The 104,944-nt window shown below is 37.7% G+C and overlaps 2 protein-coding genes across 2 annotated transcripts; one reads left to right on the top strand and one right to left on the bottom strand.

Moving 5' to 3' along the window:
- Positions 1-28,224: 28,224 nt before the first annotated feature.
- On the top strand, positions 28,225-64,300 carry RASGRP1 (RAS guanyl releasing protein 1; the record flags this gene model as incomplete). Its single annotated transcript, XM_079537651.1, has 17 exons — positions 28,225-28,256; positions 30,280-30,449; positions 44,868-44,985; positions 45,545-45,598; positions 46,871-47,002; positions 47,665-47,818; positions 50,686-50,859; positions 51,911-52,027; positions 53,746-54,021; positions 56,054-56,134; positions 56,704-56,808; positions 58,383-58,492; positions 59,112-59,256; positions 60,386-60,422; positions 61,044-61,190; positions 61,666-62,045; positions 64,166-64,300. The coding sequence occupies 17 exons, from the start codon at positions 28,225-28,227 to the stop codon at positions 64,298-64,300; spliced, it is 2,367 nt and encodes a 788-aa protein (XP_079393777.1).
- A 7,256-nt stretch (positions 64,301-71,556) lies between these two features.
- FAM98B (family with sequence similarity 98 member B) lies at positions 71,557-81,795 on the bottom strand (the record flags this gene model as incomplete). The annotated part of the gene is made up of 8 exons (XM_079537559.1): positions 71,557-71,934; positions 73,987-74,154; positions 76,150-76,266; positions 76,650-76,730; positions 79,500-79,678; positions 80,404-80,538; positions 81,214-81,362; positions 81,731-81,795. The coding sequence occupies 8 exons, from the start codon at positions 81,793-81,795 to the stop codon at positions 71,557-71,559; spliced, it is 1,272 nt and encodes a 423-aa protein (XP_079393685.1).
- Positions 81,796-104,944: the final 23,149 nt, after the last annotated feature.

The following is a 104,944-nucleotide window of genomic DNA, read 5'->3' on the forward strand; positions in this document are numbered from 1 at the left end:
TAAGTTCAAAAGGAACATTGGACATTTTTAATTAGCAAAGTAAAAATAAAGATATGATTTCCTTTTTACTCTGAGTTTCTCATACATGCTGTTTATTTTTATATATTCTGAACAATACATTTAATCAACTTGCTTAGAGCAAATTCCAATCTCTTTCAGCTGTAAGTACCTACAGATAGTGGTTTATCTTTATAGCTTTATATATCTCTAAACCTTTTTCTTGAATCAGATGGTCTAGCAAATACTGGAAGATAAAGCTCCTAAAACTCAGGACTGCCAGTCGTATATAGCACTTAGGTGCTTGGTACAGACTGGAATGCAGAAGTTTTTGTACATTTGTATTTCATAAGAAGTATAAATATTATAAAAAGAGAACTCTGACCACTCTTTTAGAGGCAGATGCCCTACTCACTTTTTCCAGATAACAGCACAGCTTTCTTTTATTCATTGTTTTTATCCTTTGGTGTAAAGCACTTACAATGAAACCTTTAAGTATGTATTATTAATTTTTCTTCTTTGGGAGAATTCAGATCCACTTGACATACTCTAATTATCCATTCTGCTGCATAAGAGAGGTTATTATTTATCTGCTAGAATGGTGACCAGAAGGGAGGTAAAGAAAATATGTGGGTTAAAGGGAATAAAAAAATATATAGTTATCTTTTAAATGCTGCTTTTTTTTTTTTTAATCCAGTGTAGAGTTCAGTACAAAATTAAGTATCTATTTTTCTTCAGAGATGGCAGCCAGAATATCCTAATACTAACTTGATGAATGAGTCATGCTGCTGCACATAATTTTTTTTTTTCTGACTCACTGAATCATCTTTTTTTTTTTTTCCCCCAGTATGTTGTGGAGTAGAAAGTCTCTTTTTTATTTTATTATTATTTTTTTTACTTCCCCCACTCCTTCCCTGTAGACTAATTCTGGTGGTTGGAGAGGTTTTTTCTAACGGGAGAATTATATGTGTTTGACTCTTAGAACACAAAAAATGAAAATTCCATTCCTTGGATAATGCTGTTGTCAGTATTATGAAATTGTATGAAAGAAGGGTATTAACTCTCCTCTGGTTACACTGACAGTAGAACAAGAAGCTTAAACCCTCATATCATCTTTATCATCTGCCTGGTCCAATCAGGAAAGCCTATCAGAAAACTATTGAGAGACAGTTTTGGCAAAGGTTTAGATTTTAGGCCAACCTATAATATGAAATTAAGTAGAAGGAAAAGAAAAAAAAAGCCTTTTTTTTTTCTGGCACATTTTCTAGGCAGATTCACGTCCTTACTTTAAGGATGTAAAATCCAAAGAGCAGGAAGTCTATATACTTCTAGTCCTGGGTGGAAGCTGAGTGGGGCTTTGAAGGAATCTTTTTCAGTCTTATGCCTGAGGTGGGACCTCAGCTGGAATGCAGCTGCTCAAATCTTATGTTAGGCACCCAAGCCTAGTCAGATATGTGTATCTGTTCACAGCATGTTTGAAGTGAAAGACTTCTGAAATTAGAAGTGTAACTCCAGATCCAAATCTTGTTTTACTTTCCTAATTTTTGCTCTCTTCTTTTCAATCAGTGTGGCAAGGAGAAAAAAGCAAAGCAAGCTGTGTATGGAAAATTAAAATGAGAACAAAATTCTATCCAAATTGTGCAACAAGGATCATTATGCTATAAAATTTCAAGTGTGGCTGTCATTGAATGATATTAAGGTTTCAACAGTTATTTTCTTGATGAAGACTTAATTTCTTGCATAAAAGGCTTTTTAAGCTTAAAGCCGTGCCAATATATTAGTGTCCTTCAGTTTTTCAAGTCAGTCTGAAAGATGCTGAAGGATTTTAATGGAATGGAAGCATTTTTCTTTGTTACAGATCAGTTGTCTCAGGCTACTTTCACAACAGACTTAGAATGTAAATAATTTACAAATGGAACCCATCATTAGATACAACGGTCAGTAGATTGTTTTGCAGTTTCCTGTTAGGAAGCAGCCTCTCAATGCAGGCTTAAGGCTTGTGTTGCTGGAGGTTGGGGCAGTGTTCAGGCTGGACAGAAATAACTGTAACTAACTTTCACCTGCACATTCAAAAGAAAATTTTTCTGTATTGTAATACAGCAGAGAACAGAAGCAACAGATTCCCTTTTTTTAAACTCTACTCCCTGTTTCTTCTCTGGAACAAGGTGTTTCTGCATGCAGCGTGGCAGAAATAAGCTATTTTAATGTACCAGCAGTGGGAGTGTTTGAAAAGATAAAATCATTAAATAATAGCCTTGATGGTGAGACTCTTGTTGAGACTTGCACAGTGCATGGTGATGGACACATTGCTGGAAGGCTCCTTAGTGCATTTCTGGAATCCAAGGGCACCTTTTGACCCCAGGAATAACAGATTGGTATTGTGTGATTTTGTGCACACTTATTTTGAAGAGCACACACAGGCTTTCCTTCCTCAGTTTTCCCCAGTCATCCAATGTGCACCTGTTTACTTGACTGCTTGTTTGTTGTTGGGTTGTTATCCCAGTTCTTGGGATGGCAAAACTGGGCCCTATCCTTCTCTTATTGTGTGATTCTGGGCTCCACTTAAACCTTCATCTGTTAAATGCTCTCACTCTACTGAATGTTTAGAGGACAGTTAGTAAATGTTTTGTTGGTTTATTTAACATATTCCCTCCAGTTGTATTCCATTCTTTTAATATCTGGCATTTCTTCAATCTGAATTCTTTATACAAATCCACATTTTTATTTTCTTCAAGTAGAAAAGACCATTGTTTGTGAACAAAAATCATCATTCTTATTATTATCTTCTTTATTTCTCCTCTTTCCTTTAAAACAGATGTGTCTGCTCAACTTAACTAACATTTTAGCCTATTCACACCAGATGCTGCATAAATCCAATAAGAAACAGAACCTATTAGGAAAAGCCTGGAATCCAAATAAACAAGGCAACTTGTATTCCTAGGTAAAGGAGACACAGATCAATGAGATAGCTTGTCTAGGACAGTCAATAGCTGAGCTAAGAATAAAATCCAGGTCTCTTGAAATTCAATCCCACTAACCTCCCACTGACCTATGCAACCTCCTTTTTATAACCCATCAGTAATTCAAACTAAGTAGAAACGGTGTTACTGTGTGACTAAGACACACATTTGTCCCATAGAGCCTCATCCTATTACTTCTGTAGTATATACAGTGACTTATAATGGCTGTTGAGTCCAGCTCAATTTGAAGAGCGTATCTGTGTAAGGAGCATACTTTAAAAAGTCTTGCACAAACAATTCCACTGTTAAAAAGACTGCAGAATAAATATCATCAGTTTTTGGATCTGAATAGCCTATTGACAAACTTTCACAGAAAAAAAACATTTTTTTTCTCTGAAAACCAGAAGTTTTTAAACAAAAAAAGAAAAGTGTTTTTTTGAAGTTTTTTTTTTTAAGTTGTTTAAACAGAAGCTCTGTTACATATTGCAGTGTGCACACTGCACACATATAGTGTGCACGCTGTAATCATATGTAGCAGAAGTGAGGCCACAAGTATTACTCTTGTTATCAAATAAATGGCATTGATATCTCTCTGTCATAAATGTTATATGTGAATGAAATCAGAAGTAGCCTTGTTGCCTGCAAAGCCACAGCACTGAAACCTCTTATGCATATAGATACCTTTCTGTTATTTGTGAGTGAATCTTAACTCATTTTATAGACTGAGCTTGCTGTGAGTGCAGAAAAGCTCATACCACCTTGCTGTGCAGGAGTATTAGAACTGGGTCTCTACAGACTGCAGCACTGGTAATGTCTGGCTTGGTCACAATTCAGGGGGACAGGGCTTATTGCTTGAGAGCAGTGCCATGCTACCATGGCTATGCAGTTTCCTTGGGTGGTAGATATGTCAGTGGCACTCCACATCACACGAACTTACAGGCTTTTGGAAATGTCTGCACTTCACCATTAAATGTTCAATGGTTTATCTCTTCATCTTTATATCTTGTTGTGTGCTATTCTAGTTTATAGCTTAAGTATTGTACAATATATATTTTAACTGTCATCTCATTTCTCATCGTCTTAGATAAATTGAAAACTGACCACATTCAATATTAATGCACTCATCAACCTTACTAACACAGAAAAACTTAAAATTCTAGGTAGTAGAACTGTTTATCTGGTGGCATTAAGTCTCTGTTCATCCAATTTTTTTAAGAAAAGTTTAAAAAAATAATGAGGTTGAAGAAATTGAGAATGAGAACTTAAGACAAAGCAGCAACTCAGAAGAAGAAGGAAAAAAAGCTGCTTAGAACACCTAACAAAAGAAGCAAATAAGAACATATGTCTGTTTCTTTAAATTTTCTCACTGTTTTGTGATTTCAAGAATTTTGTACTGTTTGTCACTTGTCATTTCCAATTTGCCTTAATGGATTTTTTTTTTTTTTTTTTTCCCCACTGGCTTTACTCTGCTAGGTAAGCCAGTTATAATTGTTCATATAGAAATATTATTTATATATGTTGCATTATAATGTATTGCAATTTTAATTACTTCTACTCCTAAAAAATACAAAAGATCAGCACTCAATTAGGAAATGTTGAGTTCACCTGTTGGTTTTTTTTTTTCCTGGTCTTGCAACTACATTAATTTTTGATTCTTACTGCGTCTGAAATAAATTACCTGTCTTCTACCTGGAGATGTCAAGACGTGTCAAGATCTTTCGCTGTTCCTCCTCCAGTGAAAAACTGTCAAGGTAAAAACATTACATGTCATTCTAGCTTCCCACGCTCCATCCAATTTTAATTTATTCTTAAATTTCTATACTACCTTGTGAGCACTGTATTTTTTTTTTTCAAGTAAATGTTTATAATCCATTCCTCCTTCAAAAATAAAAAGGATAAGGCAAAATAAAGAAATGTTGCACTTTTAAGACTAGTATTTGTAACTATTTCACGCAGAAGTTAAAGTGAAAATGAGAAATGTCAAATAGAATCAGACTATGAGTTGATGTCAGAGAAAATTTTTCCAGTGCCAGGCATGGAAGAATGGGTTCCATCAGTTCATGTCCCAGCTGCTGGACAGATCATCCTCTTTTCAAATTAGATAATTTTCTCTTTACTAGTCAGATACGTCTTCAAATAGCCAACATCCTGTAATCCCCCAAATGAGCATAATTTCCCTCCTTTGCGTTTTAGAGGAAAAAAGTTATTTGCATATTATTGTGTAAGCATATTATTTCTTCCATTTTCAGTCTGTCAGAAATACACAGGTTATTTAAATAAGCAAATGTAGAAGAAAATTACTGCAATGTGAATATGTTCTTATTTCAGTAATTTTTATATTCATTTACTTCTAGTTTTATGAGATATTTTGAGGTAGCTACAGAGATTCTAAACTCTTTCCATTGACTATATACAAAACCATATATTTAAAAACCTGCAAAGATCAAACAATTGCTATGCTAGTTAAGTTAGCTGTAGGAAAACCACCAGCCCTGAAGTTGATTTCCTGCTTGAAAAACCCTAAGCTAATTGCAGCACAAAAGCTGTGCTTTAAGAGGTCCTCCCACTTACACCAGTTACACCATTAACGTGCATCTGATGCAGAACTGCTTGCATATCTCTTGCATGTTCTGTGAAGATCATATTCTGGTTCTTGTATGTTGCTCGTACTGCTGGATGGGATGATATAGCACGAAGCAGAGAAAGCTCCATACTTTAGTGTTAAAATTTTCAGTTTTAATTGCTCCAGAGAGCATGCATTTGGGTAAAGAGTAGGCAGCTGCTTTTTTTTTTTCTTCTTCAGTCAACTGTCATCTTTACCAAGTCACTTTCCACCTGGTGATTTCTGAAAACTTAAAATCCTTCCCACTCTCTTCAGGTTAGTTACCAAGATTCACACACGTGGTTCCAGGACAATTCTTTTATGTGATTGACAACGAAAAGCAATATGAAGCAAGCAACAGGTAACTTATGATATTTAGCAGAATTTATTTATTGTTTACTTATTGTTTGGGTTGACTCACTATTTATTCATTTTCAAAGTCAAGACGAAGGTTTAATTTGGACATCAAATACACCATTTTTTCTTTTTTTCCATAATTAAAGAGGTGAAGATTAATTGAAGCAAATAACTCAGACTTTAAAAGCTAAAAAAAAATACAGTCTCAGAAACTTGCTTTGTTATCTTAGGCAATGAAGTGTTCAGAGCTGCTAGGTCTGACGCTGATGAGAATTTTATTTCCAAAATATGATCGGATGCCCTTAAACACAGATGTAGATATCCTCATTACAGGTCTCTGAATCTTACCATCCTCAGGAATTTTTCTTCATGTCAGAGCAAAAAGTCAGTTGTTTTGCTTTTCTAGCTGCCTTCATCTTCTCTTTGTGTCTCTGCAGCTTTTCTGCTTGTGAAGGCCTGAGCATTAGATGCTGTGGGGATGCAGCTCACAGCTTGCTGTCCCTGAGTTCCTATCCTTAGACACTTTATGTGCTGCCCCTCAAAATACAACTCCACAGTGAAGAACAAGACAGCTTCAAAACAGAGCCAGGGCAGAAAGAGAAGGTGCACACTGAAAAGGGACTGTGGGGCTTCAGGTGCTGATAAAGATCTCAAGGGCAACCTAACCATTAGCACAGTTACAATGCTACAGCTCAGCTTCTACAGCTAAGATCTGGGCTGGTAGATTAAACAGATTTAGTATAGCTAACTGGAAGAGTATTTAATAATTACAGAAAGGAGCTATGAGTTTTTCTGAGCTCTTTGAATCTAAATGCTCAAAATAGCTCAGACCTGATGCACAGCAGGAGTCAGTGCAAAGAATAGTTGATGTCATCGCTAATGGGCACCCACAGAGATCTAGATTTGCAAATCAGTATACAGGAAGCTGAAATATCCAGAGTGACTGGCACTTTGGGAAGCACGTTAGTTTAAATTAAGCAAGATTAATTTTTTTTTTAATGAATATTTGAAGATTTAAATATTGTATAGCAAAAGTGGTGGATTGGAGGTTTTATATAAAGGACTGATTCATTGGCTATATGGCAAATTTTAAAAGGATAAATGTATTTATGTTCTCAGCCACCATATAAGCATAAATATTGAGGAGAGAGATAAGAGAATGCACAGACCAAGTTTAACTGCAAATAAATACAGCACAGAAATAATGACAGAGTGGTTTTTATTGTTTTATGCCTGTAAAGTACATACCTACATTTTTTTCAGTGCATTAGAAAGAAATTTTAGTATTACAATTCAATGCACATGCATTTACATTAAGTATACAGATGAACAGGCTTTCTAAGCAGTGTGCATTAATGACAGAAGTACAATCTTCCATGATTTTCCATAGTGCAATCCAGGCCACCTAAAATTGAGCATCAATTTAACTTCTGGCACAGATAGTCTGAATAACCCCTTAAAAGTGCCTTCCTCAGTCATTGGTTGTAGAGCATCAATTTTGTCTTCCAAACTAGAGGCTTAAAACTGAGAATGAGAATATAATTCTGCTAAATAAAACCTATACTGCACAGCTACAGAGAGGAAAATCCCCTACCCCGAGCACAAGAAGTCAGAGCACTTAAAACATTTTGATGGTCTGTATGCTGATTTACACGAAGTTAGCCATTTCCAGTACAGCTCCAATTATTCTTTATTAAATTGGTTTAGCCTTACAGAATTTTAAAAAACCAACATATTTTTGCAAGTATTTTTATATCACCATCACTACATGTATACCTATGGTAGTGAGGAGATGTAGTTTTATGTATTTTTGAGATGGGACATAGTTTTACGTAGATTTACGTAGATTTTTCCAATAGTAATGCCTCCTGTTTATTTCCTTGGAAACTACAACACATACAATGAGCACAATGCCACTATTTGATATGGAAAACTCCCGCTACAAAACACTACTTTTCAACGTAGTTACCACCATTAGGTATGCCTTTATTCCAGCGATGAACAAGAGCCTGCATGCCACACTCAGAAATCCATACCAGTGGAGGTGACCCATTGTTTCACAGCTGCTATTATGGCAACCATCTTTACTAGGAAAATGTTGCCCACACAGTCCATCTCTCAACAGTCTGAATAGATAGAAGACAGAAGGCATCGAACCTGGACTTACGATGGATGTAGGTAGGACAGTCCAGCCAAGACTGGTAAAGTGCTCCAAGGTCTTCAAATCACTATGAGGCCTGGTGTTATCACATTCCTATGAATTTTGATGTATAGGCATTGTTTCTCTGCACAGAACATTATTTTTTCTGATCATGTTGCCTAGTGGGAAAATGAGACCCTAGGAACTGGGTTCAGGTTGAGATGGAATTTCCACCCAGTAGTATTTCTCCAAAGCTGCTATCAGGCTTTGAATCTCTCCTTTTCTACTGTAATAGAATCCCACACTCAGCCAGTAGATACTAATGATTTTAGTTGCCTCTAGTACTGCTTATGACTAAGTGCAAAACATTCTGTTCTACTTCACTACTCTCCACCCTGCTGAACCACAAGTCTAACAAGATAACCAAGCCTTTTCTTTCTCAGAGCTTCTTCACAGTGGAGCTAATTATATACAAAGGCATAAACACTTCCTTCAAGAGGTAGCAATAAAGAAATCATGTTCTCTAGCGTGCTCAGGAGCTGTAACTGCTATACAAGTGTCTAAGCTGGAAGCGAGTTCTTCCAAATAATTTTACAGTCTGAGGCCTGGAAGAGCAGAAGATGACAAACTTCAAAAAATCTCAATGCGTTCTAATACTTTTTAACATTACACATGCACAATGTCACCCAGTGGTGCCAGAGTAGGCAAGACTTCTCTAAGAAATGCACTCATTTCCAGTCACATCCAAGAAATTTCCAGTACAAGAGCTCCTGTTCTACAAACTCTTCACCAAGAAGAAAGCTCACCTGCCTTTTTTTTTTTTTTTTTTAAAAAAAAAAAAAAAAAAAAAAAAAGATTGATCATTCTTTGACAATACAGTGCAACTTCAGTTCTGCCCCACAGACTGCTCTCCTGTGAGTTTGCCTGTGAGCTTGAAAAGTTTTTTCTGGTGTTTCTTGACCCTACATGCATTGTATCAAGTATAAAGGGTAAGAGCTTCTACTGAGCTTCAGTTTTTTAGCTTTAGTTATTGACCTAATTCATGTAACTATTCTTGGGCATTTTAGTGTGCCAATATAGTAAATATATCTTTTCATTATTTTTTTTCCAAATTGATTTTTTTCTTTTCTTGATTTTTTTTTTTTTTTCATTGAAAACACTAACAATTCAGAGAACTAACCTTTAAAACAGTACAAACCTTTGGTAAACTTTATAATTGCAGCTTTTAACTTGAGTAAAAACGCCTCACAGATAAGCCTCATAAATTATGAATTGCTATTGCTTTTAAGATATATAGTCTGATGGTTTAATGTAATAAACAGCTGGTTATTACTCTTTCATTTTTGGTAGCCCCTGAACATTTTTCCATGTGCTACTGTCCCTGTTTTTAAAAGATCTTTCTCCAGTGGCCTTTGATATTTCTTTACAGAACTTTTCATTCTTTTTCTTTCTTCACCTTTTAAAGCCAACAGATACCCAGGCTATGTAGGGAACTGGGAACTGCTTCAGTAAGAAATGTGTTTTCATATTCCTTAGTGATGTATGCAGCATGGACCTCTACTACTTTCTCTCTGTCTGATAGTTTGTTCAATGACTTCACTAGATTTTTCCTTTGTAGAATTTCTTTACAAAATTTCTAGTCTTATTCATTAGATGTTAGACTCTACCTTTCTGTTTGTATGTCATCTATCTGCTAAAGAAATGTAACTTTCACTTCACAGGAAACTGCAGTTTTAGCTAGAATGAGAGAAAAAGATTTTTCCATTAAAAGCTTTCATCCCTGACTGCTTCAAGCACAGCTGGCATTCCTATACACAAATCCTAGACTGCGAATTGGACTTAGGATGCTCCAATATTTTTAAAAGTACTTGTAGATTTTATGATTCAACATCTACATTTTCAATTTTTATTTCATCTTCAAACCAGAAATAAGTGCTTTCTAAATCATAAACTCACAACTGAGATAAAGACTCTTAGCTGTTGCAATGTTGATAGCTTATAGTATTTACAGTTGAGTTGAGTTAGGTTAGCTAACTCATTTGAAATCCCTGTCACATGTGAGTTTCTTATACTCAGCATGAGACCATAGCTGAGTTATCAAGGAAGCTGACGAGCAATATATGAATAGACAAATTTGAAGCACTGTTTTATCCTCATCATTTCCCAATTCCATAATTAAAATAACTGGAAGGGCAATTCTTTGACTGATCACTCACTGCTCAACACTGAGTAAAGCTTTGTGGTAGTTACATCTTATGTGATATCTATGAGAACTGTATGCAAAAAGGAAGATAACATTGCATTATAATTAGCTCATCTGCTAAAATCACCAGATTTTTAAAATTTTCTTTGAAAGGAACAGTAAGAAAGGCAGAATGACCCCCTTTTGTGAAACCATGTGGCAAGTAAGCATGATAATATATCTCAACACAAAATTCATTAACATACAAATTCTAGATTTAATCCAAGGCTTCAACAAACATCTGAGGGAAAACACTTCTCAAATGCACCTGTGCAACCTGAAACACCTTAGTGTGAGAAAAGTTCGGGTCTGACTGTTCAGGAATTCTGATTAAGTAGAAGCTTTGAAATAAAGATGAAACTGGTAGTTGGTGATAAGATTAATGTTTTTTTTTTCTTGGGTTTCATAAAATCACTACCTGACAGCCATAGGTTTCCCAGAAACTCACTTTTATTATGTATCATAGCACTTTTATTTTTTAAGTGCTCATACAGGCTGTCAAAATAAAAGCAGAGCATAAAAGAACAGAGTAAGACAACAGTTTAAAAACAATATTAAGAACTTTATTTGTATATCCTTATAATTTTCAACTCTTTCCTTCATAAAACTAGCAAGCATCAACTATTAGAGCAGAATTTTTCCAAGCCACTACTTGCTACCAGGTTTCTGCATATTTCAGCTAACTTAATGAAACCATTCCTGGTAGTAAAATTAGGAGAAAATGCAATAAATTATTATTTTCTCTAGATGGTGAAGATGAAACAATAGTATCAAACTATTAACAGTACCATTAGATAACGAAGCCATCTTCTCTTGTCAAATTCACCAAGATGAGAGTGTGGATTTGCTTACATTGATAATTTCATTATGACTACAGCCTATTCACCAAACACCTATTCGCAGTTGAACACTTATTTCCAAGCAAAGTTCACACATCTCATGTCCAAAGCAGATGTACCCCTCTGTTCTGTGACACAGCATCTCAAGGTGCTTTTCAGGTTGTTTGTTCCTCCACAGGTGGTAGGGCATGTGCCTCTTCTAGGTGAAACCAGAGCAACAGTTTGTGAGTCATTATGTGAACTAGAAGATTGAGCTGACTTGCGTTAGAAAGAAAGCATGCACAAAAAGATCAGATCTGTTGACTGACTTAGCACACAGCACGGTCCCCCAACCAGCTGTAGACATACCAGGCAGATGTGAGCTGCAGTGCTGGAGTAACCAAAGGCCAGGCATAGACATGACAAAAATGCCTTAGCTTGATATTACCACTGAAACCCTGTGTATTGGAGTTGGAGTCTGTGGAAGTTGTTATCTAAACCCAGACTTGGGATAAAAACAGTGCCAGGCACAGCGCTTAAAGAATGGTATTAATTCAACCATGTTGTGTAGTCACATATTTTGTATAATTTGTGTATCAGCATCATTTCAGTTTCTTTCAATGTTTTAACAGTCAGCTTGAGCCAAAATACTGCTGGATAAACACCTCTACTCACAAGGAACACCTCAGGTGAAAACAAACAGGGTCTGCAACAGCAGAACGCTGTAGAACATAATGGAGAATTTTAGTTTAAACTGCTTCTTCCTTACAGTTCCTCAATCTAAGTGTCACTCAGAGCACACACAGAAAGGCACCTGTGACCTGAATTGCAACAGAGCTGATTTCTCTCAGCTGAGTTGGCAAGTATTATTCAAATACAAAATTTTAAATATTGTGAAGAATAGCTTGTAGTTACCCAGCAGAACCTAATTTAACTGTCTGAGTTTTACTCTCAATACTTTGGTACTGCATATATATAGCATAAACAATCTTTCATTCAATCTTTGCTAAAATGAATTAAGTAACAGAAACAGAAGTTGTAAAAAGGAAGCTAATTGTTCTATACTCAATATAGACTGCAGTAAGCTGTATATAATGCATAGAACAACACGATACTGAAAAGGCTTACTCTTCATAGAACCATAAAATATTCAGACTTAAATTATGATGTATATCACTAAATCTATTTCTCTGCAATTCCAATCAACCACATAATCTTTTCCCCAAAAGCTCAAAGTTTGATTTAAGCTTATTGGATTGCTTGCCCAGAATATGAGAAGTCATAATCTCACCATCTCCAGAATTCATAGGCCACTTTACCAGAAAACTTCTAGTGTTCAGTCTGAATTTGGACAGGGGCAGATGATACCTGTTCTCATGCTAATATTTTCAGATTCAAAGAAATATCATAGAGAAGAAGTCTCCTGCAAATCAAAAACTACAACTCATTTCCAGCACTATGATAATCAACCTCATCTAGTACACCTGTCTCCTCTGGGGCTGTACCTGGGACTTATAAGCATTGTGATCAACCGCCCACTGCAGCTGTCTCCTCCACAGCTGTTTACAGTCAGCATGCTAACAACAGAAACTCTCTGAATTAGCGCTGGATGGTATTTGCACTATACACTATTCAATTTTTCCCTTATATATCCCTTATTCCAGTCCTTACAGTCATCCAGTTCTTCCTGGATCTTGCAGTCTTCTTCTCTATTAAAAATAGATGCGTGTTTTGCTATTGGCAAATTCGATCACCATGTATTTTTATCTCCAGACTAATCTTTTTAATGAAGTTACTGAACAGAGTTTATTTGAAGACATACCTCCTGAAGAGTTCCACCAGATATCTCTAGTAACAAAGCTCTTTCAGTGCTACTTGTAATCTTTCTCCCAGCTAGCTTCCTCCCTCACATTACAGTTCCCTTACTGATTAAGAGCATTGATTATCAGGTACAGAATGCATGTTTTTTTTTGGCAAGAGTCTTTCAGAAATAACATGCTCTTATTTAGGTAAAGACTGTCTAATAATGCATGCTTACCTAGAGACTGTCGTGAGGACTTATATAAACTTGGGGATTATTTTGCAGTTTTAGTCTTCCTTAAATACTTTTTTTTTTTTTTTTTTTTTTCAGGACACAATATAAAATTAAACAGCAGAGTAAAAACACAGTTTAGATCTGACTGCACCACTTGCTTTCCACTTTCAGAGGAAAGAAAGTAGTTAATGCAGGGACAAATACTTAGTGACATATGTAAAAAAAAAAAAAAAAGACTGTATAGTTCTAAGGTGAAGATATGAAGTATATATCAAAATCCATGTGCACATAAGGAGTACTGCTTTTGCACTGATCCTCAAAAAAAGCTAACAGAAGCTAGAAATAAAGATAAAAACCAGTTATAGACAAGCAACAAGGCTAACAGAGTGTTCCAGCAAGGGAAAAGGGTCATGGAAAATCACACACAAGAAAAATTTCTTGTATGACACACATATGGCAAAAGTGAAAAAAAATAAGTCAAATTTATCAATTAAGGACTTTATAGAACATAACTCAAAATATATTTGAAGGCTTAAATAGCCTGTTCTTTTTTGCATAAGTACCTAATAGCAGAAGAATTTATTAAATTAAAAAAAAAAAAAAACAAAAAAAAAAAACCAACTTGCAGATTTATTCCTTAAGCACTTAAAGACTATTTCTAGCAAATAGTTCATATGCCAGGGTGATCACACACCCTCACACAATTAACAAATGTACAATTAGAAAAGTGGTGTGGTTAGGACAGCTTTTCACAACAATCAAAACCAAAACACTCACCCACATCCTCAGCTCACAGCAGAAAACTCCAAAAGGAGGGATCTCTAGAAAGTGATCCTTCCCCCATGGCAGTCAGCACTTAAATGGAGTCTAGGAGAGGTGCAGCCAGGCTCCATCCCTGCAGGTCAAAAATGTGAAATGCCTTTACCTGTGCTCCCATAGGTGACTCAGTCCTTGCTTCAGGTGGTCAATTAGTGGTTCAGACCATAACTCAACAGTTCCAATACAACCCTAAAAACCAGGATGCTATTGAAATTCTAATTACATGTGCACAAGCCATTTTAATAGATGCAGTAAGTTTAATAATGAATGTTTAACGAACTGCAGAATCAGCACTACAAGCTAGGTTTTATAAATGTGCAGAACTAGGTAAATTAATTTTGTTCTTAAATGTTCTAATAAGAAAGGTAAAACTTGATGTCTTTTAAGTCAGAGTAAGCAATATTTTCTATTTTGTTATTTCTCATATTTATCAACCGAAGTTTTTTTGTGCAACAAGCTCATTTTTCCCTGATGTGAGGCTTTATTCTGAAAACATATCTACTTTATCCTGCCCAGAACCTTAAAAAATGTTCCCTATTCCACATAAAACTGTGTAGGTACAAATGACATATTTAAGTTACGGAAAATATCCATGCAATATATTTAAACACCTTTCTTGATATCAGTTTCTCAGTTCCTCAGTTCAGATTTTTAATATAAAGACACATTAACCATTCCAATAAAAAAAAATCTGTAGTTTCTGCACACAATCTGCACAATGTGCTGCTTCATAGTTCATCACGAAGCACTTAAAAAACAACAACAAACAGACAAGTGGGATCAGAATTATATCCCAAAGTTCTTTCCACATAAGGGACCTGATAAGATTTCATGACAGTACCGTTGCATACATTACCAGGATAAATTCCAACTACTTGGGATTTTTTTCCCAATAAGCTGCAATCTGACTGTAAAACAAACTATTATAAAGTCTACAGAACACGTTATAGAGATGTTTGCTTAAGCAAAAAGTGAAAACTTGCTTTTTTTTTCACTTAACAACATGCTTGAAGTATTGAATGTTTTATTTATCTTGTTTATAAACAAGATTTGAGGTTGAAAGACCGTTGATGAATTCCTCAATGACCGTTTTCAAATTCATAGCATATACAACGTGTTTGCTTTTCTATGCTATTCCAGCCTGTATGCTTCAGCATGAATGTAGTCAACACTTTTGTTTCATGCCAATTTGCAGAGGATGAATTAATGCCATCTCAAGGATTTTTTTTTTCTCCTAAGTATTCAGCTGCTAATTGATGCTCAGTGTTCTAGGCATGTCTTCTTGTAAAAGTTTTTCTTAAAATTCCTTTTGTGGATCAAAAACAAATTCTGGTTAATTACTAACTAGAAAAATTAATCAGATGTTTCTGAGTATTGGAAATTCCTAGAATTTGTATGAAAGCAAAACAGGCCTTTGTAAAGACATTGTACACAAGAAGAACCACAGAATTACAGATCTACAACTGTAGGGTTTGGAAGGGACCTCTGGAGATCATTTAGTTCAACCCCCCTGCTAAAGCAGGTTCCCTACAGCAAGTTACACAGGAAAGTATCCAGGTGGATTTTATCTCCACAGAAGGAGACTCCACCACCTCTCTGGGCAGCTTGTTGCAGTACTCTGTCATCCTCTGTAAAAAAGTTTTTCTCATGTTCAGATGGAACTTCCACTGCTCACTTCCTGAGGATGTTGAATGAGACTAGACTAAATATCAATGCCTGGGGAATATAGTACAGGCCACCAACTAGACTGTGCTGCTGATCATGAATCTCTGAGCTTTGTCAAAGTTCTCAGTTCACCTCATTGTCCACTCACCAATTCCACACCTCGTAAGTTTACCCAAAAGGTTGTTATGGGAGACAGTGTCAAAAGCATTGCTGAAGTCAAGATAGCCAAAATCCACTGCTGTCCCCTCATGTACCCAGCCAGTTGTGACATCATGGAAGGTTACCAGACTGGCAAAGCACAATTTTTCCTTGGTGAAACCATGTTCCCCATTCCTGATAAACTTCTATTCATCGACTTGCTTGAAGATTATATCCAGAATAAGCTGCTCCATTGTCTTCCAAGGGACAGAGGTGAGGCTGACTGGCTTGTGGCTTCTCAGTTTCTCCTTCTTGCTCTTTTTGAAGACTGGAGTTACTCTACTCCAGTACTCAGGCATCTCTCCCATTCCCACAACCTTTCAAAGATGATAGAGAACTGCTTGGCAATCATTTCTGCCAGCTCTCTCAGCACTCATAGGTGCTTCCCAATGAGCTCTGTGGATCTATATGCACTGAATTTGCCTCAATTATCTCTGATCAAATCCTATTTTACCTAGGGGAAGTATTCCTTATCCCAAACTCTTATGTCCAGGGCCTGGGATTTTCAAGGGACATTCTTAGTAACAAAGAGTGAAGCAAAGGAGGGCATCTAGTGACTCTGCCTTCTCATAAGGAGATCTGAAAGTATTGGAGGAAAGAAGTGGCTTTCCCAGTATAAATCTTGTTACTGATTTATTACAAACTGAGAATGGTAGACCTCCAGTATGAACTAAGATCAGGTTTCATTGACTGTTTCTTTAAATTTGCACAATTTGGGGTACCGTTGTTGCATTAATTTGGAGCATAATTTTCATAGAAAATGAAACTGTCTCAGACTTAAGGATGATTTTTAAACAATTTAGGACCCTTATTTTAGAGCTGCTAAACCTGAGGCACAAATGCAGTATTTTAGTTTGAACCGAAAGGAAAGTAAAGGTAAACAGCATCAAAGAGATCAGTGTGGATGAAAATGTGTCACCCTCTCTCATGTAACTGAATCTAGGGCGTGGTGTAGGCTTACTCTCTTATCACAGAACCCATCCCTCAGGCTGTTTACAGTAAGGTGCAGAGCAGGCCAGGCATTTGTAACTCTTTTTAGCTCACTTCAAGACCTCTGCTACAGTTATCAGCACCTTGCATCATCAGTAACATCAAAACTAGCCAGAGTTTCTTGACGTAGCATTGATTCTCAATTCAGAAACTGGAGAAATGAAAAGCAGGACCATTACTAACTCATGATTTCCATGCTTTTCTAAGAAGCCAAAGAAATGTCTGCTTAAGAATCCTATCCTATTCTACCCAATTCTATTCTTCAGAGTAGAAAAAACTACTCTGGATTCACCTTCCATATTTATTTATTTATTTGCTTCCTTTAGCTTAATTATTTATTTATCTGCTTTAAATGATCCAGGGGGGAAAAAAACATCCAAGTTTAGAATTGTCAGCAAAATCAATAATAAATTTCCTTTGATCTGTATGCTGATTTCAAAAAGTTACCTGCCTACACCTCTCTTCTTTGATGTACTTGATGTACTTTTTGTTACTGAAAACCTCAGATATTGTTTCTGTTCTGGCTATTTGTATGATTATTAATTAGAGAAATGCAGCCTATGTGTTTCTAGTCATCTGTAGATTCTTTTGTGGGCAGTAACATGCTAAGCACTCTGAAGACATGGAGAAAGCACTTGCTCCTGCCTGACCGAACTTTGTTTAAGCAGGCAAAAGGAGAAATGGGAGAGAATTTAACTGGAATTACACAACTAATGGCAAACAATGGAATCCACATTAACTGCATTTAAATCCAACAGGCAGTGGATTGTACTGCTTTTTGCCTGTACAGGAGAAATGAAGAACTCAATCTATTCACTAACTAGAATGTATGTGGTATATTGTACTGGAATACAGGTTTGAGTTCCCTATTTTTGCCTTCTGTTTTCAGCCTGGTTTCCTAAGGAAATGAAACTTGTGCAATCACAGTGTTTGTGTATGCGTACATGCACAAGAGTTCAAGTAGTATCTTTTCAACCTGTTGGCAAATTGTAACAAGGTTTGACACATCTCGAAGATAATGTAATTCCTACAGGCCCTGTAAAATACTGAAACAGTTGTGTATGTCAGACAGTAGCTAGGGTGCAAATATCATCAGATTCTTGAAATTTTTTGTGATAGAAATCATGCTACTTTTGTTTTGATGTTAACAGAACATAGATCCCTTCAGTTAAGTTTTCACGTTTTTCTCTATGTTAGGAATTCTGTTAATTAAAAAGACAAACAAGAACTACTTGTCCTTTCCAGATGCTACATTTAAAGAAAGGAAGAAGAAAGATGAAGCTTTGTTCATGATTTTGATTATTTATGCTAATGATGTCAGTTGTTATATTTAGACAAAGTTTGGGAGTTGTAATTACGAAAATATCAGTGTAAGCAAGGCCTCATTAAAGCCTAGGGAGGGGAAAGACTCAAGCTCTAATGTTAGAATATACAGCTTGAGCATCTGGATCATACTGGGACTTATTTTGCTGCCTACTTGGTTTGCTCCACTTCCTAGCTGGTGAAATGCTTTGCCAAGAGTATGTGAAGGAAGCTGGAGAAATAGTACACTTACTTAATTTGAGTCCTACTGAGCAGATCAGAAGGTTTTCTTCCCTTTTTTTAAAAACAAGTACTTCAGGGAAATTTAGCTTTCCACCTTCACTAACTTGAGCAGCCTTCAAAGGATGCAATTTTCATTGTGTCATACACATTCACTCAGCATATGCATAAAATTGAAGGAAAGTGAAGACCTTTTTATATGGGAAAAGCTGAAGAATGTTTTTATTCCAGTTGCTATAGTAATTAATAGAGATAACGACTGCACAATCACTGCAATTATGCATTTAAAGAGGGTGATACTTTCAAACAATAATAATACAACTGCAATGCAAGGAAGTGCAGTAATCAAGGAAAGTTGGGAGCATAGGTCAATAGCATGTTTATGACTTATCTGTTGGATTCTGATGAAATGTGATAGAGGGAGGTTGATTTTTGGTTAAGACTTTTGACATCTAAATTCCATATTTTGCTCTTCCACAGCTTTTTTTTTTTGTGACCTTGAGTGTCTCACAGCTCAGATCCACAAAAAAATAGCATTAACTAGATATTATAAGCAATAGCATGCAAGTTAAGGTGCTTGGTCACAGTTTATAAATATATATATATATGTATAATTATTTATATATATAAGTAATTTTAAATCACTCATTTACAACAGGCTGCATTCTGAGCTGGGAGCAGTTTAATGTAGGTAAATAATTCCTAGTGAGAGATTCTATCTTGACTTACAACACACGAAGTATATCAGTAGTCGTTGTTGAAAGAAAGGAGTTCTTTTCCTTTAGGTTCTGGATAGGTTCTTGAGACTTACCTTTCAAAGGGCAAGGAAGGCAATACCATTTGCAATGCATAAGGTATTTAAATGGCTTAGATGTTACAGCGCTCTCCTAGGATGTGAGATGCCTCAGTTCAATTCCTTCCACTGTTCATGGAAATTCAAACCTTAACTCCCACATCTCAGTGGAAAAATGTCTTAAATGGCATGCTATAGGATATTTAAAAGGAAAGAATGCTCTCTCTCTCCCCTCTTCCATAATTAAAGAACCTCTAAGCTACAGGGACTACAAACATGAACATGGCCAACTATCAAAACACTTTCTTGGGAGAGGAAGAAACTGAATTCCACTTCTGTTTTATTTAGTATTTAGTACTTAGTACTATGTACTCCTTGGATCAAGATTTTCAGCAGCACACCCAGAGAACCAAACAGCTGATAGACTTTGTTGAGGTTGAGATGGAATAGCATTGCTGAGTGCTTGGAATTCTGTCACAGAATAGAGATGCCACCAGGGTGAGGAAGCAGCTGTGCCAGGATATTAAGAATTTAAATTGAATCTAAAGAGTTTGGAATACAAAATTATCTGTGGACTGAGATGTCCATTAGTACAATTAACATTAAAACTTTGAGGAATTATCATCTCATTTAACAAGCGTAATAAAAAAAAAAAACAGCTGGTAATCATTTTAAAAAAATTAAAAAGCATCAAATAAAAACATCCCCTTATGCAATATCTGAAGTATCAAAACATCAAATGGATTAAACTTAAGCATGGTATTTAATCAGTCAAAAGATAGCACAAGGGTTTTTTTTACAGTGGGAGATTTTGTTGTTTTTCAGAATATAGTCGCATCAAAGTAATTTTCTTGTTAAAAATTTCTTTTTGAATAGTTTTCTTGCTAAATATTTTTTTTTTTGTGAGAGTCAAAAATAAACATGAAATAAAAAGAAATTTAAAAAAATGAAAAAGACATTATTTTCAAAACGGATGAAATGAAATTAAAACCAAAACATTTTTAAAAACAAACAGAAAGCACCATCATGTATTCTGTACATAAACAGGGAGAAAATTGAAATATAGAAGCCATATGGCTGAGATAAGTTTACTGGATAGCTGGATAACTTCCTGAATTTCCTCATATCCCTGATGGTTTCAAAAACACTGAAATTAAATTGCAGGGAACAGGAGGATCAGGTAGATGGTATAAGCAGTGTTGAGGGATACATGCATGCAATGCTTGAAAATGTGGCTGCATGTTAACTCGAACTACATATACGTAAATGCAGGCACGCAGAGTAAAACATGAAAAAATAATAATAATAAAAAAAACCCCTATCTTTCTCAGTTTCATGCATTATACTCAAACATGTTCTGTGATTTACGCAGCACCTATGGAGCAACTTCTTATTTAAGCATATAAAATATAATCAAATTGCATCTGTTAATTTCAGCATCATTACCACAATTATCAGCGCAGCACAGTTTAGAAAATCTGCATGAAAATGAAATGGTTTAGCACATCTACATGTGCTTGACTTCCAGTATAATGTTAAGCCACTGTGGCATATGAGTGCTTCTCTTTGGTGGGTCAAAATGAATCCTCAGTAGAGGATGAACTGTTTTTCCATTGCCACAACAACAGAGATAAAAGATCTTAAATGGGCTTGCTGCCCGTATACAGCTAGTTTATACCTTGTAAAACCATGATTTGAATATTGGTAGAATCTGACTTTCATTTGTGCACATTTTTCTTTCAATATTGTCATTTCCCTGCACTGTGGAAACAGTATTAAAATTTTGTCCACACTTTTAAATAATATCCTGTAACTGATGCAATTAGCACTGAGAATAATAATGTTTGGCATGCTCTTAAATGTGACGTAAGGCAATCTGCATTAGAATATACTAGTTCAGTTACTCTGACTTATTAGTCATGCAATTTATTGACAATGTTTTTCCCTCTTCCTCTTTGTTTTCTGACTTTTTTAAGATTGATACTACTAAGCTTAAGCTCAAATCTTGAAACATGCTTGCATTTGACAAGGAAATAGCACAAATCCCTTTTTAAAACCTGTTAGTCACCCTGAACAAACATTGACAACCACCCCTTCAAAATTCCCAAGAAGATAAAATAGAACAGGTAGATAGGAAAACAGAAAACACACCCAGGCAACCATGTTCAGACACTGCCAGAATCTTTACATTTCACTAACGGGTTATTTCCAGGTTGTTGTAAGACCTCACTGTTCAGATTCATACCTTTGGATTTTAGAAACACTCTGAGTATCAAATAAAGATATAATTAATTATTATTATTTTTTAACAAATCATTGAAAGGACAAAACAAAAGCTATAAACTGACAATTTAAAAACCAAACACACAAATTCCAGTTGGAGCTACTAGAATTTTTGGAGACTTTTCCTAGCCTTCTTGTAGCCTGACTGCCAGAAATCTTAGCACTGAAGGTGCTGAGCATACATAGACATCTATGCATTGTTTTCTAAGTTGAATGTTTACAAATACAGCTATAATGAAAGTAGAAGATCCTTAACCTAAAAACGTGCTTGCTCTGGGACTCTGTAGGAACCCCTTAATGTTGCTCCTTGAGTTGTTCAAAGCAAGTAAGGATTTTCTTTAAACCAGTTCAATTTTCAGCATATGACTATGCCTCTCCCTGCCTGTAAGAAGAGCAGGTTTAAATGTGTTTGCTGAACTAGTGCCAAAATATTTTTGAATCATAAGACTGATACACTAGTGAATATTTATTTGGGTATATATTTGCATTTACCTTATTTTCAGTATTGCTACAGCTATTCTCTCTGATTAAAACTGAAGCCAGCAATTCCTTCCCTTCCCTTCCCTTCCCTTCCCTTCCCTTCCCTTCCCTTCCCTTCCCTTCCCTTCCCTTCCCTTCCCTTCCCTTCCCTTCCCTTCCCTTCCCTTCCCTTCCCTTCCCTTCCCTTCCCTTCCCTTCCCTTCCCTTCCCTTCCCTTCCCTTCCCTTCCCTTCCCTTCCCTTCCCTTCCCTTCCCTTCCCTTCCCTTCCCTTCCCTTCCTCAATAACAACAGGTGACAGAAAGCCCTTGGCAACCACTGGTATTAACTTTAGCCACTCTGCCTTTATTCACAACCCTGTTCCGCTGATCCCCAGCACCAAGAGCTCCACAGTGCGCTGGGGTGTGTTTGCGAGAAGATGCTTTTTCTCTCCTGCTCTCTTGCTCCACTCTTCCTCAGTTGTTTCATATTGAGCACACCAAGAGGAGAAGAGGGAAGAGTAAGCAAAACCAGGTTGGAAGGGAAAAGAGCATTTCCCCTAAGGCAATACAAAACGAAAGGTGGTCTGGAGGAATCTGGAATTTACTGATGCACTGCATTATGTCCACCTACATTCATCACTCAATCAGTGTTCAGTTCAAATTAGCACTAGCTTGTACTTCAGGGCAAAATCCCCTTGGAAATGTTTTCTGCCCTGCTTATAAGATCAGAAAGGCAGCAAAGGGCAGAGAAACACCATTCCTAAAACATCCACATCCTGTGAAACCTCTGTGATTACTTCTTTCTCCTTATCTGTCACTCTTCCTTCTTCACACAATCCCTACCACTTAAATTTGTCAAGGCAAATAGTGTGGGCAAAATCATTAATACTGGCCTTCAGCTCCACAAAAGCAAAATCAGATTTTGTGCATTGCGTTTGAAACTTTTGAATCAGCTCAGTCTGATGGAAATAATGTATCTACATTTCTTTCCTATTCAAAGGATCACTGCAATTTGAGTTGGTATTTGAAAAACAGTATTACATTAAACCGCACCGCCAAAACACCAAAGAACCCACATTTCACTGAGCCCAACTTTCATCCTGTCACGCTTTCAAAGGTACTGCCTGAGCCACAACAATTTATCTGTGAAAGTACTTTAAAAAGGTTAAAACAATTCACTTCTATATTTCTAATAAACTGTGTCTCTCTTCTTGGTGCTGACCAAGAGATATCCTGTAAAGGAAGTAGCTAATCACCGTCTCCTTGGAAAATGTTTACAAAGGGACATAGGGGATGATGTTATCTACATCCTGTTCAAGCAGCTGTTTTGTTCTTTTAAGCAGATGGTGAACTAAAAGAGGCATTCTTAGTAGTATTGTTATACTTTTCCTTTCTGTGCTTTGAGTCTCACCACTTCTGGACAGTAGTTTGTTCAAAGGTGTCGGATGTTTTTCACCTCATTTATCCATATTTCACACACATTTTAAGGAAAAAAAAAAAGACACTGCACCATGATTGGGGTTTTGTGAGGGGCATATGAGGTATGGGGAAGGAGATTTGTTTTTGTGCAATTCTTATCATAATCAACTCATAAATTTATTTATATCTGAGCATCCTGGTGACCTAAATCAAAACTAATAAAATACATTAATTCCGAAAGACTGTAAAGGAAAACAATTTTGTTATGGACTTCTGTAAGGGAATAGACATTAGGAAAACACTGCTCCTGGACTCACAGTACAAACAGGCTTTGTATGGCAGAATTAAGTGTACTTCTGGTTTCAGCAGTACAGAACACAGATTTCAGTTAGTAAAATCATTACATTTCACTGAATGTTACTGTATCATAATATCTCAAAGATGTTGGCTACTGCTGAAATGGCCGGACATTGATGCAAGGTAGTTTAGTTGTACTTGTAGGCAGACAATCAATGCTTGCTGATCGCATTCTTTTAAATAGAAAAACATTGAAGTGTTTACTCAATAGAAAGGCCAAGATGTTACTTTCAGGACAGAGCCTCAAAGCCACACAAAACCAAGTGTGGTCCTATTCAGAAGAATTCTACCAGTTAATAGCACTTCCTAGCTTACTAGACCTGATGTTTTGCTATATTATCAAGCTGGTCTTACTTAAACAAGTAATTTTACTCCATTCTTTTGAAGTCTTCTAGATGAAAACCAGAAATATCTAACAGTTTCAACCCTTTAGTTATCTTTTAGTTAGTTGCAGTTGAAAGTTCAAGACTTGTCCATCAGTAGCTTGAAAATTTTCTGCACAAATAAATAATGATAATTGAGACCTATCTCATCCACCAGACCAAATCTTTACTTCTACAGTCCTTCTTCCTTAATGATTACATGCCATCTAACTTCTGGAATAAAAGCTGCTGAAAATATCCTTCACCAGTGTGCCTCCTTATGTGCCCCTGCCTACCACATACATATCCATACTGGGATCTGAATGAAGCAGGAGTGCTTGTGAAGGGAATTGCATCTTGCTCTATAGGCTCAGGCAGTATCAGCATCCATACACACACTGAGACAAATCCATCTCCTAATTTTGGATTACACAGCTCTCCAAGGGACTTCAAGGCTTTCAAGAGTAACCTGGATAAAGCACTCAGCAGCCTGATCTGGTCCCACAGCTGGCCATGCTTTGAGCAGGAGGCTGGACTAAATACTACCTGAGGTCCCTTCCAAACCTATTCTTTTTTTTGCTTCTGCGGTTCTCTGCAGAAACCCTCTTCAAGTCATGCTTTTTCTGACTGCCAGTTGGTCTAATAGAAGATATTGTTTTTACCTACAAACTATGCCTTCTCTGTAATTTCCAAGACTCAAAACCACAGACGTTCCATCATGTGGCATGTTCACACCCACATGGATCATTAGTAGGACTGGAATCATTCAGTCCATCCCACAGACCTTTAGCATTCAAACTGACAAAATGACTCACAGCAGCTGTAATCATCAGCCTAATTGTTCACTGAGGGTGGTGGGGAATTCATGACTGGCAAATACCTGTAACAAAATAGACACCATTAAGCATTGGATGATTGTATAACACTGCTTTATATAAATTTCCACATTTTTTCACTGATACATCCTTCCCCACTCATTGTGTTTAAAGGCATACAGATAAAAGAGAAATAGTTGTATTTAGTTTGTCTTACAGCCTTAATTCTAAAAGTAAGATGACCTATATATGCTCAAGGTCTCCCAAGACGCAAGAAGAGTCAGTTGATTTGCACTGACTTTCTGTAAGTGAATTCCTCAGTGGGCTCAGTATTGACAACTGGCCATTGAAGTGTTTAACAGAAGCAGCCTTTACAGCCTCAGAAACCTCAGTATAGAGATAGATTGGATAGCTATACTTATTAGTAGCATAGCTACTAACTTTTAAAGTTGTTTAACATATAATGTATTGAAACCTGTGGTTCTAAACTTAAGGAGCCAGATGCTACTGGGTGCTCTCCATATTTTCTGTTCTAACAAAAAAGCTGGAGTCTCACAGTCACATTATTGACAACGCAAAGCGCTCAAGATTAGTGCAGTCATTCTCAACACGACTTAAAAAACACGTTTTAAAAACAATCAGTTCTCACCCCTCTTAATTTGCTATGTACTCTCTGAATGCTTCAGTTTCATATTTTCAAGTCTCATTCTGCAGTCATAAGGATGAATTTTACTGCCACACCCTTTTGTTTAAAAAGCTATAGTTGTCCAGAGAGTTGTCCCAGAACATGCACTGCTGAAGGAAGACACTCCTATCATGACACAAGTGTAAAGTCACAAATACTAACTCTGCTATCAATCACGTTTCTTTAGAAAGGGCAACACTTCGTCTCTGGCCCCTGTGGCAAAGCTGCAGGAGGAGGAAAACAGCAGAGGGAATTGCTATTGTCTGATAACCTCAGTAGGGTTATCAGATCAAATTCTTCACTAACATTGAAGCTTTCTAAGAATAGAAACTTTTGGTAAGGTAGTGAAAACAATCAAAATTCTAGATAACCCTGATTAATATCCTGAACCAGGCTTGGAACGAGACACTAGAAGTGCTCTACTAGCTGCAACACAGGTAAAATTTCATGCTAAGAAGAGGCATTTTAACAGCTACAAACTTCAGTTATAATAGGGAAGCACATTTACATGATGTTGTCAGTAGGGAGGCTATTTGTAAAAGCTGATCACACTTGATAGCCCCACTTTTGGCTTATCACCTTTTAATTATTATTTTTTTTCCACATAGAATTGCTAGCAGCTCTAATGAAGAGAACTTACTAAACCCAATTATTTTGATTACTACTTGTTTTCATAATGTAAGTTGATCCAGCAGAGGGTTTTCATACTTTCTATATGCTGTCCTTCATTCCAGTTGTATTAGCAATCTTTTCTCCTTCTCTGGAGCTGCTTCCCACACTGGATTATCTGGCTTGCCTTCCTAACGACGTCTGCTGACCCCACCATCCTGTAGGGCCCTCTGTTACCACCAGGGAACTTTCTCACTCGCCATTCCAGCAGGACACTTGAGTACCTTTGTAATCAACCTGGGATTTCACAGAGATATAAGTAAAATGGGCTTAGGCGAAAGCTACCGGAAGAATGCATGCATGACACCACAAGTTAAATGTAAAGTAGTTGCCTACTTCAGATCTGAGAAGAAAAAGAAAATTATCTTGCTCTTCAGTAGAGCAAACCTGGTTTGGACACAGACCAGGTATTAACCTACTTCACAACAGGAGGGCATGTCACCTGGAGAATATTACATTCATGGATCAGCACATCAGGATGTTGTACAGGTAAATTGCAAATGTATTTTTGTATAAGGCTGTGTAAGATTCCTTATGGATTAACTCCTGATAAAAAAGCTGGAGAGTACTCATTTGTCTATGAGTGTATGCATGTGCATGAACTCAAGGGAACTACAATTAAAGAAAAGCAAAGAAAGCTGGGATATACCTGTCTAAAGTAGAAGCAGGCAGGGATATTGGCTTACCAACATAGATGCTGCAGAGAACATTGCAGACATGACTCGTGGTCTTGGATGTACATTACGTATTTGTATTTCATAAAGCACAGTGATCTTCAAGCTGGACATGAGCTCAATGCTTATTCAGAGGAATGACACCCGCTGAATCACAGGGGTGATTTCCAGAGGCATGCTGGGTTTTCCTTCCACTTGCAGGTCTGTAGTCAGGTTTACACAGCTGTGGTGACAGCCAGAGTCACCATGAACCTCAGGAAATGGCAGCAAGCTGTGGCCTTGGTGAATTTGGTCGTTTTGGACACCTGGAGAGAAATGTGTCCCGATTGCTGGCAAGGAATTACTCAGAGTATCTGAATCTTACCAGTTAAAGAAACAGTTTATGAGAACCACCCTCGTCTCAGCATGAGGTATGATAGCATTTTGATGCTGAAGAAACTTCCACATGCAAACAGAGCTCTCAGAACAACAAAGCCTGGGTGCCCTTTGACTTTCCTGCTCAGGTACCCGTGTTTCTCAATACAGCACCTTTTGGTCACACTCTCAGTTACATGCAATGAGTTTGACTTTCAGCTTTATTGTCGGGTCATTTCTTCTCTGAAGTGAGAAGAACGGCTGAAATGGGACAATTAATACTGCAAGCGCTTAGGAAATCTAGCAGTTAGGCTGGAAGGACAGTAAGAGGTGGCAGCTGAGCGCAAGTGCTTTAAACCGGTAACTGTCGATGTAAGAATCTCAGCTCGGCGCCCGCCCTGCGGCAGCGCACACCTCTGTCCCAGCCGCCCGTGCCGTACCGCCGGCAGAACCGGGCCGGGGCCGGACCACAGCCGCCTCCCTCGCAACTGCCTCCCGCGGGCGCCCGCCGGGTTTTCCACGGGAGTCCGTGCCGCCAGGGCCCTTTCCCAGCCCTCCGCCGCCGCCGCCGCCGCCGCCGCCGAGCAGCCAATCAGCGCGCGCAGGAGCGGGGCGCGTGCGGGCCCTCACCGCCCGCAGCGCGCCGGCAGCAGACCCACGCGGGTGGGGAGCGGCGAGGCACGCGTGACCCGCAGGTCCGGCCCCCTGGGCTGCCCCGGGTGAGAGCCCGCGCCGCACGCGAGCAGCGGAGCGCCTCGGGGTACCTGGTAAAGCCGACGGTTCGGAGAAAAGCAGCGCTATAGCTCGGCACTTCCTCCTGCCGATAAGATCTCCGCTGCGCTTGTCACGGGCGGCGGCTGCTCCACTCGAGCCGCTCTAAGGCTCCTCCTGAAGCGGGACGGGGGCGATGCGCGGGGCCTCCCCGCTGTCCCCTCCGCCCCGAGCAGTCCGGCTCCCTGCGGCCGCGAGGAGCCGAAACTTGCGCCGGCATGGGAACCTTGGGCAAGAAGAGAGAAACTCAGTGAGTCGGCAGCGCGGGGGCCGAGGCGGCGAGAGGGGCGCGGGGCTCCGTGGGGCTGGGAGAGAGGGCAAAGCGGAGGGACGGGACAGCGGCTCGCCCATCCGAGCGGGCGCGGGCGGCGCGTGTGCGGAGAGCAACCTGAAGGCGCGACCGGAGCGTGCGGCGCAGCCGGAGAGGCGGCCCCGCTACCTGAGCAGTGCCGCCGACGGGATTGGAGGCTGCGGGCGGCTCCGTCCCGGTCCCAGCGGCGTACCGGGGAGCCCGGCGTGCTTTTCGAGTGCCTTCTCCGCGCCGAAAAGCCGCTGTGCGGGGATCCGCGCTAATTAACGTGGCGATCGGTTTCGGATGTGTCACCCGCGGAGCGTTGCCAAGTCGGCCACGGTGTTATTGTTGTAAACTTATTGGAGGAGGACGTGGATGATTTTCCTTCTGCTCACTGCTCGGTATTGACACTGTTGTCAAGACCTAACATATCTGCTGCTGCAACTCTGAGTGTGCCCTGCACCAAAGAACCGCTGGAATAAAGTGTGGAGGGGTGAGGGTTAAGCTTGCAAAAAGAGAACCCTGAAAGCTAAGCAGGCCTCGCTCTTTTTTTATATGAGAACAGGAAGTCAGATCGCACAGTGACGGGGAAATCTAGAGAAAAGGGGAAGGGAACAGAACATTCTTTGCATAGCCAGTGTCAGATTCGCTTCAGGAAAGTTAAGTGATGGCCCCTACCTCTGCAGTCAGGTCTGGGTTCTGCTGGCTGTGTGGGCCATCAAATTACCTCATCTACAGTTCTATGACTTTTCCAGCATGAAAAGTGAGTCAGAAATTTTAAGCTAAGGCCTGAAACTCACTGAGATTAGGTGGGTCTGATCTGTCTTCATTAGGCATCTTTATTTCCAAACTGATCCAGGAGTACAGGATATCCTCGCCACCTCTGCCTGTCTGTCTTATGCACACTGGATGCATTTCTGTGCCTTTTCTTCTTGGGGCTGTCTGTTTATTAATAAAGTTTTCAGCAGTGTTCTGTCTGAGGAAAGTCATATGAAGGCTTAAGATAGCAATATGAAGAAGCTGCAGTAACTTAGGAATATGGTGGACTGCACATTGATTCTGAAAAGAACCCAAAGTTTCACTGAAACAACAGTGGCTGTTGCCATTTTGCAAACAACAAGTGTCATGCTCTCAAGTCAGATTTTGAATCAGTTCCTGTTATTTGCACGTGAACATGTATCAGAACACTGTGCTTCTTTAATATTTCATACAGAATGATGAGCTTGCATGCAAACAATGAACACTTAATATTATCTGTAAATGTACATTCTTAAGCTCTTAAGACATTGCAATAGGAGCAAAGTACTGCCCTAAGCCAAGGTTCATTCTTCATTTTTATCTCTTTTAAATATGTTTACTTATGAAACTATTAATTCACTCATGCATGCTCTTTTAAAACAATTTAGTAGGAATTAATAATATAGAATGGATAAAAACTCACCAGCTTTTTTTTTTTCCTTTTTTTTTTTTCTTTTTTTTTTTTTTTTCTTTTTAAATTGTGAAATGCTCCACTGTGAAGTTGCACTAATAATTTGGGTACTTCATTTCATTTGGAAAATCACTATTAATGCAGCTGGTCTGTCTTGTTACAATGTGTTTCCAGTAATGTTAGATTAAGCTATTTTTTTTTTCTCCTTTATTTCTATGATCACACAAACATGTGGTGGCAGATTACTGTGTAACAATGTTCCTGTTTTGTAGCTTATATAGTATTGGAAACGTAACACGCGAAGAAATAAGATTTGCGGCAATCTGACAGATCGTTCGCAGAGTGCTGTAACTGTGCTCTATCTGTGTTTAGCAAGAAAAAAATGTCATTTACCATGCAGACTCTTAAGTACACTTACAAGTGGGAGGGCTGTGTCTTTCACTAACCTAGCTACAGGGAGTTCATTGCCCTTTAAATCTCTCCTTCTTTTTCATGTCCTTTAAAATTTGTCACTCACCCTTGTACTTTCTTCACTATTGTGCTTTCTTCTAGGCAACCTGCCCAGGGATGCAGCACTGCCCCTGAATCCTCACTTGAGCTGAAGCAGATCACTCATTGTCACAGCCATTCAAATCTTACCCAAGTCACTATGGTGCCTTTGGGGCACTTAGCCAAAGGGGCGACTTTGGAAGACCTTCTTGAAACCTGTATTCAGTCTTTCGGTGAGTATTTGGAGGTTTTTTGAATGGTGTGAATATGTTTCTATACTGGTTGCTTTTAAGCCATTTACCAGTGAATTACATTGATGTATTAACAAAGTATAAAAGCTTAACTGAACATTACCTATTCTGTAAGCGCTGCCATCATATGGGTTTGTGAATATGTAGGTAATATATGCTAAGAGATCGATGTTGGCATTCACCAAACCAATACTTGAAGGAACAGAAAAAAAAAAAAAAAAAAGTAATCTTTATAATCCAATAATATGCAATAAATCTCACATGTTTAATACAAAAATGTTGAAATGAGCAGAGCTGTTTTTATAAGGTAAGTGAAGTAATACTAGATTACCACTTACGTTATCAATATAGATTTAAAGTTGCCTCTCAATAAAGAATCCAAATAAAAGTTGCATCTGTATACTTTTTTGAGCCTGTCAGTTGTTTCTTTTTACCGCAAGAATCATAATACATGGACAATGATGATTATTGCCCGAACCCTGTATCCCTAGCCTCCTTTTTATTTCATTTTTTTAACTATTAAATGGGCTTGGTTTTTATAATATGTGTTTTAGTACTGAAGGTGCTCAGAAGGGTTCTGAATATTTTGCAAATAAGGCATTTGCTTGTAAACCTTCTTTCAGTGTTTAGAAACACTGTCTTTCTGAAAGTCTTACAAGGTTTTCTTGCAGAGTAGTCCTTAGGTGCTAAACACACTCAAATGCCTACTCACCTCTAGAATAATTAATCTGAGCAGTTAAACAGTAACAGAGCGCTGATCAAGTGCTGCAACAAGTACTATAAAAACAATGACTAATCTTTCACACCCATTGGAAATGCATTAATGTTAATATACCATAAGGTCTTATATTCAGTGTGTGCAGAGAAATGCACGTCTAAGAGAAGTTAATAAAACATGCAATTATCATTTCTTTCTGTCTCTTTTTCTCATTCAGTTCATTATTGGGTAAAGAACATTTATAACAGTTATGAAAGCCCCAGTTCCTAAAAAAATGTTGATTAATCTGTAAGTTTTGGTTTAGTGGAAGTGAGAAGGCACCTAAAGCATATGTAAGACCATTTTATAGTTATAATATTGATGTGGTATTTATTCATATTCATGTTTTTAAGGAGGAAAAAAGGGACTATAAATACAACATCTAGTAAAACTATTGTGAATGTTGGTTTCAAATTCTATGGGAGACTGAGTGGGAGACTACTCGTGACTTTTTAGTTTTATTTGAATAATTTTTTAATATTCAGAGTATATATGTCAACATGTAGTTTTATACTGCTAAGCATCCATGTTCTATGAGGGCTAAGTTGACAGAAAAAGAAACCTGTTCAGTTAAGCTATATATGGACAGAATTCTATCTAAAAGATTTCATACTTCAATTATCAAGTTCACTGTAAATTCTTGAACTTTGTCAAGTTGTACATAGCTCTAGCAAAGTGAGTAGCAGTGTGCCTGTGCTCATAATCGTAGACTAAGTTAGGACTTCTAGAGTCATGATATGTACTGTTGGCATTTAGACTCTTTTTGGCAATTCATAACAGAAAAAAATAGGTACAAAAAGAATAGTTGCTGATGTAAATTGAATAATTAGGCAAGTTTATTCCCATGCATAGTGTCTAAGAATAGTTTCCACCCTGTATTCTAATAGTTCTATTCAGATTAAAATTGTATCGTCATTTTCAAATATGCTGATTTATATTATTACAGAAATTGTTATTGTGTTCTGAGCAAGATTTACTTCAGTATTAAAAGCACAGAATCTCCCAAGACTTGAGCACAGATTTTCTTACTGTACTTTAAGTTTGCTTTCTGGAAAAAGCCCTTGATTTATTTACTGTCAAGGGTTAAATAAAACAGTATGTAGTAGAGACGGTGTGTCAGGCTTGTGAACACATACTGTTTTATGCTAATGCTATACTGCACTTGCTAATGTTATGTGTACAGTTACAAATACAATTCTTATATAAAGTACACAGCCAAATTTATTTTCCTGAACTCAATTAGAAATGCTTGAAAAAGCAAATACTGTGTAAGAGAGGCTGCTATCAACAATGGCATATAAGGGGAGATCGGCAGCCTTCTGCCATTTGCATGGGGAATATCACAAGATGGCCTAGCTAAGGTGGTATTAAGGATTAACCCACAAACGTACAGTATGGATAAGTAGAAAGTGTGAATCTTAGCTAATGAGTGAAGGACTTTGCCAAAGTGTTGTAAATGATTCTAGGATAGTCTGTAGAAAGACAGTGTTTGTCAAGAGAACTGAGGTAATCCAAAACCCGTACTAAAGAGATGTCACAATTTGACAGTTGAAGTGAGGAGCAAAGATTGCATCTTGGAATTTGTGATATTCTTTGTGGATCTATGAAAGTGCTGAATAGAAGATGGTACTAAAACATGTTTTCTTACGTTGGCTTATGATGTCAGACTTGGATATTGGTGGTATGACAATAGAGGTTAAACCTTCTCACTAATATTCCATGACACGTTGTTGCTGTGTGGCAGATGGCAGCAGAGAAGGCAGTCTGACACAATGGTGGCTGTCATGGAAGCACGTATGAAGCAGAGATGTGGCACTGAATTCCTTGATGCAGAAAAAGATTCCACCCATTGACATTCATTGACACTTGCTGAACATTTATGCAGACCAAACAGTAGATGAGAGCACAGTGAAGTGGTGGGTGGTGTGTTTCAGCAATGGAGGCAGCAACGTGAAAGGCAAGCCATGTCCTGGATGATCATACAGATTATTATGAGTGAAGCATGCAGGTTCTTGTTAATGGCTGGTGAGTGTGAATAGTCAGTGGTGGTGGCTATGTTGAAAACTACTGTTTTGGGTGTGAGAACTTGCTCTATTGAATATTGTTATTGTGCTTTTTGTACCTGTTGTAGTTTCCATTTCCATATTTAAAAGGCATTGCTTTTGGAGTGACCTATGTATATCTGAGTGGAAAGTGTTACATCAGTGCTTATTCAATAACACAATTTTTTAAAACAAAAATAGGAGATACTAAAAGTATAAGTTCAAGTGTCATGAAATATAGCATGAGGATGAGTAGGCTGAACCCAAAAGTTATTTCCCACAAATTAAAGCAATAGAAAAGCCAGGACATGAGTTGGAGCAAGAGTTCATTAAAAACAGTGTGATGAGCTATTGAAGGCAGAAAACTTAGAAAGGAGCATAAGTTCTGAGATAAGTCTAGAAGAATTGTAGAGACTTGAAACAACTCTCAACAGTATGAAGAGGAAGAATGCGATTATATAGGGCAATTATTCCAAGTATTTTATGCATCTTGAAAGACCTTTTCAACATGACAAGTAGCTAAAGGATACTGTTGCAGCTATGATCTAGATTGACAAGAAGAGCTGCAGAGTGCAAATGAATGAATCACATTAGATTGCCGTAGAAAAGAAAGAGAAGCATTGCATGTAAGTGGAGCCAACAGTAAAATCTAAAGATGAAAAAATGGTTACGTGGAAAGAAAGAGAAGTCGTAATAGGGAAGTGGAGTAAAAAAAGAAATCAATGTGAGGGGAATGCATAGAGAGGAAGAGCAGTGGGTAGTGTAAGGTGATTGAAAAGACTTGAAAATGTATTGTGCAGAAGGGCTGGATTCACTGGAATCTCTCCACCAGAGATGGTTCTTCATACTTTTTACCATTGGCTATTCTCAGGCTACTGTGAGACTGATAATTACTTCTGACTGTTAGTAAGTAAATTTCTGTTCTAGCAATTTTTTATTTGTATGCTCACTCTGTATAAGAGGTGTATGTAAGATACCTTTGTTTTCCTTGTCTGTAAGCTTCTGTCTTACCACATAAATGGAAGACAAGGGAAGAACAACTGATACAATCTACCTGGACTTCTACACCTTTAATGCAGTCTGACATCACATGCTCATCTCTAGTTGGAGAGAAAGAGATTTGAAGGATAGACTGTTAAACAGATGAGGAATTGCCTGGATGGCTGTGGCCAGAGAGCTGTGGTCAGTGATTCTATATTCAGGTGAAGGCTAGAGACTGGTGACAAGCCTGCCCCAAGCCAGTCTATGATTCTATGTTACATATATTTTCATGCTTATATTGAATAACATTGACATGTACTTATTTTTTTAAAATATGCTTTTCAAAGATTCAGTGAACTGTTTTAACATGCAATAAGGCTTATAGGCCATATAGGGTTAAAGGGTCTTTCCCTTGCACACAAAACATTTGCTTAAATCATTTTTTTTTACAAATGTTTAAATTTTTTTTTGCAACTGGGACAAAATATATCTTCAGCATAGTGTCGTTTTGCTATTTCCTTGTTTTATCAGTGAAGCACTGAAACTTTACTCAAAACTACCTAACAAACAATCCTAAGAGCACACTTGACAGTACTAATTTATACAAACACTTGTGTCTTACTGAAAAAACTGAGGATCATGAACGAACTAAGAAATCACTAAAATAACACAGTTTTAATGTTATGAAGGTATTTATGTCTTTAGCCTTCAAGTGGAGGATGCTATGTAATTATCTCTTAGATTTAAGTGTTGCAAGCACGCATGCTGTAGCACATGGAAGAGCTGTGCTATCATACAATTCAGGCACTTCAGTTACTGCTAGGCAAGATGAGTATGCACAGTGAAAAAAAGAAATCATGAAACATCTTTTTAACTGTCTGTTGCCATGCAGAGTCTCTGATTTCTTGATAGAAGTAGGTACAGAGTTTTAGGAAAGTAATAGATTTTTTTTTCCCCTGGAGTGCATGTATATTAATACACTTTATGTAATGTAATTTTAGGTGGAAGCTCAGATATGAAAAACTGCAGTGGAGTTATTTATACTGGATCTTCAATAGGAAGGAAAGTATATTTAAAAAAAATGTTTTAAAACCATGGCTACTATCTTTGAAATACATTAAAATACTACCTTTATAGTTTAGCAACATTCCTAATAGAACTTATGTGAACTTAATACAATTTGCAGCCTCTAATGGTCATAATAATCATAAGATTATGATGTAAATTTTTCTGTAATGTCTAATCAGTGCTAAATCAGCTTGTTTCCTCACTGTGGGATAAAGGGACTGTTTGTAAACAAACCTTAGAAATTCAGTAAACCATTTCAGGACTGATCTGTATGAAAGATGTCACATCATTACTATGATAGAACTGAGAAATCTGGCAAAGGATCTGGTTGTACAAGTACTAGTTGATTATAGTTAATATTTTCCAGAATATAAAAGTAACTGCATTAGTGAAGACTTATAGTTCTGTGATATCCTAGTATTTCCACTACTCATTTTCGCATCAGTATTGTGCAAAAAAAATTGTCGTCTTAGATTGCCTTCTAAGAAAAACTTACTTTGCTCCCAACATAAGTACGTTCTTCCAGTCTAGATGCAACACTGAGTAACTAATAATACAATCAGAGCTCAAATACCAAATTTGTCATTACCTTTGTTCAAAATTTACCAAATACCAAGCTACAACAAAGAATTCTAATTAGAATGCAGTTGTATCTTTTAAGGTATATGTCTTTTAAGACATACACATACCCACAGAAGAGAACTTCTGTCATTTACATTTTTTCTGCAACTTTTTCCTGGTCACTCATTTCTTTTTGTCTTATGCTCCACAAACTTGCAGGGGACACAAATGTGCCCCCAAAGTCTAGATTGAATGTTGAAGTTTCTAGTTCCCCAAAGAGTCGTTAAAATTTGTACAGTTTATTATTCTGTACTAAAATGGTGTTGATCATTGTGTGTGATTTGGTAAAATGCAGTTAGGAAAAATCTAGTGTTGCTTGGCAATGGAAACTATGTTAATGAACAATTAATGACATTGTGGGAGCAGAAGAGTAGCTGCTGTTCTGTAGAATGCTAAGTGCTATTTAGCTAGCTGTTAAAGTTAATTGTGATTGCTCTAAAGTGAAAATGGGTTCTTTTTTTAACCTGATGACTGTAGAATTTTTTCCCAAAGAAATGAAACTTTTTAGATTTCATTGTGTATACTTTAAGGTTCTAATTAACTAGTTTGATTTCAGTCTTTACAACATAGTTGTCCAAACTAATGAAATAACAAAAGAAAATGCATAGAACTCGGACTACTTGCTTTATAAAGTCTCCCACTTACTAATGCTTACCACAGGAGTATGACAGAAAATTATGTCTTCAAACCTCTAATTGTAACCTCAGAAAAGTAATATAAGTTCTATTTATCAGTGCACAAAACTTAGATACAATAAGAAAAGAGTTCATTCTACTGAGAATATTTATGAGTTTGTTTTCTTCTCCTCAGTGTATGTATGAAATAGAAGCAGGCAATAGTTTCTTGTTCTTTAGGCTTCCCTGTGCATTTTGCTTTCTGTTACTTAGTTTGGTTTGTATATGCTTTAGTGTGAAATCTGTCAGTATTTTCCTGCATTTTTTTAGATACTTTTTTGCATTGCATTTTTATAAGTCTGGGAAAGAAGGGACTCCACTTGAAATATTACACAGTACAATAGATCTATTACATAATATATGCTTAAGAAGAAAAGCCAAGATAGTTTTCTAAACGTTACTTTTTATTTTTTTATTTTCTTTTCCCCACTCCCATTGCTGAGGTCAGAACATGGAAGTGCAAGAGCTGGGAGAAAGCAAAGATGGGAGAGCACCCATTACAGCTGCTCAGATTATGCTTGCATTGGGGCTGACTTTCATGAATCCCCAAACGCTCAAGCTGTCATGCTTGAATAGATATAGAGATCATATTAAGAATCCAGTGCCTAGTGCCAGCCCTGTTGTGATCATTTAGTGGCATGCCATGTTAACCTTTACAATATGGAACTCCTCTGGCAGAGACCATAACGTGAGATGTCAAGAGCTTCTCTTCTATGTTAAGTTTCAGTATGTAGATTCTGATAATGATGAATGGTGTTTAGGTACATTTAAGTTTGTGAATTTAAGTAAGTGAAGCTGCATTGTTGTCTTTTTTCTTTGTTTGTTCTGTGGTTTTTTTTTGTTTGTTTTTTTTTTTTTTGTAAACCTTGTGTTCTTGGTCTATGGTTGATAAGGGCTGTTCCTGTCTCAGGATGTAACAAAGGCATGTCCCCATCCAATGAGTTAGAAGATAGCTTGTCACCATAGTCTATAAACATTAATTCCAGAAATATATCTAGAAGTTAGACCAGAGACTGGGAAGCTGACATATGTAAGGAAGAGAAATGTGAAAAAACAAGTCAGGAATTTCATAACAGGATTTAGGGTAGGAGTATGAGTCAGCAATGAAAATTAAGGCCAGAAACTGGGGCCTAATCTATCTGTAACATCTTGAGGTCTCTGAGAGGAAAGACGCTCTGTGTCTGCTGGTTTGTTGTAGTTTGAATCTTTGGATGTGGCTGACTTCGTGCTTCCTCAGATCTGATGATTGGCTGCCCCAGGATCAATCATGTAGTTAGAATATCACTGTAAAAACAATGCAGTTGTAGGATGAGTAAGTGCTGAGCGTGCAGTTGAGTTTAGTGGTTATCTAGCAATACTGGGCTCAATTTTCTGATCCAGAAGTCTTATTTGTTTATCCACCAGCACTTAGACTGGCACAGTTGTATTGCCAGGCACTACACTTGAATTATTCAAGAGTTGCCTGTAGCTCAAAAACTACACATGGCTCCTTCAGTAACATGATTCATAGCTTTGAAAAAAGAAAAAAACACTTAAACTACAATAGGCTCTATAGAAAAAGACCAATTAAAAAGTTCTCATTTGCCAAAATCAATACTTCAGCTATACTATAGAACAATGAAAATTAGTGCATGGAGGGGGTGTTAACATTTTACTTTTTGTACTTGATTTGAATTTCCAAGGCTAATGGAACACTTTCCACCCACATTTCATTTGGTTTCTCTTGAAGAACATTTTAATTTCTCAAAATCATCCCATTTCCCTTTGACGAGAACGTTTATCCTCTCGTTTTCATTTCAAAGAACTACTCACCCAGAGCTTTCTGCAACAGGTAGTTCTCCAAAAGATGTTTCTGAGAGGCTAATGTCTTTCCCTTGAGGCTTTTACTCCCTGATGTTCTCTACTCTCACATGGCAGAGAGTAGTCCTGGATGCATATTAGATTTGCTTGTGCCTTGGTCAAATCTGCATTGTTAATGAGTATGTGGAAGAACTTTTTTTTCCTTCCCATTCTGTAGGTATCTTGAAGTGTGATGTAGACTTAGAGAAGCATCAAGTTTATACTGTTTCTTCCAGAATCTGTTTAACTTGTTTAGGGTTCTGTTACTGGTACAGAAATTATAAAAATTATTAATTTTTTTATTATCATTTAAAAAATTATTAATTATAAAAAAAAAGCAGAGTTCTCATTTTAATTTTGGAGTTTCCTCTTGTACTATCAATTTTTTTTATTTTTTTTATTTTTATTTTTTTTTATATGAGTGACTTAGTGGTTACAAGTACATTGCTGCATGTTGGGGACAGCCATTATTTGTATAATTAATTTTAAATAGGAGAGCTTGAAGATTCCAGGTGCTTTCTGCTGCATCTAGAAATAATTCTTTTGCCTATCTTCATAAGATCATTGTAATTAACTTATACTATTTCTGAAAGACATCATGTAGAAAAAAATCTCAACAAATAAACAAAGCAAAACAACAAGAGAAAAAGAACAAACACCACCACTCTGCAGAATACTATACCACATGGAATACTAGTATAGCAACCAATGACTTTCAGCTTTGCACTTAAATAAGACTGCTTGGCAATTGCCTGATGATTTGTTGTTGCATTGCTCTTGGTGTTAGGTTTGATAGTGACTGGAAGACTTCAGGTAGCTTACAAGAAATTATTCATATTCTTAGTAGTTTAGTCACTGATCATGTGATATCAGTGTTCTATGATTCACTTCTTATGCTTTTTAAATGGTACACCAGATGACAGAGTTGGAACCTGATGATAAAGAAATGCTTATAAGATAAATGCCTTTTAGACCTAGGAAAAACAAATTTCTTTCTTGCAAAATTCAGCTCAAGATCTTCCTGGCATTCTTCCTGTTGCTTTATAATTGCATTCATATGTAGGAAGGTCTCAGGACCATGGTACTGCCTATAGAACGTTTCCTAGTGAGTACATTTACCATAAGCTTGGGGTTGTAGTGAAAAATAGGTAGTTTGCTCTTAATGCCTTATTAGCTTTTGGATACTTATATTCTTCTAATTATTCCAGAAACAAGTGATAGTTCAGTTATATTTAAATCACAGATTGGAGGAAGCAACCAGTTGGATCATGCATAAGAATGGCTGATAGACCTAGGTTAGGATGTTCTCACTTTTGTGTTTTCTGATTCTCACCTATGAAATGGAACTCTGGTAACTGTAAATTCAAGTGACCTTGTGTTGCTGTTTAAATAAAGTATTCAGTTCTGTATTTCTTTGTATTCTCATGCATGTAGTTAAAGACTGGAAAAGTATATTCAGTTCCTACTACCTTGTTTGCTTCAGAGAACTTTTATTAAAACATCTTAAGGGCATTTACAGGAGAAAAAATAAAAATGTACCTTACAGACTATTTATATTTTTCTGCAGCGAAACAAATCTAAGGCTTATGAAGTATTTTGCAGCACTCTATTAAGGTAAATCAACTAACTGAAACACACCCATGCTACTTTGTTTAGTAGTCGCTCCGGTTTTTGCTCAGCAGAGTATGTGGTTAGAAACACATATACAAACGGAAATCAAAATGAGTCTCAGACTTAAACAAACCAAAAAAAAAAAAACCAAAAAAAAACCCCCAAACCTTGTGGAGGTTCAAGAGAATGCTGTAAAGGCATTCAGGGAGACTCTCCCAAGTGAGTCAGGAAAACCCCATAATCACCTTCCCTATTTGCACAAAGATAGTTTACAGTAGCTTTTGTAACTTCCTTACACACAGTTATGTTTGGCAGGTCAGCTCTCTGAAAAGAAACTGCCTGCTAGTCAGTGACAGTTCTGAAACTGAGCTGGAATCTCTTCACACCGAAGGTCAATTTTTAGCTTTTATTGAATTAGGAATTTATGCAGTACCAACAGAAGAATCAGACCTGATGTTTTTCTCTTTACTAACATTATTCATTAATAGTGTACTCACATAAAAAGCATTTCTTTTATAGATTTGGCAGGAAGGTTACATTAAATACTTGATAATGATTATTTGTAAAATTATCTGCTGCTACAATCCCATACAGGTCTGCTGCTTTGTGCTGAGCTGTACTGGGAACTGATAAGACTTTTGTCTGCAGTGCATGTTTTGTACTTGCGATGTACTAAAATACAAAGCTTTTCCTAGTTCAGATTAAGCCTTTTAGTCATGGGCGCAGGGTAGGAATGGATAGCTTGAAGTTTAGTACTGTTTCATTGAGTGCAAAATAATTACTCTTTAACTACATCCACCTCTGATGTGAGATAGCTGGATCTGGATGTTTTAAAGCATAAATTCACTTCTGTTGGGTGAGAAAATAAGCGTGTTGACCTAACCACTAATGTTAGGTAGCATGTGCTGTTTTTTTCCCCACACCTTTACAGTGCAGAAAAAAATTATTTAAAACATCATTAAAAAAGATCCAAGTTCAATTGGAAGCATGATGCCATGTAATACTTATGGTAGAATAGCCTGGAATATGCACAGATAGAAACTGTTGAGATAGACAGGTACTGTCTTTGCCAGCTGAAGGTGATCCATATTAAACACTTCTGAAAAGCAGATGATTTAACAATAGCTGTACACAATTATATACATGCAGATAACTATTTTGGCTTTCAAGTTAAGTATATACAGAACTGCTTTTCTGGTTAAAAAAAATCTGTTGGATGAAGGGCCCCATCAGAAGAGGGGTGGCCAGTAGGGGCAGGGAGGTGACCGTTCCTCTCTACTCTGCCCTCATGAGGCCCTAACTGAAGCATTGCATCCTGGTGTGGGGCCACCAATACAGGGAGGACATGAATCTGTTGGGGAGGGTCCAGAGGGCCACAAAGATGGCTAGAGAGCTGGAGCACCTCCTGTATGAAGACAGGCTGAGGGAACTGAGCTTGTTCAGCGTGGAGAAGAGAAGGCTGCTAGGAGACCTTTTTGCAGCCTTCTAGTACTTAAAACGGGATTATAGACAGGAGGGGAATAAGCTTTTTACTTGGGTAGAAAGTATTGTACCAGCAATAGAACAAGGGGGAATAGTTTTAAGCTCAAGAAGGGAAGGTTTAGATTAGATATCAGGGTGAACTTCTTCATAGAAAGACTGGTGAGGTATGGGAACAAGCTGCCCAGAGGGGCTGTGGATGCTCCATCCCTAGAGGTTTTCAAGACCAGGTTGGATGGAACCCTGTACAGCCTTGGCTAGTACCAAATCTGGAAGTCAGTGGATCTGCCTATAGCAGGGGGGTTGGAACTTGGAGTCCCTTCCAACCTGAGCCATTCTATTTTGTAAAATTTGGTATGGACCTCTGTGTGCTATATTTAAAAGCATTTTAGTCTTCTTAAAAACACTTGGAATAATAAGACAAATTCTAGAGAATTTAATAAACATTATGATTCCTGATGTCCCAGGCTTTATTTGCAAATTCCCTGTTTCTCCAGCAAAACTTACGCAGCAGCTGTTTTAATGCCTAAGCTATTTACTTTCCATTAAGAACAGAAATATTCTGTAAGTAATAAATTAAATTATGCGAGAACATGAGTATAAACTTTGGTTTCTGCTTTAAAACTAGAAACTTACAATAAACATCAAAAGACAGCTGAAGAAATTTTTTTGAAGCATGACCTGGATGCTTATTCACCAATGTCAAATTTTATTTCATATTGATCTATTACTTGAACTTCTGTATTACCAATGCCTTTTTTTTTTTTTTTTTTTTTTTTTGCTGGTCAGTAGTCTTTCCCAATCTGTCTTCATCTGACTGCATTTTCTTATGTCATTGCTCAAGAGCCCTAACCCAACTGTTTTCCAGTATAAGCAGCAGCCTGCTTCTCTCATCTCTACGAAGAACAGTGGATAGTTAAAAGGGAATATATTAATTGTATTTAAAGCAAAGGACTAGTTCCCATCTGTGACTTTGTCACAGATTTATACTTTAACTAGATTTATACTTTAAAATAATGATTGATGCCAACTATTTACCTATTCCTTGAAAGGAAAATAGTCTATAGTGTATCTCTTCCATGTTACCACCAAAAGGCCCAAGACTTTTAAGGACGTGCCTGTAGTTGGTAACAGAATTTGTATGCTTTCTTATCAGCTTAGTTGAACCATATGCTAAGCTAAGTGCTCTGTATTTCTCGAGTAGTGAATGCACTATCATGACTGTGAAACTCAGTTAAGATCTGAAAACAAATCTGGAAGGATTGGTAAAGAGCACACATCTCTAAAAGTATCTGCAGCTGCTCCAGTTAGAGTAAACCTGTCACTCTACTGAAAGTATAGAATAACACTACAGAGATTGGTCTCCTGGAATTTTATGATCTTTCTTTCTGTAGCTACAGGATGGTTTGGATGTTATGTTTTGAATGCTCTACTTTAAATTCTACATTGACTGTAACTGTTCACAGGAGGTTTTTTGCTAGCTCCAAATGGGAGTCAAGTAGTGCAACTTATTCTCCTAACTCTTCATTGCTGCCTCTGTCAGTATATTAGACTGAGGCTATAAGCAGAATTGCCTCTTATGATGTAGCTGTAATTACAGAAAGTGGTCTCTCACATTCATTGTCAAAGATGACTTGATATATAAAGTTTCTGTTCTGGTATAATAATGCTGAGTGGGTTGATGCCAGAATCTACTGATCAGGAATTTTCTACTTGCCTTTCCTGAGGGTCTGTCTGTCCATCATATTGATTTTCCTGCAAACTATACATACCATTTCCAGAATATCTACATCAGTGCATGATAGATATCCAGCACATCCTCTGCTGCTAAGGGCTCAAAATGAGAGCTTAAACAGTAACTTCCTTGTAAACTATAGGCTTAGGTCATTCTGAATCACCTTCCTACCGAATTACATATACTCTGCATGAGATAATTAAATTAGTCTGTTTGATGATGGAAAGATCAGGATCTCTAGAGGATTGAATATGTTGAAGGGAGACATCCAGATTGGTGCAGGTAGCAGTGTGAACCTAGCATTTGGTTGATGGCTTTCACTTTCTGGCCAATCAGCCTGGACTCAGGAACAGTATATTTTGTGTTACCTGCTATAAGCATGAGTGAGAGGTTATTGCACTGATAAAGGGAAGAGAAAGCTTTCAGGGGAGAGTAAGAACTATTGTTGAGTGAGTAGTAGGAAATAAATCAGGAGGAAGCTGGGCTTTATTAGTTCTACTACAGATCTAATGTACTGTTTGGCAGGAAAGGCCTTGGCTTTGGGGTCCTCTTCATGTGTGTTACCCACCTGTATAAGGACATGGAAATTGTTTCTCAGTGGCTAACATGAATTATATTGTTTTATGAATGGGATGAGTTTAATATTCCTTTTTACTACATTGTGTAGTCTAAAAAATGGCTTTTTCTCCCTCTTGTAGTAGATACCACTTCATACGCTGCAGATCTGCTGTTTTCACCTACCTCTTCCTTTTTGTGTTATCACGCATTGCTTCTGCATGCTGTTCTTGTTTCAGGTGGTAACTACATTTGTCTTAGTAGAGGAAATGATGCAAAAAGGTAAGTTTTGAAAGGACATAGAATTCTATTTCAAGTTACCTCTTTTGTCTCAGGGCAGCCAGTGCAAAACCACCATTTGTTAATATTAACAGATCCAGTAGTTAAAATGTGTAAGAGAAATGGAAACTTCATAAAACATTAATACATTTAATGTCCTTGATCTTTTCCTAATATGGGAAAGAAGCACCCACAAAGCCCACAAGATAGATCTAGTCTAAAAACCTCCTTCAAGTTAAATCCTTGTAATGCACTGTTCAAGGAAATGCATTAGGATGTTTAGGTCCACCACAGAGTATGCGTTGGTTACCCCTGAAATTCTGCATACATTGTACCTCATTCCATGCATTTCTAGATGCACGTTTACTTCAGGATTACGTCAGCTACACAAAAAACCTGTATAATCACTTAAGAATATCTCCATTCTGATGAATTCAGTCATGCCACTGACTGACATGGATCAGTAGCCTAATTCCTGTGTAACTCAATTCACTAATTTCTTAAGTGTTACATTCACCTGATCATTATGTACAGCTATCTGAATATTTTGTTTTTGAAACAAAGCTGTTTTTCTTTGTTATCTCTCATCAGAAAAAAAAAAAAAAAAAACAAACACAGACCTACTATGTCAGTAGCTAACTACCATCTTTCTAGTAGCATGATAAACTGGCCTGCTGAGAACTAGGATTCTGAAGAGGCCTCTTCCATGTTTGTGAAGTCATATGACAATTTCAACATGAGTGCTCTTCCCCCCCCCAGATTTAGAAGGAAATTCTTATCAGAATAACCAGCTGCTAAAGATGATTCTGACCATGCATCAGTTTATCATCTCTTCTGCAGATATGCTCCAGAAACTCAGTGATCTATATCCTTTGCAATATTCACCTGCTCATAAGATAAAAATTAGATATGCTTGACTACTCTAAGATAGGTAAGTAGAGGATATTTAAGCTAGGAATACATTACTTTTCTGCTAATGAAACAATAGACTTTTTACTTTTTTTTTTTTTTTTAAATCTGTGCAGTGTGGCTTTTGTTTGTTTTAGGGTATGTGTTTTTTCTTTGCCTGGTTTAGCCTACAATCCACATAGACAGAGATAAACTCCAGTTCAGAGTTTAAGTAGGATAAATCATCATCTATTGGCTGTGAAGGGATTATCTAACAAGTGTTAGATACTGCAAACCTGGGACTGCTACATATCTCTGTTTTTCCTATCCTCAGTACAAGTAGAGCAAAGCACAAAAGCATAGTTTTAGTAATATTCTAATGTTACCATCTGAAGACGACAATTCTCAACAAGTATTATTTCTCAGGCACTCACTCAAAATTCTAGAGTATTTAAATCAAACTTTTTCCTCCTGATTTGATGCTATTCTAGGTGTCTGCTTGGACTCATATACATGTGATTTTCCTTAACATTTTCTACTTATCTTAGCGCTTTAGAGAAGAAGTCATCCGTGCTGTGTGTAAAGATATGCTATTTTGTAAGGTAAGAATACTCTTGCTTGATAGTTGTTAGTTAGCAGTTGTCTCTGTGTCACACAAAAGGATGGTTTTACAAATATTAAGATCACACCAAAAAGAAAGTTGCATTCCTTTAGCTTTTCAAGATTCACATTAGCAACTTGACAAAAAAAGAGACTCACACAGATCTATTGATATCAGTGCATGAATTATTGGGTCATACTTTTAGACTGATTCTATGTGGACTTGCTCCTTAAACAGCAGTAAGAATTGACAGTGCTCAGGAATCAAGAGCATTATGTCTAATACTATAGAGGTCTACAAAAAAATAGAGTGGATATTGCAGCTACTGTTACATAAAAAAAAAACCTGTTTTATATGTAGGCAATTTTCCCTAGTAACTGTTCTTAGTCATTTGCAATGATCACAGACCACTTTTATTAAGCACAATAAAGTTTGAAATCTTAGTTTAGAGAAGTGTAGAAATGCACTCAGCAATAAAAATGGGAGTTAGCCATCCTGAAGTAGCTGTAGCTTGACTTACAGCTGGGCTTTGGTCTGCTTGTAGGGAGATAATGAATGACTGCCTTTGCATTTATTTGGTGGTGGGTTTTTTTGTTTGTTTTTGGGTTTTGTTCTTTTCCTCTCTCTTTCATTCAGTTATTACATCTTTACTGTGGCTCACAATTTTTTTTTCCTCCCCAGTCCCACTGCAGGGGGAAGGAGTGAGTGAGCAGCTAGGTCAGTATTTAGTATTGAGGCTAGGGCCAACCTATCACAGTGGGTGCCAAGTCACAGGAGGAAACTGAAATAAAATGTATGACAAATAATTTGAATGCCTAACACAGAGAAGTATAGTCCTTAGAAAGTATTTGATGCATGTAAGAATGAATCACTAGTAAACAAATATATTTAAATAGTAACTTATTTTTTGGTTAATAGTTAAAATTCTGACTAGCATAGTGCATTTTTGGCAGAATAATTTCAAGTTTTAAAGGAATAAGTAAAATTGTTTGCTACCTTGTGTATGCTGATTATTTTCTTTACATTATCTAAATATAACGAGTCTAGATGCTTTAATTTTGAATTATTGCAAGTTCTATAGTTCAATTTTATATAGAACTATTTTTTTTTTAAATCTTGTAAAAGATTAAAAGTACACTAACAATAGCATTTAAAGAACAATTATTATCTCCCAAAGTTGGTCAAAAAGAAATCAAATCATGAACATGAGCAGTTATCTAAATTTCAGCCTTACTCATGGTAAAGCAAAATAATTTTTTTTCATTTATAATAGGTATTGGATTACAGAGTTTTGGATTATGTTCAAAATGGACTCTAAACTATCAACAACCATGGAGGCATTTCAAGAACTGGTTAAAGCTAATGGTGAGGAGTTGCACTGTCGTCTAATCGACACAACTCAAATGTGAGTGCCAAAGTTCCAATATAGTTGCAAAACAAAGTTTTGCTCTGAATTTCCTTTATTTAAATATAACTCTCTCTAGTATAACAGGATAAGGATACCATAATGGGTTAATTTTAGTCTACAATAAGTTCTATGTTATTAATTCTTAGCAAAGCATTAATACATTATACATAGAAGAACAGAATGCCTTTCAAGAATGGGCTAAGTTGAACTGGACTGTTTTCTAGACTTTGTACTGATTTTCTATGCTAGTTAAGCGTTATTATATCCAGGGAGCCTTACTGACTCAGTCAGTGAGAGAAAAGAGTGCATTTTGATTGAGTAGTAGAGGAGGTACAAGTCTCAGTGAGATATGTTAAGGACTATTAAAGGGAATATTTTATGTTCAGTAGGTCAGAGTCAGGGAGAGCAATTCTGAAAGTGCAGTATGCGATCTTGTCTTGCTTAGTAATGTTGTTGTACTGTATTTAGATGCAACATAAATGCTTACAGAAAATGTTTTGTCATGTAGTCTGTAATTTATGAAAGATGCTTGCTGTTTAGAAATCCAAATAGTAATTTTTTAATGCAGTAAAGCATGAAAATAATGCAAGTTTTCAATTAAGAAGTTTCATCTTCAGATGGTAACTTCAGATAATTCTCTCTTAAAATTTCTCTAAAAGAAATTCCAGGGACTGGTCTAGAAAGCTGACACAACGTGTAAAGGCTAACAGCAGTAAGAAACGGAAAGTTTCACTCCTTTTTGATCACCTTGAGCCAGAAGAGCTGTCAGACCATCTTACCTATCTTGAATTTAAGTCCTTCAGAAGAATATCAGTAAGTGTTTTATTTTATTTTAAATAGAGGCAGGAAGGAGGTAGTAAAGATGGGAGAGAGGTATCATTACAGGTTTAACCCTGAGGTGCAAGCACTTTGACAAACTGACAAAATGATTGTGGTGGAGAGCTGGCAAAAAAATCAAGGTCAGCTACAGAGCCAGATGGGAAAGCTTACCTGTATATCAGTAAAAATAAATGAAGTAGGTAAGGCTTGTTTCTTTGGCCCCGAGGTCAAGTAGAACAAGCACAGCTCAGCTTGTTTCACTATGACTAAGCTATCATGTTGTGCAGAGGACACTAATGCATGCTCTGCATTGAAAATATTCCTTAGTTTGTTCTATACCCAAACCACCATCTCCAACTATTACCGAGATTGGTAGTGCTGCGAGCTAAAATTTTATCCATTTCTTTGCTAACAATGAAGTTAGCATGGACTTACGTGCCTGTGTCTTTGTCCATATTATTTTTGTCTTATAAGACTGAAACTGGACAGTGATAATTATTGGCAGACTACTTATCTGACTACCTTCCTTTTTGCTGTAGTCAGTTCAGAGAGGGTGCAAGTACAGAAAATCTTAGGTAACTACACAATAGTTTGAGGGAGGGGGCCTTTGGGGAAGTAGAAGAAACTACCTGAACTTCTTCCAAATAATCATTTTTTACTAGAAGTGGTGGTGTAATTGCATGCAGAAACAAGCAGTATCCTCTGGCTCAGATCAGCAATCAGGCTCGAGGGGGATGAAGGAAGCCTGGAAATCTCCTAGAAAGCCAACTTCCAGTGACAGTAGGAAACAGCAATGCAATATTCTCATGCAGCAGATAAGTGCTTCTCTGCATAAACTGCTGCCTGTAGATAATACTAACATTCAAAGCTCATAACTCCTAGCACTTTCAAACCTTTATGCAGACATAAAATTATTGAGTAACACAGGTATGATTGCAGTCAGTTTCAAATTTGTCATGGGATTCCAACTATTACATGCATACATTTTGGTGTAAATTGAAACTTCTTAAACCTCAGATTGGAAAACAACGTGCATTAGTAAGAAGTTCTGTCTTTAACTCTTCATACAGTGTATTCATGATATGTGAAGCCACAGAATCCTTTCCTAATTCTAACTTGGCAGCAAATACTAGGAGAAAGACTTTAAATAGCCTGCAATGTTATCAGTCATTGGAATAACTACTCAGTCATTTGAAAGTCAGAGAGGAATAGCTGATCCTCAAAATATATATAGCATTTAGCAAAGACTTCCATGAAACACTATGCACCTTGCAGCAAAGAAAGTGCAGAGAGCGGTAATCACAAAGGACTGACTGCAAGTATGAGCATACCTGCAAAACGTTTCAACATAAAGCTGTAGAAAACAGGTAGTCTAAGCTGTCTAAGCTGTTCATTCTGATTCTGCTTTGCTCTTGAGGCTTTTTAATTAGTCACTGCAATATCAGGCTGTTGCATTATTTAAGTACCTGGACTTCTTCACTGTATCAGCTGCTAATAATCTGCTTATATCTAACCAGTCTAATAAATTCTTGCACCAAAGTTTTCTGGAAGTTTTAAGAAGTACTAGATATGATTTTTTTTTCAGCATTAGAAAAAAAAAAAAATAAATCATTTTTGGAAGAAGAGAGCTACTGAGAACAAAATATAACTTAACCAAACCATAATTGTACTGAAACTGCTATGAGATTGATAATTATGTAGTCAAACATTGAATAATTAATTATCGTACAGTGTAATTGCTTAAATTTCAACATCCAGCCAAATCTGGATGTACTTCAGAATTCAAACAATAACTATAAGTGCTGTGAAATCTTAGAGACAGCTCTACTTATTGTTTTCTTACTGTTCTTATGATTTATCCCATTTTTCATTTAGTAAGAGGATTAATTCAGGTATCTGCTGCCACCTCTGACTTTTTAAAAGTGTTATTAGTGTTATTTATTAAATGAAGAAAGGAAAAAGTTAAAGCAGAGGGAGAACAAGCGAGAAACAAATAACAGTTTTACCATTTATGATATTTCCTTAAGGATCAATGCCACTCAGTGTCTTTCTTAAACCAAAGAAATATAATACGTATGTAGAACACATCTATTATAGCTATGAAAGTTTTTAAGATGTCAGTATTATTGTCCATTATAAAAAGTGTACATACAAGTATCCTATCATGTTTTCTGATTATTCACTTTGTGTATCCTTGCTAATAGAATAATAATAATAAAAATAAATAAATAAATAAAAAAATCAAGGAATCAGACACTGCATCTATGAAAACAAACATTTGCTTCTCTTTGATCTTAATGAGAAGAACAGCTTCAAAGAAAATATCAATGCTTTGTCACATACAGGGGTTCCCTAGACTATTTTAGGTCACTTGGTTAAATAAGAAAACTTCACAAGGTGCATCAAAATATTAAGGAATCTGTAGTCCTCTTTTCTTAAGAAATCTCATCTCAGTTTTATGTAAATCTGATAGAACTCATTTTGTTTGGTTAGAATAGTTTAATGTAGAAGTGCTATAGTTACAATGTATGTATCTAAAACTATCACTGAATTACCAGATTAAACCAAATTTTAAGCATTATCTTCCTCATAGAGAACTAAATTCAGTGATTCTGTACAGCCAGTGACACTGGGAGAGTTGAGACTTGTGAGATATGCACAGTACAATGATGCAATATAAATTATGAAGAAAAGATTCTTTTAATTCCATTACTATGAGCTTTCTGCTTTGAAAAGAACAAAGGAGAGGTTTCAAACCGATGAACATTTATGGTTCACTAATTATCTTGTTCTTCAGTATTTCATTTGTATTTGCATACACACCATGAGGTAGATGATTTTTTTTTTTTTTTTTCTTTTAGTTTTCAGATTATCAGAGCTACATTGTGAATAGCTGTGTGAAAGAGAATCCAACAATGGAAAGATCAATTGCTCTTTGCAATGGTATCTCTCAGTGGGTGCAGCTAATGGTTCTCAGTAGACCAACACCACAGCTTCGAGCTGAAGTATTTATCAAGTTCATTCATGTTGCACAGGTCAGTTAAGTTTTGATACACGATACTTTGACTTTCTCTGAAACAGTCCCTTAATTTCTTTTCCCCCTGCCCCCGCTGTGATCTGAGAAAGAGAAGTTGGCAGTGGTCTCCCATTTCATACATATAGTATGCATACTTGTGCCATGCTATGGTCTTATGCCAGGTATTTACATATTACAATGTAAGAATAGGCAGCAGCAACTATAGTTGCCTTTAACCAGCTTCAGAGCACCCAAGAAAATCAGCAGCCAGTCCAGTAATAAAGAAGGAATCACTTACTCCTTCCCAAAATCAGGGCCCACAGGAAACTCCCAAAGGAAGCAATCTCCAAGTAGAGATAACATCTTTGTGGCTGCCAGCCCTTAAATGAGGTTTGGGACTGAGGGTCCACCCCTTCTGATCACACAAGTGAAATGCTTGCAGCTGTGCCCCCAAGGCTGGTCACTTCTCCAAGTGCTCAATCACTTGTTCAGGCTGTGACCTAACAGTCTCCATACACAGTATCTTCAGTCTCTACAGTTTTCTCCTATTCATTTTGAAGGAAGTATTTTCACAGAAAAATGAGATTTATATATTCTTGAAATCAGTTTGTGAAGTGTCAAGTTGAAAATGCCTGTCATTCCAATGTATGAACTGCTGTGATTATTTTGGCCATAAGTACAATTGCTTCTACTTATGCTTCGTGTGATAGAAGCAAAGCTATCCTTCTACTGATGTTTTTTGCATACTAATCCGTCTGTGACCATAAACAAGAAATTGGACAGTGCTGTTGCAGACTGTGAGAAGAAGGAGAAATACTGAGGAGTCCTTTGAAGACTTGCTGTATATGTGGAATTATTGTTATTTAGTAACAAATAAATGTTACATTCACCAAAATCACAATTTCAGTACTGGAGTGAATGAAGTCAAATAGATTGTGGTACAAAACTTCTAAGACTTTGGTCCTGAATAATAGAGGAAATGCAGAATTTGGATGTACATATGGTACAACTTTAAATACAGCAACAACAGCTTTAAATAATGAATACTGTTTGTTTGTATGTCAACGCAGAAGCTTCACCAGTTGCAGAATTTCAATACATTAATGGCAGTGATAGGAGGTCTCTGTCACAGTTCCATTTCCAGACTCAAGGAAACAAGCTCATGTGTTCCTCATGATGTAATTAAGGTTGGTATTGTAACTTTTACGAATCGTGTAGATTTAAACTTTCTTTGGTCACTTCACACAAAAACAAACAAGTTTGCTTTGTTAGACATGACATAGAGCAGACGGAAAAAAAAGGAAGAGTTCCCTCACTCCTGTTTTTTTTGTCACTTCATTTTACAAACATCAGTTACTCCTACAATTTCAATGTCTCCTTCATAGATTTGTAGAGCTACTTTAAAGTTTTTGTTTAATATCTGGATACGAAAACACCTGTTTTCATTTAGAAGCACACAGAAGTACAGAATAGCATTCAAATGTGAAAGCAGACAATTAGTTCCTACAACATCTGAGAACAAAACTTTTGCTGTCCATAGTAATGCTGACTAGCTTGAGTCTATAAAACACAAACACAGACATCTGCACTTTAATACTGGAAAGACCAGTTTTGTTTATCTGATCTTTCCCTGTGATAGACTTTATCTAGTCAGACTTGAACAAATTTAGCCATAAGAAGCACATGATCATAATTTTGCTGAGATTCCAGCTACTAAAACTAAGAAAACGTTATTATTGTGGGTTTTTTTTTAAGCAATTAAATGGCTTTAATCATTTGCTCTTAAGAGACTAATATACCCCACTTGGCTCCTGAAAGAATTCATACGGGCATCTAACAAACCTGCTTTGGTCACAGAGTATAATGAACAGGTTTAATGAACAATGCATATCTGTAATATAGAGCAGAAATATCCCCTTCCACTGATAACAGTTGCATTTCTTAAAATCCGTTGACCCAGTTTAGCAAGCTTATTTTAAAGGCATGTTTTGTTGTTGTTGTTGCTTGTACAAATTTACTCACCATGAGGAATGCACATTTACTCATCATTTGGAAAACATTTTGCATCATTTTATAGAAATATTAATAAAAACTCTGAAAATAAAGGCTGATAAGTAGTGGCTTTACCAGTTTAAAGTTTACTTTGAAATTTAATTAAAGGACTGATTTCTGAAGGTTAAAAATTGAGTGGATAAACAGGAACTTCCACAAAGAAAAACAAACAAAAAAGAAACCAACCAAACAAAGAACTCTACAAATCACAGTAAAACATTGTCCTATTAACTTTATAATATTAAAATGCAGCTTTATGCCTGTATAGTTTTAATTAAGGAAGGTATTTATATTGCTATATATGTATTGCTAGACTTGGGATTCATTTGGCTTTCACAACAAGGTACAGTGTATGTTTCTTTCTTCTTTTCAAGGAAAAGTTTTTCTTCAAAGCACTGACATGCCACCCTGAATTGTAGGAATTCCGGCCATATTATGATGGCACAGTATAGGGTTTCAGGTGGCAATTCCAACTGGTGACTCGGGAGCCAGAGAATTACATTTCACATTTTAATGTGAAGACGCTTGCTTCTGGGAAGATCAGAGACATGACATCTGCAGACACATCCCCTTGATTTTAGAGGGTTGTATTTTTTTTCCATTGTCTAAATAGGGAATGTAGGAAAACTGGCATTACAGACTGGTATTAATAGGTTATTAATTTAAGTGAGGTGAATAACTAGATTTCATGTGGAGCCTAAAGATTTACATTTAAAAAGTCCACTTTGGGAGCCGATGTGAACAAACTGCATAAGAATAACATGGGAAATTACTGTGGCATATAAGTAGAACAGAAAGAGTTTTGACAGTTTGATTTTTATTTTATTTTTGACTATTTTCTTTTCATTTTTAGGTGTTTAATGAAATGACAGAACTGCTTTCATCTTGCAGAAACTATGACTGTTATCGACGTGCTTATAATGAGTGCACTAACTTTAAGATCCCAATCCTTGGGGTACACCTGAAAGACTTGATATCACTTCATGAGGCTATGCCAGACTACTTAGAGGACAAAAAAATTAACATATGCAAACTGTACTCTCTCTATAACCACATAAATGAGCTAATACAGCTCCAGGAAATGCCACTTCCCCTGGAGGCTAATATGGACCTTGTTCATTTGCTTACGGTAAGTCTATTGGAATAGAGAAATACTTCAGTATTTAAAATAATTTTCAATTGCCTCAAACTGAACTAAATAGAGAATTATATTAATTATAAATACCTAATGTTATAAGATTCTATATTTTTTTCCTTATGGAAGTCTACAGTAGCAGAAGAGGAGAAAAAGCTAGTGATGCTGATTTACCAAGCAGCGAGGGTAGAAACACCACGAGCAATATGCTTCCAATTATTTCCATAAAAGAAGAAAACATTCATATTTCTGTTCCATGACAATAGCATACATTATCTCTGATCTTTCCCTAATGAAACACTCTGAATCCTCTGCTAACTGAGCCTAAGCAGGAAGAAAGGTAGAAAGTTTCCCTTGCTACATTATGAAAGCAGAAGATTGCATATAAGGCTGCCTCCTGTAAAATATATAAATTTGGGAATTTTATATGGAGGGGATTACTCAAGAAAGGGTTAAACATGCCACATTTCCAGCAAGGTTTCTTCTGGTACTTGTGAAACTATCTGACATAAAAATCTGTCATGTTGTTTCATTATGCTTCTAGTCATCTTTAGTCAGTGCTATCTTGGGAATAACACTAACACTACCTAGCACGTGCTACAAAATGGATTTTGCTTCTCCTTTTAAATTTAAGTACTATCTCTTTTTTAAAATAGAAATTCTACCTTTCTTGTTTCTTAGTTTTGTTTGTCCCTATCAAGCATCTCAGATTGGATAAGCTATATAGCATTCCTTTTGGTTTGTGGTTACATGCTCTATTTCAGCAAAATCTGGTAGATAACATGCACATGCTTGTGCACTTGAGATTATTTGTTCTTTTAAGGAGCAATCAGGGCCACAATTTCATGTAAGTATGTATTACAGGACATAAAATAATTACTTCACTTTAAAACAAGAGTTTCCCATCAACTAATATTCCTGGGCACATAGTGTTCCTGTTTGCTTTTTGTTGTTTTCTTCCCAACAATCTGTATCCTTTGCTTTCCTATCAACAGGCAATCAGTTTGAAGAGACACTTGAACGCATTAGTCAATTATTCAGAGAAGTATCTTGACACTGAACTAATTTTTGAGTGTCAGAAACTACATTTAGATTTCTGAAAGAAAGAATCTGAAATTATTACTTTACTATACCAGTAATTCTTTCAGTTATTCACAAGAAAGCTACACATCTAAAAGTTGAGTAATGTTATTCAGCTATGGTCTGATGTGTTATCTGGATTAAACAGTATATTTTATTTCTTATTTTATGTGACTGTCACCATCTTGACTGACACTTTGGGATAATTTTGTTATGGAGATAGTGTTTCAACATTCAAACTTGCCACAGAGCAAAACTTGTGATGCATTTGCCTGTGGCTTTTCTATTCAGTCACATTTCTAATGTGATTATTTTCATATAAATATTCAGAAACTGTCATTACTAGTTTTTAATCTTAGCTTGAAATTGTTTCCAGTCAATACATTATTATCTATACTATTTTGCAGGACACATCCATAAACAAAGGTGTAAATTTGGTAACTTTTTCAAATTCCTGAACTTATCTGAATATAATGTTTCTCACTCCGCATAACTGCAGCTGATAGTTAAATTCTAACTAAATATATACATGTCCATCTTTCATCCTCCTCATGCACTTCTTGATTCAACCTGGTTCACACAAGTTTCATGAGAATTAAAGTTGATGTTGAATTTCATGGGCTGGTGATTACATTGCGTGAAAAACTATCAATATATCATGGCAGTAACAGGTTTTTTTCAGGTTACTTACTAACATGCTGATGCCTACAGTCACTTGCAATGTTAATGTTACAGATTTCCAGACAATGGCAACAACAGACTGGAACTTAGAAATGCATCCATTTCAAATCATGATCAATACCTGTGCAGCGTTGTTTTGTTTTCTTTTTCCTAGGTGCAAACTTGAAACACCAGTCTACCAAAAAATATGAATGCAGGCCAGGAACAAGTAAATCAAGTAGTAGTAACTGCTCTGAGATTAAGCTAATGTTCTGTTTATTTTCAGCTGTCCCTTGATCTGTACTACACAGAAGATGAAATTTATGAACTTTCATATGCACGAGAGCCAAGAAGTCACCGAGCTGCTGTAAGGACCTTTCCAGATTCCTAACAAAATAGCTTTATGAATAATGCAGTTAATATCCCTTGCATTCATCTTATTTTATTTTCGGCAAAACTGAAAACGGAGCAAAACTGAGCAAAATCCATTAAAGCAAAAAAATGTTTGGTTGATGATGAAACATAAAGGAGAGTGCATGTGAGACTTGATGCCGTATCAGGTTTCCTAAAAGAAACACAAATGCAGTTACTTGTACAGAGGCATCAGGCTTCCTCTTGAAAATCAATACTGGTTCTTTTAAGTTAAGAATTCTTCTGCGATTCAAATGATCAAATTTGTGAGGTTTTATGCTGCAGTTTTTGATTCTGTTTTGGAAAAAATCGTGAATTTATAGGGCACTCAGTGAATTGTGACAATTTAAGAAAAGACAGTTCAAGGAAGTTGAAGTATGACAAAATTATCAAAAATATGACTTTGTGTCAGAGAGGCCATTTCTGCAGTCCTTTATTTCATAGTCCATTGTCACAATTGAAAGAAGTATAATACCAAAAATATTTTAGTGTGGTACTAATAAAGTTTCATTCAATTTATTGTAGCCTTTGACACCTTCCAGACCACCAGTAGTGGCAGACTGGGCCTCAGGAGTAGCCCCAAAACCTGATCCAAAAACAGTCAGCAAACATGTTCAGAGGATGGTGGATGTAAGTATGGTTGGACCATTTACCTTATATCTCAGTTGTAGTCTTAACTGCTGGGTACAAAAGGATGCAGAGAAAGAAACAAGCTATTGCTACATTCAAAACTGTGCTGAGTTTGTTAGCACTTCTGTCTGCACAAAATGGATATTTCTGCTACCTTTAAACAGCAGTAGCAGTGAGGTATGAGAGGAAATTCCTTAAATAACTAAGAAGCCAGCCAGGAATGTGAAAGTTGATTTGTATTCTTCCAGAGTCATTCTTTCAAGCAGCCAGGTATTCCCACTCTAGCAGGGTCTTCAACATCATGTTACTGGTAGAATCTGAAAGCAGACCTCTCAACAGCTTTCTTACTAGCAGCCATTGCTTTTTTTTTTTTTTTCTCATTTGGGTCATCAGTTTTATTGGTGACTGATTTCAAAACAGAAACATGGAGAGAAGTAAAGATTTTCTTTACATTCCTGCATCATCTCTTTTTCTTCTAAAGACTTGCTTGTTATCCCTTGATAAACATATACTATTTTGGAGTGTATTTCTAAATTTGTCCTACATATGCTCCTTGCTCCAGGACCAACCCAGTCAGTAATGTCATTCCACAAGTAGAAATAAGTCTTCATATAACTGATTCTCACATAACATTAACCTGATCAAATAAGCCAGGCAGCTGCAGCGGTTTGTCGAGAGACCATCATTGAAAACATTAGTACAAGTTGTGTAAGTAGACCTTAGTGATGATCTTAAAGAGAAACTATGAGGTCCACTCTGAAAGTAATGCCTGCTATTTTATTATGTTGGCCCTTGACATCAGTGGTGGATGCTGGTGGTATGGCAGTAGATGTTGAACCTTCTGTCAACATTGTGTTACATTTTGTTGCCAAGTGACAGATGGCAATGGAAGAGATGTCACACAGAGTGGCATCTGACATGGAAGTGCATACGAAGTGGTGGTGTATCACTGATTTTCCCCATCTAGAAAAAATGGCACCCACTAACATTCATTGATGCTTTCTGAATGTTTATTCAGACCAAACAGGGGATGCAAGAACAGTGAGGTGGTGGGTGGAGTGTATCAGCAGTGGCACTGTCATAGCATCTGTGAAACAGTGGGTCGGCTCTGCTGTGCAGATTTTTACGAGCATGGCATGCAGGCTTCTGTTCACTGCTGATTAAAATGCATAGCTAATGGTGGTGACCAAGTTAAAAATAGCATTTTGTAGCTGAGAACTTTTTCTATCAAATAGTGTTATTGTGCTCTTTCTATCTGTTGTAATTTCTATGGAAATACATAGAGGCATTACTTTTGGAGCGAACTGTGTAAATAAGAGCTAGTCTTGTGTAGTGAACCATTCAGTTGTGTCTGTGTTGACCTATCACCTATCTGCATTTTCCTAAGAATCAGGAAATCATAATGCTTCTTTAGACTCAAGAAAAAAAAATAATTATAAAAACTCTTATATTATTTAATAGATATTGAGGGAAAGTGGGAGAGGAATGCTCTAAATATTGTGGACAGTTTCTGAAGTGCGAATGTAATAAGCTTCTACCCTTGTAATAAACTATTCTATTATTATCTTATACAGTCTGTCTTCAAAAATTACGACCATGATCAGGATGGTTACATTTCTCAAGAGGAATTTGAAAAGATAGCAGCCAGTTTTCCATTCTCATTTTGTGTAATGGCTAAGGACTCGTGAGTACTCATAAATCTCCTTTCATCCAGTTCTGCTTATCAACCCTGGCTTGTTTGTTTTGTTTTCTCTTCTTCTATCACTAGGATCGTAAAATCATCCTCTTCACCAGCAAAGTAAAAACGTAACTGACAAAAGCATCATTCAAATGTTTTGTGAATGAGCTTACAGCAGTGGTTGATGTAGCAGGAAGAGTAAAGATAAAAGAAAAATAGAATATTTTTGAATGACAGTATATACCACTGAATAACTTTCAAAAAATGAACCTGACCCTCAAAAACAGAGAATTGGCAAATGTATATTTTGGAAAAATTAAGAACGTTCTTCTTAGCACCTTAAAACGTGGAAAAATAAAACTGATAATAATATCAATAAAACTAAGAAATAGTTTTGAAGTTGCATCTCATATGCAGATTATTCATTTATCCTTACAGGCTGAAATTATGATGTGCAGAGAAGCTTCTGTAAACTTTGGGAGCAGTTGACAAAATTGTTGATATCACTGTAGGTTTTGATCAATTAAGATATTGCCATTATAAACTGTAAAGAAAAGGTATGTTTAATTCTTTTGCTTTTAAGAAAACAGATGCTTCACAAACAACTTTTCTTGTTTATTTTCAGGGAAGGTCTGATTAGCAGGGATGAAATAACCGCTTACTTTATGAGGGCTAGCTCAATTTATTCCAAATTAGGACTTGGCTTTTCTCACAACTTTCAGGAGACCACTTACCTAAGACCTACTTTCTGTGACAACTGTGCTGGATTTGTAAGCTCTCCTTTTTTATTCTTTTTTTTTTTTTTTTAATTGAAGGCAAATTACGTTAGTATTGTCTGAACAAATACCTGTTTTTATCAGATAATTACCTCATGTGACCTACAAAAACCTATACAAAACATCAGTGAACCTACAAAGAAAACAAGGCTGCTGCCCATGTAGCTATGTAATGTGCCCTTTCATACATTCCCCTCATGGTAGTATTATGTGCTTAAACACAGCTCCTTTCTTGTGTTTGGCTATGTCACTTAGACAAGACTTCCAAATTCAGAGATTTCCACTCCACTGAGCTGTTAGAATTTGTGCTATTAGAGACCATCCAAAGGAGGGCTATGAAAAAGCTAAAGTGTCTGGAAGGCAACAGATAATGTGGAGTGCCTGAGGCCCCTTGGTTTATTCAGCCCAGAGCAGAGGAAGCTGAGGAGAGGCCTCGTGGCAGCCTGCAGCTCCTCAGAGGGGCAGCAGCGATCTCTGCTCTCTGTTGACAGTAACAGGACCTGAGGGAATGGCATGGAGCTGCGTCAGGCAGCTGAGGTGTTAGGAAAGGGTTCTTCACTTTGCTGGAATAGACTCCTCATTTGGCCAATGCTGTCAGAAATATGATTTGAATTCTGGGTGGTCCTATACAGAGCAAGAATTCGGAGTCAATGATCCTTGTCAATCCCTTCCAACTCAGGGTATCCTATCATTTTATGAACTCGTGTTTGGTACAGATGTGACATGATTCCTGCCTAGCACAAGAAGATTTAGTAAAACGGAGTCCTACTGCTCCCAAGCTTAGCTGGGATCAAACAAGAGTGATGATATGAAATTCCCCATCTACTCCAGTTCCACAGCTTTACTTTGGGCCGTCAGATCTGCTGATGTATTCATTAGAGACTAGATCAAGCTATTTTGTTTGTGATTAAGGAGCATACATATAAATATTGTCTGCTAAACAGAATATTTATACTAAAGAGGTAGATGGTTCGTATTTTGATTTTACCATTAAAAGAATAGAAAAACAAAGTGTTCTGCTGGTGCTCAGATTTCAGAACTGAGTGGAGCTTTTAGCGATTTGTATATCTGGAGGTATAAAACGTGCAGAAATAAATACCCTCTCTGTTTGTCTGAATTTCAGCTATGGGGAGTAATTAAACAAGGATTCAGATGCAAAGGTAAGAATCTTTATCTTTTGTTATATTTAATCTATAATTAACGGTGAATGACAAAAAGGAAAAAAACAAACAATAAAAAAACAGCCCTGATCATTCCAAGATTTATTGTTGTAGACCTATTTAATCTGGCTCCTAAAGGAGGAGAAGGCTGACTTAAAATTAAGATGACAGACTGATGCTCCAAAAGAAATGCAAAGCTGAATGAACTGTTCTACTCTTTGCAAATCTTCACTGAATCCAGAGGGTTGAGGAACAGACCCTTCTATTCTGATGAATGAGAACATCAACTCTCTGTGACAACTGTATAACAGACTCAAGTATTTTGTAGAGTTTTCCACCTCATGCAGGTATCTGCTTTCTCTGCAACTCTACAGTCAGAAATCTGTTGCAACCGAATGTTGCTATTTGATATTTTCAAAATGAAAAGGCCTTTGAGGTGTATAGCAAAGGAATACAGCTGATTTCCTAGTTTATGTTGTTTCAGGTAACGCATGTAGGGATCACAAACATTTCCCTGCTTTTTGGGCAGAAAACTCAGTGTGAGAGTTATCTTAAGCACAACAGAGATGCTGAATTGTGTATACTTTCTTTTAACATTTTTTTTAAAACATTTGTTTACAGACTGTGGAATGAATTGCCACAAGCAATGCAAAGACCTGATTGTGATAGAGTGCAAGAGAAGACACAAAACTTCTGTTGCAGACAGCAGCCCAACATCTGCTCTTGCTTCAAGCCTCTGCACAGTAGCAGTTAAAGAGCAATTCCATGGTGAGGAAAGGTCACATTAAAAAGCTCAAAAGATCTAGATAATTTTTAAGTTGTTTCTTTTATTTTAAAGATAAGTTGTACTGCACTGTTTTGAGTTTTGTTAGTTAGTTACAGAGTTTTATCAGCCTAATAACTAAGCATTCCAGTTCAAGTCTTAGGTGAATAAATTTCTAGGACACCTCCCCTCACACCAAACAAGGTAAGGTGCACAAATTCCACAAGAATTCAGTAAGTCTTCAGCCAGATTCTCATGAGAACTTAAATGACACGAAATGAAGAGTTGCCAGCTTTCCTTAATTCTCCCATCTTGTAAGAAGCAGGTCTTGGTATGCTTGTTTTACCGCTGTTGTTACATTAAGGAACAGCTGTACAATTCTAAAATTTCAATGTGGAATCTATAAAGTAGATACTTATGTATCTTTGTGTTAGGAATCTACAACTCCTCTTGACTCAATTTACCATATATATTCTATAGGACTAGAAGAAGGACCATTCACATTTCCAAATGGAGTAGTAGAACACAATGAAGACAGCAAGGACCGAACTATTATGCTGATGGGCTCCTCAGCTCAGAAAATCTCAGTAAGATTGAAACCAGCCGTAGTTCATAAAGGGATACAGACAGACTCCACACTGCTGGCTGCTGATGTATCACATAGGTCAATGGAGAAGAAAGAGAAAAGGATACTAGAAAATCCTTATCTCCAGCCCATCCCACCATCCCCACGTCCAAGCCCATTACTAAGCCGTAAAAAGGCATATGTTAAATGGGAAAACAAGGAATCCAGTCAGAAAACGAAGGAGGAGCATCACGAGCATCACAGCTATAAACCCTCATACCAGGAACTTGAGCGGGTATGTACATAGTGGAACATATTTGGTTTTACACACCAGTACTGTAAAGAGCGTGAGGATGTGGCTGGGTGGGAAGATGTCATTCTGTCACTGTTCTCAAGTATAATTAATTGCCAGAACAATCCCCGAGGGACATACTGAATTCTTAGTCTCTTTACCTCCAGCAATGCTTCACTTCAAATAGGAATTTAAGTAGTAGTATTGGGCTTAGGGAATGTGTTCTGAAGACTTTACTATGATTATATTGATCCCTGTCTTCCTTAGAAGTGACAAGGAAGTCTGTGACCACAGTCCGACTGCTTAGGAAAAGGTATTACTCCATAAAACGAGTTATATTTAAGGAATTGTCTTCCACACATGTAACACAAGACTGGGAATGCTGAATAAGTGTTTTAACATGTTTGACAGTCTTCTATTTATGTACAGCATAATGTTGAAAACAGATAAACACTTCCTTAACAAAAATACTTGTAGCTAAAGATAATGACTTCTAATACAAATTTAAAACAGCAATGTTAGACAAAACCAGAAATTCACAGCACTTTAAAGAACGCATAAGAAAAAAACATTCAGGGAGATGCACGTGAGTTAAACAAAGAATTGTAAATCTCACAGTTTTAACATTTTTAGTTAAAAAATAAACATTCTTTACATGAATATCTCAATCTACTTCGGAAACAACTGTTCTAGATAATGCATGGGGTAGTTGCCTGTATTCATTTCCTCGTGGATTACAATGCTGGCAAATCAGCTCAGTGCACTAGCATCAAATTTTCTACAATATAGTATAATCTGTTATACACTGTATGGCTTCATTTCTCCTATATAATGAAACAATGTACTAAACCAGTCAGAACAATTTGATTGAAGCTCCTTATTTGGCTTGAAATAATAAGCAACAGGAATATACCAAAGCTTCTAAAAGGAAGAGTTTTGAAAGGATAGTAAGATGCTCCTAATACTTAGAAGTATTTCTTTTAAGAAAGAAGATTTTGCATAATTTAAATTCTAAGAGCCATATAAATACTTGCAGATTTGCATATTCTTAAAGGAAATCAGGGTGAAATAATCATATCTCCATCAAGTTGCTCACTGTTTATTCATCTACTTGAAATTTGGATTTTCAATGTCATGTCTAAATTCCAGCCCGGTAAGATCAATATGCAGTGACTACTGCTGAATATGAAAAGCAGCAAAGCTATGTCTTGACACCTATCTTATATTTGTATTCCTGGTTACTTAATTACTCATGGCATGGTCTCATTTTGGATAAATATGCTATAAAAATAAGTTTGTCCTAATCTAACTGTTGTGAATATTTTTAACAGCTTCCACAAAATTTTAACATGACCCATCTTAAAAGAAACAGTGAAACTGACATTTTCCTCCCAGGAGCCATACCGCTATCTTGAGTATCTTCATGTACTCAAAACATTAACTTCATTTAATTCCATCTTGGATTTTGAATACCTCACTAGATATTTCTGTAGCTCAGGTTCAGAATAGTCTATTTATTGTATTTGCCTTTAAAATTCACAGTTCACACTTTTCAGTTTTGCATTCACAGAGCATACATGTGATCTGTATATATTATTTTTTTTTTTAACTGCTATAGCATGTAGTAGACAGTCCCTAAATCACTAATCTGTGCCTAGACAGTCCCTAAAGCACTAATCTGTGCCATTCTGTAAGCAAACAAAATGACAGTCACATTCCCATTGAGTTTTCTGGACTTATTACTGTCCAGAGACAGATAGATACTGTCTTAGAGACAGATGGGAAGAGAACTATAAGAATTCGTTAAGATAAAATTATTTTCAGTGCATAGTCCCTACATATTATCTTTCAGCATTTTGGTTTTGAAAAAAAAGTTATGTAGGTAAATGTCTAGGCATGTTGCCCTCTCCACTCCCCCACCTCACCCCCCAAGAAAAACAAAACAAATATCACTTTCGTAGCCCTGAATTTCTTTCAAGTTTAGAAAGCAGTCAAATAACATACTGCTCCCTGCTGCTAAGAGCTACACCAACTGATCTTTATGCCAGTCAACCTACATGCACAACCAGACAATCCTGAAACAAATGTAAAATCAAATACCATTATTTTTTTTGTTTCCTTAGGAAAGAAATATTCTAAAGGCAGACAATGAAGGTTTAAAGATGCAACTGGAGCAGGCACATAAAACAATTGAATCTCTTACGATTCAGAGAAAAAATCATGTTATTGACAATCTACAACACAAAGACTGCTCCTAGCAGATGAGGGGAAGCTTCTTCTGGAAGAATGTAAGACTGAAGGGAACAATTGTGAAAAAGCTGCTTTACCAAGTGAACTGGAAAGACACTCCAAAAGATTTTAAAACAGAAATACTCTCTTTATTCTATACATTTCCCTACCGAAAACACACTCCCAAGTCTATAAATGAATCCCTTCAATTTAAGGTATGTTAGCATCATCTGCACAATGAACACAGTATCTTCTGGGATTGTATTTGAAAGGAGCGGCACTGTTCCTGAAGCTTATGTACGTGAGGACCATGTGATTCTACAGTGACTTGGCTGCACATCTCAGGCTACAAGTGCTCTAAGTAGCTACTCATAAGACTGTCACTTCAAATTTGGCCCAAATTCAGGTTTGTAGAAACAAACGCTCAATAGAGATAAGCATTTAAGTAAATCTGTACTCCATTAAGAGGAGAGTTCTTTCTCATTGTGGCTGAAACCAATTAAAAACATTACGTAGACAGTCATCTTTATTTCTAGAGTTTAGCATATTGAATATTAATACAAGTAGTTAAGCTGATTTTTAGACTTTGTTATGCCATACTGACAAAAGTTTTAAAACTTCATTAAGGTAAAACATAAGACTAGAGAGACTAGAGAGACTAGAGAGACTAGAGAGACTAGAGAGACTAGAGAGACTAGAGAGACTAGAGAGACTAGAGAGACTAGAGAGACTAGAGAGACTAGAGAGACTAGAGAGACTAGAGAGACTAGAGAGAGTGAATTCAGCTTCCATTTCAGTGTTCCAGTTTACAGCTTGGAATACTACTCATTGGGCTTAAGGGATAGCTTGCTGTCCCTGTACTGTAGATAACACAGGGATAACATTGACTATTTTTTTTAAACATCAAAGTGCATATCAGTGTTGTAACTTCTGAGTCGTATCTTAAGGACCATATTATGAAGGAAACTGCATAGCAATCTCAATGCAATGGATATTGTATTCCAGTTTCTAACATCTTATGGTTCTAACCAGGATTTATTCAGTTTTCCTCATAGATTTCATACGCACTTTAGGTGAAGAGTCAAGGTGACTGTGCTCTTACGTGTGTAGATTTTGTACAGTGAAAGGTGCTAGGGAGGTAATGTAGTTTTCTTAGAACTACAATGTGTACATACTGCTAGGAGATGACAAATCCGTCTTTCAAGTTGCTGGTGAATCTTTTAGTCATAAGAGCCAATCTTAAAATTTATTTGCATTTCACAATAATTCTTAGAATTGTATAAAACTCTCTTGCTTTTATAAAAAATGGATGGCATCGAGCATTTAAACAGCAGAAGCTGAAATTAACATATCTATTTACAACATACTTTCGTGCTCCAGCAGGGGGGTTGGACTAGATGATCTTTTGAGCTCCCTTCCAACCCCTGACATTCTGTACTTCTGTAATGTACTTAGTGCTCTTCAAAACTTGCAAATTAGTTTACAAAGTCCATGACAGATTAAATTTTTAGTTGACCCCTTACTACAGCATGTGTGCTTCGTGTTCAGTGGCTTAGATGTATGCTCTGTTTCCAGCTTACAGTCATTAATTGTCAAGCATATTAATACTTTATTTATTTTTTTAAAAGTCAATCTGAAACTACTTACAAATCTACTGGTTCTAAGTTCCTGGTTAGAACTTGAGTTGTGTCTGCATCCATGACTAAATAAAGACAAATATAGGGAGAGAGTAGTAGTAATAGTAGTATTAGACTTTCTGTTATCTTACTGTAAATAAATATGATCTGTGAAGAATTTAAATGCATATGACAAATCTAGCTGTTGTGAAGATTGTGAAACTTTTGTTCCTCATACACTAAACCTGAATTATTAATAGTTAACGTGAAATTGCACTTTGATCAGTGAAGCAGCCAGAATGGCTCTCAGACCATATTTGCACATTTGCTTTGCCAATTTTCTGTGATCTTCTTGATTTTTGTCCTCTCTGCAGGACTACAGTGAGAAGTATTTCTAATACACACTTAGCAGATAAAAAGTCTATTTCTACAACCATTAAAAGGAACAGGCATGAATGTTGGAAATGTTTCAATGTATTTGGAAAATACCTTAGAAGAGCAGCAAAATTTGGCAAATTTTGTGCATCTAAGGATACTCTGCTTGCTTATGGTTTCAATTCTAACAGAATTTCTGTATGTGTGTGTGTATGCATACATATATACACACACACTTTGCCTATTCTAGGAGGGTGGAAGAGGGAGAAAATTAACAAATCAGTATTTGGAAAGTTCCCTAATGCCAACACTGACCCAAAGGTTACTGTGTTAGTAAAGTTGAGTACTTAATGCTTAAAATCGAGTCAAGACTGTAGACTTGTACAGTCTAAAATTAAAACTTACTTTTTTGCCACCCTGTTCCTATAAACAGAATGATTTAGACCCAATCTGTTTGCAGGATCATCTTACAGAACCCATACATGATACTTCATGTATGCTGAAAACTTACTGCTTCAGATGAATTTGTTGATACCTGAAAAATTTCAAAGCTCTCCAATTACCTTCAAGGTGTTTGCCCAAAGCCTCTTGCAGTGTTTTGTTGTTGTTGTTGTTGTTGCTTTGCTTTGGTGGTAATCCCTTGTTATTACTTTGCAACTTCCTTTTTGCTGCATGAAATAATAGTGTTAATAGCAAATACTGACTATACAAGGATACTGATAAAACTGACAAAGCTACTGAGCAAAAATCACCCACATCTCTGTTGATCTTACTGCTACTTTATGCTAGGAAAAATGATATAATGACAGTACTAAGTGCTGTTTAGAGGACTCATCAGCAAGCACTGGTACTGAACACCATTTAACTCTTATCTTGTCACAGTTAACATAAATGAAAAGCACTCACCTTTATTCTTTCTCCAGGCTCAGCTGTGTTTCATATACGTACAGAAAGGAAGAAAAAATGAAATGTTCATACCCCAACTACTGTTTATTTTCTAAGTATGAATTCTGATCCTTAAAAGATGAAAGTAAGTAGACTGAATGATCTAACAATGAAAAGGCCAGAGCTAACGTTAATACTGAAGACCACTACCTTTAAAATAGCTTACATAAACTTTTGAAAATACAAAACAATATTACCTTTTGGAATTCTTTGTTACAGTAGCAATCTGTTATCCTGTGGGAACTGATCTCTACTCCATTTTTGTTTCAGTGCTACTAATGAAGATTGAAAAAGTGTACAGACTGTAAACATTTATATAAAGTGTAAGAAATCAGTTTAATATTTATAATAGAAAAAAAAAGTTAAAATTGTACTTTGTCTCTGAGTTTGTATCTAAAAGAAAGAAACCTTAACAACATATATTCATTTTCCTCGAGTCTGTCATTTGGGACACTTCTGCAGGACTGACCTGGTATACGTGAGTCTCAAGTCTACATTTACATTTACATGCCTGAGGACACCAAGAGAACTTGGAAGCTGGGCATTTTCAGATTATTTTTTCAGAATTTAGTGGCTGAGACAATACAGACACTGTTTTGCCATTACACTGTTCAAGGTATTCCCAAGCACAGTTCTTCATTAGCATTATCTCTTGCTTTTGTTAAGAACATTCATTCACAAAAGATGTTACAGCACGATAGGTAAGCTTAAACAAGGCTTCTGCAGTTTCTACTAGGGCTCGTACAAAGGCTGCGTCACGTCATCCTGAACCTTTGCTATTCTTTACCTTACTGCAGAACTCAAAATACTGTATCTCATGCATGTTTTTATGTCAGGTAGTGAACATCAAAATATCTGAGGGAAGGGAGGGAAGAAGAAGAGGGTGCTAACTACCGAAGAACACCATTCCTACTTACAGGCAAATCTGCTCTCCCGACTTTGCACATACAGAGCAAGGTGTGTTTTGCTTCAGAATTATAGAAGTGGAAAAAAAAAAAAAAAAACAACCAAAAAAGGAAACCTCCAATCATTACTTCAGTTCACTACTTGTGAAGTTTTTCCTTAATTTACATAAAGACAAAAGTAATGATCACATAAACATATGCATTTTTCTTTTTGTATTAAGATAAATTTTAACTGAGTGTCCTTCAATGGGGACGGATTCCTTAGTAACTCCAGATAACGTAATCAGGAATTTGGGACCTCTCCTGTCTGGTGAACTTTTCCTGGATTGTTATTGACTGCCTTCTCTACTTTTGTCAAAAGTTGTTATTTTTCCATGATCATAGAAAGCACGTTTCATCATTATTTCAAATCACCAGCAGGAAATCTTCCTTGCAAGCACAGGAGATATAAACAGAGAATCAAAATCACACTACACAAGTGATGCAAATAACTTCAAATACAGTACTTTATTCCTCAGTGTTTACAGCTGTTAACAAAACCATGTCTCTTCAGTCCTGACACAAAAGTTGTCTTCTTCAGTTCTTGATCAACCAAAACAATTCACTGAATTTGAATAAACACAGAAATAATCATAGACATATAAAACAGCTTTTCTCTTACAACAGAATTTTTGAAAATACCTTTTTCAAGACTGAAACAGAAGGGTTGGAGGTTTAAATCAATTGTTTTAATGGTATTATTGCATCTTCTGACAAAATAAGAACATATATTCTGACAACAGGGAAGACTGAGAAAAGGATACCTCTATGAAACGTGGTGGTGCTTACTTTGCTTTTCTACTACTGGCTTCACACTTCGGAATTACTCAAGAAAATATGAAATGGCTCAAATAATAATAAAAAAAAAAACCAACAAAGTATCTTCCATAAAACTTCAACTTATTCAAAGTTTTGTCTTTTGCGATGTCTACATAAAAAATAATTGGAAAACAGTACTGGAATAATTTAACTGTTAGAACTGGATGGGGGCACAAATCTCGTCTACTTTACTCTGAACTATTCTGTTACAAACAGCACAAACTGACAAGGTAAAAGCACTGAGGCACATACACAATTACTACAGTTCTACCAGCCCTACAGGTCAACTAACCCAGTGCATCTTCACATCTTAAGACTGATGAAATCTTTATGCACAGGTACACCGCTTGAATTTCCTAGCCTACATCCTTGGTGAAACTGAACTCTTGACTGTTGTTCGTATGTTACTTGTAGCAAAAATAACAGCATAGGATTAGCAAAGAGAATTTTAAATTAAGGCTTTGTTTGTTAAAAACTGTTCTCCCTCTTCCCTTGCTGACCAGTGCTTGTCACCTCCATGGCCAGCAGTCTCACTCGAAATGTCATTTGTGAGCTACCTCTATTAGCACTATGCGAAAATCAGTCTCTAAAGGAAGAAAATAAGTACTATGCTTCCACTTGAAATTCCTCTCCACAATGGCAGCAGAGGCTGACAACAGAAATGACTGTAGAAACAAAGTGATAATGATACTGCCAGAAGGTGGGTGAAGTTAAGCCAGCAGAGTACTTCATTATATTGAGTTCACATTCAAGTCAACATGTACAAGCAATGAAGTCTCCCACTCTCTTTTCTTAGAAGCCCACCGGAACTGTAAAGTATGCTCAAGGCTGTACCAATCACACCATAAAGCAGCATTCTTAGTCAATAAGCATACACAAAAAATCACAAGAAGGAAAGTTTTAAAGTTCATCTAGACTAAAATTTAAAATCAAGGTGTTGGTAGTAGCTAATTAATCAAATCTGACACGTTTTTAAACAACATGCTGGAAAATCACTTAATTTTAAACAGAGCTCTATGTTCCTGCATAGATCTGCCTCTGCAATTGAGGGCATGATGCATGTGTCCCTGAAGACAGGGTAACAACTTTAAAGCATGCCAACACAGACACCAACAGCAAGTTTGTGGGGAAAAAAAAAAAAACAAAAACTCATAACTGTGGTACATAAAAGCAAATTCAAATCTTAAAATTCAACTGCAGATAAGTCTAAGCTACATATTTCTTGAAAGTGCTTCAAGGTTTCTGTCAAGAGATGTGCCCAGCTTTACCAGATGCCTTCCGGAATCTCTGCAGTAACACGACCCTGATAAATACTATCATGAATACATACTTGGGCATCTTCTCTCTGTTTTACCTCTACTCACAAATGGCATCACAACAGAGGAGGGACCTAAAGAAGCTAGATAACAGACATAATTTTTAGCTGACAGCCCCGAACTTAATCTATTTTAACAAATCTATTTACAGCCATGTTTATACAAAACCCACTTCCTCATCTAGATGCTCTTTTACTAGAGTAACACTATCTGCAAAGGATAAGGTATCCATGCATATTGAGACAGAGTATCTTTCAGGTTATCACACCAATTGGGTGACAGAATAGAAAAGCAAAGTCTTTGAATGCTATATTGGAACTTTTTCCAGGAACCTCAGTGGGGAGCAGCAACTGCTGCGTGAGATAACTTATCAGCTGGCAGTTGCCAGTTGCCAAATAGAGAGAGTAGGCAGGAGGAAAAAAAGAAATAGCCTGCTCTTTCTCAGGCAACTGAGCTTTGTTGACCTTTATTTTTAAAGGCTGATGCAGAAAGAATACATAAATGAACTCCTACTGGACATGATAGTAGTAGAAAATGCTTTTATGAAACACCAATAACATGAAAAGCAAGTAAAGTAAAAAATAAACATCAAAAGTTGCCATGATTCAGGTTTTGTGGTACGTGCTCTGACCTTCAATTAATCTCCGATATATTTATGAACACACAAAGCCACCTAATTTTACTAGTATCTGTAGAGAACTAATTGAGAACATTACTTTTATGTGAAGTTCTGAAAGAATAGGAAAGCTCATTGAATAATTCTGACCAAAGCCTTAAGTGACAACTTGAAATTGAAGTTCTTCAATATGTCGAATGTGAAAACTGGATAAAGAAAAAAGCACAAAAGCAGCATTCTGGACTTTCAGAAGCATCTCCCTCAGGTTCTTAGGTCTGACTTTTTAATTACTTTTTTTTTTTGTATCCAGCTTTTGGAGCAGAATTCATGTGCAACATGCAATAATTAGAGAGGCCTGAACATCATCTTTATTCTGTTTCTTTAAAAAGGTTTTTATTCAGTTTTCTGAGACTTATTTTAAATAAATGAACATAATAAAAAAAAGCCACAACCAGTACGAAAAGCAAGGACTCTACTCATGATATTTTAGTATAAAAAGTTCTGTTCGGTTAACTAAAAGAATTCAATGACAACATCAGTTGGTTGAATGCAATGATTCACATGGTCATACTTAAATCTAATCTAAACCAAAGGTACCATATCTAAATTCCTGACACCAGTAAACACCACCACTATATTTCATCTGTTACTCTTTCAGTATCTCCGGTATCCTCCACCTCCTCTTCCACCATACGGATCTCCATAACCTCCTCTGCCACCATAACCACCCCTGCCACCATAGTCCCCCCTGCCACCTTGGAAACCACCTCCACCTCTTCCACCACCTCTGAAACCCCCACCCCCAAAACCACCCCCACCTCCAAAGCCACCCCCACCCCCAAAGCCACCCCCACCTCCTCCTCTACCCCCTCCCCCACCCCAGCCACCCCTCCCACCCCCACCTCCACCTCCACCTCCCCAGCCACCTCTTCCACCACCTTCCTGTCTTTTTTGCCACGGAGGCATTTCAGGAGGAGGTGGTTCAATCTCTGTTGGTCTGCCTCCACGGTCAGGTACTCTCCCCATCAGAACCTATATTGAAAAACAGAGGGATATAACAACTTGAAGGGACAGAGAGTAATTCTTTTTGGACAAAGACATGCTGCCTGCTCTTCAGAGGAAATAAGTTTCCTATCAGAGTGGAGCCTAACTGCTGAATTCATATTTCCTTTCCTTCTAACTTGCCAGCAATGTGGCAAGAACTACAAAAGTGATCCCATTTCCCATCTGTAAAATTTAAGCAGTTACAGCTAGCTAGCTAATAACAGTGTTCTGAAATAGTTACAAAGAAAACTGCATGCCAAGTATTACAACAAAGTAGCATATAACTCAAATATATACATACACATGAAGATTACTGTGCTGTTTGCTCTTCTATTCTAATTTCAAAAACAGGTTCTAACCTAATCAGCCAGTAAAACCAAAAATTGGCAGACTGGCATGAAGCTCTTAAAAGTAACACCAGTTTACCTTACATTAGGAAGTAGTGAGGAAAAAGGCAGAACAGAAAAAAAGCACAACATGCTGCCATAACACTTTCAAGAAAAGAAAAAATGATCTTTGTGGATATTATCCAGTGTACAAAACAGAAGATTGTACTCAACTAAGCTTCACAAAATTTCAAGTTGAAGAATGAAGAGGTATTCAGGTATGTCTTTTTGTTGTAATTCCCAGATTTCCTAAACTCTTTGTATGATGAATGTTAACTGACACTGAGTCAGTCCCAGGCACTCCAATCAAAGACCTCTTACAAAACAAACGACCAACCCAACAAACACACAAAAAAAAAACAGAGGTCATACAATAATTAGAAAACTTCAGAATCTTCAGGATAAGAACATATTAAAAAATATCTAAGTGGGGCAACAAAACTTTAAGAAGTCTGTAAAACAGGATTAATAATAACTCGCCATTTGAATTGTGAATTTAATGAAATTACTTGCAAGCTTTGAGGTTTTGAGGTTTTTTTTAAATACACAAGAAGGCAGTGCAATTTTTTCTTTTTTATAATTACAGATGCCAAATAAAATGTTACTTTGCAGAAAAAATGTCCCTTCTATAAAACTTCTGTGATTTATAATATACCAATAAAGATGTTTGTTAACAAATAGAAATAAAGTCATGCATTTTAGTTCTTCATTACTATGCTTGGCATAATAAGCTGTAATGAACTGAACAATATAAACCTGACAACATGTAGTCAGGCATTATACCAGAAAGAATAACACATATCCCTAACTTGAGGTATGCAATTCCACTGAATTCAAGTAGTCATCTACACACACACACACACACACGCGCGTGCACACACACAAACGCATGAACGTTTTTGTCAATACATACCCCTATACTGGGGGTTTATAACCCCAAAGTAAAACAAATAAAAAAACAAAGCCAATTAATAATGAATCCAAATGTGTTAAGTACTCTATTTGTCTACTAATCCTAACATGAAGTATAATAAGCCAGCTTGTGAGGCAACCCTGAAGCACAACTTCCTCCTTTGCCCTATTTTAGCAAGTATGCTCTACTTGATCTCTAGTAGCTCTAAGGAATGTTAACAGTTGTCCAGTTAACACATCCTGTTTCTGTGTTGATTAAGCAAAAGAAAGAACTACTATTACTACTGTTTTATGTTGAATGAATGAAGTCTCCTTCCTATGATAATAAGGATCCCAAAACAAAAGGGTGATTCTTATCTTTATCTTGCTCTCAAACGGTCTAATCAAGCGTTTATCGACCCTGAGAACTGACTAGAGCAGTCCTGTGTCCTGAGAATACTGTTTGAAAAGCACAACTCTGTAGGAAGGGAAAAGTAATTCTGAACTCTACCTACCTCCTCCATTGTACCTGCTCATCTAGATGACTGCTTTCTATGACTGACTGTGTTATAAGATAATAATACAAAAAAAAAAAAAAAAAAAAGTTGTTGCATCGTTTACTGGAATGCTGCAAACTTTCCTTTTCTAAAATACCGAGCATACCCATCTTTCAAAGAGGAATAAAAATATTAAACACAGCGTAATCCCAAATTTTTGATAGGTCTGTAAAATCCTCTTATCATATCCCAGAAAGAAAAGTTACCTTGTTGATTGCGCAGACTGTATTCTCTCGTGTTGATCCACTACTTGTTCTTATGATCTTTGATAAATCCTCTCGAGCAGCAAGAAGGTGAGCTAACGTTACTGTTGACTTTGGAGATAACGCATAGCGCTTGGGCTGATAGATTCGTGCTATGTCATCTGTTTTTACCTAAATGATAAAAATCAAACATAACTTACGTGCGAGACATACATATAAACACACTTACTGCATGCAGGCTGTAAAACACACTTACTGAACAGGTCTCAGTAAGTTGCAGCGGCTGTGATGTCTGAAAAACTAGGTTAGCTTACAAAATACAGTGCCAGTTGTCACCAATTCTCTCCATATGGTGATGTACAAAATATGCTGGTGAAATTCAGATGGCTACAACAGAAACTCTCCTATCCATTGGCAGCAAACATTCTTTGATGCTTTCCAATATATATAAGACTAAATTTTAGACTCCTCACTGTAAGAGAGGGAAGCAAGCTAGAAACTGAATTAAAAAAGGAAAATAACTTGCTTATTGGCTTAAAAAAAACCATGAATATCAAAACATTTTGAATCCCAAAAGCTTCTCTGGAGAATTTTACAAGAAAAGTGAGGAGACAAGGATTAAAAAATCATATGCAGTTTTTAATCAATATATAATAGAATCATTTCCGTAACTGCATACTACTTCATATCAACAGTTTTTTTCTTTTGCAACAAGAAAGCGAAATCTTACTATTTTAGAATCACCAAAAATCTCATTAAATTGTTATTCTTCTGTGAAAGTATTCGTCGTTTCAAATGTCATTTGAAATAACATCAGGTGATTTAAAATTTCAGTCTAAGTTAGTATCAGCCAACATCAGCTACATCCTAGAAGTACACTCTACATTTGAAAATTTATAGCTGTATTGCCACAGCAACGAGAAGTTGCACACAGCGTGAAATCTGACAACTTCAAGGTAAATGCCCTCTCTTTTCTTCTTTTCCTGCATAAAAGAATTCACAACCCCAGCAGACGCTGAAGTGAGCCGTTCAGAAACAGCAGTCTTTGACTCATGACTTTCAGTGGTACTCAGTGAGCTTCATAAAAAAAGATTGTGTCTGCATGCGTCTATGCCAAATTTTGACACTGCTTTCAGACCTAACTTTCTACACAAATCTTGCATTTTCTCTTGAAAGAAAAGTTTATCCTGCAGCTCATGAGGAAAAATATCTCCCTTTCGCTTCCTGCATGTATATTCATCATATTACAAACTTTTAGTATCTTCTCTTCTGATGTTACTGGGTTGAAATAGTATGCATTTCTAGGTCAGAAATATCAGACTGGGTTAAATCATTACTATTTTTTTTTAATATACAGAGTGCTAGGAAATCATAAAAATGAAATTACTGCCATTAGATATTAAGAAAAATTTCTTCTCAAACCGAGAGGTCAGGTGCTGGAATGGGATACCAAGGGAAGCTACCATCCCTGGAAGTGTTCAAGAAATGTTTAGATGCTGTATTGAGGGATGTGGTTTAGTAGGGAAATACTGGTGATAGGTGGACAGTTGGACTGGATAGTCTTAGAGGTCTTTTCCAACCTTGGTGATTCTGTGATAACAAAACAATACCAGCAGACAAAATCCACAGCAGTGGTTTGGAAGTTTCAGCCATCTGAAGGAGCAGAAGTAATTGCGTGCTTTTCTCATACAAGCTCTTCAGCTGACCATTTGCTTATTCAGTTGTTTTGCATCCCAGATAGATTACAGTCACTGTAATAATCTCACTGACCCTGTGAGTTATCTATGTTAAGGCCCAGTGTTTGGCTTTCTCTTGCATTTCTAAGAGAAATGTTGAGGATTCCTCTTACTTTATTTCCCTGGGGCAGATGAATATAGGAAGAAAAAGGGAGGTGTGGACTTACAGTGAAAAAACCCAACAGAGGATGCTAGAATTCCTATTTTTGGAGCTATAGACACTCACAAAAGACAGCCTGTGCTGCTCAGTCAAATCCTTGCCCTTCCACAGCATCTAAGATTCAGATATTATAACCCAGGATGAGAAACTGCTTGAAAAGAAGACAGCAACAATGGAATTGTATTTACACAGTACGTGTATTTGCTAACAAGACCTACAAAATTGTACCAGACTCCCACCTACAGGAAGCAAAGAATGCAGCAAGCTTACCTTTGCTCTATCAGACCAGCCAAATGACTGCACTGTCACATCTAGCCTCTTCATTAACATACGACGGCGACATTCGTATTCACTGCGAAGAGCATCATTGATTTTTTCCAATCTTTCCTGCAGTGTCACAGTACAAAAATCCAAATGTTCAATTCTATACAGGTATGTAAGCCAAATGAAATGCAACCCCGTTCAGCAAATAAGATGGCCATTCCCAGGTAACTTCTATAAACTACATAAAATTAGGGGTGCATCTGTGTAGTGCAGCAGCAGTGTGTAATTAAAAGTATTTTAAAAGTAAATACATGTATCAACACAAAGAACATTAATTCTGGAAGTATCTAATTGTTAATGTTAGCGTTATTAATGCTTAGTAATTGAATGTTAATTACCAATAGTCAGAACAGTGACTGTAAAATGGACAGTCAGATAAAGCCATAAACATAAATTTCAACCATCCTGTGAAATACAGAAAAAAATTGAGTTGTTTTTATTCTTACCACTTGATCAGAATTCAGAGGTTTTGTTAGCAGTGATTTCCCCACGTGGTTTTTTTGAACTTTTGAGAGAATGTCCTTTATCTGAAACAAAACACATAACACAAATTATATTTACACTTACTTCACACAACTCATTCCAATCATAAGATCAAATACAGCACAAGCGTTTTATCATAGACTCATAGAGATGCATCTTCTGTCTTATTATCTATTTAAAAGAAAGTAAGAGTTCCTGAATACTTTTATTACATGACTCTTTCTGCAACCTTTGTTAACCAAAGTAAAGAGATCACATCTGTAATTTCATCCAGTGACCAGTACGTTCATCAAGCAACATTTAAGGAGGAACTGGGTTCACACACAAACTTTACAGCTTGTGACACACTGCAACGCTCCTGAATCTCTATTAATACTTTATTCCCTCACTTGCATCAGCAGTACACTGAGTGCTCACCCTCCAAGTACAAGCTTTGCTGCCTTACAGTTACAGAGTACATTGTCCAGCCTCGACCAACACAGCTGTAAGTAAAAGACTTTTGGTAAATATCCTGTTTGCAGGAAGACAGGAATACAACTGTCCTCTTGCATATATTCCCAAATATTATTTTCAAAGATAGTGTCTTCATATTTCAATTGAATTCTGTTCAAGTTAAGCAACATTCTAATATGCCATACCAAAATACAACATGTGATCTGTCCCTTTAGCAGGTTGCTGTTGCACAGCTGAACTATTCTCAGAACTATTCCCACAGCTGCTGACAGTGCTGAAGATGCTAGACAGAGGCAAGAGCACACAAGTTGAAATGCTGCTTTCAAACTCTGCTTACTTTTTCCAATTCAATAAAAAATAGTAGATTTGTTTGTAAGTTTCTGTTACAAATTATCTAGTATAATAGTAAGCATTAGCAGTGCAATTTTACACAGGATCTAATTAAATTAGAAGCAATAAAATGTTTGGAAGAAGACATTGATCATTTCTAGTGAATTTTTGTAAGGATCTAAAAAAGTAACAAATGGCACTGAAGAAAAATTCATGAAGCAAAGAAATCCAATTATTGACATCACCATTCTAATGCAGCCACATCTTGTAAGTGCACATACCCAACTGGATACTACCACCGAAATGAACTCTGAACCTGTCCCACTTGAAACTAAAGGATGAAGGACAATGAAACATACAGTAGAAATTCTACGGCATCTCCTGAACAGTAGGAAAAAAATTCTTCTCTTGTAAGGGCCAGAAAGTTCAGAGCACAAATTACACTATTAATTTGTAGTAAAAGAAAATGAATGAACTAGTTTTGTCACATTTCTACACTGCGAAGTGAGGGCAAGTTGTATAAGTACAGCAGAGCTGATGGATCTGGAAAACACCAAAAAACAGCTCAAGGCAGTTTGGGAAGGTAGAAACAGAGAGAGAACACACTTTTAAGACTCACTTTAGCACTAATGAAACTGTAACAGTAACGCCCTGTGCACCAACTCAAGCATGTGATCCTAACTTATAGGAACTCTCGGACTTCACAAAACATGGCAGACAAGAAACCCTATAACTCAAGAAAACCTTCTGGGCTCATAGGTGTGTAGGTGAGAAGCTAACCCAGAAGGCCTGCTGCTGCAGAACTAGAGTCCTATTCCTTTACCTTGGCATGGAACTACACCTGTATCAAAGAAGAGATACAAAGCAGCCATCAAGGAAGGTCACTGGCCATAGCTGGAGCCTACAAAGCCCTCGGAATATAAACAGGGCCTACATCCATCTGGAGGAAAAATCAACAGTCCTAGGCAAGTATTAGTTGATCAGCTGAACTCTGTTGTTTTAATCCTCAGAAAACACCACCAGAATTGTTTCTCCCCCATCCCCACAAAAATGTTTATTAGCAAGACTAGATTTAAACGTTCCATTTGAGCTAAACAGATCAAGCACAGTGGCATTATGGGAATGTAGATGTTTTCACCACCTGGGTGCTTGTTCTTGTACATGAATCTATTAAAGGTTCTGCACTGCCGCACACGTAAGAAAATCAGGCCCTCTCCACAAAACTTCCAGTCATTCACCAGCTCACTGAGCAAGGAGGAAGGAAGAAAATAATCACACAGAATCACAAGGTTGGAAAGGACCTACAAGATCATCTAGTCCAACTGTCCTCCTATCACCATTACTACCCTCTAAGCTACTAAACCACATCTTGTAGCACCTCATCCAGATACCTCTTGAACATTATTATATAAAAATGAGCAAACACAGGCAGCATTCATCTCCCACAGTTCTCAAGAAGGGACTAGTTCTCCCCAGGCATCAGGAAGGAACGAACAGTAAAACTTCTAACTACCTGACAGAGAAAATAAATTCTGCAGTGAGAAAGACAAATATCACATCATCATCACTAAATGAGTTAGAATTTAGTGGGATATAACTGAAATACCTACACTGCATATTGACTAATCTGGTAATTTGGGCACTTTCATCCTATGTACAGCTAAGGAAATGGCACTAACAAATCAATACTTGCAGTTAAGATACTCATAAGCTAATGAGCAAAAATGTAAATTTTGGAAAACTTTATTAAATTTAACTACTTCTCAGAATACAGGTACATAAACTGTTATCAGACTAAGTCTTCTGCATTTAAATAGTAACACAAAAGTGTTACTTCAACTCATGCCCTAAGTTTGCATGGCAAAGCACGGCTCACTACATACCTCACCCTCAGGAAGCCACTCAAATATTTCACCTCACAACTGAAACAGTTAAGCACTAAGCAGTATAAAATGAATCATCCTGTTAGGCCCTTAACTAAGATGGATGCTTACAGGCATGAAAGTTAACAACAGAGAGAAAACCTGTACCTTTTGTTCCACATTGTTTAACAAAGGAGGAATATCGGATGAGGAGGAGTTTGGTAAGCCCAGTGCATCACAGATAGCTTGTACTTCTTGATTGATTTCGTTGTGCTTTTCCAAATGAGAGCTTTTACTTTTCTTGCTGTGCAGTATCTTTAAAGCTTGAAGTTCTGTACTTAGAAATACTATAGAGAAAAGCATCACAATGGCAGATTAAGAGGCATGACAAATTTTGTATCCATGTTCTTGTAAAATGAGATGGTGATAAAAGACCCTTTCTCAGTCCTCTCCTGACAGGTCAGCGTCAGTTTCCCATTCGTTACCTGAACTAACTTTCATCTAGCTTTCTGTCTTCTGTCTGCACATCTTAACTACATATACTTGATTGCTAATACCCTTCCCCAGGCCAAGTTCCTTGGCTAATTTCATACTACCACACTGCTCCCTGCTGTTATTCCATTCTTCTTCCATCAAATCTCAAGTGTTTGCCACCATCAGTTTCCCAATATAATTTTTCTGTACTCAATCTCAGCTGGTGCTGCTTAGCCCAGGTCTAGCTTAAATCTAGATGTTGCTCTCCTCAATCTTACTTTCAATCTCCCAATCATGCTGCATTTTTTTTTTCAAGCTGCCCCAAGACTTCTCAGAATCGAGAGAAGCAAGGCCTTAGTTTTGGCTAAGCTGGAACTGGATCAAGAAATCACCAGGAGGCCTCAGTAGGTTGAATAAATACATCACAAAGAAATATTACTCTTGCCATTTTCATTCTTCCACAATGCATGATGCATGCACAGGTAAGCTGTAGTGATTGTAGAGATACACTTAAATACACATAAAGAAATATTTAAATTGTATCATAATTACAGAGCAGTCATATAAAATATAAGGGGAAAAAATGTTTTTAACTTACAGAGGAGTTTAAGGCAATCTTCTTTCTCTTTCAATCTGTCCTTTATGTCTCCAGATACAAGTGATGAATATGGGCAAGCCATTTCTCTCAGGAAGCCACTAATCTCAAGCTGGAAGCTCTCTATATCTTTATCACCTACAGAAATAAATAAAGACCATTAATTGTTTTTCTTTTAATTTAATTTTCTTCTTCTTCTTTTTTTTTTTTTAATAGAAACCTCCAACTAAGATTTTATGATTTATACATTTAGATTGCAGTTTTCAACACCACTGACAAACACCACCTGCCACTCCAGTAACATTTTCTTTCTTCTTAAAGAGACAGGCAACACTTTCAATAGCAAAGGCAATATTGCATTCATGCTTTAAACAAGAAACTGATGTTACAGCAGTCTGAAACCCTAATGCAAGTATTCAGAGTGAATCAGCAGCTCGCATCTAGCAGAGAGGCAGGAGCACTTACTGCTTCAGATCACAGGAATACTGCAGTCAAGCAAACAGCATACGCCACAAAGCAGTGGACAACTGTCATTCATTTTGTGACGACCAAGTTCCAGGAGTTAAACTAACCTAATGACACCTATATGCCCAGATGTATTGACAATGGTAGGTTATCTTCTCCCCCTTCTTCCTTTTGAAAGAATTTTCACCAGGTTAGACCTTAATCTAGCAGCTACATACATCAGGCTCTCTTTGGCTACCTCTTAGCTGCCTTCTAAATATCAATATTAATTTTATTACTAGCTTAAATGTCAAGTGTGAATCCCCCAAACAAGTACTACGTAGCTTCAATAAATTGACACTAATTTACCATCTGCTGACGTGATGCTTTCTTCCATGTCACCAAGTGACTTTATTTGGGAACCTAACCAAACACAGAGGTCAAAAAACTCCGGTGAAGACAATCCACTTTGTGCTGCTTTGTTCAGGGCTTCCTCCTCCAAGAGGGGACCCGCGTACCTGTACAGGGAGATAAGGCTTGATAATACGAACAGGGTTTAACAGAAAACGTGCGTACGTTTAAATACGCTGAGCGCTCCGTCACAGCGGAGGCGCCCACCAGCACACGGCCTCAGCGTTACAGGCAGGGCAGCCCCCGCACGGGCTCCCAGGCGAGGCAAGATGCCCCGCTCGGCCAGCGCTCCGCTCCGTCCCCAGCCGCGCGCATCCCCCCCCGCCCCAAGCGCAGCAGCGGCGCCCCTCGGCCCCTCCGCACCGCCGCCGGAGCGGAGCAAGGCCGGCCGGGCCGCCGCTTCCTCCAGGAGCCTCCCGTCATCCCCAAGGCCTCGCCGCGAAAGGAGGGCCGCAGCCGCTCCCCCGTTACCTACCCCAGGGCCTCCAGCGCGTCCAAGATGTCGCACTCCATCTTCAGGCCCGGCTCCAGCTCCCTCATGCCGCCACAGCGGCTGCCGCCGCGCTGTGCCCGCTTCAAATCGGCCCCGCCGCAACCTGCGCCCGCCGCTGCGTTCCGCGGAGCCGCCAGGCCACGGTGCAACCTCTGCCAGATACGGCAGGTTGGGCAGCCCCGACAAGCTGCTTCATCTGGGTTCCCAATTGAACCCCGGAACGTGCATCTGAGAGCAGGGAGTCTGGAAAGGAGACTCTTAGTCCTGCTTAAACAACAAGCAATTTGTTACACTTTGGGGGAGTTCAGTTTCCCCACACCGTCTGGCAGCAAGGAGCTTGCACTGAGTAGCATTAACATATGCAAGATTTCAGGAGAGCTTTAAGAATGACAGAAGCCACAGAATTTTGTGGCATTGCCTGCTTTACGAGAAGAGCGGTTCAGGGGGAATTTCCTTGCCCTTTTGTCTCCTCCTTGAGAAATGGACTCAATCCTAAAATAATTTTTATCTTTATTTCTCCCAAGGGTTCCATTTGCATGTGCTGTTTGAAATAGAACAAGGGTATTCCTGCAGCAATGAGAAAAAGTACTGTGAAGTTCACTCAGGAGTGGTGCAATCAGTGCACCGGTGTCCCATGTTGAAAGCAGTGTTTCATTAAGAAAAGATTTCTGCTGAAGTGTTGAAGGCTTAGTTATGCCCTCCCCTATCTGCTGAAGCAGCAATAACATTATCATGCTTTCTTGCCTCTTCATTTTATACTTGAAACTCCAGGCTTTTGCCACACTCTCTCAGAATCATCTGCTCTTATTTAGGGTCTAAATAAACACCTAGTAAAGAGAGTAGGAAAGAAAAATATGTAGAAATAGACAGTTTTCTTTCTCATTCTTTTCTGTAACCTTCATGCCACGCACACAGCAGAGTACATTAAGAAAAACAGAGAGCAACTGAAGCTAACAATCTATAACAATCATAACAATCTATCGAAAATATCAAAGCCAGTTTGATAATCTAAGAAGTACTATGTGGTGCAAGTAGGTGGCAGCATTCTTCCGTGGGTCTGTAAAATTTGTTGTGTCAGAAGCGTACTTTGCTTTCTAACTTTCCTGCATTATATCAATATTACATGCATGAGGAAGAACAAGCCCAAATTTCGTAAACAATATCTTGAAACCTGCAAGTGAAAGATTCTTGGTTGTAACCTTATAGGTGTATTGCCTAACATCTGCTTACAACTTTGCTGTTAATTCAATTCACACTTTTCTCTAAGTCCATTTATCTGTTTCCCACCCATTGGACATGAAATGGTGATATAGCTGGCTAAAAATGCTTCATAGCAGTTTACTTCTAAGGGATTGGGTTTTGCCCTTGCCACTTGTTCTGTGAAATATGCAACCACCACCAACGGAGAAGGCCCCAGCATATGGCCATCACCCTCATGGGAAAGGCAGACGTGGCTTCTTGTTGTCAGTCCTTTCCTCAGAATCCTACATATTTGAAACCAGAACAAGGTTTTTGACAGGATTTCTTTCTCACCAGTCTGGCAGCTTGCCATCACTAGCAGCCAAGCACATCCTAGTGCTAGCATGTGAATGGGGCAGAAGCACACAGCTTGGGTTAGAAAATGGGGATGTCTGTATCAGGGCTGACCCGAATCCACCCAAACAGGTAGGAAATGGCATCTTAGAGTGTGCAGCAACAACTGTCTACACCTCTCTTAAGCATTCTGGAAAGCATCTTGAGTGGAAAGCCCACTGAAGGCAGGAACTTGGGTCTCCTGCCAATTTGTATTAAATCTCTACAATTACAAGGTGTCTATAATGTTATTTAAATTAAAAATATATTTCTAGTAAGCATAGTGACACTGGTCACAGATAAAGCAGCTGCATGTTTGGGAAGATTCCCTTGTTTTGTCCTTCTAAATTGTGGCCCAAGAATAAGAACCAGATATCTTGAATTTGAACGAGAGGGAGATGCCTCTATTTTAGTACAGAGAAGGTACAAAAATTCATAGCGCTGAGAAACATGCAGCAAGCAATTATTGACCACTAGAGGGACTCAGAAGAGCAAAGAAGAAATAGAATATACCACATAGTAAACTATCCCTTCTCACAAGAACTTACCTGCATACAGCATTGTGCTGTATATGCACAGTTTAGAAATGAAAACAGCATTTTGCACATGCCTAAGTCAATGTGAGAAACTTACATGAATGGAGCATAAAACAGATCAATAGCAGGATTATGTTAAAATGAAGCAATACCTTTACTTTTTTATGCATCAGTTTAAAATCGCCCAACTTCCACCTGTAAAATAGCACAAGCCTATTAGACAAGAGATAGATACTGTTCTACAGACTCAGTGACATCTAAACAACAGCAGTTTGCTACTTTCAAGCCCAATATTAAAATACTTTTGATCATTCAATAAACTCTTTCTCACTTTTAAGGATTATTTGCAAGTCCCCACCCAGGCCAGTATCACACTCATTAGATCACTGTAGAATCAGGCTGCAAAGGTGAAATTGGCCTGTATATAAATTACAGCAATCAATCTTGGGAGCTATGTAGATGTGAATGATACATCTAGTGACTACATGGAGTCCGAATGGGTTTGCACTGGGTACAAGAATCTCACCTGCCACTGCAAGAGCTGCCCTACTTTAGCTGAAACTGCACTCACATTACATGCACTCACATTACAAACATTTGGTTTAGAAACCATTCTCCCAGACTAAACCAAGCCACCTGACGTGGTGACTTGGAAGTTCCCAGTCCAAAATGAACTCCTGCTCAAAACTATCTATAATGAAAAATTCTGAAGAATGAAAGTCAATTTCTGGAAAGTGGATTGCTCTCAAAGTACTTTCCTGGGGCACACAACTGCACATCTGCTGAAGGAGAGCTCAGAAGCAGGCAGCTGTCAGCACACTGCAGACTGCCTGCAACATAACTGAACATGCCTCTTTTTCCAATGCCTGTCTATGGAGCCGATAGCACTTCACTATCCACAAGGAGGGATAAAAATCAATAATGCACAGTCTAGCTCTGCAGTATTATAATGTTTGTTGCTTATAGTTGAAGTTAATGAGATGTTTGTCATTTGCTTTAAAAGGAGTTGTTGTGCAACCCAAGGATTTTAGTGAAATGTTCCTATATCTTTCAGTATTGTTGACAACAAAACCCCATACTTTACAGACCCAGCATTCACATTTGTCTGCTCCCATTTCTTTTTTCTGTGGTGCACTGCAAAAAAAGAGTTACGAATGTTGAAAGAACCAGTTTTTTTATTGTTAGATTTCTTCTTGCTTAAGTGGAATCTCATGTTGAATGTACACAACAACATGCCAAGAAAGGTGTTGAGCATAAGTAGCCTGAGAAAATGGGAAGGCAAGTGACTCACAGAACTGACAGCACCTTTTGCCTCTCGTCAGGGCTGAATTTAACTGGCTTCTCACTATCAAGGTAGTAATTGCCTTGTAAAGACTACTTGCTTGTCATGGGTAGCATCTTTTAAGAGAAAGCGAGAGGCAATGCAATCTCTGGGTGCCCAGTGAACGTATCTCTGCAGAAGATGGGGCTGAGTACTGCTTGTAATTTTGTAGGCATTATTCCATTATGAGCAAGACTGAAGCCCTGAACTGCTGCAACATATGCTATTAAGTGAGCAAAAGAAGACAGACCTGCGCTAAGTCTGGCCTCTGCTGCAGCAAATGTTCAGCCTGGCAGGACAAAGCAATGAATATTCCAAGTTCATATTTCTCATTCTTTAAAAATAAACTGTGCCCATTTTGCTCTTCAGACCATATGGCATGAATCATTTCAGTGAAGCATTCATCACATCATGATTTACACTGACATTATTTCTTAGAAGTTAAGTGGTAGGGCTTCTCTGAGAAGAGCTGTGCGTATTGCAGTCTTTCTTTGTGGTTTCACTGCCTTCACTGAAAGGTATTTTTATTCATCTTAGCTGGAAACTGGAATTACAGGAGTGAAAAACCAAGTGCAAAATGTTTCCATTTTTGGGTTTTCTGATTGAAAATTGATCTCCTCATGCTTGCACACAAACTTACCTTAATCTTTTATGCTCGTATATGATGTATTCACATGTTCCTGTTTGACACCTAGCCTGACCTCCTTCTAAGAAGGAATAACAAAAGTCTTAGGATAGTTTCCATGCATACCAATGAAATACTCATCCATTCAAATATTCACTGTATGTTAAAGTGTGCGGCCAGGTGTGCGAGTTACCTGAGGAATCTGTAGGGTCAGAATCCTGCTATTGAGTGCCACAGCCTCAGGAGCACCAGCTGCCTGCAAAGATTTCTAAGAATGTACACGTACCAAAATAAGTGTATAAGATCGGGCAAACATATAGACTTGCAAAAGGTCCCTTTTTCAGCTTAGGAATGTCATTATGTCATTTTTCCTCACTACCAGTTACTTTATTCTATGGATTTGCCATGGCTAAGTGAATTCTCTTGGCGCCTTTTTTTTTTTTTTTTTTTTTTTTTTTTTTTTTAAATCTTCCTTCTGATGAGAGGAAAAGAAATTTTGTCTCTGGTAGGACAAGAAGATTTCTGTCCTTGTAACATGCAGTGGGAGCTTTGGAATAAAACTTAAATCTCTCCATACTTCAGGTGTAAAAAAAACCAAAACAGTGTTATCTGGGTAGTAAAGATTGTAGACCAGAACTTCATGAAGTAATCATCATACTCTCCTCAACTGACAGTGTCAGAGTACCTACTGTAGTTGAAAGAAAAGACAGGAAATGTGGGATAGCTAATAAAAATACTGGAATAGTTGACTTCTATAAAAAAAAAAATCCAGAAAAACAACAACAAAACAAATCAAAACATTATGGGCAAACACTGGGTCTTGAACATAGAGCAGAGTTTCAAAGCACGAGACATCCGTTCCACTGGGGCTTGAAACACAAGTCATACTTCACAATTTGCAGCAATACTGGTTTCTTAACATATTGAAATAAAGATTTTTAACAAGCTTCCATCTGTTAAGCCAGCAAGTTGGCTTGGTCTGATCATGCTTGCTGTTTTAATAAATAGCCAGCATCGTTTTTCAAACCACAGCTTTCAAATTATTTTGGAGAATTTCAACACGCACCAGTTGTGGGTAATCCTGACAGATTTACATTGCTTGTTCACCACAGCGAGGGCCCAACCTTGGGGGTGGTGTTTCAGAAGAAAGGGCTGCAGTGCCGTTTGGAAAGGGTGGGCTCAGGAGTGACCTCAGGATAGCCACTTCCTGGGCTAACAGCATTGCAAATGAGATGGAATTGGTCTCAAACAGGAAGGGAGTAAACCACTCAAGTCCGAAAGCAACTCCCTGTCTGGAAGGTGTGCTTGCCACAGAGAAAAAGCTACTCTGTTAGTATGGGGAAAAGGAACTGAGAGCATGTTTGTCTTCCCTCCTCCCCCTCCCACCCCCCCACCCCCACGAAATAAAAATGCCAACAAAAGAAGTGGGCAAGAAATAAAATTCTTGCCTTCTCCCCTTTAAAAGCAGGCACTTTCCTAGTTTAAATGCTTCAACGGTGCTACACAAGCAGTTTTCTGGAAGTCTGGTAGAGGAAAGGCTTAACCAAGCAAAACTAGAAGGCTACACTTCACATTCTTCAGCAGAAACTCTCTCCTAAGGAGGTAATTATGCTCCAAATCAGCGTGACTTGAGTGTTAATTATAATAATCTTGTGACTCTGAGACACTAAGCAAGCTATGTACCTCTGTATGTGTTAACTTTGTTAGTAAAGATGTATTGGTAATGGGCAAGTATTGATAATCATCTTCAGAGAAAACAACAGATATTCCCCCCCCAATTTATCTATCTACCTAACATGATTATCCCAGCTCTCACAACCACACCAAATTGCCTTTCCTTTCTGCTCACTGCATCTGAGAAAATTAATTCAATACCCTAAATTTTTTTTTTTTTTTAAATGGTTGACAGGCATCAAATTAATAGCCTGTTGTAATACTGCTCATTGAAAAATGGAAACTGGCAGTATTTGAGAGAGACCTATTCAATTTCATTCTGCTTGTGGATAATGTAACCAAAAGAATCCGAAGAGAGGCAGCAGGAGTTTCCAAGAGGGCGAGAGGAGGGATATTTAGGGTGTGTGTATGTATAGATATAAATATATATTTTGTCATTTTATATGTTAGTATTATAGGCAAAGTATCAGGAAAGTCAAAATGAATACATGTGCTCCATAGTAAAGCACTCACAAAGCCAAAGACAATTTATGATGGGGGAGGTGTTTAAGAAAAGATCAAGTTATTAAACATTCATAGTTAAAATGATACACCAGCTAGGAAGGCTGAGCATGTTCCTTTATGTCACTTGCCTCCAAAGCTTTGAGCGTGAGGAATTTCCAAAATAGAAGAGGTGAGCATTGAGATTGTAGGTTCAAACCCACACTACATTTTCTTTCAGAATCACCACCACCACAAGAACAGCAGAGTTGTTTTATTGTCAATTCTCTAATTTCTTTATTTCCTCATCCAAGCACCTCAGTTGCTCAAGTATGCTCTCCTGGGGTGTTTGATCCAGACTTTTTCTTGTCCCCATCTCACTTCCTCTGACAAATTTCAAGAGAACTATTACAACTCTTGGGAAGTGATAAGGGTACAGTGATGTGGTTGCTTAAATAATTGAATCTACATGAGGCAGCTGAGTTGACACAGCTGAAGTAAAAAAAAAATAAAATTAAAGATACAAGAAACATTTGAGCCCAGATGACAGAGTTCTGGCATTAGGACCAATTAAGAAATATTTAGTGTGGTCTTTTATTCAAGTAGAAAAAAAATGAATACACATGCATGTACATATATGTATGTGTAAAAGCAAGTGGGTAACTTATGTTTGGAGATAGATTTTGGTTCTGAGGCTCTCTTTTAGACGATTCACCTGTGTATTGCTTCTGTTAATAGTTCCTAACCTAGTTCTAAAGGATTCTCCTAGGAAAAGAAATGAGGTATTTTTAGAGGGCTTATTTTGCCTTTTTTTTTTCCTCCCCCTTTTTGAATGGTAGGACTTTTTTTAAAATAGTAACTCAGCCTTTTGGTTTTCTTTCACCCTTCTCACCCCCTCTGTTGCTATTCCTTGAGAACTGTGGGTGGCCACTGAAGCGGTGAACATCACATGATGTCACTTAGCAACCTGATGTTCATAAATAGCAACAATCTTTTTTTTTTTTTTTCTAATGGCTATTTTTCCCCATCAGGAAAAACACTTAGACCCATTCCATTCTGACAGTGCTAAATTCTTTCTTTGACCTTCCAGCTTATTTATCACTTATGCTTTCTTTTTTGGGGGTCTGATTCCGATGGTAACATCAAGGCTAATGCTTCTTGAGGGTATCCAATACATTTCTGAGCTTAATATTAGCATACAATAACAATAATTATTAGCACCCGTGAAGCACTTTAAGAATAGTTCCTTCTCCTTTTCCATAGATGTCTCCATTGCATAAATTTCAGATGACCTCAATATAATGTTAGCAAGATGAAATCAGAATAGTTATCCACAGATTTTTGTAATCCCTTTTGGGAATACTCAGGAAATCAGATATTTTTCAGTTCATTTAGATTGAACCTGGCAGGATTTTTGTGTCTCGTCTTAATATTGCAGTGAATAAGTGTGTGGCCAGGTGTGCGAGTTACCTGAGGGATCTGTAGGGTCTTAATATTGCAATGGGCCTTTAAAATATCAGCTACGCTGTTCAGGACTCTCTTTTTCAGAGTAGGGTTTTGCCAATAGCATACTGTCACACAAGTTAAGATAGAAATCAGAAGTCAAGATTATAAACTAAGAAAAGCAGGCTTGTGAAAGGCTTTGAAAAGGGTCTTGCAAAAATTGCTGAGGAAACAGCAAAGTTATGGAACAATCTAAGCCAGGCTTGTCCTGGAGATCTGTCTGAGAGCACAAAAAAAAAGCCCAACAGATCCTATCTGCACAGCACCACTCATGTTCTCAACCATATGGTTGCTGCTCAGAGAGCTGGGGGGCTCCGTACCTTGAGAAGAGGGAGTAATGTGGGGGAAAGCAAAATGCATCACAGCTCATGCAAGATGGCTACCATCACTTCCCTCCCTCACACTATTTGCATTGCTAATAGTCAACTAACTGGTGGCTAAACTATACAAATGGGGAAGAATACCTAGATTTCTTGTTCTCTTTATTGGCTTCTTGATTCGATTCTTTTCTGGATTAACATACTATGAAACAGAGAAGACAACTTTTTTTTAATTATTTCTGAGGCACTTCTTTGTCATCTGTGCCTACATTCTCTGAAACTGCATTTCAGTTCTACAAAACTGGAAAAAAGCTACACTGGATTCACTCAGCCCTCAGAGCCTTATGTAGCTTTTCTATAACCTTACCTCTCACTGATACCAGCTTGTATCAGCAGCCTATTGCTGTCTGAGCCACTTTGGTGGATCTGAAGAGTGACAGCAGTAAGCCACCAAGAGCAGCTGGGAATGGCATGTCCTATTTGCCTGGGAATTGTGGAGCACAGCCCTTTCTGTGGCAGAAGCAGGGAAAGACAGAACCCCTCATCACTAGCTCCCTAAAACCTTAAAGTTGTCTTAAGAGAACAGGCAGAGACAATGATCCCTGCCGTATAGTATCTGCTACTGGGTCTTCTCAGAGGCAAGCTAAGTTAAGGCTGCTGTCATTGAAAGATCAATTAAGCAAAGCTAGGAGTTGGTGTGAGTAATGGAGGCTGAGACAGACACACTACGGCCCATCCAGATGTCTGTTCTACTGACTGCCAATGCAAGAAAAATATCTATCTACATAGACAAATGTTGAATTTCAATGCATGCCTTAATGTAAAAGTACCTTGCCTTCACTCCTTACAGTGTGTAAGACATTAGATTCTGATGGGTGGAGTTTGTAAGTCTGAGTGATCCCAGTAGGAGCTGGCATTATATCCAGGGAGACACAGAGTTGAGCAAGAGTCTGAGTGCCATTGCTCTTCTGAGCAGTGGTTAAGTCCTTCTTTCAATAGAAAAGATAAGAGAGTTGGAGATACACTTCAACTCGTATTCCAGCACTTTGCATGGTGTGGGAGAGCTAAATTCAAACCTCTATCATGTAGGCAACAGGCTGAGGCTTCTCAGGCAAGCCTTCTTCTTGAAGATAATCAGTTTGGAATAAGTGGGTTACACAGAGAAATTTCTAGAACTCTGCCCCTCTGTACCCTTGCAAATACATCTTTTTCACATAGCCAGCATGTATTACAGAGAGTGAATTACAGTGCACTATCAGACCATCTGGAGGATAGAGCAATCATGGGGAGCTGGGGTGTGGATTCAAGCTCACACTGACAGGGACCAACCCAGGGACCCAGACCCAAGGGGATGCTTAGGCTTAGCTGCTGGGACCACATTCTGTATCTATCTACCTGGGAAACTTATAATCATGAGTAAAAACAAAAAAATGAATCCTTTTGGAAATCCTAGCAGACCTCAGGAACTGCCTGAAAGATGGTTAACTGGTATGGTTGTAACCTAATGCACCAGCACACCTGTCCAACAGATAATACGTCTTCACAAGTTAAATACTGAGTACCTTTAAGTGCTTCTTAGCGTTGAGCAGATTAGAGAAGAGAATGCACATACACAATGCTGCAATGTGATGGAAAGTACAGCAGTAATAGCAGGGCAGGAAACGCCTACGTTACAGCAGATATGAACAAGCCCAAACACAACAGCCATAGACACAACAATGAAGAAAATTTGCTCACCTTCAGAAGGCCTCAAGTAGGCAGGGATCTCCAGGTGAAATACCCCCAACTCCACTGCAAACACTTAAATGAGGTCGGAAAGGGGCGGATCCTGGCTCCAGCCCTTTCAGTCACTCAGGTGCATTGCATGAACCTAAGCTCCCCTGGATTGGCCCCACCTTCCCACCAGGTGCTCAATCACTGGTTCAAGCTGTGACTTAGCATTTCTGCTACAGTACTTACAGTATGTAAGTACTCACAGAGACACTGCTGTTTATATGAAAAATTCTCGCTCTGAATTTAGCCCACAATCCCTCAGTCTCAGTTGTCTGTCCATAACGTGGGAACACCATCACATCCTTACTTCCTGGAAGCATAAAAAAAACTGTTGGAAAGAGGGGGAAGTGTAGAGACAGTACAGTTAGAGAGGGATGGAAGAAGGGTAATGTATTAGAATACGATACTTTCTTGAAATGTATGTTTCAGAAGGAGAAATTATATTTTCTGCCAAAAATGCTAAACAAGTTTCTTCCTATGTACTACAACTGTAGTAAACATTCATAAAGAAATGAACAACTCTAGAACCGAGAGGAAGATTAACACTATTAGTTTTTATGCTGGTGGCCAACTTCTTCTCTCACTCAGTGGAATTCTTCCAGGCTTCCCTTTTAACTTCAGTGAGTTACTTCAGATTTAAACCAATGCAAGCAAGGGCAGGTTAAAAATACTTGTGCCACAATTGGCCTTGGAAAATTTATTTCTCCATGATAGACATTAAACTGACTGCAGAGGTAGACAGCATGTCTTGCCCATAATCATTTTATATTTGCTTCTTTTCCTCAGTCCTTAAAATGAGTTCATGACTTCATAGCTCTGAGAGTAAATATATTATATAATGAATACGCTTTTTATTCAATACTTGGAGGAAATTAAAGTAAATGCCGTATGTAATAATACTGAATGGAAAAAGCTGTGATAATTATTTGATGAGGGAGTTAATATGGAGGGTGCTCAGTTAATCCTGTGGTCTGAGGTAAATGGAAGACAATCAAGTAAAACTAATGAACATCATAAAACAGAAATAAACTGCATTAGTCCACCAGCTTTTGACTAATCTATTATTTTCTTATGAATACCACTGCATAAAATGGTTAGAACATACATTGTCAGTAAACTGAGTTTCATAAATGAATCATCACATTGTACTTGATGAAAAAATACCAGTCAAAATCTTAGGCCGCATTTCTAACATGTTCCTTATTTGGGTTTATTTTACATCTCAGTTTAGAAATCGAGTGTTTTATTCTTGTTGTAAATGAGACTATGAGGCGTTATTAGAATTTGTCCCAGACTGTCAGGTTGCAGTGTTGCAAGCAGGCCTTACTCATGCTGATGCCTACTGGCATTTCTTCTCCATTGGATGAATATCGCACGAGGAGAGAAAGACACTGTTCTGTGAGAACAGTGGTACGTAAAAAGATTAGTGAACAAAGAAATCATAGGTCCATTGCAATAAGGATGATAGGACATTTTGGTGCAGACTGTTAAACGAGAGTAACTTCTGCTTTTAGGTGCACTGCACCATTTTCTCCAGTAATCGTTGAATCGTCAGCACCTGGATAAAGCTCCATCACATTATTGGTGATTGTACTTTAATTTTGGGAAGGTTGGAGGGGGCTTTGACCTTTTTTTGCATGTGTGGGGGTTTTTTTGGTTGTTTTTTTTGTTTGGTTTGTTTTTTTTTTAAAGAAAATGTAAAGCAAATATCATTAATATATTGTCAAATTTGATGTCTTATTATGCAGTTGGCTCCTTCTGCTAGTAAAATCTGGAAGATTCTGCATTGCATATAGATAGTCTTTAAGTGAATATAGCACTGTGTATAAATACTATGGGATATATTTTGGATGCAACAAGGATCGTTTCTATGTACATTAGTACACAGAGAATAGGACAATCTTTGCCAAAACATCTGAGCATGGAGATTGTGAAACCTTTCAAAAACTGGCCTCTTTTCTAAATTTACACTGAAATGTATTGACAGGGACTTAGGAAGGTTTTTGAATATTTTTGGATTATTTTCTTCTAGGTGAGCCATCTGAGGTGAAGTGAGTTTCACCTCTCAGACAAGGAGGATTACGATATTAAAAAAAAAGCAACCACCATGACGAACCATAATGTTTTTCCTAGGGACAAGGGTAATAGACCATTTTAATTTTTTTCTGTTCAAACAGTCTACATATGTTGTTCAAAAATAAACAGTTCATTGTTTCAAGTTATTAAAGGATAAAAAATAAAATAAAATAGGGTGCTGGCCCTGTCCTTCTCCAGTCCTGCCCTGCCAGTGGCCTCTCCCAGGGAGAGTCAGCTGGGTTTTTGCCACGTGCATAAGGAGAGAGTGGCAAGGTGCACAGAGCAGCAATCACTCACCCTCCAGAAAACTCTGGCGCTTTGTTCTGCAAATATATCATACAAGCCAATTCTTATGTAGGCTACAAAAAGAGCAGGGAAATAGAAGACTGGAATAAAGAACAGTTTTTCTACTTCAAACTTAGGATTTGTGCTAAATGCTGGGTATTTTGATCACGATTTATGTAGTTTAATGAACATTAGCTATCAACTTTAGCATCTTGTTTTGTTTTGCCTCATGTAGATGTGACTATGATGCACTGTATTAAGCTTTCTGTGCCTTTTGCCATACTTTGTAGAACATAGTACACATTCCTGCTAATCCTTGTTTTCTTTTTCCTCCTAATGATAAAGTACTGATGAGCTGGATTTATAAAAAATGTATCCCACTACAAGCCTTTATTGGAAAGTAATGGACCAGAGGATTCCCTGTTATGAAACAGAGCAAGTCAGGAGTGATACGTGCACACAGTCAAGGGGTGCATGGAATGACAGGAACAGGGCAGCAGCTTCAAATCGAGAAAGGAAAATGATGTAATAATGATTAAACCACAAAACAGAACTCCAACACAGTGAATGAGCAATGAAAATAAAGTAATAAAAAGGAGTACTGAACTAGCTCATGAGACATGTTATTACAGCAAACATTATGCTAACACTATTTATTTTGCTTAGCATTATGGCCAACTTCAAGGTTGCTATGACAAATGCGTGTGAATGTTTAAAGGAAAGTGAACACTTTTTTTTTAGCTAAGAAGGCATCCACCAGCTCTCTGCCTACTCAATTTCCTAAATTACATGCCACATAAATTTAACTTTATTGGCACTAGACAAATGTTAACATTAACCACTTATGGGTTAAAGCAGCTTTGGAAATACTCAGTATGTTCCTCTGCTTACATTCCTCAGTGCACAGAGTGAAATCCACACATTATCCTGTTATGCAGTTCTGCTTGAAATAATCACTTGAAACATATATCACAATAACAGTGCCCACATATGAAGTTCTACAAGCTAAAGAGCTGATACAGAGATAAAATGAAATACAAAAATGAATATATACAGTTTCTGCCTGATTTAAGGGACATTAAAGTTGTTTTCATTACTGGCCTTTCAATGACACTTTTTTTTCACGACGTTGAAAGAGTCTTATTCATCTGTGGCTACGTGACACTAAAATTTATGCAGGCTTCTTACAGCAGCAAGAGTAAAGGAGGAAAAGCACAACAGGGCTTCTCCACACGACTTATGAAAATGTGATCAATGTGGTTCATTCACTGAGCAGTGACAGACTCGGAGGCCTGCTACCAGCTGGAATGGGTGTATTGGGCAAAACAAGAGGGAAAGTGAAATTGGGACAACTGCAGTGTGAACATGAGCTAAAACCAGAGCTCAAGGCCACTGCAGCACTGCTCACAGGAGAGCACAATATCACTTGCCATGTGTCTGTGCCAATTGATAGAGACTGGGAGCACTGGTGGTGTAGGAATCAGGTGAAGGATTCCTTGACTGTCAACAGGAATCTAAAGAAGCATGCAGATAGAGGAGACACTTGTATGAACATTTCCAAGGAGAGTGTCCCACTAATGCTACAAGTGACAAGTATCATAAGAAAGACCCTAACCATGAACATTTGTTTCTCAAGGAACAAGTGATGGAGAACAAATAAACAACCAACTTTTCTAGGCTGTATTTGGTGATAGGAGAACAGCTTCACTGTAGAGATTTTGCTTGAGATACCCAATTCTGCTTCAGCTTCAACATGTGAGCTGTTACGTTAGCTGTCCTTGGGATCCATTCTCGTTCACAGAGCTCTGCCCCACTGGAAAGAAACTTCTTGTGCCATCTTTGTGCAGAGCTCAGGAGAGAGGTTCTTTCATCCACATAAATATGCTTGCTGGAATTCCCTTCAGGCTGCATCACAGATGTCCAAGTTCCGCCAAGTCCTGGCAGAGTGCTCACTAATGCTCTGACAGCCAAGGCTTTCATCTCAAGTAATGTTGTGATAGCATGTCAGTCGCTCTGTTTTTGCAGACATGAATCACTCATGATGTCAACCTTTCCTAAATGACCTTGGCAAAGCATGGGAACAGTTTCACTTAGATGTTCTTGTGTCCAGTTTCCACACACAGTATTTTGAACTGGGCATGCTTTAAGATCTTTTCTACAATATTATCATTAATTATACAGAGTGTGATTTTTTTACTTATACAATTTTCTTATTTTTTTTTCATAAGGGATGTAATCCTGCGGGAGATCCCCTCACACAGCAGGCTGTAGATTCACTGTTTGCAAGCCCACAATCATCTTGGTATCTTCCATAACCAGAAGCCTGATAAGAAAGCTGGCGTTTGTTAAAGGGTCATTTGTGGATACATGAGGGTAACTGGTTACTGATTTAGTACTTGTTGCCTATGAACTGAAAAGGAAATCCATATGTTATTCTGTCCATGTCTACAAAACCATCACTTATGACCTAAGAACTGCCTGCCCCCTGAATGGCTCCTCTGTTATCCTCAGGAGATTCAAAGGAGATTATCAAGTGAAGGTGCTTAGGGACAATGAAAAAAAATGCAAATCAAGGGATCAAGGACTTGCACAAAGCAGTTGCCAAGTGCAGTTAGCTTTGCACTTGGGATATAACTGAAGCCTAATCCCTGGGAGTATGTTACAGGCAGCTTCTAGACTATGACTGTGCAGATACACAGCAACTACATGTACGTGCACTGAAAAAAGGTACACTATAAAGATTAGTCTGCAAGATCAGAAACTGCTCCAGATGATCTAGAAATATAAAGCTCAACCAGATCAGTTTTCTAACTTTATAAAATAGTAAAAGCCCTGTTACAACACAAATCTGCAGGATTTTTCACTCCATCATCTAAAAGTAAATTAATTTTTTGAACAAAACTGAAAGCTAGAAAAGTGGAAGCTAAGTGGAGATAACTGGTGTGGTGAAGGAGTTCCAGGAGACACGTACAGAACACGTGTCCAGGCAGGGTTTTTTCAGGCACAGGTAACACAGGCAGTGCAGGAAGGCAAAGCCACGCTGACACACAGGGTACAACTAACATACCTTCTCCCACCTGCCCTCTGCCTGCTTCCCACCTTCCCAGAAAGAGAGGCTGTTTCTGCAAGGATTCGTCCTCATTTTGGGGAAATAAACCTTCTGCTTTACTGAAACTACTGCTAGGCCTGAAGCCTAGTGCCTCGGCAGTGCTTTCTAAGCAGTGAGCTCTGCAGTCAGTAGGCACGGCTAGCAGATGGTAGTGTATGGTCAGGGCTATTGCTGCATGTATGGATATTTCAGTCAGTTCAGAGAGCCGATGAGGGCTGAGAGAAAAGCAAAGAGGTGAGAGGTTCAAAAGGAAGAAAGACTTCAGCAAATTCTTGAGCCCTTTCTGGAAAGACTGGTAGATGGATGCAAAGGAATAATCAAGAAGGGCAAGAAGGACTTGAGTCATGATCACAAGCGAGCTGGTGAGCTGCAGCTGCTTCCTCAGAACCAGCTGGAAGTAAGCTAGATGACATCTATAGGCAGCCGGATTCCTGACCAGAAAGTGATGCTGTTCAGGTACTTCAGAATTTGGGGTTAGATATTAGGAGGAAAGTTTTCACTCAGAGGGTGGTGAGGCCCAGCTGTGGGTGCCCCATCCTAGAGGCATTCAAGGCCAGGTTGGATGGGGCCCTGGGCAGACTGAACTGGCGGGTGGCAGCTCTGCCCACAGCAGGCGGGTAGAACTGTGTGGGCTTTGATGTCCCTTCCATCCCAACCACTCTGATTCTATGAATTTTCTAAGAACAAAGAAGGGGCCAGGGTTTTTAGAATATTTAATAATTCTAAAGTTTGTAAGAGAGAAATCTTACCAAGTGTGAAGACTTTTACATAGTTAAAATCATTCTAGACAAATCATAAATCATTTAAGACTAATGCCCCTCTAAAGACAGGCTGAATGTTTGTGTGCAGCATTTTACTTTGATATTTTAGGAGAAACAAGAACGGGAATGACTCAGTCTTCTTAAGTCCCCACCCATCCTTTGGCTCTGACTACTGGACACAGCACAAATTTGGGTAGGTGTGCAGCCCCAGCGCTGCAGCCATTAGGAGCTGATAGCTGTGCATGAGTAGGACACCCATCCTCATGCTCCTACTTCACTCCAAGCGTGTGTACACCTTCCACACTCTGCCCAGGCAGTTTTGCCTGTCTTCACTACGGCAGCTTACCTCAGATTCCAGTCAGTTTTTAGAAAAGCTTCTAAACTAGATAATCTGGAAAAAATCAGAGGAATTGATTTTTATTTAATTTTTTTTTTTTTGAAACTGAACTATCTTAAAATTAGCTAGCAGTTCTGGGAAAACATTTTTTGTGCCAGCAGAGCATTTCAAGCAGCTGTTCAGTACTTACGCAAACACCTGTGCATATTTTTTAAACTCACTAACAGTTGGAATAGTTTTTCCCCTCACTTCATTGCTGATACTTATCAACGATGCTGAAGCCTTTGTTCATGAAATAGGCTCATGTTTTAATAATTATGTCAGCAAAAATACTGAGATATAATGATGACGTGACTAAACCAACACTCTCTCCATGGTACTTGGAATATGCAAGCAATAACAGTAGGATTTGCCTCTAAACCAGGGACCAAATCTAGCAGGCACAAAATCACCAAACTTTTCTGAGACTGCTGTCTTGCTTCTCCAAAATCTTCATTTTCTTGAGAAACAAGCCAGAAGTGTTGGAAGGGACTTCTGGAGATCACTGTCTCAAAGCAGGGTCAGTTACAACAGGCAGCTCAGGATACACTGAGATGAGTTTTTAACCTCTCCGAGGATGGAGATTCCACCAACCCACCTGGCAACCAGCTCCAAATGCAATAAAGCCTTCTGGATACTACTGTCATAACCCTGACTTTAGAAACGTTTGCATTACTAACATTGCTAATATAGAGATGTTTATGCAAGCCCACTACAAGCTAAAATTATTCAAAGACTGAACGCCACCACTTTAGAACAGGGTGTTAATTGAAATGTCTGGAGAGCAGTCAACCTTCAACATCAATCAATTAGATATTCATCTGTGCAAATCTCAGACAAGCTTTTACAAAAAAGCATGTTTTGTACTATCACTTGGCAGATTTTAAAGACAGCACCTATTATGGCAGAGTCCAAGCTGGATTGTAACAGTCCTTAGATACTTACTCAGGTATACAATAAAGCTAGGAGCCCCTAGGAAAGTCATAAGCTGCATAACTATAAAAAGAAGCTTGAGGTCACTTGCAAATCATTTTTCATCATCAATTTGATGATGAATCATCATTTTGATGATTCATTGCAAATAAGTTCATTCTTTGAATGTGATCTAGATAACATTCTTCTTCGTCTGTTTTTCCTCCTGGATCCCATTCTTATACACACATGCACACACACACACAACCCACAGCCAAGCTGAAGTGAGCTTCTGACTGACACATTCTGGTATCTCAAGCCTCCACCAATTTCCAGGCTTCAAAGAACTCAGAGAGACAACTAAGCCCAAAGAGGAAGGAAAACCACTCCATCAGACCCACTGAAAAACAAGACCAACATGAAAAACAAGCACAGAGGATCCTACACAGCAGATGATCCTGCACGCAGCAGCATTTCTGAAGGCCAGTGGTGACAACCGTCCCAAACCAATTAGTTCCACCATATTGGTTTCAATGGACTTTCGAGAACTGTAACATTATTTAACTGTATTACCTATGGGTTGTTAGGGCAAGAGAGCACACTAAGAATTGTTTAGAACTTTGTGTTTTGTTTTTCTTGTCTTCCTCAGAAAGAGTTGTCTAACCATCTACTCTAGATATCATCATATTACTTATTCTATGGACAATTATATGCAAATAGGCAAGAGTCAAATGAAAATATACATAAAACCATAACAGACTCAGAAACATACTCTTTGGAAGCTACATGAAAAGGAAAACTAATGTGGTAATACTTAAAAATAGATGCAGTACTTCACACTTTTAGTCCTGGTAATACAATTTTCAAATATAATAACCACAGCTGTGGTGATCAGGTACGTACCATACTACCTGGACCAATTCTACGTGCCAGTAGAGAAAACTGAGGAAAGCTTCAGTCAACATAAAGAAAGAAGGAACAAGTGACAGCAAAACCATGAGAAAGACCAAGTTGTTGTACTACTTCCCTCACAGATAATATAAAGCTGCAAAAAAAAAGCACCTAAGTACATTGGAGCTCCACTGGCACATCGTGTGCTCTGTCTGAGAGACAGTGATAGCTGCTGACAGCAGTAATTTGTTTTTGTGTGTGTAGCTTTTCTTAAAGAAAAAGAAAAAAAAAATGCACATTTAATGCTGAATTGCCTTCTTATGTGTGTTTCTGACAGAGACCTATGATACTCTCTAAGAAACTCTCCCTTGCTTGTGCCTTAATTTGTTCACCCCTTTCCTCAATCTAGCAGTGAAATCTCACAGTAAAAGCTCAGGTACCAGCAGTAAATTGTCCACCATAATTATATCCAGCAACCAAAGGTCTTCTCACTAGGAAACTGCTCAGAAGAACAGTGGTAATTAGTGTGTTGGTTGTAACCAGAAAGAATATACAACAACTAAAAGTGTGTAAAGTTCAGCTTAGAATAGTCCATCCTAGATAATGACCACTGAGCTTAAAATTGCCATCTCTCAGATTTCTACACCTTCATCTCCAGCTCCATTTTCCTTCATGAACAGATTGCTTTTCTATTTTTTTTCTTGCATATATTTTTATTATTTTAACTTAAAATTACATTTAAACATGCACATTTTTGTGGTGAGAATCACACACATTTTTGTGCTGGAATCCGGAATAGAGAGAATTTGTATTACATAAAGGAATCTTGACCTGTACAGTATGATGACAAGAGCAAGTGCTGCTGTTGATTAAAAGCAAGGACATTTTTTCAACTCTTCAGAACAGATCTCACAGCAAACTGTGGGACCTTTACAGCAACGCAGTGCTTTGTTTTGACCAATTTTAAATATAAAAAAATGATTCGATCAACATTTTGCTTAATCAATGCACAGAACACTGTGACCAAGTGTTACCTGGATTTAAATCTTTTTATTCTGTTCTTGTGCTGTAACACTGGACTTCATAGGCACTGTTCTGCATAATCCCCACACAGAATGGAACAACGTGTCAGCTGTTTCATTTCAAGACACTTTTAATCAGGTAATTACAGGAAAAAAATCACATTTAAACAATTTTTAATGTGTCATCTGCCATGTCAACTTACAAGGATATGATGTAACCAATCTGTTACAAATTTAAGGGCATATTTACATTATATACTCAAAGTAACAAGCTGTATTCATTGACAGAAAAGGAAAAACCTATGGGATGAGTTAATGCAACGATATACCAATTAGCAGAAAGACATAGCAGTTGAGGTTTAATGGAGACAATATACATGTGAGGCACTTCGAGGTCATAAGGGTGGAAAGCAAACAGCACCAAGCAAAAGGAGAAAATTCTGTACAGATTATATCGGAGCCTCAAAGATGAAGGCTGCTCCTTCAACAAACGCTTCAATTTCTTCACCTAACCATGAATTTTGCAATCAAGAAAGAGAAGATTCCAGGAAAACAAACAAACAAAAATCAAACACTGCCTTGCTCCTCAAGCCCACCCTTCCTCGTATTTGTCAATGCACCGAGGGGAAGTTTTATCCACCCCACTGCTGCACTAACAGTACCGTAAAGCATCTTTTAAAAATTAGTATTTTGCTGCCAGCTGTGACCTTGATCTTCACTCTATTGAGATAAATGTATCACTGTGCTGGTTGTATATTGTCATACGCTGTAAAAAGATTTGAAGTCTAATATGAACCTACGTGCATTATTTAATCAAGAGTTGAGCATTATCCTCCAGGTACACATGAACAGAACGTTCTGAAGAGAACATAACAGAAAAGGGAATGTGATATCCCAACACACAAAATTAAGACATTCTTCTGAAGACTTTGTTTTCCTAGAGGAGCTGGGTTAAGCCTGCTCGCAGCATCCCTTACATAAGCTCTGGGAAGGCAGCTGAAGTTTGTGCCATCCTTTGCTGCTGTTTACTCTAAGCAGTTACCATAGTAATTGTAGATTTTCAGAATATTGCTTTAATCTTGCACGCAGCTGTGGGAGTAGCCCTCCAAACCACTGCAGTGCACGAGGAGGTGCGCAGGCACACCTGTGTCTATTCGGGCTCCATTGGCATCACAAGCCAAAAAGCCAGATTTCTTCTGCAGGAATACCCATGTGCTTTTACTTTACACAGGAATCTCTCACACCTAACGACACCACCCAAAGAAGTTGTTCCATTCCTCATTTTCATACTTTCATGCAATAAAGTAACTATGACAGCCTAACAGAACGTACGACTAAAGCATTTTAATAATTTTCAGTTAACACTAACAGTAAAATTTAAGAGGCACGATGAGACAAAGAATCCCTGCACGATGCCGTGCTTCCATTGCGTACATTCGCACTCACAAACTCTTTCCGCAGCCGTAACGCCGCTCCAAAGCGCGTTACGTGACGGCGAGGCCGGAGCCGCGGGAGTGAAGCCCGAGCACGCTCTCCCCCAGCAGATGGCGCTCGAGCGCCGCTGTCAATCGGCTGCCCCAGCTTCCTTTCAATAGGAAACGTTCAATTTTCACGGTAACTGAGGCTCTCAGTGAGCGAGGGACTTAGTATGCACCGACGGTTTCCCAAGGCTCGGGTCTCCCCTCCGAGCAACACAAAGCTCCGCTGCCGCATGCCTGGCAAGCTCCAGCTCTGATGCCCAGGGAGAGGGGGGTCAAGGCTGGGGAAGGAATTTCTCTTTTCCCAAGCTTAAGAAAACAGCTCAGAAGAGAACAGATTTTACTTGCTGTCAAAAACAAAAGATGCGCAGATTTAAGAACCCATTTTGGAAAGGGTTTGATCTGAGTCTACCTTTTGTTACTCGTAACTGCAAGCGTGAAAAGGATCCCTAGCACCACGAGAGAAAAAAGTATGCGTGCATCCTAATAAAAAGCAACCCTTATGTAACTGTACTTCTGCACTTCTCTTCACTAATCTCAGGACGGGCATGCAAGCTGCATGTTCCATCACAAGAAGGAAAGTGAACATTGAAATGTCACCAACATTTTTCAGATGGAACAAGTCTTTAAAGGGGAAGGCAAAATGACGAAAACATTTTAGCAAAGCAGTTAAATGCAAAATGAGAATATTAATGCACACATTCAGTAAAAATATTAAAGCATATATGCTTCATATAAAATACAGTACTAGTGCTCAGAGGAAACTGTTAAATTCATTTCCTTCTGCAGTATATACAGAGTAGGATTCTACAGTATTTACCTATACAGCCAGCGAATTCTGTTCTTAGGTCGTTCACACCTCTCTTCACCTTGAGTTAGGAACCTAGCACTGAAACATACGAAATGCATCCCATTCACAAGACAGACATTACTATTTTACATTTTATCTTTTTTTTTTCTTCTTCTTCTTTTTTTTTTTAAGGTTAACAGTCTATTCCAGGAAACCAAGTTCAGCTGAAAACGTGTGAAGCATGACAATCAACCAGAACAGCAGCAAATGCATTAACAGTAAAAAGCGAGACTGCTGCTACAGCATCATATTCGTGGACTTAATTCATCCGATCAACTCATTACAAAACTGGAAGCTCTTTCATAGCTTCTACAGTTATCAATAATGTTTCTTCTTTTCAATGTGAAATAATACTTTGGGATGAGCTATGTACATAATGTGGTCAATTCAAGCCATAATATAAATATAAATGTTTCCTTTTAAAAAGTATTTTACAGACAAGTGATGTGATACATGTTTCCTTCCTTTAATGCTGGGCTACAAAAGAAAACTAAGGGCACTGACCGACACAAATGATACTGAAAAATACATAGGGTGAGAAAAGTTAACGTGCATCTTTTCCACTTAATTACTTTTGTTTAACATGGGATACTCTGAGGACGGTCTGTCCGCCCCACTCCAGCTGCAGCAGCAATTTGGCACCTACCCCACCGAATGATTATTTTATTGTTTTACATATTTTTAACGAGAAGCAAATGCTTCTTACTTCACGGCAGAGCAAAATATGTTTTAAAAATTCTCTAATGGTTAATTGCTTAATTCTTTTCTGAAAGTTAAACACTTAGTGAATATAAAGCCGTAACAAATACGCACAGCACCATGTGTGCATATGCGCACTCCTCCATCCCACTCCCCAGCCTCCCTCCAAATTCACTTCATTAAGTTCACTTCCAATTTTGCCTGGGCTTACTTCTCAAGTCTTCTGTTGCCTTTCCTTTGTTCAAAACCAGTGGTTTTGTTCTTGCATGTTGAAGTGGGAAGAAGTTGCAATTCAAAATAATGAAAACAATTTCACTTTTGTTATTAATCTTTTGTTTTAATCATAGTACTCGATAAACAGTTGAACAGGATCCTAGTTTAACAGAAAGATAAACAAGAACACTGATGACAACTCGTTACAACTGCCTTAATGTACCTTTTGCTTAATGAACATCTGTATATGTAATAAAGTATTTTTTGGAGGATGCCCCAAAAGAAAACAACTTGCTGGTTGAGCAACAGAAACAGCTTCCTTTTTGCTATTATGTTGAAAACAAAGTCATTTATATATAAAAATAAATGTTATGTTCTAACAAGAACATTTTAGACAATTACATCTGTGCTTAAAAAAAAATATTGGTCACTCAAGACTAGAATAATTAATATTTTAGAAGTTTTTAGATTATCAGAATGTATGGATACAACTCAACACAAACTGTAGCTGAAGGGAAACAGGACTGAAAATATCAATTTGTCCATCTGGAATAAAAATGCAACTAAATTAACTAATTAAATATTTAAAGTACTACAATGGAATGTGACAGTAGATATGGTCCATACCTACTAGACCAGAGGGAAAGGAAGTTTAACATGTAATAATTCGTACCTTACACATTTAGTTAAATATAAACATTTGTTATTTATACATAAAGT

The sequence above is a fragment of the Tetrao urogallus genome, assembly GCF_951394365.1.
Source record: "Tetrao urogallus genome assembly, chromosome: 6".
In the NCBI taxonomy this organism is placed as follows: Eukaryota; Metazoa; Chordata; class Aves; order Galliformes; family Phasianidae; genus Tetrao; species Tetrao urogallus.